Source organism: Oryx dammah, unplaced genomic scaffold (genome assembly GCF_014754425.2).
Source record: "Oryx dammah isolate SB20612 unplaced genomic scaffold, SCBI_Odam_1.1 HiC_scaffold_25, whole genome shotgun sequence".
In the NCBI taxonomy this organism is placed as follows: domain Eukaryota; kingdom Metazoa; phylum Chordata; class Mammalia; order Artiodactyla; family Bovidae; genus Oryx; species Oryx dammah.
In genome coordinates, this window is record NW_024070209.1 from 14526161 (window position 1) to 14646934 (window position 120774).

General features: G+C 38.3%; 2 protein-coding genes across 7 annotated transcripts; both read left to right on the top strand.

Annotated features, from left to right (window-relative positions):
- The first annotated feature begins 5223 nt into the window (after window positions 1–5223).
- On the top strand, window positions 5224–58331 carry SPAST (spastin). Of its 4 annotated transcripts, none has more exons than XM_040224580.1 (17): window positions 5229–5936; window positions 20957–21043; window positions 22733–22816; window positions 29218–29313; window positions 32154–32341; window positions 33369–33502; window positions 33784–33877; window positions 39086–39160; window positions 40114–40185; window positions 41893–41968; window positions 42255–42346; window positions 42492–42571; window positions 44573–44615; window positions 45761–45840; window positions 48400–48470; window positions 49879–49919; window positions 55460–58331. In XM_040224580.1, the coding sequence occupies exons 1-17, from the start codon at window positions 5528–5530 to the stop codon at window positions 55580–55582; spliced, it is 1845 nt and encodes a 614-aa protein (XP_040080514.1). In that variant the 5' UTR covers window positions 5229–5527; the 3' UTR covers window positions 55583–58331. The 4 variants fall into 4 exon arrangements, with proteins under 4 accessions (XP_040080517.1, XP_040080514.1, XP_040080516.1 ...); XM_040224581.1 differs by having other exon boundaries at window positions 5528–5936; window positions 20960–21043; XM_040224583.1 differs by lacking the exon at window positions 29218–29313 and having other exon boundaries at window positions 5224–5936; window positions 20960–21043.
- An 11879-nt stretch (window positions 58332–70210) lies between these two features.
- On the top strand, window positions 70211–118085 carry SLC30A6 (solute carrier family 30 member 6). 3 transcript variants are annotated; one of them, XM_040224586.1, is made up of 15 exons: window positions 70237–70273; window positions 74413–74499; window positions 79637–79721; window positions 80710–80752; window positions 82201–82266; window positions 87808–87888; window positions 88473–88508; window positions 89213–89307; window positions 89887–89936; window positions 91535–91583; window positions 91897–92016; window positions 95439–95541; window positions 96455–96502; window positions 97653–97721; window positions 114606–118085. In XM_040224586.1, exons 11-15 carry the CDS (start codon window positions 91943–91945, stop codon window positions 115104–115106), a joined length of 795 nt encoding a protein of 264 aa, XP_040080520.1. In that variant the 5' UTR covers window positions 70237–70273; window positions 74413–74499; window positions 79637–79721; window positions 80710–80752; window positions 82201–82266; window positions 87808–87888; window positions 88473–88508; window positions 89213–89307; window positions 89887–89936; window positions 91535–91583; window positions 91897–91942; the 3' UTR covers window positions 115107–118085. The 3 variants fall into 3 exon arrangements, with proteins under 3 accessions (XP_040080518.1, XP_040080520.1, XP_040080519.1); XM_040224584.1 differs by lacking the exon at window positions 89887–89936 and having other exon boundaries at window positions 70211–70273; XM_040224585.1 differs by lacking the exon at window positions 89887–89936 and having other exon boundaries at window positions 88478–88508.
- The last annotated feature ends 2689 nt before the right edge of the window (window positions 118086–120774 follow it).

Below are 120774 nucleotides of genomic sequence, written 5' to 3' on the forward strand. Positions count from 1 at the left end.
TCTGTTAGGTCCATACCATTTCTGTCCTTTATTGTGCAAGAATTTTAAAAATGTAATTTCTGCTGGAAGTGGTAAGGGGAGGATTTATCAAGAAGATAATATTAGAGCCTTGAAGGATTTTGATGGTGGAAGTAGGAGGAAAATCAATTCTAAGAGAAAGAAAAATGACCTGAGGACAACTGTGGTCCTGAAAAGGAGCAGAGTGCTCAGAAACTTGTCAGTATTTTATTTTACTTGGATTATAATATATGTATAGATGTGGGAGAACTCATTTAACAAACATCCAGCTGCAACTTCATTGCAGGCACTGGCTACTACTCTGTTATGTGATAGGTGTGGAAGTTGAACTACAGACGTGGAGGCTAGCCGAGTCACTAGTAAAAGCAGCTGGTGGAACAGGGATTTGAATGCAAGTAGTCTGACTCCAGAACCACTCTACTATTGTGCTGTGTCTTGGCTAAGTTAAGAAATTAGTTAGGGGGAAGAAACAAAACTGGCACCAAACTAAATACCCTTCAACAGTTGCAGTGAAAACAAATACACTATAGCTATGCAAACCAACAAGCAGGGGTCTCAGATACTTATTTATTTATATTTTTGGCTGTGCTGGGTCTTTATTAGTGTTTATGGGCATTCTCTAGTTGCGGCAAGAGGGAACAAGTCTTCCTGTGGTGCACATTCTTCTCCTTGTGGTGGCTTCTCTTGTTGCAAGCACAGGCTCTAGGCACGCAGGCGTTAGTAATTGCGGTCCAAGGGCTATAGAACGCAGACTCAGTAGATATGGGGTTTTCCAGGACCCGGAATTGAACCTGTGCCCCCTGCGTTGGCAGGCGAATTCTCAGCCACTGTACCACCAGGGAAGTCCTCAAACACTTAATATTGAACAGAAAAATCAAATTAAGAAGAATATGTGCAATATGATTATATTTGTATAAGGTAAAAACCAGGCAACTACATAATATGTTTATACATGTTAATGTACACGTGAAACTAAAATGAAAAGGAGAAAAATGATGAGTACAAAATTCAGGATACCCCCTTGCCAATCACACACTGCACGTTCCTGGGGAACCTGGTGCCAAACCATTCATAGACAACCTGCCTCTGGGTCGGAGTTTCGTACGTAGCAGAATAGCTCCCTCGCTTCAGTCTATTGAAAGTCAGCCTTTGACATAAGTGTTTGTAAAAAAGGAAGAGATCTTTTTCTCTTTTCACTTTTTTTTAAGAAGAAAAGAATTCTTTTCTAAGAAACATTTTTTTTAACAAAATTTTTAAAAAAGAAAGAAAATAAACAAAATTCAGATAAATTCTCTGGCATTCCAGTGGTTAAGACTCCATGCTTCCACTGCAAGGGACACAGGTTTGATTCCTGACCAAGGAACTAAGATCCCGAAGGTCATATGGAATGAAAAAAACCACAAAACCCAAAATTCAGAATAGTGTCTTCCTCTGGAGGGAAGAAAAGAGATTGAGATTAGGGAGGGGAATCACAGAGTGCTTCAAAGAACAGGTTACATTAGTTTTTCTTAAAATAAAAGCTGTTTATTTTTTCTTTAAATAATACATATGTTATACAGTCATTTCTCTGTTCCCCAATACCAAAAGCCAGGGATGCTCAAGTCTATTACATAAAATGACACAGTATTTGTATATTAATATAATATACTCACATTCTTGTGTTGTTGAAAGAGGGTGTTTGCTATGACCAGTGCGTTCTCTTGGCAAAACTCTGTTAGACTTTGTCTTGCTTCGTGTTGTACTCCAAGGCCAAACTTGCCTGTTACTCCAGGTATCTTTTGACTTCCTACTCTTGCATGCCAGCCCCATATGATGAAAAGGACATTTTTTTTTTCTTGGTGTTAGTGCTAGAAGGTCTTGTAGGTCTTCACAGAACCATTCAACTTTAGCTTCTTCAGCATTAGTGGTTGGGGGCATAGACTTGGATTACTGTGATATTTAATGGTTTGTCTTGGAAATGAACCAAGATCATTCTGTCATTTTTCAGATTGCAACCAAGTATTGCATTTTGGACTTTTTTGTTGACTACGATCACTACTCCATTTCTTCTAAGGGATTCTTGCCCACAATAGTAGATATAATGGTCATTTGAATTAAATTCGCCCAATCCTGTCCATTTTGGTTCACTGATTCCTAAAATGTCAGTGTTCACTCTTGCCATCTCCTGTTTGACCACTTCCAATTTACCTTGATTCATGGACCTAACATTCCAGGTTCCTATGCAGAGAATTGATGCTTTTGAACTGTGGCGCTGGAGAAGACTCTTGAAAGTCCCTTGGATAGCACGGAGATCAAACCAGTCAATCCTAAAGGAAATCAACCCTGAATATTCACTGCAATGACTGATGTTGAAGGTGAAGCTCCAATACTTTGGCCACTTGATGTGAAGAGTTGACTCATTGGAAAAGACCCTGATGCTGGGAAAGACTGAAGGAAGGAGGAGAAGGGGAGGACAGAGGATGAGATGGTTGGATGGCATCACCAATTCAATGGACATGAGTTTGAGCAAACTCCAGGAGATGGTGGAGGACAGGGAAGCCTGGCGATCTGCAGTCCATGGGGTTGCAAAGAGTCAGACATGACTGAACAACAGAACAACAACTCACATTCTACCGTATACTTGAAATAATCTCTAGGTCACTTACAACACCTAATACAATGTAATTACTATGCAAATAGTGGCAGGCCATGTGGCAAATTCAAATTTTGCTTTCTGGAACTTTCTGGGTTTTCAAATATTTTCCTCTTGCTATTGGTTGAATTTGGATGCAGAACAATGGATATATCATATATTACATGATAAATGTATAGATCAATTTTCACACAACAGAATCATACCACGGGTTCAAAAGAGAGACTTCAGGAATAAATTAATCAGATGTGAAAGAGAGGGCATTTCAGAATGAGGAACTGCCAGAGGCACAGAGGCAGGAAAAGGGGTGGAGAGTAGTAAGAGGGAAACAGCGAGTAGGTCATTTTTGTAATAGCCTATATTTGTAAGAGTGTAGCAGTGCACAACCCCACTCCAGTACTCCTGCCTGGAAAATCCCGTGGACAGAGGAGCCTGGTGGGTTGCCGTCTATGGGGTCGCTGAGGGTCCTACACGACTGAGCAACTTCACTTTCACTTTTCACTTTCACGCATTGGAGAAGGCAATGGCAACCCACTCCAGCGTTCTTGCCTGGAGAATCCCAGGGACAGGGGAGCCTGGTGGGCTGCTGTCTATGGGGTCACACAGAATCGGACACGACTGAAGCGACTTAGCAGCAGCAGCAGCAGCAGTGGTGCACAAAAGTTAGGTAAAGATGTGGCCAGAATGTGGAGTTTCTTGGAAGCATTTGTAAACCTTACACTGTAAAAGATGAAGTCTTTATATCAATTAGGATTCCTTAAGAAACAACTGGGGCTAACCCAAGTAAAAAGAGAAAGAGAAGAGACCAAAATATATATATATATGTATATATTATATATATATATATATATAATATATATATATAGGGTGATAGATGGAGAGACTAAAAAAGAGACAGGGAAAGGAGAGAGGGAGTGTGAGAAAGAGAAGAGAAAAACAGAGAAACAGATTCAATAGTTTTGAGATAGGTTATCAAGTAAGTGACCAGCCCAGGAACCTGGTAGTTCTGAGCATCTCAATTATATGAACTGATAGAGCAGCTCTTTAGAGCACTCAGTTCTTAACTTACCTCCTATCTCAGTGTGTCTTCATGCAAGATTCCAGTTTCTAGGACAGTATGGGTAACCTGGGGCTTCCCTAGTGTTTTCCCTCTGTGACCTGGGAGGCGAGGTTCTGCACTTGCAGCTCAGGATAATACTGGCAGCAGAGGTAGTTCTCCAAAGGAAAGGACGTCGAGCAGATTTTGAAAAGCAAAAAAAAAAAAAAAAAGTCCAGTCTGGATTCCTGAGGAAGTATGGAATGACTACCATGCAAAAGCTAAAAATTCCCTTATTGAAATTAATTCTTCAGATTAGACATCTAGTTAAATTCAGTTCAGTAGCTCAGTCGTGTCTGATTCTTTGTGACCCCATGGACTGCAGCACGCCGGGCCTCCCTGTCCATCACCAACTCCCAGAGCTCACTCAGACTCATGCCCATTGAGTCTGTGATGCCATCCAACCACCTCATCCTCTGTCGTTCCCTTCTCCTCCCGCCTTCCATCTTTCCCAGCACCAGGGTCTTTTCAAATGAGTCAGTTTTTGCATCAGGTGGCCAAAGTATTGGAGTTTCAGCTTCAGTATCAGTCATTCCAATTAACATGCAGGACTGATTTCCTTTAGGATGAACTGGTTGGATCTCCTTGCTGTCCAAAGGACTCTCAAGAGTCTTCAGTACCACAGTTCAAAAGCATCAATTCTTCAGCGTTCAGCTTTCTTTATAGTCCAACTCTCATATCCATACATGATTACTGGAAAAACCATAGCTTTGACTAGAGGGACCTTTGTTGGCAAAGTAATGTCTCTCTTTTTAATATGCTGTCTGAAAGTGAAAGTGAAATCGCTCAGTTGTGTCCGACTCTTTGCGACCCCATGTATTGTAGCCTACTAGGCTCCTCCGTCCATGGGATTTTCCAGGCAAGAGTACGGGAATGGGTTGCCATTTCCGTCTCCAGGGGATCTTCCCGATCCAGGGGTCGAACCTGGGTCTCCCGCATTGTAGGCAGAGGTTTTTACCGTCTGAGCCACCAGGGAAGCCCAATATGCTATGTTGGTCAATAAATACTTACCAATTTAATTAAACCTCTCGAATCGATTATTTCATCCCAATGAACTAACATTTTCGTTTTCAGTGACCTGATGTTTTTGAGCGTCCTACAACCTCTGTCTTCTTAGATAATTACTAGATTGGACCCATTACTTTTGCGGTGAAACTGAGATCAACCATTCTTTGTGGAACACCGGCAGAAAATGCTGGAAGAAATATCAGAAAACAATGACACCGCAAGTCCTGCAAACTAGCCGAGGGACCCCAAGCTGCAGCGGTCCCTTTCTTGAGTTGACGGTCTAGGTGTCCTGATACCGAGCTACCAGGGTCAGCGAAATCGACTGAGCTACGGATCCCTAAGGGCTAAGTAGGCCGAACTGCATACTGGAAAATGTAGTTCCGCGAGGGAAGGGACGGAATGGTGAGCGGCGCACACGCGCACAAGGAGCTCAGGGCAACAAAGACGGCGACGTGCGCGCACGCGCCGAAGAAAGAGTCGGGAGGGCTGCGCTTGCGCTCCCGGCCGCCGCTCTGAGCTACCGAGCGGCCAAGAGGACAGAGAGAGGGAGGGGCAGGAGCCACCGACCGCTGGAGGAGAAGGGGTTGTGCTCCCGGACGGGCGAGGAGAAAAGGGGCGGGGCCGGCGAGCAGCGCGCGGAGGTGCACAGCTCCGGGGACCCGGGGGCGCGCGGAGGTCTGTGGCCCTTGCCGTCCCAGTGGCCGCCGCCGTCGCTTGGCCGCCGTCGGTCTGCGGGAGGCGGGTTATGGCGGCGGCGGCAGTGGGAGCTGTGAATGAATTCTCCGGGTGGACGAGGGAAGAAGAAAGGCTCCGGCGGCCCCAGCAGCCCGGTGCCTCCCAGGCCTCCGCCCCCCTGCCTGGCCCGCTCCCGTCCCGCCCCCAAGCCGGCCCCTCCGCCCCAGTCGCCGCATAAGCGGAACCTGTACTACTTCTCCTACCCGCTGTTCGTAGGCTTCGCGCTGCTGCGCCTGGTCGCCTTCCACCTGGGGCTCCTCTTCGTGTGGCTCTGCCAGCGCTTCTCCCGCGCCCTCATGGCCGCCAAGAGGAGCTCCGGGGCCGCGCCGGCCTCGGCGTCGCCCCCGGCACCGGTGCCAGGCGGGGAGGCCGAGCGCGTCCGAGCGTTCCACAAACAGGCCTTCGAGTACATCTCCGTCGCCCTGCGCATCGATGAGGACGAGAAAGGTAAATGGGGAGCTGGAGGGGGGAGGGGGCGGCGGCGCCGGGAAGAAAGCGGTGCGGTCGCCGAGGGAGGGCAACACCTGCGTCCCTTTCCTGACGGAGCCAGCGGGCGCCCCCGAAACTCATCTGCCCTGCGAGACCGCTTCCTCGGGGCTAGACCCTCATCCTGTATGAGTCTCAGCTGAAAAAGCTCTCCCCGTTCAGGCGCGCTAGCCGCTGACTTTGTTTCGGATACTAGCCTACACCTACATTTCTGTATGACCCGAGTCCCTCTGAGACTCCTAGACGTGCTTGCTAACAGTGACAGTTGTCCTAGGGTGACCACACAGATCCTTTCGAGTGCTGTGAACAGAGAGTGGCTTGCTCTGAGCCAGGTTTCCAAAAGGTTTTGAGATCGAAGAAGCTGTTCCTTGTTACAGGCTTTTAGTGAAAGCAGAGTACTGTAGTGTCAGAAAAAGAGAACAAATGGTGACTTAATTTTGAAAGGAACAGCTGCATATAGATTACAGCTGAATCTGCACTATTTTTTAAGTTTCATGACAGTTATTTTTATCAGTATAATGACTTCTAAGTATTTTCAATAAAATTCTGTTTTAGTATAAAACTTTTGCCCATGGTTGATTTGATCTTATCTAAATGAATATTCCAAGTATTCCATTCCAAGTTTCTAAGTTGAAATATTGAGTGAATAGGGTTAGTTTATACATACTGTTTTACAGTAAAATGTGAAGATTTCTGTTTCTGGATGAAAGCAAGGGTACCACGTTCTTCAGATTTCTTTTAAACTAACATTTTTTTTTTTTTTTTTAGTCTTTTTATATGCCAGGCACTATTTTCTTGGCTTTGTATGTGTAATCTGTTTAATCCTCACAATTACCCCCTGAGGTGAAGTTACTGTTGGGCTTCTCTGGTAGCTCAGCTGGTAAAGAATCCGCCTGCAGTGCGGGAGACCTGGGTTCGATCCCTGGGTTGGGAAGATCCCCTGGAGAAGGGAAAGGCTACCCACTCCAGTATTCTGGCCTGGAGAATTCGTATAGTCTACAGGGTCGCAGAGAGTCGGACACGACTGAACGACTTTCACTCACTCGATGAAAAATTTTTATGGAAGATGATAAATGAAATTATAACATTTTGAAAATCCCTCCTTTGATCTCTAACTCCAGTTTTCGGAGATCTTTTCCCTCTAACTACTCATTTGCATTGTTCATTAGTATAAAAAAAAGCAATCTGCAGTTCATTTGTAGTGTCTCCACTACTAGCTCCACAAACTGTTCTAGATTTTCAGTTTGGTTGAAATCTATTTCCTTTGTGGGGCCTTGGATTGGGAAGTAGGATATAAGGAAGGAGGCAGGTATTCATGGGCTTGGAGTGAAAGGACAGAGAGGAGGCTTCAAAAAGTTGAAGAAAGGAGGCACATTTAAGAAAAGAATACTGTGTGGTTTTGGAGGGAAATTTTTTATTGATTACTTTATTTACCACCTTTAAGGAAGATCCAAGATCACCTGAGGAGGATGAAGAAGCATATACTATTATCCCTTTCTAGAGAAGCACTGTTTTATTGTACTATTTTATTATAATAGAGTCCTCTGAAGTTTACTAATCTAGGTCAAAAGTTGAATAGAGGGATATATTTGAGGGTAGATCATTTGTTGTATTTGAAAAGAGAATGCCAGTACACACAAGGAAATTTTGTTAACACTGGGTGATGGGAGTTGGGAGATAGCAAGAGAGATCAACGAAAACTTAGGCTTTAAAAAAAGGTCCTAGATTCTTAAAGAGAAATCAGTTCCATGTGAGTGGTAAGTGATGGAAGTGGAATTCAGACCTTGGATTTCATGCTGGTGATTTATCTTTGGGTATCACATATATGCCTCTATTATATTTAAGTTCTCTTAAAATATTTAAGTATAAATATTGTCAGCAATCTGTGTATCACGTTTCACTCTTTTTCAGCAGATAATGTTTCTATTCAACAGTTTTGCTTTATTTATACTTTAGTTTCTAAAGTGGATGTCAGAATAGGCAATGATATCTCTTTAGTTTGAGTTCTACAACTGCTGCATTATATTCCAAAGGAAATTGGTTCAAACTGAAGCAAATTAGTTATATTCATTTTCCTTTAAAAGTGAAGTAAAACTGAGTTTACATTGTTGTGGTTCTCTTTTATCTCAGATTCTCCCTTGAGTATATTGAAAGTTTTTCTATTTTAACCTTAATTCAGTAGATGCAGGAGTTCATGTTTGAGGTCTGTTTGCCTCTCCAGCATCCTTGACAATACAGAACTTAATTCCAGGAGAATTTCATTCTCTCTTTCCTCCTGCATCAAAATACATATGAACAAATAGAAATGAATTGAATAGATAGTCTTCACAAGTTCCCTAACTCTGTGGTTAGCCCCTGAATCATTAAGGAGCTAGTAATGACCTGCATTCCCTTTCTCTTGAAAATTTGACTTAGTTTATAAATATACTGAAAGCCACTTTATTCCAGCAGGTGAAGTGGGCTATTTCAGACTGTCATGATGTTAGGTAATTGACACATTTGGTGCCTTCAAATAATAAAGGCCAAATTAAATCTTATTTTAACAAAGTAATATGTAAATGTTGTTTATGTGGTGACTATTTTGAATTTTATTTTTTTATGGCATATTTAACTGTGATGCTGAACTTTCATAAAGGCCTAGATTATCTAAAACCATGCTATTTTTGAATAGAAAAGAATAGCACAGCAAATTCTATTCACCTAATAAAAGATTATGTGAAGTTTGTTCATTAGAGCATTTATTGAATACCAGTTAATTTGCTCAGCTCTGCATTCTAGATGTTAACTTGAGAGAAAATGACTTCCTCTCCAGTGAGATGTGTTAAGATGTTTCTTATGTGATTAATAAACGTGTGTATTCTTAAAAAAAAGTGTGTGTTCTTTCTTATATATTCTTCATTTTTTCCCAAGGAGTTAAATGATTTGTGGATGTTTTATTTATTGTTGAACATCTTTGGAAAACTGATAACCTATGATATCAGCTGTATATCTGCAGAAATTGGAATTTAAAGACTGAACGCACAGTAGCAGAATTAGGAACAGAGTTTAGGTGAACAGATTCATAATTTCATACTTTTATTTTATACTAAGCAGATTCTCTATTGTGTAATTCCAAGGGCCCCTTGGAATACTTGGGGGAGAAAAGGAGGTTATAATAGTGGTTCTTCGGATTAACCAGAACATGAACTAACATGCTTTGCATGGCTCCTACAGGTAGACAGGTAGACAAGCCTGGAATCTCCTGAGTAATACAGTGGTACAGATTCTCTAGGTGTGGTTCAGTTACCTCAGATACGTAGGACTTGACAGATAACAAGGGCCCAGGGTGGTGTATGAGAGAGAGTCAGTTTCTCAAGATAAGATAGGGCTGCATGCAGCATCTGTCATCAAGGATAGGAATTATCTAAATAAAATCCTTTTCTGTTTAAAATTTCTAGTCAGTTTATATTTAAAAGAGGTTTATTTTTTTAATTTCTGTATAATTTTATAATTTCATGTAACCCAGCACACACAGAATACTTGCTTATCCACGTCTATTTTCAGAAGGTGAAGCTAGAGAGTAGAAATCAGAAGTATCAGATCTGGAGATCTGGTATATTTTCTTTTACTCCTAAAAACTGTGAGACATCAGTTTGAAAGGATTGATTTCAGGCAATTTTTTTGCGCCTCATTTCTGCTTTAAATGATTAGAACAAGGAAAGAATTATTCTGATGGATTGACATTCTGATAATATACTTTTCCCAGAGAATAACATTAATTTTTATTAAATATATAATAAACATTTCATATTTCTCTGCAAGAATATGGAGTGACATTTGCACTAAAGCCCAAAAGGCAGCCATTCTTAGGAACTTCCTCCCTTGTTCTGTTTTTAGGGTTTTTGTTTTTTTATATATAGTTTATATCCTTCCTAATGTGAAATACAGTTAACCCTGTAAAACTCACCTGGTAACTAGATTCCTAAGATTATTGTTACTCATCCTGATGACAATTGTCAGTAAACAAGTATTAAATTATCAAAGAAGGATCTTTCCTAACCCTTCCTGCCGTTTTTCTGCTAGCTTATTCTCTGTGCTCTACCCAATAATAGTTGGATTTTTCACTCTGGCAAAGTATAGATTCTCTGTTTTTCTACTAATTTTCCTCTCTCTTGACCCATATAATAGTAGTGAAGGTATTAATAAGCTGACCTAGCTTTTTTTTTGCTCTTGCTTTGTGACTTAACAACTGCTCTCGCTCGATACCCTGTACAATAAAACATCTTTGAGCACACTCAAACTCAGCAGTTTGTTCTGGTAAATAAGGAGAGAAAAATGTCAAAATCGAGGTTTTCTTGGGAGTAATAAATGTTTTACAGCTATATGGGTATAGCATAGACAGATTATGCTTATTCACATCTTTCTGCTCTTTTGCAGATATTTTATGCTGAAGTGGAGATACTTTGTGCTTAACTGTTGTTGTTCTTAAGTGAATTTTGCCAGTGCCTTTCAGTGAACTATCACTAGAACACACACCAGTGGCTTAAAAAGTGGGATGTATTACTTATTGTAGCCAAGAGAACACACACCATGGGGAACCATCCCTTATCTCAGGAAAAGGCAGCTAAAAAGAATGTACAGAATTTGGGCTTGTACTCAGTGATTTTTTGAGGAGTTATGGAAGCAAGGTTTTGCTCTGGATTGGATGCTTTCAGGAATTGTGGATAATTCTGTAATTAAGTTTCTTAAATTTGATACAGAAGGGGAGACTAGAGTGAGGATGAAGCTATGGTTGGTTGAGAGGCACTCATTAGCCCAAAGAGGATGTTTGGTGTTTCATGGCTTGGGCAGTGTTCATGTTTTGTGTGTGTTTATAGACATGATTGAAGAGTAGTCTTGTTTTTATCTTCATTCCTCATGATTACAGAATGGACCTGTCTGATGTTCTATGAAATTGTTTATATTCAGTATAACACCAAGGCACAGTTGTAATGTCAAATCATTTCTTTTTTACACTAAGGTTTAGTTAATGGTACTAGCTCCTGGATGTCAGGGGCTGCTTTTCATTGTCTCAGTTTTGAGGGTCTAATTTCATCCTTTTTAAACTGCAGTGCCTCTTACCCAAATTGACATTTGAATTCTGACTGTACAGGATCCTGGGCAAGTTACTTCCTGCTACACTGAGATAATGTTTGTGAAATACTCCACTCCGTACTTGTGCATAGTAGATCCTCAGAAAATAGGAACTACTGTTATTAATTTTACAGTTCTTTTAAGGTTACAGCCTCTAGAGGTTATGCTTGAACATTGTTAAACCTTGATATCTAGTTTTTATTATCTTCCTTTTAGGAAACAGCAGTCTAAATGTGATTTGGGGAAGAAGGAGAATTATCTAAAGAGTGATATAAAAATATATTTGTTAATTGTGACTCTTAGTTCAGAAAAAACAAATGGAAGTCTCTTCTTGGCCTCACTTAGTATCCTAGCTTTTTATTACAAAAGAGATGAAATGAATTTTTTGTTCTCATGTACACATAGATGAATACTGGCCTTTTTAGGCATTTTTGGTGATGCTGGATCTTCACGCTGCGTGGGCTTTTCTCTAAGTGTGGCCTGGGGGGCTGCTCTCTAGTCGTGGTGCATGGGCTTTTCTCATCGTGGTGGCTTCTCTTGTTGCAGAGCACAGGCTCTAGGGAGCTCCAGCTTCAGTAGTTGGAGCACATGGGCTCCAGATTTGTGTCTCCCAGGCTCTAAAGCACAGGCTCAATAGTTGCGGTACAGACATTTAGTTGCCCCAAGGCATGTGGGATCTTACCGGATCAAGGATCGAACATGTGTCTCTTGCATTGACAGATGGAATTTTTTTTTTTTTTTGCACCGCTGAACCACCTGGGAAGCCCAGAATGCAAGCTCTTGATAGAGAATTTGGGAAATACTGATAATGCACAAAAGTTAAAATTATCCACCATCCATCCATAGTAAATACAAAAGATTTTTAAAGAAAATAAGTTGAAATTCTTCATGTTTCTTCATGTTCATGTTTGGGAATGCATGTACACCTGTGGTGGATTCATGTCAATCTATGCCAAAACCAATACGGAATTGTAAAGTAAAAATTAAAAATAAATAAATAAATAAATTTAATTTAAAAAAAAAATAAGTTGAAATTCTTAAGGTTAAAGAAAATGTCCAAAACTGTAATGATTTCTTTACATGGGGTTGAAAACCTTTCCAGTTAAATGGGGAAAAAAATAAATCATTTCAGAAATAAACCTTGATGTTTGAACACGAAAGCAAATACGGCCTTTTTGCTGAATTAAAACAATAGAAAGGATCCTTTTCTGTGATAGTGAACTATGAGAGAATGAACCTGGGAGCTGTCAGTCTGATGCTTCATGGCCTCTATAGTTCATTGTGGATTAGCACACATTAAAATCTACTGTAAGGTCTTTAAAGATTCCTATTACTTTCAAATGTGACACTTGGCAGGTTGCTAGCAGAACATTGTGTAGGAAATGGATATACTTATTTCATGGAGTTGTTTTGTAGAATGTTGCTTAAGAAGGACTAAATAGATGAGTAAAAACAGTGGGCTTTAAGAGCAAAAATACAACTGTGCATACAGTTCTGCAGTGGAAGGATTTATATTTATCAACGGATTTACTAAGTATGCCAAAAGTAATTTTTACGTATCTCTTTTTATTAAAATATTATCCCATGCCCTGTTTCATTTGGTCTTTGCCACAACTTGGAGTTAGGTAAAAGAAGTGTCATCTTGTTTTTAGGTAAGGAAACTAAAGCTCAGAGAGATTGCCTGACTTTCCCAAAGTCAGAGAGCTCTTAAATGATGGAGCAAGGACTTAAATCTCTATCTTCTAACTCACATAGTTGCAAACTGACATCCTCTCTACCCAAGCTGCTCTTGTTTTGATCTTCTCAGTGGCAATCTGGGTACTACTAACATGTGAAGAAAAAGATGCAATAGATAATCCGCAAATTAGTCCAGTATTCTTATCTTTATTTAAAGATGGATATCATCAGTATTTTTGTTGCTTGTACAGTAACACACATCAAAAATTAAAATAATGCACAAATATAGAAAGTAAAAATCTTCTGTAATCTTATCCTTAGATGATTACTGATAAGTTTCCTGACTTTGTCTAGTTACATAAACATAAATATTTATTCGTTAGAAGAAAATGAATCATGTTGCATAGAAACTCATCTGTAACCTTTTTCACTTAATGTGTAGGGACTCTTCATTTCAAAATACTTAATCTTCCTCTTGTATTTTTTTTTTCAGTTTTAAGTACACTTCTATTAAAGTATACACGAAGTACACACTTTGTGTATTGCTTAATGAATTATTAAAGTGAACATAGCATTTTGAAACCTCACCAGGTCAAAAAATAAAATATTGCTCTGGAAGCCTGCCTTTCTCATCCTCCCTTCTGCTTACCACCTTTCCACACCCTGCACAAAGGTATCTTCAGTTCCTATCTTCTTACACCATAAATCAGCTTTATTAATGAAATCATACAGTTGACATTCTTTTTGTGTATGGCTGCTTTTGCTCAACATTATGCTTGTGAGGGCACTTCCCTGGTGGCTCAGATGGTTAAGAATCTACCTGCAGTGCAGGAGACCTGGGTCCGATCCCTGGGTTGGGCAGATCCCCTGGAGAAGGGCTTGTCAACCCACTCCAATATTCTTGCCTAGAAAATTCCATGGACAGAAGAGCCTGGTGAGCTACAGTCCATGGGGTCGCAAAGAGTCAGACACTACTAAGTGACTTTCCGTTCGCTTCATGCTTGTCAGATTAATCTTTGAGGTTACTTTTGGCAGTAATTGTTCATTTTCATTGCTGTATACAAGGAGTCAGCAAACTGCCTGTAATGGGTCATTTAGTAATTTTTTTTTTTTTGTGGTAAAACATAGATAACAAAACTTGCTGTTTTAGTGATTTAAAGTGTGGAAATCAGTGGCATTAAATACATTCACAGGGGACTCTCTGGCAGTCCAGTGGTTAAGACTCCATGCTTCCACTACAGGACACATGGTTCGATCCCTGGTCAAGGAACTAAGATCCTGCATGCCACGTGGCCAAAAAAAAGAAAAATACATTCACGGTATTGTGCAACCATTACTACTGTCCATTTCCAGAGCTTTACATCCTCCCAAACCAAAACTCAGTACCCATTGAACAATAACTCCTCATTTCCCCTTCTCTATTCTTCCCTTGTCCCAGTCCCTGATAGCCTCTGTTCTGCGTTCTCTCTGTGATTTCACCAGTTCTGGGTACCTCATATAAGTGGAATCACAGAGTATCTGTCCTTTTGTGGCTGACACTTCACTTAGCATTTCAGCATCTATAAGCAATGCTGAAGCATGTAACAGATTTCATTCCTTTTTCAGTCTGAATAATGTTCCATTCTATGTGTATGCCATGTTTTGTTTATCCTTTCATCTGCTCCTGGATATTTGGGTTGTTTCTATCTATTGTTGATAATGCTGACTTCCCTGGTGGTCTAGTGGCTGAAATTCCGTGCTTCCAGTGCAGGCGGCGTGGGTTTGATCACTGGTCTGGGAATTAAGATCTTGTATGCTGTAAGGCGTAGCTAAAAATAATAATAATATTATAAATATTGGTATACAAGTTTCTGAGCCCCTCTTTCAGTGCTTTTGAGTAGCCACGTAAGAGTAGACCTGTGGGATCATATGTTAATTATTATGTTTAATTTTTTGAGAGACTGCCAGATTGCTTTCCACAGCAGCCTTGCATTTTTACATTCCCGACACCAGTGCACAAGGGTTTCTAATTTCTCCACATTGGTTAGTTTCAAGGTTTATCTACTTTGTAAAATAATGGCCATGCTAATTAATGAGAAGTGGTATCACATCATAGTTTTGATTTGCATTTCCATAATGACTTAGGATGTTGAGCATCTTTTCATGTGCTTATTGTCCATTTGCATATCTTCTTGGAAAAAATGTCTATTAAAGTTCTTTGCCCATTTTTGCGGTCATTTATAAGGATTTATTTATGGCTTCACTGGGTCTTTGTTGCCGCACAGGGGCGTTTTCTAGTTGCAGCAAGTCAGGAGCTACGCTCTAGTTGTGGGCGGGTGGACTTCTCCCTGCAGTGGTTTCTCTTGTTGCTGAGCATGGGCTCCAGGTGCTCGGACCTCAGTAGTTGCAGTCCGTGGGCTCAGTTCTTGTGACTCCGGTCTCTGGAACACAGACGTAGTTGTGGTGCATGGGCTTAGCTGTCCCTCAGTGTGTAGGATCTTTCCAGAGCAGGGATTGAACCTGGGTCCCCTGCCTTGGGAGGAGGATTCTTGACCACCGAACCACCAGGAAAGCCCTCATTTGTTTTTTTGTTGTTATTGAACCATTGTTCAAGGGCTCTTTCACAGCTATTCAACACTCATATATAGGGGGTGTGATCCAGTAAAGCTTCATATAGAAAAACAGGAAGCTGACTGCATTTGACCCTTGGGCCACTGCTGTCCGTAGATTATGTAGTTCCTAGATTATGAGCCATACTGTGTATGTAGTTCAGATTACTGGCTAATAGTTTCAGCTACAGCTGCAACCATTGATTGGAAGTTTCTGCCATCCCTTTCTTCTCTTGATTTGATGTAGTCTTGTTGGTTGACTTTGAATGTTATTGGGACCCATATAGGAGAGAGGGAAATGTATAAGGGAAACCAAGAACTGCTGAAGCATCCTGAAGGCCTTTTGCGTGCTGGAGATCATTGTAAGTTTTGATTTTTCTGCCATGATTTAGTCAAAAGGGGGAATTCCCTGGCGGTCCCTTGGATAGGACTTGGTGCTTTCACTGCCGGGATCCAAGTTCAGTCACTGGCTGGGGAACTAAAATCCTACAAGCTGTGTGACGTATCCAAAATGAAAAATATATATATAAAAAATTTAGTCAGTAGGGTGGTCATCGAAGGTTATAGGCTGTAGATTCCCCTAACTTAAGGGATTTAAGTGATTTGAATGTTGGTGTCAGTCCATATGCAAGCTAGCCTTTTTCACTGATGCAAGGGCTCAATCAAAATTTAGGAATCTTGGCCACTAATTCTCCTGGGCATGCCCTAGAATTCATTTTTTGTCAACTTAGTTCCACGAGTCTGGTCACATTCGCCCTCAGAATTGGTGACGGGCTTCCCTGGTAGCAGCTAGTAACGAATCTGCCTGCAAATGTGGGAGACCCTGGTTTGATTCCTGGATCTGAAAGATCTCCTGGCGAAGGGATAGGCTACCCACTCCAGTATTCTTGGGCTTTTCTGGTGACTCAGATGGTAAAGAATCCGCTGCAATGCAGGAGACTTGGGTTTAGTCTCTTGGTCAATTCTCATTCAGAATTGATGACGGGCTTCCCTGGTAGCTCAGCTAGTAAAGAATCTGCCTGCAAATGTGGGAGACCCTGGTTTGATTCCTGGGTCTGGAAGATCTCCTGGCGAAGGGATAGGCTACCCACTCCAGTATTCTTGGGCTTTTCTGGTGACTCAGATGGTAAAGAATCTGCCTGCAACGCAGGAGACTTGAGTTCGGTCCCTGGGTTGGGACGATCCCCTGGAGAAGGGAAAAGCTACCCACTCCAGTAGTCTTGCCTGGAGAATTCCTTGGACAGAGGAGCCTGGCAGGCTACAGTCCATGGGGTCTTAAAGAGTTGGATATGACTGAGTGAGTTTCACTTCACTTAAAGCAGAGAAGTGCCCCAGATGGTAGACTCACCTCTTTGGCCTTTCTCTTTTTCATATTTTGGTAATTTTCAAAATAACCATCCTAATGGGTCTGAAATGATCTCTCCTTCCAAATTTTGGTAATTTTGACTGTTTTGAAAACTCTCTGATCCCTTCAAACGGATATTTTAAAAATATTTTTCTAGTTTTTCTCTTCTAATCTTATTCTTGTAAGCAAAATTTTAGCTCTGGTATTATTATCCAACTCAAAATAAATGTTCTTATATCTAAATGTTAGAGTATTGCACTTTTTATGATTTACATACCGTAAAGTTTACCTTTTTTTTAGGGATCTGTATAGTTCAGTGAGTTTTGACAAACAGTTGTGTAAACTGTCGCTACAGTCAGTATATGGAATGTTTTGTCACCCCAGAAGCCCCCTTGGGTCTCTTTCTAGTTTTGCACCTTTGCACCCGCCTTTGCCACTGGCCGTCAACAGTCTGGTCTGTCCCTATAGTTTTGTCATGTAAATGGCATCGTACAGTGTGTAGCCTCTTGTGTCAGGCTCTTTTCACTTAGCACGCTTTTGAGATGCATCTCTGTTCCTACATGCATCAGTATTTTGTTCCTTTTTATTGCTGAGTAGTATTCTGTGTATGGATGTACCCTAATTTGTTAATCTGTTCACGAAATGGTGGACATCTGGGTTGTTTCCAGTTTTTAGCTTTTATGAATAAAGTTGGTGAACATTCATGCACAGGTCTTTGAGTTTCAATTTGTTAGGGTAAATATGTAGAAGAAGAGCTAGATCATGTGGTAAGAATATGTTAATGTTGTGAGGAACAACCAGACTCTTCCAAAATGGCCATATGATTTTATAGTCACCCCTGCAAATATATGAGAAATTCATTATATTTTGTCTTTTAATTTTTTCCATTCAAAATTAAAATCATGTAGTTTTAATTTGTAGTTCCCTAATAGCTAATGATGTTGAACATTATTTCTTGTGCTCTCTTCTTTGGTAAAGTGTATGTTTTGATCTTTTGGACACTATTTTTTAATGACTTTTTAAAATATCATTGTAAGAGCTCTGTATATGTTCTGGTTACAAGACCTTTATTAGACGTATTGTTTGCAGATATTTTCTGTCAGTTTGTGGCTTGTCTTTATATTGTCAACTCTGTCTTTTGAAGGGCAGGAGCTTTTAATTTTTATGAAGTCTGGTTTATCAATTTTTCTTGTTAAGGTTTGTGATTGGCCTAAAGCCAAGATCACAAAGAATTTTGTCTGTTTTCTTTTATAAATTTTATATTTTTAGGTTTTACATTTAGGTTTATAACCCATTTTAAGTTAATTTTTGTATGTCATGTGAAGTTATTTTGCTTATAGATAACTGTTATTCCAGTGTTGTTTTTTTAAAGACCTCTTCTTTCTCCTTTGAATTACCTTGTCATCTTTGTCAAAGTCAGATCAATAATGTCTGTATGGGTCTATTTCTGTATTTCTGTTCTATTGATTTATACATCTCTCCTTTCTCCAGTGGTCTTGTACTTTTTACATAAGAGATAATCTATGCATTTTCATTTTCTACTATCATACTGACATCCGAGATTCAAATAAGGCAGTAAATCAACTTCCTATTACCAAAGAATATTAGGTAATTGAGTAATTATTGAGCATGTGAGTTTATTTGTACAGAATCAGTCATTTCACTTGCCTCCATGTAATGTGGTAAAATTTCTTAAAAGATTTTGTTCAGATGTTGCCAATGAGACAGTCATACGCTGTTAATAGGAGTATAAATTGGCACAATCACTTTCAAAAACTGTTTTGTTGATTTCCGGTTAATAGAGAATATGTGATGAACCTATGACTCATCAATTCTACGAGAAACGGACACATATATATAAAGGGACAGGTACAAGACTGTTTGAATGAAGTTGCTCAGTCGTGTCCGACTCTTTGTGATCCCATGGACTGTAGCCCACCAAGCTTCTCCATCCATGGGATTCTCCAGGCAAGAATACTGGAGTGGGTTGCCATTTCCTTCTCCAGGGGATCTGCCCAACCCAGCGATCGAACCCAGGTCTCCCACATTGCAGGCAGAAGCTTTAACCTCTGAGCCAGACTGTAACATTATTTGAAATATTGGAAAACTGGGAACCTACATATCTTTTCATAGGAAATAAACTATGGGGTAGGATACTATACAGAAGTCAAAATGAATGAACTGGATCTCTATATAGCTACATAGGTCTCGAAACAATGTATATGTTTAAAATAAAATGATACAAATAGGAACAATAGAAAAAATGTACAAATAGGATAGGCACTCAGTTCTTAATACCATTTCTGGGAAGGAAAGGAGCGTGGAAATGGGAAGAGGAGCAACAAAGGAAACTTTTGTTGTATCTGTTAAATTGCACTTTATTTTTAAAATTCTAAGGCAAATGTGACATTATTATCAATATTCCCACCACTCAGAATGCAAACGCTATTTTACTGATTTTTATAATTTGCTTCTTTTTTAAATTATAAAACCAAAAATGTAAACAGATTCTTTTAACAAAAAACTGGAAAATAAGCATCTATATAGCTTGAATTGACTGAAATGCTTAATAATTTCTTTGTGTGTCATTATCAAGTACTTATCGAGCACTTATTCTGGGTCAGACACTGTAAAATATTAATGGTACCATAGTAAGAAAGAAAGTACCCTATGGGGCCAAATCTAGTTGGTGATTTATTTAAGAGGGGGCGGAGGAAGGTGGTCAGAGGTACACACTGATAAGGGGACAGCATTTCTGTTTTTGAAAAATTTTTAATTTATTTATGGCTGTCCTGGGTCTTCATTCCTGAGCAGGCTTTCCTCTGGTTGCGGTGAGTGGGGGCCCCGCTCGCGGTGTGTGCAGACTTCTCGGTGCGGAGGCTTCTCTTGCTGTGAAGCGCGGCTTTAGGCGCCTCGGCTTCAGTAGTCGCAGCACTTCGGCTCAGTTGTTGCGGCTGCTGAGCTCTGGAACACAGGCTCAGTAGATGTGGCGCACAGGCTTAGTGGCTCCACAGCTTGTGGGATTTTCCTAGGTCAGGGGTCAAACCCGTGTCTCCTGAACTGGCAGGTGGATTCCCCACCACTGAGCCACCAGCGAAGCCCAACAGCGTTTCTTAGTTATTGTGTGTGATGTTTATAATAAGACTTCATCTATTCTTTGTTATCAAGAGCGTCATGATATTTTAATGATTTTGACATTTCAAATCATATTGAAGAATAGCATGGGAATTTTTAATTAAATAGGGACGAGTTGAGAAAAATGAAAAGCAGTTCTTATGGATGATTTCCACCTTTGCTTTACTGTATCTCTGTATTAGCCACTTATGAGGCGTTGCAGAAGGACCAAGAAATTAGTTTTCAAAACCAATGAAATTTGCATATACTTATTGCCACTTTAAAGAAATATTCTACACATATTTTGATCATGCTGAATTTTTAGGTCCTTTTAGAGCTTAGTTTTGAATCAAGAATAAATGTTATGTTTCAAAGAAAATAGAAATGTGTTACTAGATGGCCACATGTGCGACCTTTTATGCCAGTTCTCACGGTACTGTCATTTGTTAAATAAAAACTAACTCTTGAAAGGATCACCCAGCAATGAACATGTTACATCATATTTGAATACAATTAGGTTAAACAGTGTTTTTTTCTTATTATTATTATTGAAATCATGTTTAAAACCATTTATCTAAAGTAAAATCTTGAGGAGTCAAGTTTATTTCTCTAACACACTATTACAGTGGTTTTAAGCATTGATACCATGAGATGATAAACAACAAAAGACTCTCTGCTCTGAAATTGAGAAACATGGAGGTATGTATTCCTCTCTTGCAGAGCCACTTACTCATTAGAATGCTAAAGAACTAAGAAGTTACAGAATAACAGTTTTCAAGCTTACTTAATCACAACCTGCCCCCCTTTTTTCATCTGTGTATCTCCTAAAAACAGCATGCTTTGGAAAATGTTTAGTGTATTCTTAGGTTCGGCTTCGCTGGTGGCTTAGACAGTAAAGAATCTGTCTGCAGTCCAGGAGACCCAAGATCTTCCATGGGTCAGGAAGATCCCCTGGAGAAGGAAATGGCAACCCACTTCAGTATTCTTGCCTGGAGAATCCCATGGACAGAGGAGGCTGGTGGGCTACATAGTCCATAGGGTCACATAGAGTCAGACCCGACTAAAGCAACTTAGCACATGCACACACACACACACACACACACACACACACATGATTTACACAAATTATTATTTTTATTTTAAAGTAGGACAAAAGGACCAAGCTGTGGAATGGTATAAGAAAGGTATTGAAGAACTAGAAAAAGGAATAGCCGTCATAGTTACAGGACAAGGTAAGGTTGTGTTTGTATTTATTTAGTGGCATCCCAAATTATATTCACATGATTGCCCTGATTTCAGATATGTTTATCTAAATAAAAGTATTTAACAGATTTTCAAATGTTACTGTTACTCTTTCTAGACTTACAGTTAATGCTTTATTACCTGTGCTAAAAATGAAGTTATGACCAAATATGCTTAAACTTGATTACCTATAGCAGTAAGATAAAAAATGGTATATTACTTGTGTCCTCCTTGGAAGCACGATTCATGATATTTTAACCCTATTTGCAGCCCTGGCTTTGAAACTTCATCCTTTCCTCGCTGTCAAGGCAGGGAAGGAGTATTAATCCACAGATCCCCCTTGTGCACTGTGGATAATGCTTGACTGCGTGTTAGAATATGAGCTATAATGTTTTTGGTTTTTTTTTTATTTACACATGACCTTTTAAAATAAAAGTAGTTATTTTTCATCTTTTCTGTCACATCAAATTAAAAATCAGAGTCTAATATTATCGTTAAATATATAGACAACAATTTTTGCACACATACTGTGTACTGAAGCATCATTTTATGTGCTTCATACTTACCATCTCTTTTAATTTCACACAGCCCTACACTCTGAAGCTGCTACTGTTATCCTTATTTTTCAGATTAAAAACCTTAAGTGGGAAGAAGTTAAGTAACTTGCCTGAGGTCTCATAGGCATGAAGAGGTAGAGTCAGGATTTGAACTCAGGCAGTCTGGCTTCAAAACCTGAATTCTTAAATACTGTATGTGAATATGTGTGATATGTGACACTATTAAATGAGTAACGTACTTCAGCTATCACAGCTCTGATAAATTCAAAAGCAGAAATTATAATACATGGCCTAAGAATCTTAGCCTTAGGGATCAATCCACCCAGTAGATATTTTATCTGGCTGACTGATTCTATAATTTATATCAGCTAATCTCCAATAACTACAATGTGTCCAATATTTACCATGATTTTTTCTGTCTCCTTTTTATTTTGACTATTTCTCTAGCTGGTCTTCTATATAAAAGAGAGCAGGGAGGTTGGGTCTTGGAGACGTTCATGAGTTTATGAGCATCACTTTATAAATTATGTACAAAATATATTTGCTAATTTTTGTCAAATGTATAGAAGAAGAGATCAAAGAAAATGAGTTAGTTATGAGAAAAATATTTCATTGAATTCAAGATGCCTTCAATTGTACCACTAAGAGAAAAAAATGTCAATTAAACTATTAACACATTCTCTTATCACATAGAATTTGAATTTTAACCTTATTCAATTTGCTCTCTTGATCTTATTAGATATAGCTGTAATAGAAATATTAATATGACCAAATTTTTGTATGCAGAGGCAGTGACAAGCTATGTTGTGACTGCAGTCTGGCTAATAGCATTAGTAGGTTGGCACTGGTGTTAAAACACTTCCCAAATTCAGAGATTTTTAAATGTAGGGGAAAAAATATGTCTCATAAGCTATGAAATCCATGAAATACCACACTAGGTCTGATACTATCATAAGGAACTATAACTGATTTTTTTTAAGATATTATTTGAAAATGATATTTTCTTAATTTCTTTATAAAGACAATGACTTCTCTTGAGATTAGTTGTTATGATAACTTATCTTGAAGCAGTGTTAGGTAAATGTAGATATTTTAATTATTTTTTTCTTCTTTTTCTTTCAGGTGAACAGTGTGAAAGAGCTAGACGCCTTCAGGCTAAAATGATGACTAATTTAGTTATGGCCAAGGACCGTTTACAGCTATTAGGTATCAATTAATGAATTGTATAACTGCAATGAGATACATTTGAAATCTGTGTTTAGTGAAATTCTAAATGTAGTTAGAAATAAATCAGTGATCACACTGGATCAATGGTCACACAAGAACACACTTGAAAATATGTTCTAGTCTTTTTTTTAACTCATGAAAATTTTAAAATACAGAAAAGAGCATATTGGACTAATTATCTATCACTCAACTTTGGTAATTATCAGTTTATCATTGGCCTTGATTCAAGATTGGCAAACTATAGCCTATGGACTCAGTTCAGTACACTGCCTGTTTTTATAAGTTGACACAAAGCTGCTCTCATTTCTTTGTATATTATCTGATTGCTTTTGTGCTGCAGTGACAGAATTGAGGTGTTGATACAGAGATCATGTAGCCTGCAAAGCCTCTTAATATATAACTTTTGAAAATATTTTAATATTTACTCTCTGGCTCTTTACAAAAAATGTTTGCAAACCCCAGTTTATATCCCTGCCCACTTTCCCCAGCTTCATATTACTATTTTGAAACTATTTCTTGATATCTTTTTATTTCATTTATAAATATTTTATGTTGTATCTCAAAAGATAAAGATGCTTTAAAAATAAAATTCCCAAAGTGAGAAGAATATACCTTCTTATGTTTCCCTTCTTTCCCTTCTTCCCTTATTTCCTGTGTGTCATTTTTATTTTTCACTTTGCTTTGTACTTGGAACCTTCAAAAAGAAAACTCATTTCATTATAGGTAATGAAGGTAATGATTCCTCCTTCTGAGGAAGATGTGTTAAATGGGGTCATGGACATGACCACCAGGAGGAAAAAATTGCCAAAATACCATATCACACCTAAACAAATAAATAGTTCTTTTAATACAAACATAAAAATAATAGCCAAAAAAGGTCAGTTTCTAGATTTAATATATAATGTGCAGTCAGTATCTCATAATTTAATAACTGCTACTATTTTTTTATAATTGTGTGAATCCGGATCTCAAGAAGATTTATGTTATATGTCTTTTTTAATATACATATGTTTTTTCTTTTTCTTGTGATTTGTTTGTTTATGAACCAAATCTTCGCCACATAGTTTTTCCTATAGTCTCTATTTTGTTGCGTGTATATCCATGTTATCTTTTCATATATTCTTGTCCTCCCTGTAAATTGATATTTGAATATAGAGCCTTAATTGGATTGAAAGTAGATTTTTATTTCTTAATGATAAGACTGCTTGATAGGTGGTTTTGTGTTTATCCATCAGTAGTTCTTAATGATGTTAGTAGCAGTTGATGACTTGTGCCCAGTGACATTGTAATTGTCATTCTTTCTATGTTTATCAGTTGAAAAAGGACTATAATGAGAAACTTCTCTTTTTCTATTTGATGGTATAGGCTTTAAACATATGTTACGGTAAATCTACCCTTCAAACAAAGTGGAACTAAAACCCACCCTTCTTGAGTGGTTGGTTCTACCATAGCTTGAAGTGATACAGGTAGTATAGAAACTTGGCAAACAGGCAGACTTTATTTGTTGCTCTGCAACTTTGATAAGTTACTTAGCGTGTCTCAGTCTTTTTTATTTCATTTGTAACATGAGGCTGATAGATAATTATTATCTCACCATATTTGTGACCAATATATTGTTGAGTAAGCAAGTACTCAGAAAGGCTGATTTTTGTTCATCTCCTTGCCTGTGCGTAATCACCACCCCTGCTTCTGAGTAATATATATACATTTGTATTTTATTCGTTCAGTCATTCATCCATTCATTCTTACATGGTCTGTTGAGTTTATAAATTCCCGCCCCCCACATTGTTGAAAAAGAAGCCCTTACTGTTTTCAGATAGCTAATAAGACAGTGTTCCCCTGGCTCCTCTGGCTGACAGGGTTCACCTTCTTAAGTGAGGGTTACCGTGTTATAGTACATCAAGGGTTGTTGTAGTAAAATAATTACCTAGTTGTTCTAATTGGTCCTTTCTATGTGTTTTAGCTGTAACACCTTGTAGTATATATACGGAGTCTCAATATATGTGATGGAGATTGTTTGATTATGGAACATTTTATAACTTGTTTCAAATTGAACAGTAGCTGGTTTTTAATATTTTATTGGAAGTTGTGATATGGTAAAACATTAGAAGCAGCTCATCAGTTTGTAGACTTGTCTTTAAATACAGCTTTGTAATTTCTTATTTGTGTTATTAGAAGAATGGACGAAAAGGATATATAATAGTAATATAACATGAAGCTAGGTATTAATAGAATTAATATTTGGATGCTGTTGTTGTCTATTATCAAAAATACAATTTGTCCATTCATGAAAGACGTTAGTTTAAAAAAGAGAAGATGGAATAAAAGACATCATCAACATATTCCTGTCTTCTGAGAATGCAGAATTTCTGGGAGTTACATACAAAAGACAGTAAAGAAGAAGTGTGCAAAAGTGCACAGTAGAGTGTATTTGAGTATCATGTGCTATTCAAAAAATGGAGCCTTTCAGAGGTGGGATGGCTGACAGGCATCCAATTAGGATGAAGAATGATATTGGGAGTTCCCTACACAGGGTTTGAGAGGATATATCTTCTCTGATAGAGGTGGGGAAGAGTTCGTGTGTATAATATATCTTTAATTTAGTCAAAGTGAACCTTAGAGCAAAGGTTAAATGTAAAATCTGCTATAAATAGAAAGGTAATTTTGGCACTGACTTCTTGGTATACTTGGCAGTTGCTCTTTTAAAAAAATTTAGCTTTATTCAGTGTCCAGTTTAAATCCTTACTCTGTACCAGATACAGTACCAAGGGATATAAACTGAATTTATTTCTTAACTTGGGAACTATTTATTGGGTGGTTACCATATTGTAAGCACTTAGGATATAGACAAGGATCCCTGTGTCATAGAGTTTATATTCTAGCAGGAGGAATAATGACAGTAGGCAATAGACATATAGAATAAACAAGTTATACCGTGTGTTGCTGCTGCTGCTGCTAAGTCGCTTTAGTCATGTCCGGCTCTGTGTGACCCCTTAGACAGCAGCCCACCAGGCTCTGCTGTCCCTGGGATTCTCAAGGCAAGAACACTGGAGTGGGTTGCCATTTCCTCTTCCAATGCATGAAAGTGAAAAGTGAAAGTGAAGTCACTCAGTTGTGTCTGACTCATAGCGACCCCGTGGATTGCAGCCTACCAGGCTCCTCTGTCCATGGGATTTTCTAGGCAACAGTACTGGAGTGGGGTGCCATTGATGGTGATAAATACATGGAGGAAAGAAAGCATAAAATACAGCACAAGGGTTTAGGAGTAGATGAGAGGTGGTCTGAATTTTTAGCTTTAAATAGGATGGTCAGGGTATGCCTCTTTGAGAAGCTGACATCAGTTAGTCTTGCAAGTGTCTGGGAGAAGAATGTCTACGGAGAAGTAAGAGCTGATGCAAAGCCTTAAGAAAACACATCTGACATGTTTGAGTTTCCCTGGTGACTCAGACGCTAAAGAACCCGCCTGCAATGCAGGAGACCTGGGTTCAGTCTCTGGGTAGGGAAGACCCTCTTGAGAAGGAAATGGCAACCCAATCCAGTATTATTGCCTGGAGAATCCTCATGGACAGAGGAGCCTAGCTGGCTACAGTCCATGGGGTGGCAAAGAGTTGGACACGACTGAGCACACAGCAAAGAGACCAGTGCGCCAGAGCAAGGAGAATATAGTAGAGATTGGAGAGCTGATGGGGGATGTGGGGAGGGGAGGGTCTTGACAACAGGCAGGGTTTTAGAGGGCACTCTGAAGATTTGAGCTTTACCACATGTGAAGTGGGGTGCAGTGAGAAGGAGTTTTAGGAAAGGAATAACATCATCTGACCTCTGTATAAAAAGGATCCCTGGTTGTGATGTTGCAAGAGTATGAGTAAGACAACTGTTATGGTAAGCTAGGGGGAAAATGGAGTCTTGGACTAGGGTGATACCAGGAGTAACCATCAGGTGAATTAATATTATACTTGAAGGTTGAGCGAACAGATTTACTGATAGATTGGATAAAATATTCTGTTTAAGGCTCTTGATATAATGGAAGAGGCATAAATAGATAAATCATCACTGCAGGATGGAGATATGTATGTATTTTGTGGAGATGGGAAAACACATGTCTGAGAAGTCTTCCTGGAAGAAGTAAAAACTGAAGTGGGGATTTAAAAAGATACATAAAAGTTATTAATGTTTGGGAATAAGGATATTCCAGGAGGAACCAACAGCATGAACATAGGCTGAGGGACAAGGAAAACCATGGTGCTGATGGAGATGTGAATTTGGGATTGCTCAGGCATGAGAAGTGTAGGCAGATTGTGGCAGACCTCACTGGTCATATCAGGGAGCTTCAGTGCTGATCTGTGGGCAGCAGGAAGCTGCTAAAGGGTTTTAAATCCACGAGTTATGCGGTAAGATTTCCCTTCTAAGTAGATCACTGAGATGATTGTGTGGGGGTTGCCCATGAGGGGATCAGCAAGCAAGGTGACTTGTTTTATGTTAAATCATTGGTTAATCTATGACCTTTAGTCATTCTAAAAGGAAGCGTTAAACTATGTTTACTTTCTTAAAAAAAAAATGAACTGGAGCAGATTCGCATTAGCTGTGTCCTGCTATTGTATATGTGTGTGTTTTCACACATATAAATGTAAACCCTACAAACAAGTTCTGTGGTTTTTCATTCTTAGTTATCAGAACTAAGGATTTGTTTCTGTTTCTTTTGGCTATATAATGAATGTTTACGTGACCTTTTTGTTAACATTGAGGAGAATGTTGAAGAGATTGTTAATTGATAAATAAGACATTTACAAATCAGTTTTTTCTAATTTATGTCTTTTACCAACACAAATGGTTTCTTTCTCAATATGGTGATTTGATGAGTATTATCTTTGAGAAAAATCAGATGACCTATCTGTTAACTAACAATAATAAAAGGGCTCCAAGGTATATTGTATCAGCCAGTTCTAGGATACAAAAGCTTTGTGCTTTGTGCAGAGAGGGTAGCTGCTATTTAACCTGTCCCAAAGGCATGTGTGTTTGTACCATAAACCAAGCAGGGCGCCTGCTTGTCTGACCCTAGAAATGAAAGTTTAAGAGAGTCAGTATATATGTGTTACGTTTCATTGACTTCTTAGTCCTGGGGATAAGAATCAGTAATGAGAGACTTCCCTGGCAGTCCAGTGGCTCAAACTCTCTGCTCCCAATGAGGAGGGCCTGGGTTCAATCCCTGGTCAGGGAACTGGATCCCACATGCCTCAACTAAGAGTTCACATGCTGCAGCTAAGATCGTGCAGAGCCAAATAAATAAATAAAAATAAATCATTTAAAAAAAGAATCAGTAATGATAACTTGGAGTATTTCAATAAAATAGACATGGTCAAAATTTAGCCCTAATATAAATGAAGCCCAGGTAGGTCCTTTATGTATTACTTTATTTAATCCTTGAAACCCTTGTGAAACTAATGCTGAAGCAAGTTCATACTAGTGAATGAGTGAATGGTGGAGCAAGGTGTTCATCAGTTAGCAATATGGGGTGACTTGACTAGGGAAAGACTGCAGCAATGATGTAGAGTGGCAAGAAAGTTCAAACTGCTACACTTTGGGGCTTCAGGTCCTAGACATAAAAGACCCAGATCTTGAGAGGATCACATTGTAATTTGAACTGGAGGGGAAGAGTAGGGTTGATATAATCCTTTAAAATCTTGATTAATTTAAAAATAGATACTATATGCACATGCCAAAAATTTTGAGAAGTTGGAAAAGCATCCATCCCATACTATGTCCCATCCACTCATTTCCCCTCCCCAGAGGCAGCTAGTATTTACCAGTTTCTCTGGGTCTTTTTTAGAGAGAATTTATATATATACAAATATACATGTGTGTTTAAATAAATGGTTGGGTACTGTACACACAGTTCTACAGCTTGCTTATTCCTTTCTGCTTTGTCGCATTTCTTTTTTGCTGATGAGATGTCCTTTTTTTTTTTTTTTTTTAAAATCTTTCCAGATCCTAGCCAACTCACAGCCCACATTCTCTGTAAAGTCTTCTTAATGTTCTCTTTCTAACTCTGTCCTGTTCTCCCTGTACAATGATTTGGATGTATTGGATATCCAGGAAATGTTTACTGGTGATAGTAGTGTTATAGAATTGCCTCAGGTTACCAAACCTGAATAATGCATATTTTGAATATAGTCATTCACTTGTTTATTTTTGTTGCTATTTTAATGTCTGAGTTTTTGCTAATTAGTTATGTTGTTAAAGATAATTTTATATAAATGCAAAATCCTTCACTATATAACCTTTTAACACCTTGAATCATTTTTAATTTTCACATAAACATTTTTTATTATGTTGTTTTCTGTTTGTTTATTTTTTTCTTTTTTACATCCCCCTCTGTTGCATAGAGAAGCTGCAACCAAGTTTGCAATTTTCCAAGTCACAAACGGACGTCTATAATGACAGTACTAACTTGACATGCCGTAATGGACATCTCCAGTCAGGTGGGTTTAGGTTAACTAACATGTCAAATAATAAAGCTTGCATGCAAAGTAGAGTCCTGCTTAACCTGATAACGTTGATTTGATTTTACAGTAATAGATTTGGTTGGTTTTTGTTCACACAGGGCTGTGTAGAAAATACAGCATCCTTGTTGTTCATGATATGTAAACATGTAACAAACAGGTGTAGCCATTCTCAACATGTTATATTTGCATATTTTGCAATCTCCAAGTTTTGAGATGATAAAATGTGAAGGTTCATTTTCCTAAATTATTAAGATGTTCTTTTGTTTCTATTTTATTTTGAGCTTTGGTGTTTCTTCCTATCGGTACCTCTACCAGGTTTTTATAAAGCAGTGTTTTTTGAGACAGTAATTTTTAATTTTTTGATCATATATCAGTTTTCAGTGCATACACATTTCACTTATACAATGAATGAGTATTTAGTTATAACCCCTGTTGGAAAAGTTTGAAGCTGAGTTCACATAGTGAGGAGAAACATTAGAATACTATTATTCACTATGGGTTAAATTTGTTTCCCATAAGCTTTGAACATCACATCAGCTCCTACAGAAAATTAGATGTTTTTTTGTCTTGTTTTGTTTGGGTGGAAGGAATCTTCATTTTGCAGGTTCCCTGACATCTTGTCTAGTTTTATTGGTAACTTTTTCAGAATTAGTTTTGTGTCCAGTGCTTAAATTTTATTGAAGTAAATATTACTTTGTTCAAATTGTAACAGAAAACTCGTAGTATAGACCAAAAAAAACTGCTCTTTTTACTCATATGTAATAAAAAAAGTTTAAAGATTTCTTGTATTTTAAATTTTTATTTAAATCAATTATATATAACTGATTTACATTGTTATATTAGGTCCAGGTGTACGGCATAGTGATTCAGTTATACATATAGCCACTCTTTTTTTAGATCCTTTTTCCATATAGGCCATTACAGAATATTGAATAGAGTTCTCTATGCTGTACATTAAGTTCTTATTAGTTATCTACTTTATACATAGCAGCATGTATATGTCAATCCCAATCTCTATTTGTCCCTCCCCGCCCTTACCCCCTGGTAATGATAAGTTTGTTTTCTACATCTGTAACTCAATTTCCATTTTTCCTCCCCTCGAGTTGTCTGTTTTTTTTCTTGCTCTCTAGCTTCACATTACAGGTTCTTGCTCTTCTCTGTGCTTTTTAACTAAAAGACCTGCTTTAATATTTCTTTTAATGAAGTTTTGTAGATTGTAAACTCTCTCAGCGTAGTGTCTGAAAACACCCTCGTCCTTATTTGGCTGGTCACTGGAATATAGAATAGATGAGAATTAACATTGTTTTTTCCTTCAGCATTTTGAGCACACTCAGTTGCCTGCTGACCTTTGTTATTTTTATGAGAAGTCTGCTATCATCCTCACAGTTCCTTATAAAAATTTTTTATCCATTTATAATCTTAGGACTGTATATTTTCTGTTTGTAGAAATTCTTCTCCAGTCTATTTTTTCCCGTTTGAAGTGAGTGAGAAATACTTACCACCCTAGACGGATCTTGCTTTTATTCACACTTTGACTTTTAATTGTTGTCATTCTCTTTTTCTGGATTGATTTCCTGGTTTTTCCTATAGGATCATTATCCTTTAGTTCCTTAAACAAATGGTGCAGAACATTGCATTTATTTATTGGAAAAGAACCCTTGTTTATTTCACTGTACTTAAAAAATTTTTTTCATTTTTTTCACCACACCGTGTGGCATATGGGATCTTAGTTTCCCAATCAAGGATTAAACCCATGCCCCCTACACTGGAAGCAAGTTCCCTTCTTTGGAGTTTCCTTAAGCTACATTAAGGGATATTATGACAGAGCAACAATAAGGCTTTTGTCTTTAAGCTAATCTTTTTTCTAGGCTACTCTAATTTGCTGACTAACAGTGAACATTGCTATTAATAAACTTTGATGTTTGTTATATAGTATATGAAAATATTATTTAGAAGCAGTGAGATTTGAATTTAAAGTGTATAATTTAGAAGAGCAGAGTAGGTAGGTCATGTGACCTTTTAGACTTGTTAGAAAATATCTTATGCTTGTTTATTTATATGTGCCTGCATGCGTGCCCAGTCATGTCTGACCCTTTGCCACCCTTGGACTGTAGCTTGCTAGGGTCCTTTGACCATAGGATTCTCTAGGCAGGAATACTGAAAGAGTAGTCTTCCCGACCCAGGGATCGAACCCACATCTCCTCTGTCTCCTTGCATTGGCAGGTGGATTCTTTACCACTGAGCCACCTGGTAACAGATATAGCACGAAATACTTGGCATATTAACCACATCTTTATACTCTTTAAATTAAAATTGCCTTTTAAAACTCTTCTGGTGGCACAGATTGGATTTTCACAGTGTTTTATAGTCTGAAAAGTTTGGAATGATGTGCTATTTGTTCCCCCCACCCCCATACAGCCTACCCCTAGTGCCTTTACTACATTTTGTTTCTTTAATTTTTGGCAGCTTTTAAATAAAACAAAAAAGAAAAAATTTTGGCAGCTCTATTTTCTTAGTACCTTTTTTGTATCCTCCTCCTGCCCCCACAAATAGTTATTTCTTTTTATGACAAATATGTATTTCTTAAAAGAAAATTATACACCAGGAAAAGGAAAAGGCTAAATACTCATAATCTTGTCCACACCCAGTAACAGTCGTTATGAATAGTATATATTCTGACTGAAGTCTTATTTTGAGATACTGCTGAAATAAAAATAATATTATTAGCTTTCAAATTTGTACTGGTCCTTATATTAACTTTTATAATGTTTAGCCACAATTTTCTGACCATGATGACTTTATTTTTTCCTTGATAGAAAGTGGAGCTGTTCCAAAAAGAAAAGATCCGTTAACACATGCTAGTAATTCACTGCCTCGTTCAAAAACAGTTATGAAAACTGGACCCACAGGTCTTTCAGGCCACCATAGAGCACCTAGCTGCAGTGGTTTATCCATGGTTTCTGGCGTGAGACAAGGACCTGCTTCTGCAGCTGCCACTCATAAGGTATTTTGAGACAGTAACTTCAGTTGCTATGCTGTTGCAAACAAAATTTTGAACATGACAATGCTTACTTAAATTTATTATAAGTACTTTGTAATACCTTAAGAGAACTGATAAGTTTCCACAAAGTTGAATGATTTCTTTTCTTTTTTTTTAAATTTAGGTTTATAAAAATCTAAGTATGGACTTCCCTGGTGGTCCAGTGGCTAAAACTCTGCACTGCCAAGCCTGGGGACTTAGGTTCAATCCCTGGTTAGGGATCTAGATCCAGCATGCTGCAACTAAAAGAAACTACATGCTGGAGTGAAAACCCAGTACTGCCAAATAGTAAATAAATACAATTTTTTTTAATAAAAAGAATAAAAAATAAAATCTAAGTAACAGAGGCAACTTGCTACTAAAAAGCAAATCTTTTTTTTTTTTCTCTATTATCTTTGAAGGAAATCTTGCTAACCAGGTGTTTTTAACAGTAAGTTTCTTTATCCAGTGTGTTTTATGTATTCTTTATCCAGTCTGTTTCTAATTTTATTTTATTTCTTTATTTGGCTGTGCCATGATGTGTGGCTTACCATATCAGTTCCCAAACCAGGAACTGAACCCAGGCCTTCAGCGGTGAAAGCAGGGAGTTCCAAGCACTAGGCCGCCAGGAAATTCCCTATAGGTCATTTTAAATTCGTTCTTTGTATAATTGTGTAAATGTACATAAATGTTTTGTAACATTAAGCATACATACAGTTTTGTTACAATTCTAACAAGGATCAAAATTATGTGACTGTGTTGTCATAGAGCCTTTTTATTTCATAGTAAGTAAGTCTCTCTGGATAAAATCTTCTATAAACCCACTTCATGCCAAATGTAGTTCTATAGAGAATGCCATTTTATCTTAGAGTAAATATACAGTTTGGGGGTTTTTATATCTATTTTTTGCTACTTTTATTCTTTTAATTCTGTGAACATTAAAGTTAACTCACATGTGAAAATTGCAAACATTATGTTGTGTTTTCACATCAAAATTTTGTGTCCTTCCAAGAGTACACCAAAAACAAATAGAACAAATAAACCTTCTACTCCTACAACTGCTCCTCGTAAAAAGAAAGACTTGAAGAATTTTAGGAATGTGGACAGCAACCTTGCTAACCTTATAATGAATGAAATTGTGGACAAGTAAGTATTGTCATCTAAAGCATTTTATGGAGTTTAAATATTTTTTATTGGCAAAATATATCATTAGTAAAATGGATAATAAATACCTTGTCTAATTTACATATTTGATTTTTATGATGGTTTTCAATTACTGTAAATGAGAAAGCCATTGCTTTACTGATTTAACTATAGTTTCACTCTTAGTTAATGTGAAAATGGCTACATTACATAGAGCTTAGACTTAATATTATAATAACTGAAGAATATTTATGTGTGTAGTTAACTGAAATTCTCTTTCTTAGTGGAACAGCTGTTAAATTTGATGATATAGCTGGTCAAGAGCTGGCAAAACAAGCATTGCAAGAAATTGTTATTCTTCCTTCTCTGAGACCTGAGGTAAGGACTTTATATTGTCATTTTCTTATAGTATCATCCATTACTGAATGCATAGTATCAGTAAATAAATGAGCTACACTAGAATGATTAATTCATTTAACAGTAGGTTTGATTTTTTTTTTTAAGGAAAAATCATTAGCAGTTGATGTTGACTGTATTGGAGAGGAGATTGACTATAATGGTAACTAATTCCCAATCCATTTGTAATTAATTTATAGGAAAAATAGGTAACAGGCAATAATTTTATATTAAGGTAAGAGAGAGTTAAAATTAAAAGACAGAAATCATACTGGAGAAAAGAGAAATTAAGATAAAGTTATTTAGAAGAATTATTTTGAAGATACTAAATGATCAAAATAAATGAAGAGCTGATAAGTGATAAGGAGCCTAACCTTCCATCCCATAATTTTTTAACTCACTGAAGAAGTTAGGTAATCTTGCAATTGATAATAAATATTTAATTTTCCATATTTGGTATTGTTTTCGATTTTCACAATTCACAGATTTCATATTTGATGCTGTTCTGAAAAAATTGCAAAAAATAAACCTGAAGATCCAGTCTGGGTCAGCTGTTTCTCTTCCTTCTGAGCTTTCAAGTCTTTGTGGACTCATTTACAAAATCTAGTGATCATAGATGTTATGTGGCACATTATTGTGAATATACTCTTAAACGAATGTGTAAAGTTTGTGTGGCCCTATTTTTCTATAGTCTCTGTCATTTTCATACTGTTTGTAACTCGTGAGTACCAACTATACTGAAATTTATTATTTGTTGATTGTATTTTCTTTTACCTCTTGCTCATTCTAAGAAGCAGTGTGCAGGAAATCACTGGTTTAATATACTAATTGAATATTCTTAATAATAAAATAATAAGAGAATTATTAAGGTGGAAAGCATTTGTCTTTATAGTAGCCAAATTTGCCCCTTCTACCACCTCAGGCCACACTTTGAGGAAACCTATGATGGTTTGTATTTTGGGCTAACGTTTCCTCCTGGGGTTATATATAAGCGTAGTAAATGCACCAGACTGAGTATTGACTGAAAAAATGCTTGTTGAAAGGATTCATGCAACCGTAGACCTGAAGAGGATCTTAGCAGTCATTTAGTCCATTTGTTGCCAAAGAAACTAGTCCTAAGACCTAAATTTCTTTCTCTACATTTTAGTTAAGTGGTGGATCAGTCTCAAGTATGGCCTTTATTATAAATGATGTGCTTCTTAGGGTACAAAAATATATCTAAAATAGTAAAGATAGTAAGGAAATATCTGGACTGTGTTAGAAGTCATTCAGCTTCTGCTCTATGCATAACTTTAAGGAGCACATCTAAAATGGAGAGTAAGGTCAAACAGCATATGAATTTACATTTAGGAATATTTCCATGGTACGGCCATACTATTTGAAAAAACTGGAATTTCAAAGTTGAATAACATAGGCTTGGGCGGGGCAGAAGCCTTAGTAAATGTACTAAATTGGAGCTTAAGGAGGAACGGCATCTGAGGCAGAGCCAGTCTCAGGATTCGGACCATTTGTCTATCTCTGCATCTGCCAATTTGAACATTTTTATAATTCCTGTTAAGATTCCCAAGAAAGAAAATATGATTATCCTAGCTCATCTTTTCACAGTGGACTGTAAAATGGGTCATGGGTCAGAGCTTATTTCATAAAGCACCTTTATTGTGCAACAGATCAGCTTTATTCTTAATTCTCCACAGTGGGGAGCTTGCATGGATCACAATGGGGACATTGTTAGGCTAGATTGGAAAGTTGGGTATGACAGGCATCATGATGAATTTATTCATTTTTTTTACAGTGCTAGAATTTTTATTTCATCTTAAAAACACGGAATCATAATTTTGTTTTTATTCAGTCACTCAGTCATGTCTGACTCTTTTCGACGTCGTGGACTACAGCATGCCAGGCTTCCCTGTCCTTCACCACCTTCCAGAGTTTGTTCAAACTTATATCCGTTGAGTTGGTGATGCTGTCCAACCATCTCATCCTCTGTCATCTCCTACTCCTCCTGCCTTAAATCTTTCCCATCATCAGGGTCTTTTCCAATGAGTCAGTTCTTCACATCTGGTGGCCAAAGTGCTGGAGCTTCAGCATCAGTCTTTCCCATGAATATTTAGGATTGATTTCCTTTAGGATTGACTGGTTTGATCTGCTTGCAGTCCAAGGGACTCTCAAGAGTCTTCTCGAACACCACAGTTCAAAAACATCAATTTTTTGGTGCTCAGCCTTATTTATGGTCCAGCTCTCATATCCGTATACTGGAAAAACCATAGCTTTGACTATACAGACTGTTGTTGGCAAAGTAATGTCTCTGCTTTTTAATATACTGTCTAGGTTTGTCATAGCATTTCTTCCGAGGAGCAAGTGTCTTTTAATTTTATGGCTGCAGTCACCATCTACAGTGATTTTGGAGCCCAAGAAAATAAAGTGTGTTACTGTTTCCATTGTTTCCCCATTTATTTGCCATGAAATGATGGGACCTGATGCCATGATCTTAGTTTTTGAATGTTGAGTTTGAAGCCAGCCTTTTCACTGTCCTCTTTTAGCTTCATCAAGAGGCTCTTCAGTTCCTCTTCTCTTTCTGCTGTTAGGGTGGTGTCATCTGCATATCTGAGGTTATTGATATTTTTCCCAGCAATCTTGATTTTGACTTGTGCTTCACCTAGCCCGGCATTTTGTATGATGTACTCTGCATGTAAGTTAAACAAGCAGGCTGACAGTATACAGCCTTGATGTACTCCTTACCCAATTTTGAACCAGTCCATTGTTCATTCCAGTTCTAACTGTTGCTTCTTGACCTGCATACAGATTTCTCAGGAGGTAGGTTAAGGTGGTTTGGTATTCCCATCTCATTAAGAATCTTCCATAATTTTTTGTGTTCCACACAGTCAAAGGTTTTAGCATAGTCAGTGAAGCAGAAGTAGATGTTTTTCTGGAATAGCCTAGCTTTTTCTATGATCTAATGGACGTTGGCCATTAGATCTCCGGTTCCTCTGCATTTTCTAAATCCAGCCTATATATGGAAGTTCTCAGTTCACGTACTGTTGAAACCTAGCTTGAAGGATTTTTGAGTGTTACCTTGCTGTCATACGAAGTGAGTGCAATAGTGCAGTACTTTGAACATTCTTTGGCATTGCCCTTTGGAATTGGAATGAACACTGACCTTTTCCAGTCCTGTGGCCACTGCTGAATTTTCCATGTTTGCTGGCCTATTGAATGCAGCGCTTTAACAGCATCATCTTTTAGGATTTGAAATAACTGGAATTCTATCACCTCAACTAACTTTGTTCTTAGTGATGCTTCCTAAGGTCCACTTGACTCACGATGTAACTACATTCAGATAGATATATCTTTCCTTTTCTTCTTTTCCTTTCACTTCTTTTCTCAGCTAGTTGTAAGACCTTCTCAACAACGATAAGTTACTGAACACTGAAAGTGGCTTGAATGAGATAAATAATATTAAAAACACATTCTTGAGTTAATTTATTCTCAGAATTACTTAAAGCAAATACTTTAACCTTTGTTCATTCAAGATGGTTTTCAGTAGTTAAATGTATAAGCAAACTATGGTATATCCATAATAATGAAATATTATTCAGCACTAAAAAGAAATGAGCTATCAAGCCATGAAAATACATAGAGGAACATTAAGTACATATTGCTAAGTCAAAGAAGACAATCTTAAAAGTCTTATACTATATGATTCCAACTAGAATAACTATGGAGACAGTAAAAAGATCAGTGGTTGCCAAGCATTCGTAGGGAGGACAGGGAGGTTAAATAGATGGTGGAGAAGGCAGTTTTTAGGGTAGTGAAACTGTTCTACATGAAACTAATGGTAAATATTTGACACAAATAGTGGACCTTAATGTAAACTATGAACTTACGTTAATAATAATGTATCAGTATTCATCAGCTGTATTAAATGTACCATACCAATGCAAGATGTTAATAATAGGGACGTGGGGGAGGTGAGGAGTTACATGGAAACTCTGTTCTTTCCATTAAATTTTCTGTAAACCTGAACCCACTCAAATAAAATTTTGTCTCTAAGTTGAATATCAGTTACTTCATATGGTTCAACTTAAAAGTACATACGCTTTCACTGTTGAGTAAAATGTTATCAGTTGAGTCTTCACCCTTCGTGCCTGCTGTGCCTGGCGTCCTTGAGTTTGGCAGCTGTGGTTTGATGTCTCTAGAGAAGGAAACCTCTGCCTCCTGTTGTTGTGGAAGAGCAGTACACGCTGTGTGCTCTTGGTCAGGGCAGGAGCATGGTTTCCGTTGTTCCTCACACAGACTTTCAATCAGTCCCCCTCTTTTTGGCCAACTGCCTCACTAGTGCTTTCTCCCATACCTGATTCCTCCAATTCCAGAGCTTTTCCAGGGTTTTTTGTTCATGTCAGCTTGCTCTTGGTATCTAGGTATCCCTTCACAAGCAGGCGCTTGGTTTTAGCTCCCTCAACTCCATTAAATAATTTACCACACTTTATCAATTCACCATCTACAAAAATCTGTGTCCTCTGTTGTTTCCTTTTGTATTTTGTTTTGTTTTGTTTTGAAGATTTCTTTCTTTTATTCATTTACTGTTATTTTGGTGAGATTTCTAAAAGAAGTGGACAAACATTCTTTGTTCAGGATGTCTTGTTTAATCAGCCTGCTTTCAGTCTTTTCAGTGTACTTTTAAAATATTTTTATTTTGGCTGTACTGGGTCTTCACTGCTGCACAAGGGGGGCTTTCTGTAGTTGTAGTGAGCGGGGACTACTTGCTAGTTGTGCACGGGCATCTCAGTGTGGTGGCTTCTCTTATTATGGGGCACGGGCCCTAGGGCACACAGGGTTCAGTGGTTGCAGCTTGCAGGCTCAGTAGTTGCGGTTCATGGGCAGTTGGTTCACAGCCTGTGGTGTCTTCCCAGGCCTGGGTCTGAACCTGCGTCCCGTGCATTGGCAGGCGGATTCTTAACCACCGGACCACCAGGGAAGCTCAGTTGCTTTCAATTTGATCAATAAGAATTTGGGTTTATTTCACTTTGTTTTCTTCTGTTTGGGGTAATTATAGTGACTTACTGATTATATGTTCTCTTTAGAGCTCTGGGCAGCTCTCTTTTGGAGGATGCTACTGATAACAAATAATACTCAAAATGTCTGGAAAAAGTGTCTCCAGAATCACAGTTGTGAACTAAAGTATGTATTTTTAAGTTGTTCACAGGGCTTAGGGCTCCTGCCAGAGGATTGTTACTCTTTGGTCCACCTGGAAATGGGAAAACAATGCTGGTAAGAATTCCTTTTAAATTGGCAAGTTCTATTGAGATATTAAGGGTATAATGTGAATAAAAGAAACATTTCATTGTCACTGAGTCTGTTGTTTATGATTTGCCTTTTGTTGTTATATACTTTCTCCCTCTCCCCTCCCTCCCCTCCCCCCACACTGCATACCTTGTGGGATCTTAGTGTTCAGATCAGGAATTGAATCCAGGGTCATGGCAGTGAAAGCACTGAGTACTAACCACTGGACCACCGGGGAACTCCCAGGTTTTAAGCTAGTTTTTAATGATGAAGATAGGTGAAAAACCATGTATGTTATCTCCAGTATTAGTTTGATGCTGGGAACAGTATAATTTTCATTGTTTTCCCAAGTTAAATATTAAAATTTTGCCCTAGAAGAGCTTACCTTACTATATTGAGTATCTTCCTAATCTCCCCTGTTTATTTATTTTTTACTATTTTAGCAGGTTTATTTAAATAAAATAATCAGCCTGATAACAGATTTCTCCTTTCTTTTTTTCTAATTGAGGCATAACTGACATACAGCAGATTGTTTTTTTCTATATTGTTTTGCCAGAAGTTTTTGTTAGGATCTGAATACCTCTTTTCCTGCATGACTCTGCTACAGGGAAAACTAAGTAGGGAAAGAGTAACTTTTTCCTTCAGCTGTTTATCTTTCTCTAACCAGTTATCTTCTATAGCTGGGAAGAGAATAACACACCCTTTTTTTTTTTTTTTCCAACCTGTCCCTTTGACATCTCTCTTAGAAAGAGAGTGAGAAGCAGCACAGCTCCTCCTGCACCTTTTTCTCATTGCTGAGAAGGAAATACATTGATTGCTATTTGTTGGAAACTGTCATACCTTATGTTTTCAGGAAAAGTTTTATCGAAATTAAGTTGATCACATGTAGTTATCTTTTTAAAGCAATTGAACTAATATATTTACCCTTCTGATTTTTAAAGGCTAAAGCAGTAGCTGCAGAATCTAATGCAACCTTCTTTAATATAAGTGCTGCAAGTTTAACTTCAAAATATGTGAGTGTTCTTTTTCCAGTATTGTCATGCTTTAAGTTACTGTCTAAATGTTACTGTGTTAAGAATAAATGGCAATAACATTACACAGAGATGTTTTTCTATGAGTTTTATATCTATTACTTACATATTATTTAAATATTTTATTTTTTTACTCTTCAAAGTAGAAAGTTATGTACATTTGTTAGGCTCATTTAAAAGTGAAATTTTTCTGTGAGATTTGTTTGGGTTGTGTATTAAAGTACCACAGACTAAGCTGGCTTGAACAATAGAAATTTGGAGGCTAGAAGTACAAGGTCAGTTACTGGCAGAGGTCTCAGTTTTGTAAAGTAATTAAAAGTAACTATACAGTGATACTTTTCCTGGTTAAGTTTTGCTTCCTGTGTGAAATTTTACAAATAAAACTGTTGTTACAGTAGGTTACCTATATTAGCCTACAACAGAGAACACTGTCCTGGAAGATAGGAGGTAGGGATGCCAACCTAACTTACATACGGAACTGGCCTTAAGAAAGTATCACTTGAGGTTTTACTTCCTTTATAAAGTGTTTGTTGTTTTCATGTATTTTCTTATTTTTGGCTAGGCTGGGTCTTCATTTCCACACGCAGGCTTTCTCTAGTTGTGGCGAGCAGGGACTACTCTCCTGTTGCGATGCACAGGCGTCTTATTGTGGTGGCTCTCTTGTTGCGGAGCACAGGCTCAGTAGTTGTGTCCCTCAGGCTTAGTTGTTCCCGCAGCATGTGGAATCTTCCCAGATCAGGGTTTGAACCCAGGTTCCCTGCACTCACAGGTGGACTCAACCACTGGATCACCAGGGAAATCTTACAGGGTTGATGTCATAAGAGGTAATCTCTCGCTGTTCCTTCTGGCTCTGAGAATATTTGTTTTGCAGATTCTAAATCTGAGGCTTTTCCTTTTTAATTTAATCTTCAATAAAAAGAATAGATGCCACCTAGAGTACAAAGTAGAAATGGCAACCCACTCCAGTATTCTTGCCTGGAAAATCCCATGGACGGAGGAGCCGGGTAGGCTACAGTCCATGGGGTCGCAAAAAGTCTGACACGACTGAGCAACTTCACTTCACTTCACTTCACTGCAAACCTCATGACCCTTTCAAAGCATAGATGCTTTGGTGCATTGAATGGCTTTAGTATAGTGTTCAAGCCCCCGATAATGTCTTAAGGAGTGTTCATAGACCACCTGGACCACCTAGGAATGCTTTGACATTTATTGACAGTGATATTGTGAGAATGGATTTTCAAGATGTTTTTAGCAGAGCAAGTTTTGTTTAGGAGAGCACGTTCCGACTTCTGTGCTTCTGTAAATACACCCTGCGGCCTATGGCTTACGGAATATTGCTGCATCCCTCTATCCTCTGATGTTCCCTCTTCTCAGTAGTTATATCCCAATAGTTACTCCAATCTCAAGTCTTAGAAATGCATAGTGAAACAAGACAGAGTTATTTTGTTTTGTTTTTTAAAGTACTCACCAGATTCTCTTAATAAATAAGCAGTCTATTTACTGGTGTTATAAGGAACAATCAATAACCCCCAACCCCCCTCACCCCTATTCTTTAAACCAAATCTTTGGTTGCTGCAAAGAAGGGAAGTTAAATTCCTAGGTACTAGATTTTCAGTAGTGACATTAAAAAAGCTGGAAGGAACAATCTTGCGTTTTGTGGGTTTAACAGTGTCCAATGCCTTGTTGTAGGTGGGAGAAGGAGAGAAATTGGTGAGAGCTCTTTTTGCCGTGGCTCGAGAACTTCAACCTTCCATAATTTTTATAGGTAAGAACATGTCTTCCAACAGCTTAGTTGAACATTTGTAAAGTTCCTGTCTTCCAAATGTGAGGGAATGATAGGAAAGATTATTCAGAAGTAAAAAGTTTTTCACAATTTTTATTGAAGTATAGTTGCAGAAGTAAAAAGTTTTTAAAAAGCACAAGATTAAAGACTGTCCAACAAATTGAGTAGGATACATTATATTAATAACCTAAATAATAAACTAGGTTAATATCAGATAACTCATGTAGCTTGGCTTTTAATTAAAGTTTCATCCTTGTATTTCCTCTAGATGAAGTTGATAGTCTTTTGTGTGAAAGAAGAGAAGGAGAACATGATGCTAGCAGACGTCTAAAAACTGAATTTCTAATAGAATTTGATGGTGTATGTATTGATTATTATATTTTTATGTGGTAGCATTTTAGTGTATGTATTTTCCAAATGAATGGCCCAAATTAGAAATAGATATCTTTATTGTGTTTTTCTTTGTTATTACTTTAAAAATACTGAAAATAATTTTGACTTACAGGTACAGTCTGCTGGAGATGACCGAGTGCTTGTAATGGGTGCAACTAACAGGCCACAAGAGCTTGATGAAGCTGTTCTCAGGTAGGGAAATTTATGTGGAAATGCACACATTTATTACAGATGTATTTACTCCTTTATTCGTCTCATGTATTACTTGTCTCTTTCGTTCTCAATGTAAAGACTAAATTCATTGTGTTCCTCTCTATATCCATCCTCTGGCCTCTTGTTAGTAAACAAAACTTTTGAGGACAGGACCAGCATGATATCAGGAAAACTATTTTTAACTTTATGGTTTTAGGCAAATTGCTTATTTCTTCTGGGTTGAATTAAAGTATCTTAAAACTCCAAAACTGATTTTTACCCTGCTAACACAGTTCATGGGAGCTGCATTCTCTCTTCTCATGTGTTTGAGCAAATTTGTTCCCTTTCTACTGGGAGGACAGTTTCACTCAACTGTCCAAATTATAAAATTCTTGGACCTCCCATTCTTTTCCTAAGGAATTTGTAACATTGCCTATTGTTTCTAGGACTGGATGTTACAGTGTGAAAGTCTGAAGCCAGCCTGCTTTTATTCACATTTATTGGTTAACCCAGTAGGGTTAGTGTCTAATCTCCTTTCTACTACTACTATTACTTTTTTGACCTTTGTTTTTGTGGTGGTTTTTGTTTTCTTTTTTATTGCTTTCCTGTTCTTTGCAGTCCCATTTTTCATCTTCTGTTGTCTTACTTCTTTGAACCTTTCTATCTCATTGAGCTCTTATTTCATAGGAGCCTTTTTTTTCATTAAATTATTTTCTTGGAAAGATATTGGTCACAGTTTTAATTTGCTTTATGGCAAAATCCTCTTGTGCATGTTCTTCATTTTATCTATTTTATGTTTATTGTATTCTTTCCCATCTTGTTTTAGTACTGTTCTTTAAAATCAGTCCTATGCTTTTGTCTGTTTTGCCTATTTTATTTGAATAAGGGGAGTTTTCTTGGAGAACCTAATTTTGAAAGGATGTTGTAGAAGAGCTAGAAAAGTAAGATAGCAAGGCAAATATCTTGAATTGTCCTATATACCCTGGACTGGTGGGCAGTCTCGCTGACTCACAACAAAGCCCCACCTGGTAAAGAAGTGTACGTGTATGTAAATAAGAGATTGGGTCGATTTAGTCTTCTTCAACTGAAAAAGATTGGCCATTGCAAGACAGCTTGTCCTCTTGCCAGACTGACTGATATGTTCTTACAAAGATGTTGTGTCTTTGAGTTTCTTTGTTTAGTCTCATCTTCTTGTCATTGCTTTGCTACTGACTAGGGTCACATGATCTGCAGAGCCAGTCCTCACATGCTTGTTTAAATGTGGGGAGGTTAGTTTTATTGCCCCTCAGAGTGTTCTCTGTTTTCTCTGGAAAACTGCTCTGACAGCTGTGTCTGGAATTTGCATTGGCAGGTCCTGTCTGTATTCACCTTTGTCGGTATAATTTTCACTGCCCTAGGCAGGCCTTCTTCATACATTTTAGTTCTATAAGCATTACCTGGTTTGCTGACGATGGAGTTTACATTTCTGTTTCTGTTTTCGTGTTGGTTTTAGTTGTTTTCAGTTTCAAGGCGATAGCAGAGATCTGTTTCTTCAACTCCTTATATCAGATATTTTGTTTTAAAGTGTTAACTACTGTTAAAAAAAATACAGATACATAAATGGTTAATTTAATTCTGACAATACTAAGGATTTTTAAACATTAACTGGAATTTTCTTAAATTGTATTGGAGTACAGTTGATTTACAGTGTTCTGTTAGGTTCAGGTGTACAGCAGAGTGAGCCAGTTATACACATACATATATCCACTCTTCTTTAGATTCTTTTCCCATATAGGTCATTACAGAGTAATGGGTAGTCTTCCCTGTGGTATATACAGTAGATCTTTATTAGTTATCTATTCTATATATTTAACTAGAATGTTTTTAAAGAATGACTTTTTACATTGATGACTACTAAAATGTATTCAAATGCCTTGAGCACTATACTTAAAGCTTTGTTTTTGTTATTTGCTGTTTAAATTCAAAACTGTATTTCTGAGATTGCTTGAATCCTTTTTTTAGGCGTTTTACCAAACGGGTTTATGTGTCTTTGCCAAATGAGGAGGTATGTATCCATGTTTGAACTTTTTAATTTTAGGCAGAAACAAGACCTACCACTTAACATTATTAAGTCTTCTAGTACATGGTACAGCTGCATTTGAAAGTTTGGCAGTTTCTTAAAAAGATGAACTTACTGTAAGACTCCACGGGCTTCCCAGGTGGCGCAGTGCTAAAGAATCTGCCTGCCAGTGCAAGAGACGCAGAAGACGCAGTTCAATCTCTGGGTCAGGAAGATCCCCTGGAGGAGGAAATGGCAACCCACTCCAGTATTCTTGCCTGGAGAATCCCATGGACAGAGGAGCCTGGCAGGCTACAGTCCATAGGGTTGCAAAGAGTCGGACACGACTTAGCAACTGAGCATGCATGTAAGACTCCAAAATTTTATTCATAGGATTCTACTGGAGAAATGAAAACATGTATCTATAAAGACATGTACAAGAATTTTTACAACAGCATTATAAATAATAACCAAGAACTGCAAAAAAATCTAGTCATCAGTTGGTGAATAGATAACTTTTATTGCTAAATGGTACCATACCATTCCATATATGGGTACTTTCACATACCGTAATATGGATGGACCTCAAAAACATTTTTTTAAGTGAGAGATGCCAGATGGAAAAGATTACCTATTACATGATTCCATTTATATGAAGTGTCTAAAAAAAGGCTATTTCTAGAAACATAAAGTAGATAGTGGTTAGCTAAGGCTTTGGGTGGAAGTCAGAATTAATTGCAGACAGACACAGGTGAGCTTTTTGGAGTGATAGAAATATTCTAAAATTGGATTATGGTGATGGTTGCACAACTCTAATCTTATTAAGAGTCACTGAATTATACACTTAAAGTGGGTAAGAGTCCATGTTATATGAATCCATACCTTTAAATTGTGGTTGTCTACCTCAGACCCTTAACATCCTTGGTGGTAGCAGCAGCTATTTACTTAGTGCTTTATTTGGATTAGTTTTAACTCTTTTAGAAACTTTCAAAAAATTGTCATTTTAATAGATAAGAGTGAGGCAGTAAGAGGTAGAGTGTTTTGTGTAAAATCATAGAGCTCCTAAATGAGAGTTAGGATTTGAACCTAACTCCTGGATATTTTATTAAGCTAACTCTTTGGACTGATAATTCTTTAATATTTCTTTTCAGACACGACTACTTTTATTAAAAAATCTATTATGTAAACAAGGAAGCCCATTGACCCAAAAAGAACTAGCTCAACTTGCTAGGTGAGTGATTTGATTTCGTCTATCCTGCAGCTTTTCTTTATTTTTAAGAAGTCTTTTTCTGTTTTGTTTAAAGTAAGCGCATGTCTGAAACAAGTAATTTATCTGAATACGTGTTTCATTCTCTACTTCCTTTATCTTTTCACTTATCTCATTTTCTTATGTATGATACCTAAATTTCAGTTTCTAAATCCTCTGGAAGACATGACCTATTAGCTATTTGCTAATGATGGTACTATATTTTTTTTAATAAACTTAAGTTCTATTAAAATAATTTTTCAGATGTAAAACATTGCATATTTGCCCACACCAACAGGTATTTTCACTTAAACTTGTTCTTTTGTATTACACATAATTTTTTTTAAACTTTGACATCTTCAAGTTTTTTTCTGTAAGTGGTGTATTAAGTAGAAACTGAATATAGGAGATGCACGCATGCATTTTTAGTCACTGGAAAAAACTTAAAAAGTAATTTAAAATGTTCAACAAGAATGTGAATAGCTAGTATTGTTAGTAAAAACTCTTGAGTTGCCAGATACCTATGAAAAAAGAACAAATTCATTCTTTGTTATTCCAGTAAAAAATCTGCTAATAATGTTTCTGCAGTTATTTAACAGAGTACATGAAAAGTAAATATTTTTTTCCTGTTCTGTTTTCCTCTTCCTCTTGACTTTCCTAGTTCTTAGTTCCCTTTAATAATGTTTCGGCTGCCCAGGAGTTCCCACTGTGGTGTCCCATTCAGGTGTACCTCTTTTTGCCCATGTCTTCTACCCCAGACCCTTCCTTCACCCTGTCTGTCCTGTAGGGTGTCCTACAGATGAAGAAATCTTCCTTGATTGCCCCTCATTCCATCAAGGCAGTTCTTGGTTTAGATAGAGACTCATTAATCTGTAGAGAAGTAATTGCAGTTATGTGTCAGTTGGCCAGCAATGGTTTATAGATGTAACCTTTCCAGGGCACATATTTACAACTTAATGGAGTCTCCTGGAGATGCAGTATACCTTAATCTAAAGGAAGGGTTCTACTTCCTATTGCCATACACAAAGATAAACACAAAATGGATTGAAGACCTAAATGTAAGACCAGAAACTATAAAACTCTGAGAGGAAACATAGGCAGAACACTTGGCGGCATAATAAATTAAAACAAGATCCTCTATGACCCAACTCCTAGAGTAATGGAAATAAAAGCAAAAATAAACAAGTGGGACCTAATTAAATTTAAAAGCTTTTGCACTGCAAGGGAAACTATAAACATGGTGAAAAGAAAAGCCTCAAAATGGGAGAAAATAATAGCAAATGAAACAACTGGAAAAGGATTAATTTCCAAAATATACAAGAAGCTCATATAACTCAATACCAGAAAAACAAACAACCCAATCAAAAAGTGGGAAAAAGACTCTTAACAGATATTTCTCCAAAGAAGACATACAGATGGCTAACAAACCCATGAAAGAATGCTCAACATTGCTCATTATTAGAGAAATGCAAATCAAAACCATGATGAGATACCACCTGACACCAGTCCGAATGGCCCTCATCAAAAAGTCTACAAACAGTAAATGCTGGAGAGGGTGTGGAGAAAAGGGAACCCTCTTGCACTGTTGGTGGGAATGTAAATTGATACAGCCACTATGGAAGATGGAATGGCGATTCCTTAAAAAGCTAGGCATAAAAGCACCATATGACCCAGCAATCCCACTCCTAGGCATATACCCTGAGGAAACCGAAATTGAGAAAGACACATATACGCCAATGTTCATTTCAGCACTATTTACAATAGCTAGAACATGGAGGCAACCTAGATGTCCATCAACAGATGAATGGATAAAGAATCTGTGGTACATATACACAATGGAATATTACTCAGCCATAAAAAGGGATGCCTTTGGGTCAGTTCTGATGAAGTGGATGAACCTAGAGCCTACTATACAGAGTGAAGTGAGTCAGAGAAATATAAATATCACATACTAACACATATATATGGAATCCAGAAAGATGGTACTGGTGAGTTTATTTATAAGGCAGCAGTGGAGAAACAGACATAGAGAACAGACTTATGGACATGGGGTTGGGGAGGAAGAAGAGGGTAAGATATATGGAAAGAGTAACATGGAAAATTACAATACTATATGTGGAAATAGATAGCCAATTGGAATTTGCTGTATGACTCAGGACTAAACAGGGCCTCTGTGACAATCTAGAGGGGTGGGATGGGGAGGGAGGTGGGAGGAGGTTCAAGAGGGAGGGGACATATGTATACCTATGGCCGATTCATTTGACATTTGGCAGAGAATAAAATTCTGTAAAGCAGTTATCCTTCAATTAAATTAATTAAAAAATAAAAAGGGAATGATTCTAATGGTGAAGACTTGAGGCATTATAAGGAACCAGTAAGTTGTTTTGTTTTTAGTGAGTGGGCCTTCCTGTGCCCTTAAAAATCAAATCACAGAGCTGTCTGCTTGATGACAAAGGCAAACTAGGGTTTTACCCTCTTATTATGTGGCGATTTTAAATCTGGAAAGGTAAAAATAACTTGTTCTTTCTTCCTTCTCATTCTCAGAATGACCGATGGATACTCAGGCAGTGATCTAACAGCTTTGGCTAAGGATGCAGCACTGGGTCCTATCCGAGGTAGGAATTCCAGAGCTGGAAACATTTAGAACTGTTCATTACACCATTCAGAAGTTTAAGAAGTCATTATTGAGAAGTCTTTTTTATTGTTGGAAAGCAGTAAAGCTGAATCAGTGGAAAACTTGATTGAAACTTGATACAGAGTTTCTAGACTTGAGGTTAAGTAACCTTTCTGAGAAAAGCTCTGGATTCATTGGCCACATATGCTCTGTAGCATATGCTGCTGCTGCTGCTGCTGCTGCTGTTTCTTCTTCCTCTTCCTGCTCTTCCATTCTCCTCCTTCCTCCTTGTCTTCCTTCTCCTCATCCTCCTCCTTCCTCCCCCTCCCCATTTTTTTTCCCACACACAGAAAATATGAAACCATTCTTAGCTCACAGACTATATAAAGACAGTCCATGGATCATTGTACCTTGAACCTTGTTCTAGACAGCAGATTTTGCAACCTGATAGTATGTTAGCAGCAAAAAAAAAAAAAAACCCTCAGGAATAACAGCTTTTTTAAGCAAGTGAAAAAGAAAAATAAAGGGAAAATGTTCTTATCTATTTTATGGTTCTTTTCAGTATTCTAATATCACTTGAAATTGATGTGTGTAAGGAAACTTATATAAATAGATGTTTTTATTTTTATCATTATATGTTTCTTTTGAAAAATTGCAGCAAAGTATATCATTCATTGCTTTGTTTTGATTCAAGGTAATTTGTTGATTCTGAGATACCACATCTGTCATTTTTAGGTTATGTTAAACTCCGGGTGATAATCACTTTAGAGTAGATGTTGTCAGCTACTTTTCCACAGGCAGCATGGGAAGTGGATGGGTGATGCTCCCAGGTTTGCACTCAGGTTACTGGCTATGATGGCAAAATAGAACATGGAACATGCAACTTCAGAATATATCTCTCACAGTCAGACTACTGGTTAAGAACTGCTGCTTTAGAGAGTAATAAATATAACCTTGAGAATATATTTTGAAACTCTGGGTAAAGCATTTTAGTCAAGCTTTCATTATGCTGGAGGCATAACATCTTGTTCAGATACTAAACTCAGAAACATTAGCTAATGTATAAATCGTTTGTATTTTGGGGGATATGTTAGCTATTATTCTGAAAAAAAAAAAAGTTGTTGGCTTAAAACAGCTAATGACTTTTGTAAAGAAGTTGCATTATTTTAAGTTTAGTTTCACATTTATAGATCCTATTGTTCTTGATCAATATATGAAGAAACCGATGCCTTCCTAAGAAAGAATATTAGTGTAAGCATTTATAAATTGTATATGCTCTTATTATTAATCTATTTTTCTCTTCATGTAATGATTTATATTGAACATATACTTTTAGATTATTGAACTTTGTTTATTTAAACTTGGAAGTCTTTTTTTTTCCCTAAGTGGCTTATTTTTATATTTTACAGAACTGAAACCAGAACAAGTGAAGAATATGTCTGCCAGTGAGGTAAACTGTTTTATAATTATCTTTCTTTTGTCTGGTCCTGTAGATTGTAAAACATATATTTTGTCTGGATTTTTCCAGTTTGATTAGAAACCGGAAAAAATTACTTTTGCTTCATTTCAAAATATGGAAGACTCATTGACGGTCTCCTTTGGTGTCATTTGGTAATGCACAGAATATATTATACATAATCATTAAATCATTTTCTGTCAAATCATTATATAAATACTAAACAAAACAAACTTATAGGCAACTTGAGAATTTTATACATTGTAAAGATGACTTGTAACAGGTTAACCCCTTGATGTTCTATTCTGTTAGTTTTTCAGTAATGTTTGTTTTCTTTCTTATAAAAGCAATACAGTTTCCATTGTAACATAATTTGTTACATCTTAAAAATATGGTAGGTCCCTTTAAGAAGTGCTGAAGCATTACTTTTGAAAAAAATTGCCTGCAAAATATAGAATTGGATATGCAGAATGATCATAACTACGTATTCAGACATTTTAAATCAGATTTAAATTATGTAACTTATCTCTCAGAGCTCAGATAGCACCTGAGACATTACTAACCAAAGAGACTTCATTCTTGGCATAGAATAGAGAACAGAACTCCACTGGAGTTCGAGTGTGAACGCCAAAAAAAAAAAAAACAACAACAAAAACCCCCAGAAACACGGGCTGGAGGATGGCAAGGGGTTTGCACATTGCAGAGTCCTGTCCAAGTATTAATAGTGAAATCTTAATGTAGAGAAAGAGTGTAGTTGAATTTGAGTCCATTTTGGCAGTCCTCTTTCTTCATGCTTCCAAGTAAATTTGAGGTTATTATCTTCAGGCATCTTGTGCATAGTGGCCAACCAGCTACATTACTAAGAAAGCCTTCACACTTCTTGCAGCCACAACACTTTTCCATTTCAACAGTCTAGTTTACCTGGAGTACGAATGAAACTTTTTAGGAATAAAGAGTTCCACATATCATATACTTGTGTTTAGCTACGATTACCTTTAAAATTCACGTTTATAGTTTCATGTTCCTCTTATCAGACTCATTATTTTGATTCCATATATTTCTAATTTAAAAAATATGTATTAGTACTAAGTGTCTTGAGGGCTTTTATACTTATGTATAAATTATTAACAATATCCCATCTATATATTATTTTTTAAATGTTCTTTTAGCATAAACCTAATACGTACTTTTCTATCCAAAAAGTAAGCACTGTGCATGAATTCTTTCTTTCCCACACACCACTCTCCCTACCTTGGACTCAGGACAGGTGAACTTGTTATTTCATGTATATACCCTGGCCCCCCTAGATTAAAATTGAAGAAAGGTCTGATGTGTGACACTTTAGGCCTCTGTCTTTGTCCCATGAACAGACCATACAGAATGAAGGCGCTAATCAAGCCCATAAGAAATGAACTAAAACCATCAGTTGACAAATAATTTTTAGTAAGAAGTTGTCTACTAATTCCTAATCAACTTCTACAAAATCCACTGAACCCCATGTCTGCAAGTATTCCTCACTCTGTCTCAAGTGCCTCGGCCCTGGCATTTTCTGTGAATAAGGAATGGCCACCCACTCTACTATTCTTGCCTGGAGAATTCCATAGACAGAGGAGCCTGGCAGGCCCCAGTCCATAGGGTCGCAAAGAGTCAGACATGACTGAGCAACTAACACTTGTACTTTATCACTTTCAACCATTCAGAAGGCCACTAAAAAACCTATAAATGGATGCTTGGATACACCTTCATTAGTACCTTATACTAATTTTATGAAAGCAAGTGGGTGCCTGCTTAGGGAATAGGAAAAATTCTTAGGAATCTGTTCATAATTATTTCATGAGAAAAGAAACCTGTTTTCTGTTGATAGTGGATTTATTAACCTTTATGTTTTACCCATCCTGAGAATTATACATACAACTAAACTTTAACATTTTTCTTCTTCATTGAACAAACTCAACTTAAACATAGTTCCTATTTTACTTGAAGAGTAAATTGAGTCTATTTTCTGTTTTTAGTAACTCTTTTAGAGTCATGATTTTAAAACAAGGCAATTCTGTGGCAATAGGTGTCTATTACCATATAACAAAACTTGCCACAAAATTTAGCAGCTTAAATGACATGTGTTTATTATCTCACATTTTTACAGAGAAAGGAATATGGGCACAGTTTAGCTGAATCCTCCACTTCAAACTCTGAGGGCTGCAGTCAAGACATTGGTCTAGGGTTTCTTACAAAGCTGTAATCAGGATGTTGTCTGGGGCTATAGTCATTATAAGGCTCAAACTAGAAAGATCTGCTTCGAGGCTCATGTGTTTTTTTGTGTTTTGTTTTGTTTTTTGCCAGATTAATTTCCTCTTGTGTTGTTGGCCTGAAAGCCTCAGTTTTCTCTGTTTATTGGCTGGAAGCCACCTTCTGTTCCTTGTCACGTAGGCCTCTCCAACATAGTAGTTTGCTTCATCAAAGCCAGTGAGCCAGGAAGAGAACAGAGAGTGCCAGCAGGATGGAAGTCATAGTCTTGATAACCTAATCATGGAAGTCACATCTTATCACTTTTGCTGTAGTCTGTGCTTAGGTCCAGTCTATACTCAGGGGAAGGGATTACACAAGGGCATATATAACAAGAGATGGAATCATTAGGAGACACAGCAGGAGATACCTGCCACATCTGTAAATCAATTTAATTTTATGTTTGATGGGTCACACTTGGTCAGCAAAATCTGCTTTTATATTAAGATGAGCCCTCTCAACTCTGCTTTAGAACTCTGAAAAACATTGTTGCTTTCTGGGAGCAAGGCACACCTTGAAATTGTGTATCCCAAGACTAGAATCAGCAACTTTAGGAACCTGGGTTCATTTTAATGGAGAATAATTTAAAGACTGTGTGTCAAAATGCATACTACTTTGTTTTTATTAGTTTGGGTGTTAAGTTAGCCTACTCCAATGACAGCTTAAAAATATAAATTTTTTAAAATATCACGAATTCATTCTAACAGTACATTTATTTCAGTATTACAGTGTAACATATCTACTTGAACTATAACTTGTATTTTAAAAATATGTAAGCCATTTCATTATTTTAAACTAAATTTTATCTATTTATTTGGCTGTGTTGGGTCTTCATTGTGGCACGCGGATCTTCCTTGCACCCTGTGGGATCTTCCATCGTGGTGCACAGACTCTCTAGTTGTGGTGTGTGGGCTCAATAGTTGTGGCACACGGGCTCTCTAGTTGTGGCACATGTGCTCCAGACTACACGGGCTTTAGTAGTTGCTCTGCAGCATATGGGATCTTAGTTCCCTAACCAGGGATCAAATCTGTGTCCCCTGCATTAAAGGCAGATTCTTAACCTCTGGACCACCAGAGAAGTCCCTAAATTTTAGATAGTACTAAAACTTAAAATTACTGAATTATAAAAAATAACATGATGGTACCTTTTTGTGATCATTCCAGTAATAATGTGTGTCCAGTTACATTATTAAAGTTTTTGCTTCTACTGTATACTTTTATGCAATATATTTTTAACCTAATGGTCTTAATATTAATAATTTGGTAACAGCTTTTAGCTATTAGTCCTGGTTTATGAGTTGATGTTTATAAAGCACTGAAAGTCTGGCAATAGTGAATACTGCATTAAAAAAGTGAAAGTGTTAGTCACTTAGTCATGGTCAACTCTTTGCAACCCCATGGACTGTAGCTCATCAGGCTCCTCTGTCCATGAACTTCTACTGTATAAGTGTCCATTAAATAAGTGATCTGAGTCTCCTGCAGTGCAGGCAGATTCTTTACCATCTGAGCCACCAGGGAAGCCCTAATTTAAAAATACATAAATAATAATGGCAACCTTTTATAGAGATCAAGGAAATCCATTTTATTTTCTTACTGATTTTCTTAATCTATGCAATGTTGATATTAGCGAGGATATGAAATAGTTAGATTGGGTTTTATCAGAGTAATAAAAAGAATATACTCAATCTAGATGTCTATCAACAGATGAATGGATAAAGAAGTTGTATACATATATACAATGGAATATTACTCGGCCATAAAAAGAAACGAAATTGAGTCAGTTCTAGTGAGGTAGATGAACCTGGAGCCTGTTTTACAGAGTTAAGTCAGAAAGAGAATAACAAATACCATGTATAAATGCATACATATGAAATCTAGAAAAATGGTACTGATGAACCTATTTGTAGGGCAGTAATAGAGACATAGACATAGAGAACAGACTTGTGTACCACAGCAGGGGAAGGAGAGGATGGGACAAATTGAGAGAGTAGCATTGAAACATATTCATTACCATATGTAAATAGTAGCCAGTGGGAGTGTGCTGTATGATGCAAGGAGCTCGACTTGGTGCTAGAGGGCTGGGAGATGGGAAGGAGGTTCAAGAGGAGGGAACATACGTATACCTATGGCTGATTCCTGTTGATGTATGGCAGAAACTAACAACATTGCAAAGCAGTTATCCTCTAATTAAAAATAAATTTAGGACTTCCCAGGTGGCACAGTGGATAAGAATCCACCTGCCAGTGCAGAGGACATGGGTTTGATCCCTGGCCCAGGAAGATTCCACATGCTGAGGAGCAACTAAGCCCATGTGTCACAACTACTGAAATTTGCATGCTCTAGAGCCTGCAAGAGTAGCCCGCACTCTCCGTAACTAGAGAAAGCTCTCACGCACCAGTGAAGACCCAGCACAGCCATAAATAAATAAAATTTAAAATGTAAATTAAAAAAAATACAGATAAGTATCAGTTGAAATTTTGTCTCCAGTTCTTATTTGGGAGCAAAATATACATGTAAATCTGTGATAATTTTTAATTGACTACTTTGTGCCAGATTCCATTTTGTCTTTTAAAAATGCTTAGGTAAAAATTAGGTATTTATTAACTCATTTTTGTTTTATTCTATATACTCAAAACCAATTAAAAATCTGAGAAAATAAGACCAAATTAATATGAAAATATATTACAAGCAATAATAATAAAATTTTAGACATAAGCATCCTCCATGTTGTAGTAAAAGCAATATTTCCTTCAGAGTCCTGTGTGCATCTTGTAAACTCCTTTTCCCTTTCTGAGAAAATGAATTTAGCCAGAGTATGCTTGTGCTGAGTGAGACCTGAGAATGTAAAGTTTCATGAAACTATGCAGAAAAATAATTGGAAGGAGATAACCCAAATAGTGGTTGTATATCTGAGTAGTGGGATTGTGTTTATTTTTTCTGATTGCAAATATTTTGTCTAGCTTTCTGCAATGATTGTGTTTTGTTTTTATAGTGGGAAAATACTGGGATTTAAAATGTTAATACCTAAGAAGCCAAACACATGAAATGAAAGTATATTATTTGGTAGGATTTCTTAGATAGGAAATGTACCTAATATATACTAATATGTAAAATAAGATGATTGGCATGATTTTCTAAGAATACGTCTATATATATTTTAACATTAATAAACAAAGCATTTTTAGCCACCGTTGGGTCGGCTATTGTATATGTGATAATCATTTGTCTTGTGTGCTTTTTTTTAAATCTAGATGAGAAATATTCGATTATCTGACTTCACCGAATCCTTAAAAAAGATAAAACGCAGTGTGAGCCCTCAAACATTAGAAGCATACATACGTTGGAACAAGGACTTTGGAGATACCACTGTGTAAGCCTGCAGAATGTTTACTTTTCAAGAGAATAACATACCATCTTCGATGAATAGTTTTATCAGCTACGGAAAGTCAGCCTAAGTTTACAGGACTTTTCAGAGTCTTACAGTTACTTGTGCACCCCAGAAGATGAACCATAAAATAAATTTAAATAAAGTATACAATGCAAATGGAATATTTTTGTTTAAGGCCTTCTTGGCTTAATGGTCATGGATATCCCAATGGGCACTGTAAGTCAGAACACAACAAAAACTGAATCTGGTCTTCTTTACCAACATAATCGTAATGTAAATAGTAATTTGTATATTATGTTGCAGATGAAAGTATTCCAGAGATGGTGAATGGTAGAAGACACAGAGCCTTTGGTGGTTTGTCTTCTGACATCTTTTCTTAAAATAGTCATTTTTCCTGTTTTCATTTCCTACTGTTGTCTTTACTATGAGTGATTGGAATGCCAAACACTCTCTTTTTTTTTCTTTTTACAAATTGTGTGCCAAATGAAACTTTTTCCTATGTAACAGTAGTAGGAAAAAGAATTTTGAAGGTTTTTTTCTTCTTCATACATCTACAGACATTAAAAATGTTTTCTTTTCACTTTTTATTTTTTCTGTTACCTTTCTACCAAACAATTTGGAGAGCAATACGATAGCAACAAAACAAATCTAGTGAAAGGAGAAGGAGAAATTTTGAAGTTTTCAGATACTCTGTCAAACAACATGTAGACCAGTCCTCCTGTGATCTGTAGTATTTTTTTTCTAATATGTTTGTCAGAAATCTATTGTAGACTGTTAACTTATTCCTAATGGAATTTATTTTCTGCTAGAATTAGTCTAATATTTAAGAAAGCCAATTTTAACCACTATGAAAGTGGTTCCTGTGCAAGAGAAGGGAAATACTGGGAGCGAAGACATTTCTAATTTATTGCTTATTACTTTCTTACTGTTTACAGGATAATTACAAGCCAGTGGATCTACCATGTTTTATTAATCCCTCCAATGAAACTTTAAAAAATTACTGAATTTTTATACATTGCATACATTTTATAGGTTTCTTGTGCTCACTTTGTTAACTAAAAAGTTTTAGTCTGTTAATCTGCCTTTTGTTCCCCAAAAATGTACAGTAATTCCATTACTTGTTTGTATGTGTGGGTTTTTGTTACAAAAATGTCCTTGTAGGAAGTAGAGACTCATATCAAGGCCTTCTAAATATTGTAATAAAGGCAAATGGATATTTGCCATTAGTTTACTGGTTAAAAGTTTGTTTACAGAAATCGTCTTTGGTGCTTTTATGTAAAATGTCATGGGTGGAGAGAATAATTTTATAGTAGTAACAAATATTTTTTTTTTAGGATAAATATCTCTGGTTTTGAGAAAATATATTAAAGTTAACTTGCCCCCACTAGATAAGAATTTTATAATGAAGACATACATTCTTCTTAACTTGACTCTTTCTTATCTTTAAGATTTATCTAAATGTAGAAGATGTATGATTATATGCTGTTTGTAGTTATAACTTAAATCATGTCTCCTCTAATCATAGAACTCCCTGGATAATAAAAATGAGGGTTGAGATAAATAGAAAAAAAAAAAATTTAAGCCAAAACCATGATATTTTAGGTCATGAGTAGTATCTTTTTTCAAACATTATAGCATCCATTATAAAATACTGATAATGAAAGATGATGAAAATATACACGATAAGTATGATGAACATCCCAAATTAAAACATTTTCAATTAAGCTTATAAAAATTTCATTTTTAAATTTTCATTTGGAAAAAGATTATTGATAACTGGTAAGTTGTATTAAAAGTCCATGGACTTTAAACTTACAACTTTTAAACTATAAACTCCTTTAAAACTGTCATAATACTATATACATTAATTGTAGCTCATTTATTGGGAAAAGTTTTAGATAACAGACTTCACATGTTACATAACATTAATATTGTCATAAACATTGAGTCAGAATTATACTACTGTATGCACATCCATGTTTGGAAGTTAATTTCCTGATCAAGTCTGAAATTGAACTTAGTGCTTCATTTTCTTTGACTTACATGACCTAAGTTTTATTTTAAGCTGTGTTTCTTTCATAGAATGGCCATAAAAGTAGAGTAATTATATGGTAGGATGTGTAAGGTTTTGGTTTGATCTTTTTCAATAAAGATAGAAGTTGCTGAGGATTTCCGAAATAATATTAGATTGTGACCTTGTAGATTTTGCATTGAGCTCTGTGTCATAGTATTCAGTAAAAGGTAATGTTTAAACCTTAGTGTGCTCTTCATGTTACTATGGCAGAGGTTTGTAAACTAAATTAAGACTTACTGATGTACTGGACTTTGAGCCAATGGAAAGAATCAGTACTATCTTTCCAGATATCTTAAGGGTAAAAGCTTATTCTAAGACAGTCTGCCAAATGAGGTTATTAGGTTTCTGACTTGCAGAGATGCTTTGTGCTTGGAAAGAATTGGAGGAAAAGCTAGAACTCTAATTTAATATACAGCCGTCTTTGTTTATAGTGTAAACTTCATTATAGTTTGTACAAAAACTAATTCTTTTGGTAGAATGAACCATTTACAGTTTGTTTTTGGACTTTGAGTCAAAGGATTTTCCTTCAAATACTTGTCTAAATTTTACTCTGGTCTTTTGTACTTTTCTTCAGAAGAAATGAATTAAAAGATTCAGCTGCATAAGTGGGTTTTTATCCTAATGGATTGGAAATAAATTATAAACTTTATTTTGCCTTTAATTGAAACTTTTTGAGATTTCAGAGGTTGTAGTCTGGTATTGAAGGAGTAGCTTGTATTGAACTGACTCTTGCCAATAACAATTACAAACTCTGAATAAAATATAAAAAGCTGTGATTAGAAGACTAGAGAGCAGTAAAAAAATGGGCAAAAACAGCACAAAATCATACTAGAAGAGATCCACATTAAATAGGTTTCACCATGAGAGCAACTTGCAGCATCTGCACTGTGCTTAGAAATAAATTCAAGGAGAATGTGACAGTCTTAATGAGCTGAGGAGTCAATTAGTGCTTCTAGAACAGTGTGAAGTTGGGAGGGAAATTTTGAAAAGTCCCAAAATCTGCCTGCAGATTCTTTTCAAATGCTTGTTGGATTCTGAAATTATACCTGTGCAGTGTGACAGTCAAAAGAATCCAGGAGAAAGCAATAGTTGAAATCCAGAGTAGTTGTAGCAGTTGCTGGACGAATAGAGTTTGAAATTCAAATTCCAGTAAGAGGGGTCTAGTAAACACTGTGGTTTTCCATTGACACCCCAAAAGGGCCATGGCTTGGGAGGAAGGACAGCATCCTAGAATAAGGGCTGTACTTTAGAACTCTGGGCACAGCTGGAAGAAACTCGCTGAAACAAAGCTTAAAATCAGGCTTTCACAGCATCATGGTTATCCATTATTAATTTAACAGCTAGCCAGAATAAAGCATTGTTAAAACAGAATCCAGAGCTTTTACAACATATTAATTCACAAACCCAGCAAAAATAATAAGCATATAAAGAAAAATTATATGATCCATAATCAACAGAAAATCTATAGAAGCAGAAACACAGATGACTATTTTAGAATTAACAGAAAATTATTTAACAGCTTTAAAATACATTAAAAATTTTACAAGGGAAAATGATGGATTAATGGATTAGGATTCTTAGCAGAAAAATAGAAACTGAAAACCAAGTAGAAGGTCTCTGATTATAAATTAGGAAATGAATGACAGTGTCTGAAATTTGAAAAATCACTGGGTGGGCTTAACAGTAAACTGGGTGCATCAGAGATAAGAAAACAGGAAGGCAGTTAATATAATTATCAAAGTGAAGCACAGAGAAAGAAACAGATTTCAGACCTGTGGGACAGAATCAGTCTAATGTACATGTACTTTGAGGTCCAAAAGGAGAGGACAGGGAGAGAATGGGGCAACAGAAATATTTGAAGCAGTAATGCCTGGAATTTCCCAAAATTGTTGGAAGACATCAACTTACAGGTCCAAGAAGTTCAGTGAACTCCAAGCAGAACAAATGCAACAAAGATCACATCTGAGTACCTCCTTTGCAAAACACACACAACATGCACAAAACCAAATCAATTAAATATCAAAAGCAGCCAGCAAAGGGAAATGACATTACACTTGAATAAAGCAAAAATGGTGGGTAGCTATTTGAAACAGTGGAATCCAGGAAATGATGGAGTGACATTTTTAAAGTGTAAAAATTATACAATACTATGTAAAATAAAAGGTGAACAACGGACCTACTGTGTAGCATAGGAAACTATATTCAGTATCTTACAATAACATATCATCAAAAAGAATCTGAAAGAGACTATATAACTGAAATCACTTGACTATACACCTGAAACATACGTTGTTCAGTCGATTAATGGTGTCTGATTCATTGCGACCCCGTGGACTGCAGCACAATAGGCTTCCCTTTACTTCACCATCTCCCAGAGTTTGCTCAGACTTATGTCCATTGAGTTGATGGTGCCATCCAACCATCTTAACAACACTGGAAATCAACTATACATCAATTTAAAAAATAAGTGCAAGAATAAAAACCTAAAATTTTGTTTACTTAGAATGTTCAAAATACATAAAACTCATTCCAATTGTACAAAAAGAGAATTTGTTCTTAGCAGGCTGACATAGGAAATTCTTTAAAATAGCCTGTTTTTTAAAATAGTTATTTTATTTATTTGGCTGCTCCAGGTCTTAGTTGTGGCACTCGGGATCTTTGATCTTCATTGTGGCATGCAATCTAGTTCCCTGACCAGGGATCAAACCTGGGCCCCCTGAATTGGGAGCTCAGAGTCTTAAGCACTGGACCACCAGGGGAAGTATTGAAGAAATTCTTTGGGCTGATGAAAAGGAATCCTCCAAAGGAATCCACATCTCCAGGAAGGATTTAAGGACTTTGGAAATGATATTGTTGTTCAGTCACACAGTCTTGTCCCACTGTTTGCCATCCCATGGACTGCAGCATGCCAGGCTTCCCTGTCCATCACCATCTCCCAGAACTAGCTCAAACTCATGTCCATTGAGTCAGTGATGGCATCCACCCATCTCAACTTCTGTCATCCCCTTCCTCCTGCCTTCAGTCTTTCCCAGCATCAGGGTCTTTTCCAATGAGTCATTTCTTCCCAAAGTGGCCAAAGTATTGGAGCTTCAGCTTCAGCATCAGTCCTGCCCATGAATATTCACAGTTGATTTCCTTTAGGATGGACTGGTTGGATCTCCTCGGAGTCTAAGGGACTCTGAAGAGTCTTCTCCAACACCACAGTTCAAAAGCATCAATTCTTCGGTGCTCAGCCTTTATGGTCCAACTCATCTATACGTTTCTACTGGAAAAACCTATTTTTGACTATACAGACCTTTGTTGGCAAAGTAATGTCTCTGCTTTTTAATATGATGTCATAGCTTTTCTTCCAAGGAGCAAGCGTCTTTTAATTTCATGGCTGCAGTCACCAGCTTCAGTGATCTAGGGACCCAAGAAAATAGTCTGTCACTGTTTCCATTGTTTCCCCATCTATTTGCCATGAAGTGATGGGACCAGATGCCATGATCTTAGTTTTTTGAATGTTGTTTTAAGCCAGCTTTTTTACTCTCCTCTTTCACCTTCATCAAGAGGCTCTTTAGTTCTTCACTTTCTGCCATAAGGGTGAAGTCATCTGCATAGCTGAGGTTATTGATATTTCTCCTGGAAATCTTGATTCCAGCCTGTGCTTCACCCAGCCTGTCATTTCACATGATGTACTCTGCATATAAGTTAAATAGGCAGGGTGACGATATATAGCCTTGATGTACTCCTTTCCGTTTGGAACCAATCCGTTGTTCATGTCAAGTTCTAACTTGCTTCTTCATCTGTATACAGGTTTCTCAGGAGGCAGGTAAGGTGGTCTGGTATTCCCATCTCTAAGAATTTTCCACAGTTGGTTGTGATCCACACAGTCAAAGGCTTTAGCATGGTCATTGAAACAAGTGGATGTTTTTCTGGAATTTGCTTGCTCTTTCTATGATCCAGTGGCTGTTAGCAATTTAATCTCTGGCTCCTCTGCCTTTTCTAAATCCAGTTTGAACATCAAGAAGTTCTTGGTTCCTGTACATTGAATCCTCACTTGGAGAATTTTGAGCATTACTTTGCTAGCATGTGAAATGAGTGAAATTGTGTGGTACTTTAAATATTCGTTGGCATTGCCTTTCTCTGGGATTGAAATGAAAACTGACGTTTTCCAGTCTTGGGGCCGCTGCTGAGTTTTCCAGATTTGCTGGCATATTGAGTGCAGCACTTTCACAGCATCATATTTTAGGATTTGAAATAGCTCAGCTGGAATTCCATCACCTCCACTAGCTTGTTCATAGTGATGCTTCCTAAGGCCCACTTGACTTCGCACTTCAGGATGTTTGGTTCTAGGTGAGTGATCACACCGCTGTGGTTATCTGGGTCATTATCTCTTATATAGTTCTGTGTATTCTTGCCACCTCTTCTTAATATCTTCTGCTTCTGGTAGGTTCATACCATTTCTGTCTTTTATTGTGCCCATCTTTGCATGAAATGTTCCCTTGCTATGTCTAGTATTCTTGAAGAGATCTTCTTTCCCATTTTATTGCTTTTCTCTATTCACATTGATCACTTAGGAAGGCTTTCTCATCTCTCCATGCTATTCTTTGGAACTCTTTATTCGGATGGATATATCTTTCCTTTTCTCCTTTGTCTTTTGCTTCTCTTCTTTTCTCAGCTATTTGTAAGGGCTCCTCAGACAACCATTTTGTGGTTTTGCATTTCTTTTTCTTGGGGATGGTTTTGATCACCGCCTCCTATACAATGGGGTTTCCCTTGTGGCTCAGCTGGTAAAGAATCTGCCTTCTATGCAGGAGACCTGGGTTTGATCCCTGGGTTGGAAAGATCCTCTGAAGAAGGGAACGGCTACCCACTCCAGTATTCTGGCTTGGAAAATTTCATGGACTCTATCATGGGGTCACAAACAGTCGGACCTGATTAAGCGACTTTCACTTTCACTCCCGTAGAATAAGATGAACCTCCATCCATAGTTCATGCACTCTATCAGCGCTAATCCCTTGAATCTGTCACTTCCACTGTATAATCTTAATGGATTTGATTTAGGTCATACCTGGAAATGATATAACTGTCAGTAAATACAAAAGATACTTTTTCCTTTATGTTTCTAAATACCTATCAGGTTTTTTTAAAAAAACTTTACAGTGTGGTATTTATAATATATGTAGAAGTAAAGTAGATAACAGTAATAGCACAAAGGATGGGAGAGGACAGTAAATGGAATTATGTTGAAATAAGGTTATTGTACGTAAAGTTGTACGGTTGTAGTATTAAGGCAGACTGATAATGGTGCATATCTTCCCAGCAAAGGGAATAAGGGTATGGCACAAAGTCTAGAGGAAACCAAAGACTGGCTCTGAAGAGTCCTCTCCCAATGGAGTTACACAGGATGTGCTTAATTCCTCCAGCATTGTTGTGACATCTGTGAAAAGAATGTGGTCCACTGGAGAAGGGAATGGCAAACCACTGCCGTATTCTTGCCTTGAGAACCCCATGAACAGTATGAAAAGGCAAAATGGTAGGACACTGAAAGAGGTACTCCCCAGGTCAGTAGGTGCCCAATATGCTACTGGAGGTCAGTGGGGAAATAAATCCAGAAAGAGTGAAGGGATGGAGCCAAAGCAAAAAGAGTACCCAGCTGTGGATGTGACTGGTGATAGAAGCAAGATCTGATGCTGTAAAGAGCAATATTGCATAGGAACCTGGGATGTCAGGTCTATGAATCAAGGCAAATTGGAAGTGGTCAAACAGGAGATGGCAAGAGTGAACGTCAACATTCTAGGAATCAGCAAACTAAAATGGACTGGAATGGTTGAATTTAACTCAGATGACCATTACATCTACTACTGCGGGCAGGAATCCCTCAGAAGAAATGGAGTAGCCATCATGGTCAACAAAAGAGTCTGAAATGCAGTACTTGGATGCAACCTCAAAAACGAGAGAATGATCTCTCTTTGTTTCCAAGGCAAACCATTCAGTATCACAGTTATCCAAGTCTGTGCCCCAACCAGTAACGCTGAAGAAGCTGAAGTTGAATGGATCTATGAAGACCTACAAGACCTTTTAGAACTAATACCCAAAAAAGATGTCCTTTTCATTATAGGGGACTGGAATGCAAAAGTAGGAAGTTAAGAAACACCTGGAGTAACAGGCAAATTTGGCCTTGGAATGCAGAATGAAGCAGGGCAAAGACTAATAGAGTTTTGCCAAGAGAATGCACTGGTCATAGCAAACACCCTCTTCAAACAACACAGGAGAAGAATCTACACATGGACTTCACCAGATGGTCAACACCGAAATCAGATTGATTTTATTCTTTGCAGCCAGAGATGGAGAAGCTCTATACAGTCAACAAAAACAAGGCCAGGAGCTGACTGTGGCTCAGATCATGAACTCCTTATTACCAAATTCAGACTCAAATTGAAGAAAGCAGGGAAAACCGCTAGACCATTCAGGTATGACCTAAATCAAATCCCTTATGATTATACAGTAGAAGTGAGAAATAGATTTAAGGGCCTAGATCTGATAGATAGAGTGCTTGATGAACTATGGAATGAGGTTCATGACATTGTACAGGAGACAGGGATCAAGGAAATAAAATAAATGCAAAAAAGCAAAATGGCTGTCTGGGGAGGCCTTACAAATAGCTGTGAAAAGAAGAGAAGCGAAAAGCAAAGGAGAAAAGGAAAGATATAAGCATCTGAATGCAGAGTTCCAAAGAATACCAAGAAGAGATAAGAAAGCCTTCTTCAGCGATCACTGCAAAGAAATAGAGGAAAACAACAGAATGGGAAAGACTGGAGATCTCTTCAAGAAAATTAGAGATATCAAGGGAACATTTCATGCAAAGATGGGTTCGATAAAGGACAGAAATGGTATGGACCTAACAGAAGCAGAAGATATTAAGAAGAGGTGGCAAGAATACACAGAAGAACTGTAGAAAAAGGATCTTCATGACCCAGATAATAACGATGGTGTGATCACTCATCTAGAACCAGACATCTTGGAATGTGAAGTCAAGTGGGCCTTAGAAAGCATCACAATGAACAAAGCTAGTGGACGTGATGGAATTCCAGATGAGCTGTTTCAAATCCTGAAAGATGATGCTGTGAAAGTGCTGCACTCAATATGCCAGCAAATTTGGAAAACTCAGCAGTGGCCACAAGACTGGAAAAGGTCAGTTTTCATTCCAATCCCAAAGAAAGGCAATGCCAAGGAATGCTCAAACTACCGCACAGTTGCACTCATCTTACACGCTAGTAAAGTAATGCTCAAAATTCTCCAAGCCAGGCTTCAGCAATACGTGAACCATGAACTTCCTGATATGCAAGCTGGTTTTAGAAAAGGCAGAGGAACCAGAGATCAAATTGCCAACATCTGCTGGATCATGGGAAAAGCAAGAGAGTTCCAGAAAAACATCTATTTCTGCTTTATTGACTATACCAAAGCCTTTGACTGTGTGGATCACAATAAACTGTGGAAAATTCTGAAAGAGATGGGAATACCAGACCACCTGACCTGCCTCTTGAGAAATCTGTATGCAGGCCAGGAAGCAACAGTTAGAACTGGACATGGAACAACAGACTGGTTGCAAATAGGAAAACGGGTACGTCAAGGCTGTATATTGTCACCCTGCTTATTGAACTTACATGTGGAGTACATCGTGAGAAACGCTGGACTGGAAGAAACACAAGCTGGAATCAAGATTGCCGGGAGAAATATCAATAACCTCAGATATGCAGATGACACCACCGTTATGGCAGAAAGTGAAGAAGAACTAAAGAGCCTCTTGATGAAAGTGAAAGAGGAGAGTGAAAAAGTTGGCTTAAAGCTCAACATTCAGAAAACGAAGATCATGGCATCTGCTGCCACCACTTCCTGGCAAGTTGATGGGGAAACAGTGTCAGACTTTATTTTTGGGGGCTTCAAAATCACTGCAGATGGTGACTGAAGCCATGAAATTAAAAGAAGCTTACTCCTTGGAAGAAAAGTTATGCCCAACCTAGATAGCATATTACAAAGCAGAGACATTACTTTGCCGACTAAGGTCCGTCTAGTCAAGGCTATGGTTTTTCCAGTAGTCATGTATGGATGTGAGAGTTGGACTGTGAAGAAGGCTGAGCGCCAAAGAATTGATGCTTTTGAACTGCTTTGTTGGAGAAGACTCTTGAGAGTCCCTTGGACTGCAAGGAGATCCAACCAGTCCATTCTGAAGGAGATCAACCCTGGGATTTCTTTGGAAGGACTGATGCTAAAGCTGAAACTCCAGTACTTTGGCCACCTCATGCAAAGAGTTGACTCATTGGAAAAGACTTTGATGCTGGGAGGGATTGGGGGCAGGAGAAGGGGATGACAGAGGATGAGATGGCTGGATGGTATCACTGACTGGATGGATGCGAGTCTGAGTGAACTCCGAGAGTTGGTGATGGTCAGGGAGGCCTGGCATGCTGCGATTCATGGGGTCGCAAAGAGTCGGACACGACTGAGCAACTGAACTGAACTGAACCGTTAAGCACAGTGAACCATTATCAGTTAGGGAATAGTGGGAACCCTCTCCCAAATCCAAGTTCCCAGATGCCAACTAAGGGCCAGACTGGCAAGGCCTTTCAAAGGATAGCAATCCCAGCCCTGCTATTTTAGTTCTTTTCTGCATTGTGGTTCAGGGCAGGCTTTGCAATGAGGAAAAGCAACATATGTGGGATGTCATAGACCAAATGGGATGAGGAGGTGTCTACAATAATGGATACTTAGTCTGAGGAAGTTATTTTATGGGTGGGGGCAATCTGGAATGAGGAATAAATTCTCAAGAATAGAGAGGTGTATATATTGAGGAACGGTGTCAGCACAGATGACAAACTGCTTACATACAGGAGACTTGATCAAACAAATTAATGTCCATTACCCCTATTGGAACCCTGTTTCTCACTGTTGCAGAGAGAAGTTATGAATACAAAAGAATGAAACTTGTATGGTTGGGTTGGAATTGGATTTAAGAATATGAATTCATAATTTAAGACATATAAAAGTAGATGAAATGTAGATGTAAATATGTGTCTGTGTGTGTACACATATTCTCTAGTTCTTTGCATTGAGAAAGCCTTGGAGTAATTACACCCCAAAAGCAATAAGCACACATATCACTCCTGTCTTCTAAATTCTTCACTGTCTTAGTCTGTTCAACCTGCCATATTTTTAGGTGGCTGCTTTTTTTGTGTTTTCTTAGGTACACGGCATGTGGGATCTTAGTGCCCCTGAGCAGGGATCAAACCTGCACCCCCTTCAGAGATAGCATGGAGTCTTAACAACTAGACTGCCAGGAAAATCCCTTTATTTCCTTCTTTGTGCTTGCTTTTAGTTTAGTTTGCTCTTCTTTTTCTAGTTTCGTAAAGTGGAGGGTTAGGTTGTTGGGCTTTTTCTTATTTTTTCAATAGGCATTTACAGCTATAAATTTCCCTCCAAGGACTGCCTCTGTTGCATCCAGTAAATCTCAGTATATTGTTTTAATTTTCATTCATCTCAATGTCGTTTCTAAGTTCTCTTGTGATTTCTTCTTTGTCCCATTGACTAAGAATATGCTTCTTTTAATTTCCACCAGATGGAAATTGGATGGTGTATTTTAGACGTGTTAGATCTACTAGGTATATAGAGTTGTTCAAGTCTTCGGTTTCACTGTGATCTTTTGTGTAGTTGTTTCCTATGATTTTATACCAATTACTCAATTCTCTGTATTAGAGTCTTCTTTTCTCCTTCTTAAAATAGCTTGACAGATTTCTTTTTACTACCTCTAACCCATGTTACACTCATCAGTAAGGAATTAGTTAACTATACTGATACCCAGGTAGCACAGTGATAGAGAGTCCACCTGCCAATGCAGGAGACATGGGTTTGATCTCTGGGTCGCAAATATCCCCTGGAGGAGGAAATGCTCCAGTATTCTTGCCTGGAAAATTCCATGGAGAGAGGAGCCTGGTGGGCTACAGTCATGGGTTTGCAGAGTCAAACTTGACAGTGACTGTGCACATCCACAGACGTGCACAACACATACACACAATTGATATTAAGGCACATGCCTATGACTGAATTCTCTAAGGCACTAAAACTATAATCTAGAAAAATTAAGACATGAGAAAAGGTCACAGTATGTCCTTACATGAAGTAGGCAAACTATAAAGAATACGTACTGTCTGATTTCAGTTTTGTTAAAATTCAAAAGACTGGAAAGAAACTTCAAGAATCAAAAACGATTTGCTCAGTGTAAGTGAAGCAATACTATTCTAATTTGCCTTCTCCGTGCTAATCTTATCCAAGAGTAGCAAGTACAGGATAGCTGGTAAGCCTTTAAAACTAGGTTGTACAGAATTCCAGCTCCACCCCTGACTAGTTGTTTGACCCAGACACACAATTTTCCAAGCAGGAGCTAACTACCTGTATCAAAGGGATTCTGGGCTGTGCTTAGCGTTCAGTCTTGTTGGACTCTTTGTGACCCCATGGACTGTACCCTGCCAGGCTCCTCCATCTATGGGGATTCTCCAGGAAAGAATACTGAATGGGTTGCCATGTCCTCCTCCAGGGGAATCTTCCCAAACCCGGAATCGAACCCAGGTCTCCCGCATTGCGGCAGATTCTTTACCATCTGAGCCACCAGGGGAGCCCCTTTTGCAGCGTAACTTGCCGACCCAGGAATCGAACAGGGCTCTCCTATATTTGCAGACGGTTTGTTTACCAACTGAGCTACTCAGTTCGGTTCAGTTCAGTCACTAAGATGTCCGACTCTTTGCTACCCCATGAATTGCAGCACACCAGGCCTCCCTGTCCATCACCAACTCCCGGAGTTCACTCAAACTCACCGTCCATCGAGTCAGTGATGCCATCCAGCCATCTCATCCTCTGCCGTCCCCTTTTCCTCCTGCCCCCGATCCCTCCCAGCATCAGGGTCTTTTCCAATGAGTCAACTCTTTGCATGAGGTGGCCAAAGTACTGGAGTTTCAGCTTTAGCATGGAAAGCCAGAAAGCATAATATAAGGATTAAATGAGCTAATACACTTTAAGTCCTTGGTGCCTACTACATAAGTGCTTTAATAAATGTTAGCCATTATCTTCCAACTACAATCCATTCTGCATACTACAGCCAAAATGTAGCAGGTCACTCCATTGTAAAAACGGTCCCCTGGTTTCCTGTCTCACTCGGGGAGAGGCTGGGGGGGGTGGGGGGGGGGGGGGGATGTGGGGGAACCAAGCTCTTTAACCCTGATTAGAAATTTCTGCTTGATCTGGCCCCTATTTACCACTTCGATATTCTCCTCATTTCTTCCCCTCAAGGACAACGCTCCAGACACACTACCTTCTTTCAGACCTTAAAACACACTTACTTGAGTTTTGCACTACTTATTCTGCCTGCAAAAATCTTCACAAAAAGACTTGTCATTTGAAAGTCAAACTTAATCTTCTTAGAGGTCTCTGTGACTACCTCTTTAAATCAGCGACTCAGTTACTCTCTGTTGCTGCTGCTGCTGCTGCTAAGTTGCTTAGTCCTGTCCGACTCTGTGCGACCCCATAGACGGCAGCCCACCAGGCTCCCCCGTCCCTGGGATTCTCCAGGCAAGAACACTGGAGTGGGTTGCCATTTCCTTCTCCAATGCATGAAAGTGAAAAGTAAAAGTGAAGTCACTCAGTCGTGTTTGACTCTTAGTGACCCCATGGACTGAAGCCTTCCAGGCTCCTCCGTCCATGGGATTTTCCAGGCAAGAGTACTGGAGTGGGTTGCCATTGCCTTCTCCGCAGTAACTCTCTATTACCCATTTTCTAAATGGCACTACTTATCAATATAGTTAAAGAATCTCCTCCTCCCTGTCTTGCCTCTTCTTACTAGAGTATCTGGAGAAGGAAATGGCAACCCACTCCAGTAATTCTTGCCTGGAAAATCAGATGGACAGAGGAGCCTGGCGGGCTACAGTCCATGGGGTCGCAAGAATTGGACATCATTTAGCTACTTAACCACGACCACAAGAGTATCCTTTTCATGAGAGCAGTACCTGATACACACGTGTTCCATATTCAATTTTTGCTGAATGAATTATACTTCAATGTGTTTCATTTTGCCTTTTAAAGTAAAATCAATCCTATAAAACTTAAGTATTATTTTAGGAATTACCACATAATACTGTCAGTCGGCCTGAGCAGCAGCTACTATGGCAAACTAGGTATGTCTCTGGGTAAGTTTCTCTCACTTGAAAAATGGGAATGTTACCTATTTCATAAGGTATTGAAAAAATTAAAAAACATAACGAAGCTCAAAGCGCTTCAGGACTCAAAGAAATTCTTCTAGTTACAAGCAAATTGCTCCTAAACCTAAAGATCTCAGCTGGCAAATCTGCAACCAGACCTCCGCCAGCTTGGAAAAGTCGCTCTAGCCGCCGCCTTCGCCTCTATGGAACGCAGGGGCAGCCGGGAAGTGGGGCGCGGGACCAGGAGGCCAGTGCACGCACTTCCGCCCCCCGCGTCGCTCGCAACCAATCGGCCTCTGATGTCCACGCCCCTTCCGCTCCAGGGCACTACCAGCTCCCAGGGCGTCTTCCGGTGGGAGCTGTGCCGCTCCTTATCATGGTGAGTTGGCCAGGGGAATGAGGGTTTCTTTTGTGATTCTTCTTATTCTCTCTGGTTCCGAAGCGGCCTAAAAATGCTTCAGCTGCCCAGAGGAGGGGTCGTCAGAATTATGCTCGAGGTCCCCGGAAGGAGCCTCTAGCGTCGGAGAGAGTGCCCTCAGAGCTCTGATGCCCCCTCGCTCCCTCACCCGGTTCCTCTGCCTCTCGGGACCCCGGCGTCGCTCCAGACCGACTTTTTCGGCTCTGATGAGGACTCCTCCCTGCCATAATATCCTTGATATAGAAATGAAAGTCTTTGCTGGAGTCAGTAACCACAACACCGACAAAAGATCTGAAAACAAGTCCACAGCAGCAACGACCGTATTAGTGATGCTTACAGCAGTGATGATAACGTTGCATTAATGAACAGCATGATTAATAGGCTATTGAATCTGACGCCCCACTCTCCAAATTGATTTTACTGAGTGCAGATAGCCGGATACAGCACAGCTTTCAGAAGGCCAAAGATTGGCAAAAGTAAAGGTGTCGGTCGTTCCTCTTATTGCAGCTTTTTTGGTGCGTTTGTAGATCCCAGTATACATTAGGGCTTTAGGAATGTGGTGTTTAAATTTTGTTAGACAAGTTAGTTATTTTATTCTTTCATAAATCAAGTATATAGCTCTCTGAATTTTATCTAAGGGTAAGCAGTGGATTGTGATTTCAATGTCAAAAGAGGTACACACCATTTTATCAGAAAAATTTATGGATCTCTTATTGATAGCCTGTATATGACAAAACGACCATGTTTCTGTGTCTAAGCATTGTCATTCTGTGTTTTCCTTGAGTGGATATGGTGGAAAAAATGTCTATTTATCTACTTAAATATTTTCTAAATTTCCTGTAATCTTTCCTTTAAACATGTAGAAAGTAGGTAAAAATTTACTCTTGGATGACCAAATAGCCTCTGTGTTCAACATCAGAACATTCACCACTGTGTAGCAGAGTTAAGTTTCTAAAACTTGACCATAACAGTCCATTGCTTAACATTCTTCCTTTTTTTTTTTTTCCTTTAGCCCACAAGCTAAAGACCTGTTTAGTATGGCAAGCAAAGACATCTGTAGTCTAGCTTCTTACCTTTGCAGGTTTTTTTCACCCATACATACATATATCCATATTCCAGCTACCAGGAACAGCTTGTGGATTGTGCTCTAAGAATTAGACCTTTGCACTGAATTAATATATGCTGTTCTATCTGCCAGAATTGTTCTCCATCCCTTACGTGTCTTTTAGTCTCTTTCCTGAGCCTTTCTGTCATGTTCAAGATCCTATTAAGTGCCTCCTTTAGGCTCCTATGAGGCTGCTTTTTACCAGTAACATCTGTAGCCCTTACCAGACTGTGTTACGATTGTGTATTTACTTGCTTATCTTTCTCACTTCCTAGGCTATAAGCTCTTTAAGAACAGAACCTATGTATTCACTGTCATATTCCCAGAGTCTTTTGTACAGGGCCTGGCCCAGAGGAAGTTTTCAATAAATACTGTTTCAGAGAATGATGAATAAGTAACCTTGGCAGTAAACTTTTATATTTGAAACATTAGTAATAAGGGAAATACTAGCATTTAAGTTTTATTTTTAAAATTGCCCATTATTTATTTTAATAACATATACTATGTGCAAAGCATAGTGCTGTCTTAGAGAATGTTGGGAAAATATAGCCCTTGTCATTGGTGAAGTTACTGAAAATGAACTTACCATGCAAGATGACAATATGAAGCCTAGCCTGTGGTGAATTACAAAGCAAGTGGCATTAAAAATAAAAAACACAACCCTGTCATTTAAATAACCTAATATGGCTTCTTGCAGGAAGTGAACCAGTGAACTGAGTACTTTGTCCCTTTATTCCAGTCTCTTAGTCTACTATTCATTACTCTCTACTGGGTGAGGAAACAGAGAGGTCAGATAACTTGTTAAGTGCTACAGGGCTATTAGTGCCTGGGTTAGACCAGTCTGACCCCGTCACTCTAGAATTATCAATATGATCATGAGACAAGGAGTACACCAATATAGTGGAAATTGAGGAGAGCAATTTCCTCAATAGTGGAAGTTGAGCAAGAGAGAAAATGAACAGGCTAACTCGCTGAACACATTGAGTTCCAGGTTGTAAAATTTGGTGTTTATTTTGATACCAGTGGAGAGCCAATATAATTTTAGAAAGAGTGACATTAAGATTAGGGTATTTGTAGTTGTTCCTTCACTATCAGAATGGCATCAGAAATGGACGGCTGCCTTTTGAAAAGTGAAAGTGAAGTCGCTCAGTCAGTGTCCGACTCTTTGCAACCCAGTGGACTGTAGCCTACCAGGCTCCTCCCTTCATGGGATTCTCCAGGCAAGAGTACTGGAGTGGGTTGCCATTTCCTTCTCCAAGGGATCTTCCAACACAGGGATTGAACCAAGGTCTCCTGCATTCCAGGCAGAAGCTTTAACCTCTGAGCCACCAGGGAAGCTTGATTGTCTTAACGTGAAACTTAAAGGAACTGAAATAATTTTAAATGAGCTAGAAGTTAGAAGATAGTCAAGGATACCAGTAGTAAGCAGAATTTATCTTTAGGACCAAAATATCCCACTCAAAATTCTTTAAGAATAAAGTATGTTTTTTAACATTAACATTTATTAACATCTCGGATAAAAACAGCATATTGTTCCTTTTCAACTGAATTGATTTAGCAGAGCCTTAGGTTATTCACATACACTGATCTTTATTTGGGTATCAAAATTGGTAATACCTTTTTCTTGATGCTTTATTTTTACATTTTAAAGTATATCTTTAACTTTTTATTGTGTAAACTTTGAAACATGCAGAAAAGTAGAGAGAATATCATAAAGTCCCCATATAGCTGTAACTTGGCCTCCACAGTTAGCAACATTTTGCTGTTTTTGTTATGCCACATTTCTAGCACTCAGCCTATTTTCTGCCTTTGCTGAGTCTCAACATAACACAACTAATGACATGTCAAACTTAAAGAAATGGAATATATCATTTTATAGCTACTGAGATGTTTCTAAACGCTACCTGTAGGCAAATCATACTTCTGCTTGGAATGGATCTGAAACTTCACATTTTTTATCTGTTAACTCCCATTTCCTCTGCTGTCTGTGAAAAGTCAGTGTTTGAGTCAAAATTGGCCAACTTTAATGAGATAGAAATGCTGTGTGGTATAGTGATTGTGGCCTTTACAATCTAGGAAAATGTTTTGTTAAAGTTGAAATCCAAATATTTAAGTGCATGGCACTTAGTAGTCAAGTTATTGTGTATGACCCATTGAAAATTGTGAAGGATATTTTTTCTCTAGAAACAATTACCTTTGTAATAACGAAGATCTTCAGCTTATTCTTCTTGGGTTTTCTTTCTTATACATGAGTTTCTTCAAATGTTCTATTGTTTTATATTTGAAAACAGATTGAGAAGTATAGTAAGGACCCATCTTTGCCTTTTTCCAAATACCATTTGTTGAATAATCCATACTTTCTCCTACTGATGTTGGATACTGCCTTAATTTCAGGCTAATTTCCTGTATGTGGTCGAGCTCTCCTTTTTGTGAGCCCTCCTTTCTTACACTGTTTCCTGAACTTGAGTGGAAGTCCCTCTGTGGTCAGCACTGCCATGTTCCTTCTCTGCTAGAACCGTACTGCATACTAGCAGGGACCCTGGAAGCTAGCTAGATGTCATGTACTTTGAATGCCTAAGAGAGAAACTCAGAGGTTTGACTCTAATAATAGTTGCCAAACTTTTCATATATAAAGCTTTAATTAGGTAAATGGTATAATTTCTTGGAAATTAGAGCTACTTGGAAACTGCTTTTCCAGTTTAAAATTGCTTAGGCAATCTATTTTAAAGCAGAGGTTTTGGTCCTGAGCTAAAACTCCTAGGTTTGAATTCCTGCTCAGATGTTACTAGCATTGTGTACTTAGTTTACTAAAAATTATTTCTACCACATAGGTTATTGTGAATCTTATATAGATAAATACATGTAAGGTGTCTAGAATAATTGCTTGGCATGTATCAAGCATTCAAGAAATGTTAGTTGTGATTTACTATATCACAGGAGTGCAGAAGCTTAGGTACTTAAATGCTGATTTGTATATTTGTTGTTTACTTTAAAGGGGACAATTCATCTCTTTAGAAAACCACAGAGATCTCTTTTTGGCAAGTTATTACAGGAATTTAGACTTGTAGCAGCTGATCGAAGGGTAAGTTATTTTTATTTCTTAATCCTAATTTTAATTATTGTATCAACAATAGTATAAAGTTGAAAAAGGTAATTTTTAAGACAAATATAAATCACTCAGTTCATCACAGTGTTTTCATTTTTTTTGTTGAATAAGTAATTTGTTAATGTAAAATCACAGCACTTTAGTATGCAGTTGTTATGCCTGGGAGGAAACTCGACTTTGATTAGTTTTTTTTCTGATTTTAAAGAGTTTTGAAGAAAAATTGTTTGGTGATTGCCTTATGTTGTTAGTTTTTTAACAAATTAAGTGGATGTGGTCTGAACCCATGTTTTCTCATTTTGAATGCAAGGGAGAAAACAAGTTTTCTCATTAAGTTAAACTTTGAGACTATAAATAAACAATCGGTACCCATTTTGGTCACCAATGCAAACTTTCTAGTTATTCTGTTCATTGTTCTCATTACTGTCTCATTTATACTGTAAGTTACTTGAGGGTAGTGACTCTGTGTCTCTTGCTCACATTTTTAATAAAAGTATAAAATAAAATTTTAAATAATGCTAGCTTTATGTAACATAATAAGCAGAAGCAATAATATTGATCATATCTTGTGATACTAAAGACTTCTTTTCTTTGTTTTTTACCCTTTTATCTTCTGTTTATAAAACCTTGGGATATAATCAGAAGCCAGTAATCCTAGTATTTGGAAATATTCTCACCTCTAGATGTTAAACTTCAAGAGCCAAGGGTAGAGAACTAACTCACCTACTTATGTATCTAGTCCATTTAGTATGCTGTCTTGAGAACAGATAGTTATGATGTTGATGGAAAACAACTCTATTGCAGAAGTAAGCAGGAAGTTATTTAAGCACACTTCAGTGAAGCACAGTATCCCATAGAATAGGTAGTAGGAGCAAAACTGATATAGGAGCACCTGGATTATACAGATAACCTCTATCATAATTTAAATCTGAAGAGATCCACCTGGCTCATTGCTGTTCATTACTTCTCCTGTCTTAGTTCTTAGTGATTTCATATTTCATGTGAAAGATCCTTACCTCTCAGTTCCTCACCACAAATCTTGTCCTGTGTCCCTCTCAACTGCCCACTCCTATGATCATACCATGCTGCTGCTGCTGTTCAGCTACTAAGTCATGTCTGACACTTTTGTGACCCTGTGAAGCCCACTATATGTCTATGTCCAAGAGATTTCCCAGGCAAAAATACTGCAGTGGATTGCCATTTCCTTCTCCAGAGAATCTTCCTGACTCAGGGATCGAACCCACAAGTCCTGCTTGGCAGGCAGATTCTTTACCACTGAGCCACCAAGGAAGCCGGCTCATGCCATACGCTTTATCATTCACAATAACTGTCCTCCCATTGTCTCAGTTATAAGCATTTTACTCACCAGTCACCATCTTGTCTTTCCAGTTCCCTTCTCTTACCGGGACCTCCAATTCATTGACTCTGCTGTGTTTTCACTGTTTTTCACGTCTCTTATTGTCAGTTGCTTGCCTATCAGTTTAGATTCTCTGGTCCATCATTTTCATTTTCTTGCACATGCCTTCAACCCCTCTGTTCCCATCTTCTGTCTGTCATTCTTTATTGGCAAATCCTCAACTTTATTAAGTCCACTCTACTCTACCTCATGCAAACAACTGAGTGTAGCCTTAAACACAAAACTGTACTGACTGGTCTTACTTTGTTTTTTGTTGTTGTTTCTAAAGTTTTTTGGCCACGCCATGCCACAGGTGGGATCTTAGTTCCCCAACCAGAGATTGAACCTGTGCCCCCTTCAGTAGAAGCACAGTCTTAACCACTGGTCCACAAGGGAAGCCCCTGGTCTCACTTTAAATTCATGATCAAGTATGCCATTAGCGCTGCCCACACTGTATCTTCCTAGTTTATTCAATTTCCCACGTTCTTAAGTGACAGTTTGATCCCATTTTCTTTCACTTCTATCCTCAAACTCCCCAAACCTTGTTCATCCTCACTCTAACCTGTTGCGTCTTGCTTCCTGTTTCTCTGAAGGAAAAGAAGCAATCAGGAGAAAACTTCTGCTTCCTGTCATTAGCACATATGCCAACACTCTGCCTTCCCTCCCATTTCTTTGAATGAACTGTCTGATCTGCTCCATAAGGCCAGTCCCTCCGTTGTTGCCCTACTCAGAGCCAGTGTTCCTAGAACCATTCCTTCTTCTCTTGCATTGCTATTCCTTCTTTAATCTTTCTCCTTCTCACATCATAATTACGTGCCATAAATACCACTCTCAGCTGCTGCTTCCTTTCTCTGCTTGCTTTTGAAGCAAAACTGTTTAGAATTGTCTTTACTGTCTTTGTTCAGTTTCTCTTCTCCCTGTTTCTGTTAAGCAAAACCAGTCTAACTCTAGTCCCCACTTATCCCCAGAAACTGCTTTGACAAGTACCTAATAATCTCTGTGTTGCCAAAAGCAATGGTCATCCTCATTTCCCATCTTATTTGGCCTTCAGTGGCATTTGAATTAGTCTTCCTCCTTAAAGCATTTTATTCACTTGGACTCTGAACTGCCACCCTTGATTTTCCTCCTAGTTACTTCTTGAAAGTGTGAAAGTATTTGTCACTCAGTCATGTCCGACTCTTCGTGACCCCATGGACAGTAGCCTGCCAGGCTCCTCTATCCCTGGGATTCTCTAAGCAAGAATACTGGAGTGGGTTGCTATGCTCTCCTCCAGGGGATCTTCCTGACCCAGGGTTGGAACCAATGTATCTTATGTCTGCTGCATTGGCAGGCGGGTTCTTTACCACCAGCGCCCCCTGTGGGCAGTCTTACTCCTTAGTCTTTATTTTTCAGTCTCCTTTATTACTCCCCTCCCGTCTTTCTGACTTTCCGAGTTTGGGGTGCCCAGGACTTAGAGAACTCTGGCCTCTCTTGTTTGCCTCATTCTATCTTGGTGACACTTTCACTACCGTATGCTGGTGACCCCGTATTTATATCTCACCCTCTACCTTCTTCCCTGCCTCCAATTCCTATATATAATGGCCTTCTCAACATTTTCACCCAAATATCTAATAGCCATCTCAAATTTAGTAAGATCAAACCTGAGCTTTGATTTTCTGTCACTTCTTCACTACATGGCTCAGGCCAGAAACCTTGGAGTCACCTTTACCCCTCTCTTTCCTTCACTCCTCACAGCTGTTTTATAAGTAATTGCCAGCTCTGTCCTCGTAATACCCAGAATCTGACTCTTCTAACACCCACCTTCAAAGCTACCATCATTCCCCACATGGTTTATTGCAAGCACGTTCTAAATGGCCTTGCTACTTTCATCCTTGCCCCTGTGCAGTATATTCTAGGTTGAGAAGCTGAATGAGCTTTTTAAAATGAGAGCTAAGTCACTGTTCCACCTCATCTGGACTACATCCCAGTTCTTTCCTAGCATACATGGCACTACCTAATGGAGCCCCAGACCTCCTCTCGCCTCTCCTGTCTGGCTGTCCTCAGCCCCTCTTTTATCTCAGAGTATGTGCACTGTGGTTCCCGTTTTCTCTCCGAGAAGTCTGGATGCTTAGCATCTTCGCCTCTTTCAGATTTCCGGTCACATGTCACCTTATCAGAGAGTTCTTTTCTGACCACCCTATGTAGATTAGCAGCTCTTTAATATCTTCCATTACTGTTTTCTTAATTATGCTTTATTTTTTCTTCCTAACACTTATCACCACCTGACTTTATACATTTGCTTCTTGTCTGTCACCCTGCCTGGATTATAAGGTCCATGTTTCATTCACTGCTGTATCTCCAGTGCCTCAAATAGTATCTGTTTCAAAATAGATACTCAAATTTTGATTAATAGCTTGATTCGGCATTAGAACGGCATGTATTACATGCTTTATCTGCCTCTTCTGACTGTTACTGAATCCCTGTCCTGACTAGGCCCCATGTCCTCTCATGTCCTCATTAGGCCTACAGTCCCTCGTCCTGTTAGCCTGTCATATCAGTTCTCAACTTTCTAACATCCCCATGTCACCTGCTCTTCTGGTTTTGCTCCTCCTTGAGGAGGAAGTTCGAGAATGGTGTCTCCCATAAATTCATGCTGGTAATTGTTGTTCTTCTTTTTGATGATTCAGTAACATATTCACCATGATAGCTATTCTGAAGATTTTTTCTGTATTTAAGTTTCCAGTTCTACTTTACCATATGCCTTAGTTGTAGGAAATGGCCTTGTTTCTCCCTTAGATTTACAGCCTGTTACCTCTGTGCTCCATCACTGTCACTTCTTTCTGCCTTATGATTTCTGTCTCTTGAGTTACCTTCTTATCCTTCTCACATCTGGTGGTGTTCTTCCTTTCTAGACCTACAGCTTTCATCTGTATTCTAAAACCATCCTATCCCATACCTTTCCCATACCTTAATTGACCTTAGCAATTATATTTAAACTTAACATTTCCAAATAACAACCTTTCCACTTTCATCTATACTTTGAAACAAGTGTTGGTCTCCCTATGTAGGGATTGGAGTAAAACAAAGTAAAAAACACTTCACTTGATCTCATCTTCCTTTATTTTTAGAATGCTATTCTTCCTTCCTCTGACTAGATCCTAGCTGTTTCAAGGTGTATCTCAAATCCTCCCTTTTCTGTGAACTTCTGAACTGTGTAATCTCCTTTTTTTAGCAGTCCTGTTTCTTATGACTTATTTGGTAAATAACCAAGCATTGTTCTGTTTTTGGTGGGTGGATGGGCAGGGTAACTTTATTTTGATGTAATTGCAAGCTTACAGAAAAGTTTTAAGATTGGTATAAGGAATTCCCTTATACCCTTTATTCAGATTCATCAGTTGCTTTATATTTTGCCCCATTTGTTTTATCATTGTCTCCATATACATGTTTATAGAGTCAAAATTATATTCAAATGTCATCATATTTTCTCAACTATTTGAGAATTTATATATCAGAATTTATTTTCTCTTGAATAATTCCCCTTCTCGAATTTTTTTAGGTTTATATATTATAATAACTTGGTTGATGAATTTTGGGGGAAGTTTTAGAAACTGTAACCGTTCAGTTTTTTAAAACAGGTTGTGCTTATTCCTTTGAATATTAAGAGTATGAATCACAAAACTTGAGTGGACCCACAGAAGTTTATCGGTGTTGTACAAATAAGAATGATTTTCCTTTTCACAGTCCTGGAAGCTACTGCTGTTTGGTGCCATAAACCTAACATGTACTGGCTTCCTGCTAATGTGGTGCAGTTCCACTAACAGTATAGGTATGTCACTGTTCTTATTTTTATATTTAATTATTAATTTCACTTTTATTGTTCTCACTTTAAATAAAGGTATGTCTTCCTTAACATGGAATATATTATTCTGAAATATAACTTGGAAGATTTAAATGAGGGAATCTATTCCAAAAGTACCTTGTTATATTCTGTTTTGGCCGTGTCACTTGGCCTGTGGGATATTAATTCCCCAACCAGGGATTGATCCCCTGCTCCCTGCAGTGGCAGTGCAGAGTCTTAACCACTAGACTGCCAGGGAAGTCCCTCAAAAGTACCTTGTAAACTATAAAATTTGGTTCAATTGCTAGGCGTTATTTAAAATGAGCTTTTTCCAAAAATTTAAATCTATTTGAAAATCGGAGGTTTCTTTTTATTTTTTAATTGAGATATAGTTGATTTATATTATTAGTTTCAGGTGTACAGCATAGTGAGTCAGTATTTTTATAGATTATACTCCACTCAGAATTACTATAGGGACTTCCCTTGGTGAGGAAGCTATATATTAATACATTTGTTTGTTTTATTTTTTAAATTTCATATATAAGTGATACCATATAGTATTTGTCTTTCTCTGATTTATTTCCCCAACCAGAGTATACTCTAGGGTTTATCCATGTTGCTGCAAATGGCAGAATTCATTCTTTTTTATGGATGAGTAATATTCCTTCCGACATGTGTGTCTGTTGATGGACACGTGGGTTGCTTCCATATCTTGGCTACTGTAAATAGTGCTGCTGTGAACATTGGGTGCATGGATCTTTCTGTGAGGAATTTTTAGTGTGATGGATTAGTTCTTCAATTTATGTAGTGTACAAATGAGATTTTGAGGTTTATTGAGTTTTCCTTAAAAAGTAAAACCTCTTAATATCTTTTTTGTGTTTTTAAAATCCTCTTATATTTTTATGTGCCATTATTTGTTGTATTTACTAACCATGGATTCAGTAACATTTTAATGAGTCTTTCTGTTGTTTTGCAGCTTTAACTGCCTATACTTACCTGACCATTTTTGATCTTTTTAGGTAAGTTTTAAAAACTCTCCTTAATGTTTTGAAGCTTATATAGAATTTTTCAATCAACTATACTTCATTTGAAAAAAAGAAAGAAGACTTCCCCGTTGTTTTACTCCTGACCTTAATTTGTGATTACATGAGTGGTGTTTTTTTTCTATTTGTTAAAATGTATCTATGTGCTTTATGCACATTTCTGTATAAATGTCCTATTTTGAATAAAACAATAAAAATAGAAGAATTTATTGCACTGAATGTATGAAATTTTCTTTAATTAAAGGAAAGTAATCTGTGAAATAAGTAAAATTATCAGCATGGATCATGTATACGAATAAAAACAATTAGAAGATATGCTGGAAAAAGATATCCCATTTACATAGCAACAGAAAAATACCCAGACATTAGGTCAGTTGCCTACCTATAGATGAGTCAGCTGTAGGTTCCTGCTAGGGAGCAGGAACATGTAAGAGCATACCAGTTCCCACTGGAACTGTGTAGATGGGAAAAGAAATGATGGGCATTAATAACTGCAAAGCATGTATGTGATTGTGAGATCAAGAGACAACCTTCGGCTCCTGCTTTTGGGGACCTTTCTTATTTCCAGTGTGTGTGTGCTTAGTCACTCAGTGGTGTCCAACTGTTTGAGACCCCATGGCCTGTAGCCCGCCAGGCTCCTCTGTCCATGGGGATTCTCCAGGCAAGAATACTGGAGTGGGTTACCATGCCCTCCTCCAGAGGATCTTCCCAACCCAGAGATAAAACCCAGGTCTCCCGCATTGTAGGCAGATTCTTTACCGTCTGAGCCACCAGGGAAGCCCCATGTTTCCAATAAAGATTGCAAAGTGCTTGGACAACGATGTCTCCAATATCTGTGCTATAGGTGTGTTATAAGGATGTCTTTTCATCAGTCACGTAACTAAATCTTCTTGATGGATCTAAAACAAATAGTTGTTACTAAATTTCACACTGTAGTAAATTGTTTTAGAGTGAATCTCCGCTATACTTGGAAAGCAACCATAACTTTACCTCACCTAGAATATTGTCAAGGTGTTATTAATATTTAGTTTAACTTTTAACATAGATTAAATAAAGTTTATCAAAGTTGAAATGTTTATGCCTAAATCAAGTTAATATTCTGATTATTACTGTGTTATTTTTTGCAGGCTCAGTTATGGAAACCATTTAGGGTGGATAACTTACTGAGTAGAGAAAATATGAGTTTAAAGTATTCTGTTTAACTGTCTTAGTGGTATTATGATAACTTCTTCTGTTTCTCCCGATGTTAAAACTCACATGTTAGGGTGTTTATTGTGATTAGATTATAAATTATTGGAATAATTTGTTATTAGCCTGTGAACACTGTTAACTTTTAGCAACTTAGGTATTCTGAAAGCTAAATTTCTTTCTGTATGTCCTCTAGCTCTTGTTCTAATGCTGAATTTATCTGCCTTTTTACTTAGTTTGATCACTTGTTTAATAAGTTACTGGGTGATGATGAGGAAACCTAGCCCTGCCTATTCATTTGGGTAAGTTCAATTAACTTTATTTTCTGCTAACTTATTGCTATTAAAATTAGTAGTTGAACTACTAAAGAGCTAGCTTGAGTATTTCTAGAAAATAAGTATTGCCTGTTTAGTGTGATAGTGATAAATAGTAAAAGTAGATTTTAAAAAGCATCTTCTAAGAGGATTCTAGATAGGAAACATAGATGATTAAATTTAAATCATATTAAAGTAAAATGTTCACATTAGGTTCTTTGCTGTTTTACAAAGCAAATCTTAACATAAAATGTTCATTTTAAGGTCTTTGATACTTTGGTGATTTCTTATTTCAGTTAGAGAAAGTACAAAGGATTTTCGTGTATGTATCTTCTAGATGTTAAAGTAAGTGGGATACATTTTAACATTAATGCAGTGGTAGAGGTGTATTTTTATCATAAGACTGGATTGATGACAGCAACACACTGACAAAGATTTTGAGATTTCTGTGTCTATAGTTTAGAAATTGCTGAAAGCTGGAAAATAATCTTTTATATCAGAGGGTTTTTTTTTTTTAATTTATTCATTTATTTAGCTGTGCCAAGTCTTAGTTGCAGTATGTGGGATCTAGTTTCCCACAACTCAGGGCACCTGCATTGGGGGTGTGGAGTCTTACCCAGTGAACCACGGGAAGTCCTGGATTTTTTTTATTATATTAGGAAAAGAAATGAATTCCTTTCAGATTCAAGGAAAGAACTAGAAAGAAAAATTTAACCTTGGTGGAGAAACTCTTGAACCAAACTAACCTTTCTTTTCCATACCATTCATCAGGATTATATTCTTTTGAACAAAATCAGGTTTTATTTACTTAAATAATAGGACAGAGTGAACATGAAATTTTATGCAAAATGAAAATATGTGTCACTGAAATTTGATAGAGTTGGACTGTTACTATGATAACCATTTGTAGAGAATAGATATCTGTATATGGAAATCTCAACTCTTGAATCGGGCTTTTGGTGGTGACAGAAATCCAACTCAAACTAATTTGGCGGGAAAATGATAATGTACTTTTTCAAAGTGTGGGAAGACTGAGGTAAGCTGGCACAGGGACACTCAGGACATTGTCTTTCTCTTACTTCAGTGGCCTGCTTTTCTCTGCATGTCAGGTTCGGTTTCTCAGACCATTTTTCTCCACTCTGCTGGAATGATAACTTATAGCAAAATTTGGAACCTTCTCACCTTCCTTCTAGAGAGGAAAGGACCTTCCCCAGCTCTAGTTCTGAACATCATGAGAAGGAGCTGTTGGTTTTTCCATCTTGGTATAGATGTTAGTCTTTTTAGTTCACCTCCTGTGGCCAGGATACAAGGTTTAATAAAGACATGACAGCTCCCATTTTGGTCTCATTGCTTAGAGAATAGAAAATGAGAGAGCAATTAAATATAATTACAGTCAGTCGCATGGCTTGAAGTATCATCTGTATCTGATAATTCCAAAATTCAGTTCTGCAGCACTGAGATTTATCTCATGTCAGTGTTCCCTTCATGCCAGCTTCACATGGATACCTGATTGATGTCTTAAATTCAAGCTAAATTTCCTGTTTTGTTTTCTTTCCCCAAAATCTGTTCCTCTGTAGTTTTTCCCATCTTAGTAAATACACAGCCATTTAGTTGCTCAGGCAAAATCCTCAATTATTCTCTCATCACCCACATTTATCCATCAGGAGGTTATTTCAGGATAACTTACAAACACATCCAGAATCTGCCTCCACCCCCATTTCTATCTCCAGTACTACCATCCTAACCAAGCTACCTTCATTTCTTGCCTTCATCAACATCCTGCATCCTAATCCTAACTAGTCTGCATACTTCGCTTTTACTTTCGCTTGTAGTCCATTCTCTGTGTAGCAACCAGTGTTTGTTTTAAGCCTAAGTCATGCTATCATTCTACTCCTTAAAACCATCCAGTTGTTTCCTATCACACTGAGAATAAAATCCTGACTCCTTTCCCTTGTTTATAAAGGCTTTGTATGACTTAGACCCAGCCTACTGCTTTTCGAGTTACCACTGTCATGCACTCTGTCTTTGTGTCTATAATTTGAATATAACTTATTCTTGCTTTAGGATCTTTATACAGACTCTTCTCTCTCCTTGAGATGCTCTTCACCTGATTCTTTCAAGATAAGCCCAGTTTTGTTATTCCAGTCTTAATATTACCAAGTGCTAGTATCATTAAGTGACTGGGCCCAATCTAAAATGAATTCTAAAATAGATCACCCAGTCAGTTTCTTGTCACATCAGACTGGGCTTCCCTGGTGGCTCAGACAGTAGAGATTCTGCCTGCAGTGCGGGACACCCAGGTTCAGTCCATAGGTTGGGAAGATCCCCCTAACAAAGGGAATGGCAACCCACTTCCAGTCTTCCTGCCTGGAGAATTCCATGGACAGAGGAGCCTGGCAGGCTGCAACCCAGTCCATGGGGTTGCAAACAGTTGGACACGACTGAGCGACCAACATTACACATCAGACTACTGTAATTCTCTGTATAGAACTTATCAGTTACTTTTTTGTCTCCCCCTTTAAAATATCGATTTCTTGGTAGCATGGACTGTTACCTTATTCTTTTCTTATATCCTTGTACAGTTTGATGAATTTTAACAGATAAATTTACTGGTATAACTACTATCTGGATCATTATATAAACCATTATAAGTTCCCCCAAAGCCTCCATTAATGACTTAAGGTTGAGTCAGAGTCAACGCCGACAAAAGTAACCAGTATTCTGATTGCTGTCATTGCAGATTATTGTTGCCAGTTTTGAAATCATATAAATGGGATTGTAATATGTATCATCATATAGCAGTAATTCATTCTTGTTCTTTGCTCTAATATTCCAATATGCCAACATACGTTTATATGTTCAAACTATTGAAAGAAATTTAGATAATTTTTAGCTTTTTGTTATTATGAATAAAACTACATATGGTCATTTTGTACTTTTCTTTTGGTATACATGTGTGCTCATTTATGTTGGGCATATGTCTTTGAGGGAAATTATTGATGTAGGACTTGCATATATTTGTCATTAGAAGATAGGATAATACCAAGCAGTTTTCCAGAGTGGTTTTGCATTTCTGCTGGCAGTATACATTTCCACTGGCAGCATATCTGAGCTCTAGTTGCTTCATGTCCTTACCAGCTGTTGGCTTTGCCTTTTTTTTAGAAGCCATTCTAGGAAGTACAGTGCTTTCTCACTGTAGGGTTAAGCTATTTTCTGTATGAGTATCTGAACACTTTTTCTTAACGTTTATTAGCCTTTCAGATTACCTCTTTTCTGAAATGCTTGTTAAAAGTGTTTTATCCATTTTTATATTGGGTTGCTTATTTTTTCTTATTGATCCATAGGAGTTCTTTCATTCTCTTAAAGCTATCTTCTGATGCATGGAAAGTTTTTAATTTCAATGATAAATTCAGTTTATCAGTCTTTTCCTTTACGGTTAGTACTTTCTGTGTACTTGTCAAGAAATCTTGGCCCAAGATCATAAGATACTCTGCCCTGTCATTGGAAGTTTTACAATTTGACCTTTTAACAATCAAAGTAGAATTTGGTTTTTGTATATGGTTTGAAGTAGAGGTCAAGGCACATTGGTTTCTATAAAGCTATTCAATTTGATGAAACAGTAATTGAATCAAGTTTCTTCTTTTTTATTGCTTTTATGTGCTACTTTTTCATTAATCAAGTAACTGTGTATGTGTTGGTCTGTTTCTGGATTCTCCTTTCTCTTCAAGGTGTATTTGTCTGTCATTGCATCAGTTCTGTACTAGTTTGAAATCTTGTAGAGGAACACTGTAGTGGAAATCTTCCTACTTTGTTCTTTAGACCTTTGCTTTCCTTCACCTTTTGCATTTCCTTATGCACTTTAGTATCAACTTATCAATATCTACAGATAATGTTGCTGCGTTTACATACTGTTTTTTTCATACCCTCCTATAACCCACTTTTCTTCATTTACTTCCTTTCATGTCAGTAAATACATTTGTTATATTTTTAATAATACATAATGGTCTTTTGTTGATTCCAACATTTTTCCATTACCAATAGCAATGTGATGTATGTCCTTAATTATTTTTATTACTTCCTGAATTTTGTACCTCCTGGAATTAAACCAGCTGATTTGAGGAGAAAAAAGTAATGTGATGAACATCCTTAATTATTTATCTTTTCTGAACGTAATTATTTCCTTGAGAAATTTTAGTGTATGTACGTACTACAGTATTGAATGCCATTAAACTCTGTATAGTGGTAGAAACCAAGATAAACAAGACCTCCAGCTGATAGTTTAGGGATAATAAGACGTATTCAATTAACTGCAATTATATGTAGATACGACAGGCAGTATCAGTTCAGTTCAGTCACTCAGTCGTGTCCGACTCTTTGCAACCCCATGAACCGCAGCACGCCGGGCCTCCCTGTCCATTACCAACTCCCGGAGTCCACCCAAACCCATGTCCATTGAGTCGGTGATGCCATCCAACCATCTCATTCTCTCTCATCCCCTTCTTCTCCTGCCCTCAATCTTTCCCAGCATCAGGGTCTTTTCAAATGAGTCAGCTCTTCACATCAGGTGGCCAAAGTATTGGAGTTTCAGCTTCAACATCAGTCCTTCCAATGAACACCCAGGACTGATCTCCTTTAGAATGGACTGCTTGGATCTCCTTGTAGTCCAGGGGACTCTCAAGAGTCTTCAGCATCACAGTTCAAAAGCATCAGTTCTTCGGCGCTCAGCTTTCTTTATAGTCCAACTCTCACATCCATACATGACCACTGGAAAAACCATAGCCTTGACTAGATGGACCTTTGTTGACAAAGCATTGTCTCTGCTTTTGAATATGTTATCTAGGTTGGTCATAACTTTCCTTCTAAGGAGTAAGCATCTTTTGATTTCATGGCTGCAATCACCATCTGAAGTGATTTTAGAGCCCCCCAAAATAAAGTCAGCCACTGTTTCCACTGTTTCCCCATCTATTTGCCATGAAGTGATGGGACCGGATGCCGTCATGATCTTAGTTTTCTGAATGTTGAGCCAACTTTTTCACTCTCTTCTTTATAGTAGTGATTAAAGTCATGAACGCTAGAGCCAGAGTGTCTGAGTTTGTAAATCTGACTCCTACACTTGCTAGCTATATGACTCTAAACAGTTACTCTTCCTCTTGGGCTTCAAGTTCCTTATCTCTTACTTATTTATTTTTTTAAAGAGGGATAGAATAACCCTCATAAGGATTTAGATGAGGTAATGTGTTAAGTACTTTGACTGGTGTCTAACATAAAATGGGTCAAGTAAGTGTTAGCTGTTGTTATGATAATGAACATTTCTAGAGAATAAAAGCCATAGAGAATATATGTTGTATAAATAGGTACTCTTTCTAAAATCTAAGATATTCACTGTTTATTATCATTCTAGAAACTAGACTTTTTAAAAGTGTTTGGCTTATAGCAGTTACACTTGTAGTGAGTGAGTGAATGTGTTTTAGAGATGCTAGTTTGTGAATTGAAAAAATTATGCTAATTTAATTGATTTTCCAATTTCAGATTTGAAAGATTAGAAGTCCTGGCTGTATTTGCCTCCACAGTCTTGGCACAGTTGGGAGCTCTCTTTATTTTAAAAGAAAGGTACATTTGTATACGATGTTTCTGTCACTGCAGATTCTACCTGTGCTACCTTTGGAAATATGAAAGAATCCAGGGGGTCTCATGTTTGGGAACGCATGTACACCTGTGGTGGATTCATGTCAATCTATGCCAAAACCAATACAGAATTGTAAAGTAAAAAATTAAAAATAAATAAATAAATAAATTAAAAAAAAAGACATTCTGGTTTAAAAGGGTATACAAATAAATATGAGCAATGCTGGTGATTTGATAGTAGAATTTCTTCATGTTTCAGACTTTTCTCCCTCTTTATACCCTTCTTTTGTTACCTTTGATACTACTAAATCCAGTCATAAGTAGATGGGAATAAAAGGAAGGGATTCAGTCAGACATGTTTTAATGCTTAGTATAAACCCAAAAGCAGGTTTGTTAGAGAAAGATTGGACATTGCACCTTGAGGATAATTTGTGGGTCTATTTGTCTCATCACTACTAGTAATCAACAGGTCATATTTAAAAGTTTTGTGAATTTATTAGATTAATTATGTATTTAATAAAGTTTTTAACTTAATTATTTAATACATTAACATTATTTCTTGCTTTTAGCGCAGAACGCTTTTTGGAGCAGCCCGAGATACACACGTAAGATTCTACTTTTGCCATATAATATACTATTAAGTTTGATTCCAGTGATTAATTGGTATATTATGAAATAGTGATTACTTTGGCCCATACTAGAGTTCAGAGTGTGGTAATATATATTTCACAAGCAAAGTCCCCAAATCCCAAGATTCCTTCTTTTCACCCTTAACTGTTCCCAAGTCCCTGTGTTTTTATACTGAACAGCGCGGCCTCTCTACTGTGATGTCAGGTCCCTCAGTATTTCCAAACCCAGGTGAACATGCTAACCCAGCCTTGTCTTGTCTTCTATAATTTGGATCCCCCCAATTTTTTAGTAGCATCTCTAGAAGAATGGAAATGTTATTAGCTGTAACATAGTTGCTAACTGTGTGGATCTATTCTGATCAGTTGCATTCAGGACAGTTTGACTTACCTAGCAGACTATAAACCAAATATCTGTAGCATTTCTGAAGATTTATAACAGCAGTTACCTGTAAGAACATACTGTTAATGCTAAGGGTCTCTTTTGGAGGGGTGGGGATCCCATGTAAGATGGAGCAACTGCATGCAGAACATGGGTCATGGAGCTAGAAACCAAGTTCAAATTCTGACTATAAATATTGAAGCAGACCACTCTGCTCCCTCATCTCCTAGTCTCGCTACATGCTGAAATTACATATTAATATTACCAAGAAAAAAATAACAGTGAGTGTTATTCTTTTTAGGGGAAGATTATTAGTTGGTACTTTTGTGGCTCTTTCCTTCAACCTGTTCACAATGCTTTCAATTCGGAATAAACCTTTTGCTTATGTTTCTGAAGGTATGTTTTTGTTTACCATTAATAAAAATCCAATTAATTTTTCAAAGCAACAAGTCTTTTGTTTGTTTCATTGATTCATAAATCAACGAGAAAGTGTGTCCTGAGGAAAAGAGAGGACTACCTCCCCCAAAGTTCTAAAATCTTCAGAAAATTATGAAGCAGAAAATTAAGAAATATAATCTAACTTTTTAAGCTTTAAAATAACATATTCCTTAAAAACAAGCAGAACTGACATATTAAATTACATGAGATAAAAAATTACATTTACCAGATAACGTGAATGAAATTTTAAATGTATAAACTACCTAAGAATGCATTTTAGAAGCATCAGCGTACATAGACTAGTTGATGTGCTCATTGCAAATAATTATATTTTGTTAATTAACTTCGTTCCCAGGAACTCTCCGGGGCAATGATGGGTGGGCATATATTTGAAAGTAGCCAGATTTTGGTCCTTTTGATACATTCTTTTACTTTCAAGTCTTTAAAAATTCAGATAGAATTTTTCATTTTAGTGGTCTAAATTATTGACATTTTTCACTAATTTCAGTGTTTTGGAATCCTACTCCCCCACACCAGGTTAAACACTATTGGATGGCTGGAGGAGTTTTACCTCACTTTACACTGAGGTAAAAACAAAAGTGGGCTGTGTACACACACCTACACTTTGAAGAAAAAATAGGGGAAGGTCTTTTTAAGTCTCACTGACTTGAATACCAAGATAACCAGGGGAAGAAAGCTTTCTGAAATACCCATTCAAGCTTAAACAACTTCCTAAGTGTCATGAAGTATGAGTTGTATTTGTATGAATTAGAGTTTAAGAATTACTGCATAAACTAGAAAATTAAATAATGATATTTATGATCATCAGAATTATTTTGAAAAAACTTTATTAAAATACTATTATGCTCATTCTTGAAATTTTAAGAAGTTACAAAGATTTACAAACTGTGTTTCCCTGAAGAGCAAAAAATACAAGAAGGAAACAGTACTGGTAATCTCATGAGCCAGAGATAACATCTATTAACATTTCTGTTTTGTTCCTTTTTTTTTTTTTCTGTGCACATATGTGTATTTTTTTTACATACTTAGAATTGTATCAGTTAAAAATTTTATGTTTGGCTTTTTTCACTTAACTTTACGTCTTGAATATTGCCTGTCATTAAATAATTTTTGAAAAATAATTTTTGAATGCTTGGATAACATTTTGTCATGAATATTTTAAAAAATTAGTCTGTTATACATATTCAACTTTTCCTTTTAACTGTAACCACCTTTTTTCTATCAGAGTTCTTGTATGCATTTCTAATCTTCTCAGAGAAAAAATTATAGATGGGTTAAAGATACAGTATGTTTTTTAAGTGTTTGATATATATTGCCAAATTTTATTTCCAGAAAAATCATCTAGTTTGTATTTATATTAGCTGGAAATGAAAGTTCGCAGAAATATCAAGATTTACAACATGAGTTGAAATTTGAGTGAAAAATAATATTAAAGCACTTTCTGCCAGGCACTGTGCTCAATACTTTACACAGAACCAATTTAATTCTTCCTATAACCATATAAGATAAATCATTTTATTCTCCCCACTTTACACTGAGGCACTGAGAGATTAAGTCACTTGCCTCAGGCTATATATCTAGTCAAGAGGAGGGTTGAGGTTGAAGCCAAATATTCTGGCATCAGAGGCTGCTTTAACTGCTGTTCTAGGCCACTTTTTATATGGCTTGCCAATCTTTTCTACATCATGGTGCACATAAATGAGAATTTCTGTAGCACCCTGAGGTAAACGTAAGAGTATGCTTGCACCTGGAGGCTACATGTCCAGGGTCAGTCACTGACTGGCATCTGCATGTAGCCAGATACCTGGCCTCTCTGAAAGCTAAGAGAGTTAGTAATTGATGGACCTGCAACTCATTCTCAACACACTGGTTAGGAAGCTTTGCTTTGCAGTATAATAAGCCTTTAAAACTTCAAATTAATAGTAACGATGACATATGCAAGTTCATTGATTCCATCAGATCAGCTATGTACTGTAGTTGAAACTACTTTTCATTTAGTATCCTAAAGGCATAAAAATGAAAAAAATTCTAGGTATAATGTATCCCTTTGTAGTGTTACATAGTCATCATGAAATTTATTTTTTAAATTTAAGAATCAAGTATATCTGGTAATCTAGTAATTATTTCTGGTAATTTTAATAATTTAAGTATTTTCTTTTTAAAGCTGCTAGTACGAGTTGGCTTCAAGAGCATGTTGCAGATCTTAGTAGAAGGTAAGATGTTTGGGGTTTCATAAAATACATATTGTTAAAGGAATGCACAGGAAACACATCTATTATGGGAACTTAACATTATTCATTGCTGAGGTTACTATATGAATCTCACAGATCAGATTCTTCTTTTCCCTTCACTTGTTCTTATTTTTTAATTGATGATACAAAAAAGAACTTTACAAGTGAGAGATTTGTTCCCAAATCCTCCTTGTTAAACAATTTATGATACTAAAATACAAGTCATCTTTTGTACAGTTTTCATTATTATTACATAAGTTTTGCTAATGAGTACTCTTTGTTTGTTTTTTCATAGCTTGTGTGGAATTATTCCAGGACTTAGCAGTATCTTCCTTCCCCGAATGAATCCATTTGTTTTGATTGATCTTGCTGGAGCATTTGCTCTTTGTATTACATATATGCTAATTGAAATTAAGTAAGTATTTTTTATTACTCTCAAGAGGATTTCCATTCCTGCGGCCTGACTTTTAAGGGCATTAGGATGCATGCAGATTTAAGTTTATAGCATGTTTATGACCTGTGCAACTTGGGTCAAGTCTTGTCCTCAAGTGTCTTCATCTGAAAAAATTAAGGGAGTTGGATTCAATAAGAAATCTTGACTACAGTCTATAATGCAGATGGGAAGACTATTTAAATTCCCTTCTGCTGACCAGATGAGTGAAACAGAAGAGGAGAGTAAGAGACACATAAATCACAGCTGCTGCTGCTGCTAAGTCGCTTCAGTCGTGTCCGACTCTGTGCGACCCCATAGACGGCAGCCCACCAGGCTCCTCCATCCCTGGGAGTCTCCAGGCACGAACACTGGAGTGGGTTGCCATTTCCTTCTCCAGTGCATGAAAGTGAAAAGTGAAAGTGAAGCCACAGCTACTGTTGCTGAATGAGGAAAGAGGAGTAGATCGAAATAGTCTTTAGCAAGCTTAAGTTTAATGTTATGACATTATTCTTTGACTCCCTACCCTTTTGCCTACTCTCCTAGGACATCACATACCATTGTTTGTATTTTCTACCTTTGTGTGACTCCTTCACTTTATTTCTAGCCCAGATCTCTATACGTCAGAGCCTATGTTCTGTTCGTGTCCACATCGACTGAACCTGTTTTCCCCATCCGCTAAACTGCTTTTTTTTGTATTTCCTATGAGAGCGAATGCTACTACCGTCTATTCCACTGCGTTCTGCTTTTTTGGTTGTTCGTTTTAGTTTTATTTATTTATGTGTGGCTGCACTGGGTCTTTATTGCTTCATAGGCTTTTTTCTGGTTGTGGTGAGTGGGGGCTAGTTGTGGGGCTCAGGCTGCTCACTGCATTGGCATCTCTTGTGGAGCACGGGCTCTAGGGTGCACAGGCTTCAGTAGCTGTGGCGCATAGGCTCAGTAGTTGTGGTGCATGGTCTTAGTTCTTCTGCGGCATGTGGGATCTTCCTGAATCAGGGATCAAACCCGTGTCTCCTGCATTGGCAGGCAGATTCTTTACCCCTGAGCCACCAGGGAAGCCCTGCTTTCCACTTTTACTGCTGCTGCTGCTAAGTCACTTCAGTCGTGTCTGACTCTCTGCGACCCCATAGACAGCAGCCCACCAGGCTCCCCTGTCCCTGGGATTCTCCAGGCAAGAACACTGGAGTGGGTTGCCATTTCCTTCTCCAATGCATAAAAGTGAAAGTGAAGTCGCTCAGTCATGTCTGACCCTCAGCGACCCCATGGACTGCAGCCTTCCAGGCTCCTCCGTCCATGGGATTTTTCAGGCAAGAGTACTGGAGTGGGTTGCCATTGCCTTCTCCGGCTTTCCACTTTTAAATTGTGTAAAAAACATACATAAAATAAAATTTACCATTTTAGCCATTTACAAGCATACAGTTTAGTATTTTCACAGGCATTTGGTGCATTTACTTTGTTGTACAACCATCATCATGATTCATCTACAGAACTTTTTGATCTTCCCCAGCTGAACCTGTACCCATTAAATAACTTCTACCCATTCAGCCTCCTTCCAGCCCCTGGCAACCACTATTCCACTTTTGGTCGCTATGAAGTATTCTGAGTACTTGATTTAAATGAAATCATACGTATTTGTCCTTTTGTATCTGGCTTATTTCACTTAGCATAATATCCTCAAGGTCCATCCATATCAGAAATGGCTTAGCATAATGTCCTCAAGGTCCATCCATATCAGAAATGGCAGGATTTCCTTCTTATGACTGAATAATATTCCACTAGTGTACATATTTATGTATATATATATATGCCACATGGGGCCTCCCTGATAGCTCAGTTGGTAAAGAATCCACCTGCAATGCAGGAGACCCCAATTCAACTCCAGGGTGGGAAGATCTGCTGGAAAAGGGATAGGGTACCCACTCCATTATTCTTGGGCTTCCCTGTGGCTCAGCTGGTAAAGAATCCGCCTGCAATGCAGGAGACCTGGGTTCGATCCCTGGGTTTGGAAGATCCCCTGAAGAAAGGAAAGGCTACCCATTCCGGTATTCTGGCCTGGAGAATTCCATGGACACAGAGTCGGGCACAACTGATCGACTTGCACTTTCACATTCTATATGCCACATTTTCTTTATCCATGTATCTGTCCTGTTGTAAATGATAGTCTTGTCTCCTACTCTTATTTAATCTTTGCTTTTTTATCTTTTCCTGCTTCCCATTCTGTTCCCTGAATTGAGGCCTTTATCTTCATTTCCTTGACTTAATTAGAATAGTCTCCTGATCTCAAAACTTCTCTTCTCACACATCTTTAGTTACCTGCTATTTTGCTACTGAAGTGATTATTAAAAGTTGCAAATCTAGACATAATATTTTCCTGTTTCAAAATCCTCTCCTTTGTATACTTAACAAAATTAAAAGTTGTTAGTATGGTGAAGCCTCTATCAACCTTACTAGCCATCCATCTGCCTATACATAACTTCTTCACTGCATTAGGGTTTTCATGCCCTTGCACATGCTGCTTTTACTGTCTACAGTATCTTGCCCCCATCATCTTGGCCATCTTTGAAGGCTCAGCTCAGATGTCACCTCTTTTTTATTTAGCCTTTCTGGATTATCCTACCTCTGTAGGCTCACTACTCACTCCTTTGTGCAGCCATGATACCCTGTAGGACTTCTTTGTACTCAAAGTCATTTCTTGTATTTTTCACATGGGTGTTTCCTGTCATTTCAAAGGCAGTAACTGTGTCTTTACTTGTGTTTCTATTCCCAGCTTATAGGAAAAAGTGAAAAAGAGTACATGATTAGCTTGTAACCTTTGGTGTTTTTGGTCTCTGTTGTTAATAGAGCTGTGAACTACTGATGAGCTCTTGTACTTCGGTCACAGTGTTTACTGTAACAGATTCTTAAAAACCTCATCTTATGAAATTCCTGGGGAATTTGAAATTTTTTAATACTAATTATTGGAAAGTTAATGTTTACAGCAAATTGATAGACTCACAGATGAATTCCATTGGTCTTTATCAGAAATTACTAGTTAAAGGTTTTTATTTGTTGCAGCAAATAAATATATATGACATGTTTACAGTTGACAAGTAGATTAAAAGTACATTGTGGGGAAATATATTTTTTCTTCATCATCTCTCTTCACACTAATTAACATAATTATTAATTATTTTCCCTTAAACTTTGGCAAGAAAGGATTTTAAAAACTTTCTTTTTTCCTTTGAGATGCTCTCATGGCAGTAGTGGCCAGCTGTGGTAAAATAGTCCTGTTGCTTGAGATAATTAAAGTTTGGTGGATTAAATTGTAAGAAGCCTAGTGAAGGATTTATATTTAAGATTTAACATTTAAGATTAAACATTTAATCTTAATTTAACATTTAAGATTGAGAGTTGTTTTTTCTTTTTAGTAATTATTTTGCTGTAGACACTGCATCAGCCATTGCCATTGCTCTGATGACGTTTGGCACTATGTACCCCATGAGCGTGTACAGTGGGAAAGTATTACTCCAGGTAATGGTCATCTTTCAGTATGCATGCTTAAAATTATCTATGTTCTTTTACCAGGTTATAAAAGTAAACGTGTTCTTCTGCCAGATTATGAAATTTTTAGCTACTGGAGGGTCCTGTTGGAGATGAAGCCAAACAATAACCTCTGAAATTTGTATAGTAAGAACCAGATGAAATTATGTTGGTATACAAAATAGGCACAAATGAGTCTTCATATATTTACATGTAAGACAATAACATAAATGAGAAACTTTGCCTCTAATAATATTTCAAGTAAAAACAATATTAGTTAAAATCTCTTTAGATACTTATTTTCCCCTAATAAATATATTTTGGCTATTATAAAATCCAGTTATGATTGTTTTCTTATTTCCTATCCTTGGATTAGTGAGACTTCTAAATTTCAAACTTAAAAATGAGAAATTACTCCTTATTGAAACAATAGGAACACCTGTAGACAGCACCTGACTAGAAAGATGGTTTTCCAGGACTAGATGAATATATAAGCACTGCTTCTCATTATGTCTTTCCGACACGTCTTTTCTAAAACATATGGGTTGTATCTCCCTCTCCAGAAGCAACAATAACAATAAGGTATTAGTTTACTAGTGCTGTGTCTTATACAAAATTTTACTTTCTTAAAGATTTTTTTGTTGATTTGTTGGTTCTTTAAGGCTTGTTTGGTTACAGAAATAGCAGCTTCTTTACAAGATAAGAAATAAGCGTGGGTGGATTCCTGATGTTGCTTTATGAGTGAGTCAGTTGAAACCTCTCTTTTCTAAACCATGTGAAGGCACATGTGAAACAAAGCCAAGGCTGGTATAAAATGCATGTTTTTTTTTTTAGTGTTAGGACCACTGTTGCAAAATTTTTTATCTCTCTAGATTCATGTTCTATTTTATTTTTTTTCCCCCAGACAACACCACCCCATGTTATTGGTCAGTTGGACAAACTTATCAGAGAGGTAAGATGGAATAATAAAATCATTTTAATTTATGATTAGAGAATACAAAGAGTGGGTATAAATAATTTCAGGCTCTTTCTAGAATTTTAGGGAAGTTTATGTAACATAGTGACAAAAACAGAAAAATTTGACCACTTGCTCAGTCTGGAAACCAAATTCACTTGAAATAAATGTAGACGGTAATTGTCTAAAGACCACACTGTTTGTTATAAAGAGCTGCGAATTGTATGATTCTGTATTCAGACCTGGGCTTCCCAGGTGACTCAGTGGTAAAGAATCCAGCTGCCAGTGCAGGAGACACAGGAGATGCAGGTTTGATCCCTGGGTCGCGAAGCTCCCCTGGAGGAGGAAATGGCAACCCACTCCATTCTTGCTGGGGAAACTCCGTTGACAAAGAAGGCTATAGTCCATGGGGTCGCAAAGAGTCAGACAAGACTGAGCACACACGTACACAAGCATATTCAAACTTAGGATTTTGATTAAGTCAGAGGCCACTTTGACATGGTGATTGCTTCACCACATAGTAGGTTTTGATTTTGTATTGTTATAAAATTCCACCTGTTAACTAATGAAGGAATAAGATAATCAGATTATTTGATTGTTGCGAGTAATTAAGACTATTGATTGTCACTATCACAGAAGCCATTTTGATCAGTGTAGCTGACCACTTGTCTCAGCTACTGAGTCTATGCCACTGTACCAATGGGCTATACACTGTCCTTGGAATTTCCTTTTGGCTCAAATCCAAATAATATCCTTTGTTGTACAGAAATGTGTTGAAAGAGAACCCAGAGGAAGAAATCATTGAGAAGACAAAAATTCTGATACCTCAAGTACTGGATATAAACATATACTATACTAATAAGATGAAAAGAACTACACACTGTTGAACAAGATGTGGGTGAGGGAAGTAAAGACCTAATTCTAAAGAGATTGGTGCAGATAAGAAACTGGGAAAAAAAAACAGACCCTGGCTCAGTATGGAACAAAAAGAAATGATATCTTGAGTGAATGGTCTGGCACTTGGCTAATGAGTGTCTTCATGCAGGGTCTGATCATGTCATTCCTAGGTGTGGAGCAAGTCCATAATTTGACTGAGTTGTGTTGGATATGTCAAATACAAAAACTCTATTTCTGTGTTTTTGATTAGGTATCTACCTTGGATGGAGTTTTGGAAGTCCGAAATGAGCATTTTTGGACCCTAGGTTTTGGCTCATTGGTATGCTTTCTATGTATTACTTTAGCTATATTTTAAAACATAGTTTATAATTTTTAGGCTCTTTACCAGCTCCCTCATGGCTCAGCTGGTAAAGAATCTGCCTGCAATGTGGGAAGCCTGGGTTTGATCCCTGGGTTGGGAAAATCCCCTGGAGAAGGGAAAGGCTACCCACTCCGGTATTCTGGCCTAGAGAATTCCATGGACTATATATATATTACTTTAGTTATAATTTAAAACATAGTTTATAATTTTTAAAACTGAGGAAAGTGTTTCTTTAAAATTTTTATGGATCCTTTGATTCCCATTTCTGTTCAATAAAGTAAAATATGTAGATGGATTCAGTAACCTAATTGAGATTAATTAAGGGATTTTTTTCTTCATTTTTTTCCTTTCAAACTAAATGATCTTAATACTGGCCTGTTCAAAAGAAAAATCCATAGTCAGACATTCCTAAATATGAAAATGTTGCAAAAGTAAAATGTGCTTTTATTTTCTTTTTTATTACAGTTCTGATTTTGGAGATTTTTGCTGAATATGTTAAAGAGTTATAATAATAGCTGTTTAGCATAAAATTCTATCTTTTCTAATCCAGTTTCGACCTCATTACCAAAGAGATTTTGTTATGGCATGATTTTATTCCTATATCAGGAATGATGAAGAAAATACAGGAAAGTACCCAGAAAAAAAAATTGAAACAATCATAATCCTATCATGCGAAGAAAACTGCCATTGATTTTTTTGGTTTAATACTTACATACTTAAACTCTTTAGAAAATGAGGTCATGCTATTTTATAATTTGTTCTTTTCACTTAATATATCATAAACAGTTCTCCATGTTATTAAATATTATTCTTCTACAGTACCAGTTTAAAAAAAAATAGGATTTGACTTTTGTAACATAGATTTTAGAGGCAGGTTAGGGTTGGTCCAACAGCTCAGTGATATCACTGCTTTGCAGTCTTTAGTTCAGACTTACACTCTTTTAATGGAAAAATGGCTACTTCATCTCTCCCTTCCGCTTCTCTTCCTCTCTCTCACTCATTATTTTGGATATTATAAAACTCATTCTCTAGTAAATTCTGCAGGAAAAAGGCCCTTGCAAATAATATTCCCTAAATTTTTGGATGTTGAAAACAGTTGTGAACATTATTGAAAATCATTTGGCTGGATATAATATCCTGAGCAGATATTTTATTTTCTTGAGTTTCTTACCTCTGGCATAAGACATTACTATAATAAACCCTGATGACTCATAGTCTTATTTTTTCCTGTTGATATGTGACTTGATCTTTTTACCTCTATGCCTAAAATATATTTTCAGTCCAGTAATATTACTAGAATGTGTGTTGGTGTTGATGGTCAGTTATTTCAGGGATGCAGTATACCTTTCTATACTGTTATTTCAAAAACAGTTCTTTAAAATTTTCAGGAAAGTTTTCTTTAATTAAAGTTCTTAATATTCTCTTCTCTTGCTTTGATTTTCTTCTTTGGAAATGCCTATTATAAGCATGGTGGAGCTTTACCTTTCTTTCATATTTGTTATTTTCTTTCAGTGACTTAGTGTCTCAATTTCCTTTGATTTTTAAAACTTCTCTTTTTATCTTTTTTTTTTTTTTTTTCATAATATACCTGTATGTTTGTTGCTTTTCTAGCTTAATCTTTGTTTCAGAAATTTGGGGAGTGGGCATGCTGCACGACTTGCCACATCTTAATTCCCTGACCAGAGATTGAACCCAGGCCCACAGCAGTCAGAGGACCAAGTCCTAACCACTGGACAGCTAGGGAATTCCCTGAAAAAAAATTTTTTTCATGTATTTCTAATTGCCACTCCATTTCTAGGTTTTCTATTTTGATTTATATTCTTCTTAATCAATTCAAAAATTGATTTGAAAGTCAGTTCTCATCAGTTTTGTAAGTAAATCTTTCCAATCTTTTATAATCTCTTCTGTATTCTCCTTTTTTCTTATAATAACTATGTGTGGGATTTGGATTCAGTTCTTTTCTTTTGCTCCTTTCTTTGTGAAATTTGTTTTCCTGAATTTTAAAATAAAAAATGGTTTAAGGTCGTGTGTCTAAATTCATGGTTCTAGAGTTCCCTCTTCTGATGAGTCTGTGAAGTGAAAGTTTTTTCCCTCCTGGTTCTGTTCCTCTCCCAATTGTATCTGAACCTTCTTTATCCTCTGTTTCTACTCTGCTGCTCAATTTAGATTCTCTTCCCAGCTGTTTCTTCTTAATGTGGGGCTTTGTGCTGGAAGGGAGCTTTTGAGAGCTCACAGGGTCGTACTACTCCAGTTCTTCATATCTTATTGCAGACGCAGTGCGTTCCCCTGGCATTGAAATGTGCGAAACACCTTCCAGTTCCCAGCTGCCTTTCTCAAATTCACTGTCCTAGATTTCCATGAAGAGCTAGTTACTTACTGTGAGGTTTTCAGGTCAGTCAGATGCCCTATTGTATCCTCTACAGATGCTGATACCTTACAGGTCTTACAGTTTGTATTTGGGTTTTTTAGGGTGTTGTGTTACCTTTTTATTTTTGGTAGGTGTTGTCCATAGGTTTTTGAATTTGCTATCTTAGTTTCTGTTTTTATGGGGATATTTGGGGCATTTCAAAAAATGCTACCAATGTTTCTGTCTTTCAAGAATCCCAGCATAATTCATAATGACTGTAGAATTTTACAATATATGAATATGCCATATTTTATTTAATCAGTCCTCTAATATATAAATTTTTTTTTTTCTTAGCTGTGCTATGCAGCATGCAAGATCAAGGCCATTTTTTAATTGGGGATGGGGGGTTTTGATGTTGAGTTGAATGAGTTCTTTTATGTCTTCATCAGACATACTATTTGCAAATATCTTCTCCCATTAGGTTGCCTTTAATGGTTTCCTTCACTGCAAAAGGTTTTTAGTTTGATGAGGTCCCATTTGCTTATTTTTGCTTCTGTGGCTCTTGCCTGAAGAGACAGATCAAAAAATACTGCAAAGGCTGATGTCAAGGAGCTTATTACTGCTTGTGTTTTCTTAAGTTTACTCGTATACATGGTATGAGAAAATGTTCTAGTTTTGTTCTTTTGCATGTAGCTATCCAGTTTTCCCAGCACCACTTGTTAAAGGAACTGTCTCTTCCCCTTTGTATTTTCTGCCTCCTGCATTATAGACTAATTGACCATATGTGTATGGATTTATTTTTGGGTTCTCTGTTCTGTTCCATTGATCTGTGTGTCTGGTTTGTGCCAGTACAGTGCTATTTTGATTACTATAATAGTATATTATACTACAAATATGTTGGAGGGATGTGTAATTTCCTCGGTTCTGTCTCACTGCAGCAAAAATTTGAAGCAGTGGACCAGTGTTACAGCTCGGTTACAGCTCAGTTTTATTTGGTAAACAAAGGAAAATTCATCCTCAAGGAGGGAGGATGGGCCAACCCAAAAGAAGAGAGGGGCTCAATTTTGGCTCCTTTTTTATCTTCTTTCTCCTCCCCCTGAACCTGCCCTATGTAAACTGGGCTAGCCAGGAGGGCTGTTTGTTTCACCTGAGGTCCTCACTCTGGTCCTTGGACTTCCTTTGTTCTATTTTTGTGGGCTTTTTCCTTTCTTTGTCTTTTAGCCACCACTATTTTGGACTCCTTTTTCCTATTCTAGCTACGTAACATTCCCCCCTCGAGATGGGAGGCCCAATTCTTTGGGAATAGGGGCGTCAAGGTCTCTGTTACACTTTCTGCTGAGCTGGGACAGTGAGGGGCATTGGGCCTCCCCCTCTTGCTAATCTCAAGCCTCAGAGTCCTTAAGCAGTATCCATTTAAGGGTGAGTGATATTTTCCATGGTCGGGTGTAGTTTTATATATCCTTGTTGAACTGGCACCGCATGTTGTAGCTTGTTGACCTGGGCAGAGACAAAATGGGTTAGACAATTGATAATACGTGGAGCAATCATAAGCAGCATCAGTGTGATAACAGGGATTACTTGGAGCATTAGCCAACTCCAAATTCCCTCTTGCCAGGAGAAGGATCCCCCAAAGAGAGATGGGAGCCACCCCAAGAACTCTCTGGCTCATTCTTTGAGATCCTGTAGGAGATGTTTTTTTGAGGACTGTGTTTTTCTTGAGGACTGTGAGACTTTCTTTAACTTAGCTGGAGGTATTTACCCAGAAACAATATGTCTCATTCAAGATGGCTCCTGGTAGGTTGCAGTCGATGGGGTCGCTAAGAGTCGGACACGAATGAGTGACTTCACTTTCACTTTTCACTTTCATGCATTGGAGAAGGAAATGGCAACCCACTCCAGTCTTCTTGCCTGGAGAATCCCAGGGACGGGGGAGCCTGGTGGGCTGCCGTCTATGGGGTCACACAGAATCAGACACGACTCAAGCGACTTAGCAGCAGCAGCAGCAAGTCCCTCCTTGTTCAGGGATCAGGAGATCTATCTCCTGTCTGTTTTGGAGTACAACCTCTGCCAAGCTGTGTTACCTCTTTAGAGCTATCTTGAGAAATCTTATCCCCAGAAACTAGATTTTGGGGGTGTTCATTAGAATGACACTCATTTGCAGTTCTGAATAGGTATCTGAGCTCCCAGGGGCTCACAGGTGTATTGAGTGTCCTCTTCTGTTTTCTTCCATGGCTTGACTCGTGAGTAGTGAATCCAGGAGTCGTGTCCTGGTACCTTGACTGCTGTGGGCATAGAAAGTATTACAGGGTAGGGACCCTTCCGTTTGGGCTGGAATTGAGCCTTTGGGGACCCATCTTTCCAGACTTTAATTACGACTTGAGTACCTGGAACATTTAGTGGTGACTCTTTAGAATCTTTTGGGTCCTGGTTGACACCCCACAAAGCATGTATCTTGTTGGAATTGCCTGATGGCCCTGGTATAAGACCAGAGAGTTTGAGCCTCTGGATCTAGAAAGAGGTCACTGACATAAACAAAAGGTCTACCATAGAGCATCTCATAAGGACTAAGACCAATCTCTTCCTTAGGGGCAGTACTGGTACGGAGAAGAGCTATTGGTAAAGCCTCCTTCCATCCCAGGGAGGTCTCCTGGGTTATCTTTTTTATCACTGATTTTAAGAATTGGTTGGCTCTTTCTACTTTTCTTTAAGACTGAGGCCTCCAGGCACAATAGAGATAATAAGTAATGCCTAATGTTTCAGAGACACTTTGGGTGATCTTAGGAATAAATGATGTCCCATTGTCACTTCATAATGACCTGGGCAGGCCAAATCTCAGAATGATTTCATGGAGCAGTTTTTTTTTGCCACCTCCTCAGCCTTCACTCCAACTTGTGACTGTATCTATCATGACTAGTAGATATTTATACCCTTGAGAAACTGGCATCTGGGTAAAGTCCATCTGCCAGCCCTTTCCTGGGTAGGTCCCACACTGTTGGACAGGCTGGGCCAGTTGGAGTCTTCAAGCTCCTTGGGGGTTGTTTAATTGGCAAGTGGGACAAGAAGAGACCATTTGCCTTGTAGTTGTTTGGAGGCCTATTCCTCTGAAGGACCTTTCTAGTAATCTTTGGAGGGTCTTCTCCCCTAAATGAGTGGTGGCATGTAAGGATAGTTAACCAACTTCCATTGGAGGTTCCCAGGCAAAAAAAGAAGTCCCTCCTTTTGGAACCACCCCATATGATCTTCTTGAAAGCCCTCACTCTTAGCTTTAATAGTATCACCTTCAGTATATGAAGGAGTTTCTGGCAAATTAGTCTGTGGAACTAGGGTGGCAACCCCTATTAGGTCATTGTTCTGTAACGCTGCTCTCTCAGCTGCCTCGTCAGCTGCTTGGTTCCCTCGTGCCACTTCTGTGCTCCCTTTTTGGTGTCCTTTACAGTGAGAGACTGAAACCTCAGTGGGCAGGTGGACTGCCTCCAAGAGCCTAAGGATTTGATCACCATATTTGATTGGGAACCCTTGGATGATCAAGTGGCCTCTTTCTTTCCAAACAACAGCATGTGCATGTAGCACCAGAAAGGCATACTCGGAGTCTGTAAATGGCTACTCTTTTTCCTTTTCCCAGCTCTAAGCTCGAGTCAAGGGTATGAGCTCAGCTAATGGGGCTGAAGTACCTGGTAGCAAAGGTTTGGCCTCTATGGTCTCAAAATTGGAGACTATTGCATATCCAGCTCTTCTTTTTCCATCCAAGACAAAGCTGCTTACATCAGTGTACCAGATTTCCTCAGGATTGGTCAGAGGATCTTCTGACAATCCCTTTCAGGGTTTTGTCCGGTGGTCCAAGGTTTCCAGGCAAGAGTGAAAAGGGAGAGAGTCCTTAGGGGTAGGCGGGAGGGTACCTGGGTTAAGAATCCCACAAGGGGATGTAGTCAGACCTGGGTTTTACATCAGCACTACTTGATTTCTGAGGATCCTTTGACCAGACATCCATAAATGGCCTCTCCCATTCAGGAGTTGTTTCACTTGGTGGCTGGTAAAAATAGTTTTCCCCCAGAAGAGAGTTTTAAAACATCTTCTATCAGGACTGCAATAGCTGCAAGATTTTGAAGGCAGGAAGGCCAGCCTTGGGCAGTTGGTTCAAGCCTCTTGGATAAGCAAGCTATAGGCTGGGGCTCAGGTCCAAGCCTTTGAGTTAACCCTCCCAAGGCTCTTCCTTCCTTTTTGTGGATGTAAAGTTGGAATGCTTTTTCTAGGTCTGGCAGCCTCAAGGCAGGTGCTCAAGTTAAGGCCTGTTTTAGTGTAGCCTCTGCCTTCTTTTGAGGAGTTCCCCACATCAGTGGGATTGAATCATCCTGTCCCTTCAAGCTTTCATATAAGGGCTGGGCAATTAGACTATAGCTGGGTATTTAGATTCTACAATACCCAGTTAGCCCCAGGAAAGCTCACAGTTGTTTTTGGGTTGTGGGGGAGGGCAACTGGAGGATTCCTTGTACTCGATCAGAGGACAGCCTCCTGTACCCATGTGTAATCTGAACTCCCAGGTAAGTGACCTTTGTCTCAATCATCTGTGCCTTAGCACAGGAGAGTTTATATCCCCTCTCTGCCAAAAAGTTTAGATCCTGAATTGTATGTTGGGCATTTTTCTCATCTGGAGAGCAGATTAGTAAGTCATCTACATATTATAATATTTTCCCATTAGGTCCCAGGTCCAGATCTAGGAGATCCCAGCTAAGAGCCTGCCCAGACAGGTAGGGGCTGTCTCTGAATCCCTGAGGTAATACTGTCCAAGTCATCTGTTGGTGTTTTTCTCCTGGAGATTCCCACTTGAAGGTAAAAAGATACTGGGATTCTTTAGGCAGTGGTATGCAAAAGAATTCATCCTTGAGATCCAAGACTGTAAACCATTTGGCACTGGATGGGATTTCTCCCAAGATTACATCGGGATTAGGTACTGTGGGATGGAGGGGGACTATAGCTTCATTTATGATCTGGAGATCTTAAACCATTTGCCAGGTCCCATCTTTTTTCTTTACAGGGGGGATTGGGGTGTTACTTGGTGTTCCTAGCCCACAGGCAAGGAACTTATTTATTTTAGAGGCTGTAGTCCTTCTTGAGCTTCTCTTCTGAGAGGGTAGTGTTTCTGGTTTGGAAACCAAGTGGGATCTTGGAGGACAGTGATGACCAGTTCAGCTTGGTGGGCTCATACAGGAGTCCCCTGGTCCCACACCTGGTGGTTAATTTTGTCCTCTCATAGTTTTTGGTCTCTCCCTATTGGAGAGGGTGTAACGGGTTCCTTAGCAGTAACCAGGAGCTGTAGGGCTCTAGGAGCTGAAAAGCTTCCCATCACAAGGGTGGTCCCGTTTAGTGAGTATATCTCTTCCCAATAAGGGGTTAGGACACAGGGACCACCAGAAACTGGTGGGAAAATATTTGTCCACCCCAGCAACAAAGAAGTGCTCGGGTGAATCTTTTTGTAATTGTTTGTCCTGTAGCACCCAAAATGGTACAGGTTTGGGAGGAGAAGGCTACAGAGTAGAAGGTCAGGACAGAGTAGGTAGCCTCTGTGTCAACCAAGAAATTCTTGGACCTACCTGCCAATCCGGTTGCACCCTTGGCTCCAGCCCTGTGATGGTTATCTGTGATAGGCGGGCTGGCTGGAGGGCACTGCTTCAGTCCTGTTGAACTATCGTGAGGGAAGGCTTGGCACTTGACTTTGAGGCTCTTGGGTCCCAAGGGCAGTGCCACCTGGTGTCCCGATTGATGGCATTTGTAGCAAGCCATTTTAGGAGACTTGTCAGGATTTGGACACTCTTTGGCCCAATGTCCCGCCTGTCTACAAATTAAGCATTTGCGTCGAGCCTTGTCCTTTAAGGACTCAGAGTTTGCCTTAGGGCTTCCTTGGAGGGCAGCCAGAATCTAGGCATGCCTTGTCTCTTTCCTTTTCTCCCTTTCCTGGGCCTTGGCCTCCCTCTCCTGTTGTTCTCTGTTATAAAAGGTATTGGTGGCTAGAGTCTGGTGGCTGGAGTCTGGACCATCTCATCTAAAGAGGCAACAGGGTCCTGCTGCTGTAGCTGTTGTAACTTTTTCCTGATGTCTGATCCATACTGGGACAGGAATTTGTCCTTTAAAATCACCTGTCCCTTGTAAGAGTCTAAGTCCAGATTGGTAAGTGGGGTTCTTGTTGGGCTCCTGAGTTATTGCTGACCCCCGGGCATAGCTGATTACTTTTTGCTGGGCCGCTTTTAGTCCTGCCTTTACACAGATCAGAAAATGATCCTTTTCCCAGATGTGCTCAGGGTCGTTATAATTCCAATTAGGATCTGAAGTGGGAACCCACTTAGTTTCCCCCACTGGGTTTTATCGCTTGACATGTGAAGCCCCATAGCATACCTTCAGGCTTCCTTTAAGACCCTAGCATACTCAGGGTCAGATAAAGTTTGACAATATGACCATAATGTCCTTCCATGTCAAGTCAAAGGCCAAGGTAATGTGTTGGAATGTATCACATTCCAATATATCTATGTATTTGCTGGGTCATCTGTATAGCTTCCCAGGTCTTGTTTGATCTGTCTTAGTTTTAAGAGGGAGAAGGGCTTATGGACCTGGACTGGTCCGAATTCTCCAGTTTCAACTAAGAGACATACTTCAGTTGGCTTTTGTGGAGGGGGTGCTCCTGGATATGGAGGCACATTTGGATAGAAGGAAGTATCACCAGGTAACTTGGGAGCCATGAGAGATGAACCTTCACAGGGGGCTTCCTTTTGGTTGTCTATGCCTAACACCATTTGCCTGGTAGGTTCACTTTTAGGCCATACAACAATCTCATACTTAACACAGAATTCCTTCATATCTCTTGAAAGAAAATTTGGTCATAGGGGATCTCTGTCCCTTTCCCTTATCTTTTTCAGAATAAGTCTAGCTGCAGGATGGTGTTGTAATTTAAACTGCCATCCTCAGGCCAGTGTTCCTTATCCCCCAGAGGATACCATGGCCCTCAGTGGCACAAAAGAATTTTAAGCGACTTCTCCGTAGAGTTTGAGGATTGGAATAGATTCCAGTTATCAAGAATGCATCACAAGGGCATCTGTCAGGAAGTGGATTGGTTATTTTCCATCTGAAAGACAGTGATGACAGAGAGGAAAAGAAGAAAAAAACAACTAATAGGCCTCCTTCTGTTTTTATGGGTGGACTTCCTTAGGGGTGAGGCTTTCTGAAGCCTGTCCTACTCAGTATTGTTGCAGCCTGAGAGCTGGGTGTCCCCAGGTCAGGGTGCAGATCCCCTGCAGGCTCAAATTCCTGGGCAGGTTGAGGCAGGTTGGCCTCCCAAGAATTGGGTCCCTGGGCATTGGTCAAGGCATGTCGACCTCCTGGAACCCCGGAACTGGTGGATCCCCAAGCAGGTTGAGGCATGACAACCTCCCAAGGACCAAATCCCTAGGCAGGTCAAGGTCTCCAGCGTGACCAGTGCTGGGTAGGATTAAGGGGTTGTAATCTTAACTCATTGCTGGTTTGTCCACTGCAGATGGGAATAGATATCATGATGTAAAGCAATCCATGCCTGTGCCCTGAGACTGGAAACCTGGTGAAACAGCCATCAGCCTTATCCTCTTATTGCTCTGAGGGAATGTAAGTCACTGATTCTTCCCTTAGTCCTCCATAAGAGCAGTTTAGGGTATTTCCAGTGGTAAACATTTCATTGTCATAGACCCACTTTAGGTAATAACAGAAGTAATGACAAAGGAGTGAGTTACCTTGGCCTGTTAAGGGCATTCAGTTCAGTTCAGTTCAGTTGCTCAGTCATGTCCAACTCTTTGCAACCCCATGAACTGCAGCACACCAGGCCTTCCTACCATCACCAACTCCTGGAGTCCACCTAGCCCATGTCCATTGAGTCAGTGATGCCATCCAACCATCTCATCCTCTGTTGTCTCCTTCTCCTCCTGCCCCCAATCTTTGCCAGCATCAGGGTCTTTTCAAATGAGTCAGCTCTTCGCATCAGGTGGCCAAAGTATTGGAGTTTCAGCTTCAACATCAGTCCTACCAATGAACACCCAGGACTGATCTCCTTTAGAATGTACTGCTTGGATCTCCTTGCAGTCCAAGGGACTCTCAAGAGTCTTCTCCAACACCACAGTTCAAAAGCATCAATTCTTCAGTGCTCAGCTTCCTTCACAGTCCAACTCTCACATCCATACGTGACCACTGGAAAAACCATAGCCTTGACTAGACGGACTTTTGTTGACAAAGTAATGTCTCTGCTTTTGAATATGCTGTCTAGGTTGGTCATAACTTTCCTTCCAAGGAATAAGCGTCTTTTAATTTCATGGCTGCAATCACCATCTGTAGTGATTTTGGAGCCCACAAAAGTAAAGTCAGCCACTGTTTCCACTGTTTCCCCGTCTATTTCCCATGAAGTGATAGGATAGGATGCCATGATCTTCATTTTCTGAATGTTGAGCTTTAAGCCAACTTTTTCACTCTCCTTTTTCACTTTCATCAAGAGGCTCTTTAGTTCTTCTTCACTTTCTGCTATAACAGTGGTGTCATCTGCATATCTGAGGTTATTGATATTTCTCCTGGCAATCTTGATTCCAGCTTGTGCTTCCTCCAGCCCAGCATTTCTCATGATGTACTCTGCATGTAAGTTAAATAAGCAGGGTGACAATATACAGCCTTGACGTACTCCTTTTCCTATTTGGAACCAGTCTGTTGTTCCATGTCCAGTTCTAACTGTTGCTTCCTGATCTGCATACAGGTTTCTCAAGAGGCAGGTCAGGTGGTCTGGTATTCCCATCTCTTTCAGAATTTTCCACAGTTTATTGTGATCCACACAAAGGCTTTGGCATAGTCAATAAAGCAGAAATAGATGATTTTCTGGAACTCTCTTGCTTTTTTGATGATCCAGCGGATGTTGGCAATTTGATCTCTGGTTCCTCTGCCTTTTCTAAATCCAGCTTGAACATCTGGAAGTTCACGGTACACATATTGCTGAAGCCTGGCTTGGAGAATTTTGAGCATTACTTTACCAGTGTGTGAGATAAGTGCAGTTGTGCGGTAGTTTGAGCATTCTTTGACATTGCCTTTCTTTGGGATTGGAATGAAAACTGACCTTTTCCAGTCCTGTGGCCACTGCTGAGTCTTCCAAATTTGCTGGCATATTGAGTGCAGCACTTTCACAGCATCATCCACAGCATCATCTTTCAGGATTTGAAATAGCTCAACTGGAATTCCATCACCTCCACTAGCTTTGTTTGTAGTGATACTTCCTAAGGCCCACTTGACTTCACATTCCAGGATGTCTGGCTCTAGATGAGTGATCACACCATCGTGATTATCTGGGTCATGAAGATCTTTTTTGTACAGTTCTTCTGTGTATTCTTGACACCTCTTCTTGATACCATTTCTGTCTGGACCGGAAATGGTCCATACCATTTCTGTCCTTTATCAGAGCATCTTGGCATGAAATGTTCCCTTGGTATCTCTTATTTTCTTGAAGAGATCTCTAGTCTTTCCCATTCTGTTGTTTTCCTCTAATTCTTTGCATTGATAGCTGAGGAAGGCTCCCTTATCTCTCCTTGCTATTCTTTGGGACTCTGCATTCAAATGGGTATATCTTTCCTTTTCTCCTTTGCTTTTCGCTTCTCTTCTTTTCACAGCTATTTGTAAGGCCTCCTTAGATAGCCATTTTGCTTTTTTGCATTTCTTTTTCTTGGGGATGGTCTTGATTCCTGTCTCCTATACAGTGTCACGAACCTCTGTCCATAGTTCATCAAGAGTATTTTAATATAAGTGGGGTTGAGTTATGTTGCCTAAAAGGGGGCAGAGTCCTGGCTGTAGGAGTTAGTAAGTGGCTTAAGAACAAATTGATAAGAGGCAATAGACTAGATTTTCCATAAAAGTAGAGTGTAGATTTGGTCTGGGGCTATGTTTGTAAGACTTTGTAAGGCTATGTTTGTAGGACTAGGGTGATAAGGATTTGGGCCAAATGGCCTGCAGGACTAACTCCCAAAGTGGCAAACATTGTCCCTGGAAGCCCAGTTGCCCTTGAAGGGACACTACCAACAGATGGACTTCTAGCAGGCACTGTGTGCCTGTCACCTGCCCTAGCAGGTTCACTGAGAGCTGCTGCTGTTGCACATTTTGTAGGAAACATGGAAGATGAAAGCCTGACTATCTAGAGGGATTGGATATTATATAGTATTTCCCTCCCAAGGGCCAGCTATTTTCTGGTTGTCTCTCCAGAAGATAGTAGAGGCGACATTGTGGGCACAGACAGGGCTCAGGAAAAGAGCATGAAACAGGATTGAAGGGGGCAGGGTACAACTTTTGAGAGAATGATGTAGCCCAAGGGCATAATATAAACCAATTAAAATTAAATGGGTCCAAGACAAGTCAAATTTAACTTGATTCTCAATCTGCATGCTTAATGACACACCCTGAGGCACCAAGACAGTTCCAGTTCAGTTCAGTTTAGTCTCTCAGTCGTGTCCGACTCTTTGCGACCCCATGAATCACAGCATGCCAGGCCTCCCTGTCCATTACCAACTCCCGGAGTTCACTCAGACTCACCTCTGTTGAGTCAGTGATACCATCCAGCCATCTCATCCTCTGTCGTCCCCTTCTTCTCCTGCCCCCAATCCCTCCCAGCATCAGAGTCTTTTCCAATGAGTCAACTCTTTGCATGAGGTGGCCAAAGTACTGGAGTTTCAGCTTTAGCATCAGTCCTTCCAAAGAAATCCCAGGGCTGATCTGCTTTAGAATGGACTGGTTGGATCTCCTTGCAGTCCAAGGGACTCTCAAGAGTCATCTCCAACACCACAGTTCAAAAGCATCAATTCTTCGGCGCTCAGCCTTCTTCACAGTCCAACTCTCACATCCATACATGACCACAGGAAAAACCATAGCCTTGAGTAGACGGACCTTAGTCGACAAAGTAATGTCTCTGCTTTTGAATATGCTGTCTAGGTTGGTCATAACTTTTCTTCCAAGGAGTAAGCGTATTTTAATTTCATGGCTGCAATCACCATCTGCAGTGAACAGTTCCAAGGCACTATCAAAAGACCAAGGAGTGGGTGGTTCTCCAATTGTTAGAATGGTCCTCCCTCTGTAGCATAAGAAATCACACACTCTGAACTGTGCATCTCTCTGCATCTGAACAAATCTCTCTCTTTCCTATTGCTGTGACTCTCACTGAATTTTTTGCAATGAGACATCAAGACCCTGAGCTTCATTAGGTCCTGAAACCAGGCACCCTGGGTTTTGGCTGGGCTTAAGTCCCAGCTGTATATGACTGAGTGACTAAGCATAGCACAGAATCCCTGCCATGTGGGTTTGAGTCCCAATCTTAGGTAAACAGTTTTAAACACAACTTTCAGAAATGGAAAGATGATGACCTGCCCAATACTTTGTAAGCAGTGGCATAGATGGGAGAGAGGAGCTGAAGGACAGGAGGAAAAAGCAGTGGGAAAAACATGCCGAGGAATCCCCTTCATAACCTGCTGGAAAGTCTGCTAAATACCTGACCTGTGTTCACAGTTTTCATTGGCCTGATCCTTGGCACAAAAAAGATTAAGGACAGAAGAAGCCCCACCCGCTTAGGCAACAGCTACTAAGGTGCAACAGATAGTAGAGCCTTCGGGACACACTGGGGACTAGCCCCTACCAGAGTCCCTCAGTTGCACCCACTGCCATTCAGGGGGTTTTGGGAAACAAGAAATTAGAGATTGTAAAGGAATTTAGATTTTGTTAGCCATATGTCCTTCCAGCCATCGGAGCAAAGACCTCCTCCCTTAACTGGAGGTCCTCTGAAATCTGAGACTGAGCTGCATGAGCTTTCTGTCAAGTTTGTTTTTGCTCTCGTGGTTTCCAGCACGCTAGGCTTCTTGTCACTGCCGCTGTGCAGGGTTTTCTTCATGTTCAGCTTCCATCACGTGAGTTTTCACCAAGTTGGGCTTCTGCTGTGCTTGGCCTCCGCCTTGCAGGGGCTGAGCCAAGATTGTTTCAGGCAAGTTAAATCCAAGTCACGGAGCCAGATACGTTGGGGGAGTGTATAATTTCCTCGATTCTGTCTCACCACAGCAAAAATCTGAAGTGGCGGACCAGTGTTTCAGCTCAGTTACAGCTCACTTTAAGTGGCAGACCAGTGTTACAGCTTGGTTACAGCTCAGTTTTATTTGGCAAGCAAAGGAAAACACATCGTTGAGGTGTGAGGGCGGGCCGACCCAAAAGAAGAGAGGGGCTCAATTTTGGCTCCTCTTTTTGTTTTTTTCTCCTCCTCCTGAGCCTGCCCTATTTAAATTGGGCTAGCCAGGAGGGCTGTTTCACCTGAGGTTCTCACTCCTGTCCCTGGACCTTCCTTTGTTCTATTTTTGCGGGCTTTTTCCTTTCTTTGTTTTTTTTTTGCCACCGCTATTTTGGACTCCTTTTTCCTATTCTAGCTACCTAACAGTTTGAAGGCAGGGGGCATAATACCTTTGTTCTTTCTCAAGATTGCTTTGGCTCTTTGGGGTCTTCTGTGGTTCCACATAAAATATGGGATTATTTGCTTTAGTTCTGTGAAAAATGTCATAGCTGAATGTGCTTTGGGTAATGTGGACATTTTAGCAATATTAATTCATCCAGTCCATGAACACAGGCTATCTTTCCATTTATTAGTATCATCTTTAGTTTCTTTCATCAGTTTTGTAGTTTCATAGTATGTGTCTTTTACCTTCTTGGTTAAATTTATTCCTAGATATTTTACTCTTTTTGATTCAATTCTAAATACGATTTTCTTGATTTTTTCTTTTTGATGGTTCATTTTAGTATATAGAAATGCAACAGATTTCTCTGTATTTCATATCATGAAACTTTGAATTCATTTATTAGTTCTAATAGTTTTTTGTGTACTCTTTAGGATTTTCTATATATATTATCATGTCTTCTGCCAACAGTAATGATTTTACTTCTTCTCTTCCATTTTGGATGCCTCTTATTCTTATTCTCCTCTGATTGCTGTGGCTAGAACTTACAGTACTATGTTAAATACAAGTGGCAAGAGTGGACATCCTCGTCTTGTTCCTGATCCTAGAGGAAAAGCTTTTAGCTTTTCATCATTGGGTGTGATGTTAGTTGTGTGTTTGTCGTGCATGTGTGCATACTCAGTCACTCAGTCCTGTCAGACTCTTTACAGCCCTGAGGACTATAGCTCACCAGGCTCCTCTGTTCGTGGAATTTCCCAGGCAAAACTATTGGAGCGGGTGGCCATCCCTTCTACAGGGGGCCCTGTGGGCCGCATCCCCTGTGCCTCCTGCAGGGGCGGTGGATGCTTTCCCACCGAACCACCCGGGAAGCCCTCATGTTTGTCATAAATGGCCCTTATTGTGCTGGTGTCTGTTCCTTCGGTACCAACTTTGTCAAGAGTTTTTATCATGAATGGATGTTGAATTTTGTCAAATGCTTTTTCTGCATCTATTGAGATGATCATATGATACCATTCTTGGTATTTTTGTTTGTTTCAGTCAAAATATCATTATTGTATCTACTATTTTATTATCTTTTGAAAACAAGATGTGTAATGACCATTTTATCAAGTTAGTATACATACTTCTGACCATCATTCGAATGCCTGGGCTCTCTATCCTCCTGGTAACCTAGGCTAGAAACCTTGAGATTGTGTTTTGATAAGTTCATCTCCCTCATTCATTATTATATCCAGTTGAAAATCGAAGTCTCCCACTTCTAACCCCTGGAATATCATGAAATCTGTAGTCCCACTATATCTGTCCTGTCTTGGCCTCTCCATTCCTAACCTAGACCGTTTTAGTCAATTCCTAAATAATTAGCAGTTATCCATAACTGTAATTTTTCTGAACTCTGATTATCTTACTTCTGTTGGATTGCTACAACTAAAACTCCTATTCATGATTTTTAGAACCCCACAGCTAGCCTTTCTTTTTAACTTTATTACCTAAACTTACTTTCTTCCTTACATTCTTCCTTTCCTTATTTGCTTCCTCTTTTCCTCCTTTTCTTTCTGTCTTTTCTCTTTCATTCTTTTTCTGCCTCCTGAAATACTGTACTTCTTTTATATAGTAATGTTGCTTATTCTTGCCCAAACATGCCATGTTTTCACATGCTATTGCCCCAGCTTAGAATGCTTGTCTCTACCTTTTGAGATTTCATTTAATCCCCGGCCCTAGATCAGATGCCATCTTCTTTTGATGTCTTCCTCAACTGGAATTAAAAGCTACCTTCTCTGCCCTTTCAGTGCATTTCTCCATATACTTCATTTGTGTTCTGCCTTCTGTTGCTATATACCTGCCATCTTCCTACATGGATTTCTTTCTTTTTTAAATATTTTAATGTTAGATTTTATTTAGAGTCATAAATCATTTTATTAACTCTTTACATCAACAATTACTACTAAAGTAGTTTTTAAGGAATATCAATAAAATGTTTCTTTCTAATGGAATTTTCAGTAGTATAATTATAAACAGTCTTTTTCTTATGATTTTTAGGCTGGATCAGTTCACGTGAGAATTCGACGAGATGCCAATGAACAAATGGTTCTTGCTCATGTGACCAACAGGCTGTACACACTTGTATCTACTCTGACTGTTCAGATTTTCAAGGATGATTGGATCAGGCCTGCCTTACTGTCTGGACCTGTTGCAGCCAATGTCCTAAACTTTACAGATCATCACGTAATCCCAATGCCTCCTCTGAAGGGTACTGATGATTCAAACCCTGTCACATCAACTCCAACTAAACCTAGTAGTCCACCTCCAGAATTTTCATTTAACACCCCTGGAAAAAATGTGAGCCCAGTTATTCTTCTAAATACGCAAACAAGACCTTATGGTTTGGGTCTTAATCATGGACACGCACCTTATAGCAGCGTGCTTAATCAAGGACTTGGAGTTCCAGGCATTGGAGCAACCCAAGGATTCAGAACTGGTTTTACAAATATCCCAAGTAGATATGGAACTAACAGTAGAATTGGACAACCAAAACCATGATGTACTATAATTTAATTTATTTTTATGAGGAATATTGACTCCTTGAGTTTCAGTTTATTTAGTAATCCACTTTGCGTTGACTGTTCAATCATTTACTCTAAATGTTAGAGAGTAGTAGGCTTGTTCACATTTCATGAAACCAATGAAACTATATTTTTGTAAAACATATTTGGGGCAGTGAGAACCTTTTAAATGTTATAGACTTTAAATAGGCTTCCTTTAGACAGCGTGTCCTCTAAATTTGGTTTTGTAGTTGACTGCAGTGTGATAGAACGTTACCTTTATAAGAGAACCACTCGCTGGAGTAGATTTGCCACATTATTAAAAATATAATGCTTTCTTCAGTGACGTTTATAAACATGCTTCTTGAGTACACATTTTAGGAAAGGAAAAAATTGTCTATTCTAAAAGTAAAAGTCTCTTTTATAGATTTTCCAAACTTAATTGCTACATTTTTCTTTGAGGTCCTCCTGTGGTATGCAAAGTAAAAGCAAACATTTTTATCGGAAATTTTGAAACATATTTTACTATCTGGCACAGTTAAAAATTTTTAATTATCAGTTTTTTAATAGTTTTTCTCATTAAAAAATTTCAATACATTTGTAAGTGACCCATCAATCTTACAATGTCTTATTTTGGTTAAATAAACATCTTATCCTTAAGTGATATGCAGTGAAGGAATCCCAGTTTTCAGTCTTACATTTAATTAAATACTGACATAATGATAGATTTTTATCCTTTTTGTAACCTTTTTATTGGTTGACTTTAATTTTTCATTTTATTAACAAAATATCACATATATTACCAAAATATGTGGAATTCCATACAATGTAGTACTTTTTGATCCTTTTTTCAAAGTTGCATGAACAATTTGAATTTAAATTATATAATTTTGCCAAAACCTAGTGCACCTTAGGTGTATAGAATGTAGTATTGGTTAGATCTGCAGTAGGCAGTTTCTAACTTATTTTGTTCTGCTTTATTGAAAATAGTGAATTGTTAACATTTATAAGTATGAGAATCATGTAGATTATTTTATTTTTAAATTATTTTCCAAATACAAATGTTAAGGACTTTCCAACATGGCCAGTATTACTTATAAAAAGTATAACAAGCAACAGTCACAAATTACCTATGACTTTTTTTTTCTTGTTTTATCATGCATTTTCTACTTAGGTTTTAAAAATGGATTTTGAGAGTGGATTCAGCTTTTCTAGAATCCAGTACTCCTGGAGATTTGTGACATTTCCAGCCATCAGCAACTATCTAATAGAGAAGTGTTTGTTTTTGTTTTTTTAATTTGCAACTTTCTTCAGTCAACTCATCCCCTTTTAAATATAAGCAACCCTCCCAAATTCCTGTTTCTTTACAGTGGAGTAGTAAACATCTAAGAAGCCATCTCTGTCAAGTAGAATTGTAGTCACACTGTGACTACATGTCCCAAGTAACTTTTGCTTGATGAGGAGTTGATCGTTGTCTTTGACATTTGCAGCCCTGTCCAACCACTTGACCTGCTGAAGAAATAGAGCCCACGCCACCTTGACTGCTGGGGAAAATGAAACGTAAATGTGATAAGGCAACCTGTTCCTTGACATTTGTCTTTCGTCCTCCAACTATTTCTATACCTATTATTGGTCTACTATTACAGGGTGATTTTTCCTCCATTGATCTCATCTAAATGTGAATTTGGGTCATGCGTGAAATCTGAAGAACTGCCTTGTACTGAATGATGATTAAGAGGTATGTGCTGCCACGTTATGCATGTCTTCTCCGTCTCCAGGGGATTTTTAAAGTACCCGGGTACTAAACACAGTTCTGTGCAAGGTTAAATGCCTGTTTCCTCAACACTCATTCAGAGGTTACATCTGTTCTGTTGTCCTTCCAACGGTGCTTTGATACCCGACTGCACTACTTGAGAAGTTGCATATGGGTTCTTGAAGGGTTGGCTCTACTTGCCGAAATTTGATAATGCCAACTGCTGCAGGTGGCATTGCTCCAGACATTATTATATAAAGAAGTCTTATTTGCCAACCTTCGGATAGGTTCTGGATATGAAAATAAGAAACTTGGCCAGCATAAGCCTAGATTTAGTAGCCTAACTGGTAAATCTTGCCACGGAGTTACATGAAGCTAGACCAAGAAGCAAGTTTGAGTTAAAAACTTGACCCATGGTTTGTGATTAAGAGCAAGTTTGGAGTGTCATTAATCTTGTTTGGGAAATTACTGTTTTATAATGGAGGAAAACATTGGGCTGTAAGACAAGAGATTTGGATTCCAGTCCTGATACTGCCACTGTTTGAGTAGTTTTATAACCATGGGTAAGTCATTTAACTCCTCTGAGATTTCTCATCTGTAAAGTTAGGGTGGGAAATGAAGTAGTTGATCTGTAAACTGTCAGCTCTAAAACTGTATTACTAAATCTGCAGAAAATATATCCACTTGTGAAATAGAATATTGTACCCAGAATTTCTTTTTAGTGACTACCTCAACATACAGGCCAAGTGTTACCTATGCCAACACCCAAGCCATTAATTTGAGGTGCCATGAGAACAGAGAGTAAACTACAGGCTGACATTTGGTTTTTGTGTATTTCAGAGTTGCCTCGACTTAAATCTGTTTAGCTTAAACAGATTTTTCTTAGACTTCTTTCTTTGTGAGGAAGGATTATTTTGGGAGGTGTTGGGGAAAAGATTAGGACAGGGTACTCTTACCTTTCACAGGGTACGAAAGAATGGGATCCATTTTTTCTTCTTTAATCTCTGAAGTCACAGATGGAATAGCATACATGTATCAGCAACTGGTTTAGCTACTCATTCAAGCATCTGATTGAGCTACTCATAAACTGCCAATTTTTTGCTTAACTAAAGATTGCTGATTATGGGGTGGGGGAGCCTGATCTGCTTTTTATACAAGAAAATACTTTTACATTCCAAATTGTTTGAATTAAACTATTTGAATAAAGAACATACGTGGACTTTTCTTTCTGCTTTTAAATAATTTTGGCCTGTTTGTTTCAATAGCTATTTATTGGTAACTTTATCTCATATTCAGCAAATGCTTGTCAGGAGTATAGTATATGCCATGCAATGTACTAACTAAATGTGCATATAGTATATAAATTTTGGTGACCTGCTATTCTTGAGACTGAAGAGAATACAAGGATAAACAGGAATCCCCTTCAAGTAGCTGGTAGAAGTGACCAGACACCAGACCTATTTATCAGTTCAGTTCAGTCGCTCAGTCAAGTCCGACTCTGTGACCCCATGGACTGCAGCACACCAGGTCTCCCTGTCCATCACCAACTCCCAGAGTTTACTCAAACTCGTGTCCATTGAGTCAGTGATGCCATCCACCCATCTTATCCTCTGTCTTCTCTTGCCTTCAATCTTTTCCAGCATCAGGGTCTTTTCAAATGAGTCAGCTCTTCACATCAGGTGGCCAAAGTATTGGAGTTTCAGCTTCAGCATCAGTCCTTCCAGTGAATATTCAGGACTGATTTCCTTTAGGGTGGACTGGTTGGATCTCCTTGCATCCAAGGGACTCTCAAGAGTCTTCTCCAACACCACAGTTCAAAGGCATCAATTCTTCAGTGCTCAGCTTCCTTCACAGTCCAACTCTCACATCCATACATGACCACTGGAAAAACCATGGCTTTGACTAGACCGACCTTTGTTGGCAAAATAGTATCTCTGCTTTTTAATATGCTGTCTAGGTTTGCCATAACTTTGCAAGGAGCAAGCATCTTAATTTCATGGCTGCAGTCACCATCTGTACTTATTTTGGACCCCCCAAAATAAAGTCTCTCACTGTTTCCATTGTTTCCCCATCTATTTGCCATGAAATGATGGGATTGGATACCATGGTCTTAATTTTCTGAATGTTGAGTTTTAAGCCAACTTTTTCACTCCTCTTTCACTTTCATCAAGAGGCTCTTTAGTTCTTCTTTGCTTTCTGCCATAAGTGTGGTGTCATCTGTGTATCTGAGGTTATTGATATTTCTCCTGGCAGTCTTGCTTCCAGCTTGTGCTTCATCCAGTCCAACATTTCTCATGATGTACTCTGTATATAAGTTAAATAAGCACGGTGACAATATACAGCCTTGATGTACTGGAAGCAGTACGTTTCCTGATTTAGAACCAGTCTGTTGTTCCATGTCCAGTTGTTCTAACTGTTGTTTCTTGACCTGCATACAGATTTCTCAGGAGGCAGGTCAGGTGGTTTGGTATTCCCATCTCTTTAAGAATTTTCCACAGTTGTGATCCACACAATCAAAAGCTTTGGCATAGTATGCAGAAGTAGATGTTTTTCTGGACCTCTCTTACTTTTTTAATGATCCAGTGGATGTTGGCAATTTGATCTCTGGTTCCTCTGCCTTTTCTAAATACAGCTTGAACATCTGGAAGTTCATGGTTCACGTACTGTTGAAGCCTGGCTTTGAGAAATTTGAGCATTACTTTGCTAGTGTGAGAAATGAGTGCAGTTGTGTGGTAGTCTGAGCATTCTTTGGCATTGCCTTTCTTTGAGGTTGGAATGAAAACTGACCTTTTCCAGTCCTGTGGCCACTGCTGAGTTTTCAAAATTTGCTGGCATACTGAGTGCAGCACTTTGACAGCATCATCTTTTAGGAGTTGAAATAGCTCAACTAGAATTCCATTACCTCCACTATCTTTGTTCATCATGATGCTTCCTAAGACCCACTTTACTTTGTGTTCCAGGATGTCTGGCTCTAGGTGATCACCCCATCATGATTATCTGGGTTGTGAAGATCTTTTTGTACAGTTCTGTGTATTCTTGCCACGTCGTCTTAATATCTTCTGCTTCTGTTAGGTCCATACCATTTCTGTCCTTTATTGTGCCCATCTTTGCATGAAATGTTCCCTTGGTATCTCTAGTTTTCTTGAAGAGTTATCTAGTCTTTCCCATTCTGTTGTTTTCCTCTGTTTCTTTGCATTGATCACTGAGGAAGGTTTTCTTCTCTCTCCTTGCTGTTCTTTGGAACTCTCCATTCAAATAGGTATATCTTTCCTTTTCTCCTTTGCCTTTAGCTTCTCTCTTTTCTCAGCTATTTGTAAGGCCTCCTCAGACAGCCATTTTGCCTTTTTGCATTTCTTTTTCTTGGTCTTAATCACTGCCTCCTGTACAGTGTCACCAACCTCCATCCATAGTTCTTCAGGCACTCTGTCTATCAGATATAATCCCTTGAATCTAGTTGTCACTCCCACTGTATAATTGTAAGGGATTTGATTTAGGTCATACCTGAATGGTCTAGTGGTTTTCCCTACTTTTTTCAATATAAGTCTGAATTTGACAATAAGGAGTTCATGATTTGAGCCACGGTCAGCTCCTGGTCTTGTTTTTGCTGACTGTATAGAGCTTCTCCATCTTTGGCTGCAAAGAATATAATCAATCTGATTTCAGTGTTGACCATCTGGTGATGTCCATGTGTAGAGTCTTCTCTTGTGTTGTTGGAAGAGGGTGTTTGCTATGACCAGTGCGTTCTCTTCACAAAACTCTATTAGCCTTTGCCCTGCTTCATTCTGTACTCCAAGGCCAAATTTGCCTGTTACTCTAGGTGTTTTTTGACTTCCTACTTTTGCATTCCAGTCCCCTATAATGGAAAGGACATCTTTTTGGGTGTTAGTTCTAGAAGGTCTTGTAGGTCTTCATA

Bases quoted from the DNA above. Each gene is read 5' to 3' on its own strand.
- SPAST (XM_040224580.1), top strand. From the start codon at position 5,528: ATGAATTCTCCGGGTGGACGAGGGAAGAAGAAAGGCTCCGGCGGCCCC. The intron at 32,342-33,368 runs GTATTTTGAGAC...TGTCCTTCCAAG, and splicing joins CTGCAGCTGCCACTCATAAG to AGTACACCAAAAACAAATAG. The intron at 45,841-48,399 runs GTGAGTGATTTG...TCTCATTCTCAG, and splicing joins GAACTAGCTCAACTTGCTAG to AATGACCGATGGATACTCAG.
- SLC30A6 (XM_040224584.1), top strand. The intron at 74,500-79,636 runs GTAAGTTATTTT...TCCTTTTCACAG, and splicing joins TTGTAGCAGCTGATCGAAGG to TCCTGGAAGCTACTGCTGTT. The intron at 88,509-89,212 runs GTAAGATTCTAC...TATTCTTTTTAG, and splicing joins GAGCAGCCCGAGATACACAC to GGGAAGATTATTAGTTGGTA.